General features: G+C 40.6%; 1 protein-coding gene across 3 annotated transcripts; it reads right to left on the bottom strand.

The window, feature by feature from the left end:
• Positions 1–19276: 19276 nt before the first annotated feature.
• Positions 19277–113625, bottom strand: LOC124122843 (girdin-like). Of its 3 annotated transcripts, XM_046486000.2 has the most exons (27): positions 112939–113625; positions 112557–112645; positions 95617–95725; positions 66444–66513; positions 64886–65028; positions 57419–57538; positions 53564–53718; positions 47435–47516; positions 46290–46361; positions 41763–41849; positions 40740–40886; positions 40222–40357; positions 38424–39811; positions 37798–37925; positions 37279–37368; positions 36529–36648; positions 36310–36406; positions 34095–34865; positions 33509–33654; positions 32193–32282; positions 31979–32033; positions 30752–30866; positions 28907–29044; positions 26632–26730; positions 25559–25710; positions 23453–25191; positions 19277–22683 (listed from the first exon to the last, which is right to left on the bottom strand). In XM_046486000.2, the coding sequence occupies exons 1-27, from the start codon at positions 112981–112983 to the stop codon at positions 22671–22673; spliced, it is 6396 nt and encodes a 2131-aa protein (XP_046341956.1). In that variant the 5' UTR covers positions 112984–113625; the 3' UTR covers positions 19277–22670. The 3 variants fall into 3 exon arrangements, with proteins under 3 accessions (XP_046341956.1, XP_046341946.1, XP_046341965.1); XM_046485990.2 differs by having other exon boundaries at positions 19277–25191; XM_046486009.2 differs by lacking the exon at positions 28907–29044 and having other exon boundaries at positions 19277–25191.
• Positions 113626–123665: the final 10040 nt, after the last annotated feature.

Here is a 123665-nt window from a genome sequence, read left to right as displayed (position 1 = left end):
TTCAATGTGTGAAGCCCATTTCTGGTGTCCCCCGCCGTGATATTGCTGGAATATTGCTAAAAGGGCACAAAACCTCACTCACTCACTACAAATAAAGATTGATCGCTCAAAGAGTGTTTGTTCTGGTATTCAACTTTATGATACATATCAGCCTAGCAGTTACAATAACTGCCATCAGTCTTCAAGATAACGTACGTCGTAGGCTGAATGTAGCCCCAGTGAAGATCCTGGTTAGATTTGGACGTCAGCAACCGTTGCATGCTTCTCGAAAAGTGTAACTGACGGAATCGGCTCGCTGACTTGGTTCATACACGTCACCGTATCCGTATTGCATAGATCTTTGCTCATGATGTCAATCACTGGATGGTCTTGCCCAGATTCGATTATTTACAGATCCCCGCCTCATGGCTGGGACATTGCTGAGTGCGGTGTTAAACAATAGACATGATCTAGATTGGAAATGCGCACTTGACTGTCGAGCAGAATCCACTAGCTTACCATGGAAAATGACCGCCTCCGTGGTCTTGTGGTAGAGCGTCCGCCCGGAGAGCGGAAGGTCCAGGGTTCGATCCCGGGCCGCGTCATACAAAAAGACGTTAAAAGATTGTACTTGTTGTTACCCTGTCTGGCGCTCGGCATTAAGGGGCTAAAACAAGGACTGGTCGGCTCGGAGTCAGTATACTGTGTCTGAGTGGGGTATTCATGTTAAACTGCGGCATGGTATCTCAGTGAGCTAGCACTATAAATCGGCATCAGTCCGGACTAGTACAAGCAGCCACACACACAAATACACGTGCACGCACGTCGCTATATAAGTGCAATAATCTTGGACGCGACGTTAAACCCAATTTCACCTCACCTCACCTTACCATGGAAAGAAATTCATTTTCTGGGGAGGGCGCGGGGATATGCTATTACGCCGTTGAAAAACATAATCTCATATCGCAAAAAAAGCTTGAAGTATTTTTTTGGCTCCATATTGCCTTATGCGACAGTAATGAAATGTGGAGGGTGACAGATCTAATATAAAGCCAGTCTGTCCGAATCACGCGATGACCGCCGTAATAATGTATCCTGTTGCTCATTGTATCGTTACACGACATTCACGTATTCCCGACCTTGGCATATCAATAACAAGACATATGTACTTTAATACTAACTATTGTTTCCAAATAGGAATAAGGAGAGTTTTTATGTTCGGCCCTAAACCCTGCATGTTTGCTGAAGTCAGTAGCTGAATATACCACAGCCACAGATTAAATCTTTATTCCAAAATTGACGATGTTATTCTAAATGAAAATATCAGTCTCTCGAAAAAAAATCTAATTTTTCTTGACAAATGTTCAGAATTGTTTGATAGGCATTACTTAGAAGTTGACAGATGACAAGGTAGACACAATTTTATGGAAAACAACTTCTTTAATAATGTAAAAAGCGACGTTTCGGTATAGATCCTTACACCGTTGTCAAGCAAGAATGTTCAGAACTTTCGGGTTTCAGAAAACAAATAATCAATTTATTGTGATCTATTTTTTAAAATCCTGGCCCTAATATATTTACATAAACCAAACAGGAATAACTTGCCTCCCCCAAAACAAAAATTGAGTGATGATGAGAGAGCTGGGCCCAATGATCACCTTGTCAATCATGGTGAAGAGTGATGACCTAAATAGGCGAGCCACTTGCTCTTGGCATAACCCATATCTGTGACTTTTATGTAGTAGACATTCGAGATGATGCAAGTTAGTTCTAAGGTGGTGATATTAAGGTTACAATACGATCTCTTATCAGAATAAACTAAATATGTTAACGTTGGCATAATCGAACTCCAGTCATATTCAAATTGAAACACTTCTTCTCAGTTGCGGACTTACCAATACAAACCTGACCCGAACGTCCATGAAAGCTCTTCAGTCAACTCCCACGTGCATCAATCACACAGAACAACGCGAGATCTACGTGACTAAAACTATTTCGTTCTATGTAGTCAACAATTATTATAACGGAATCGATATGGTACCTTTCTTGAGCATCCATTCAACTGTTACTGAAACGCTAGGTGGATCATGTTTTCAAAAGTATCTCAATTCATTTGATATTCTTATGTGAAATAAATAAATAAATGAATGAAAAAATAAATAAATAAATAAATAAATAAATAAATAAATTAATTAATTAAAAAATATATATAAAAAATATTTTAAAAAATAAATTAATAAATTTAAAAAAATAAAATAAAATAAAAATATAAAAAAATAATTTGATGATTCCACGTTGAAGTTTGCTCTTACCACAACAGCTATACATATCCCACCTGCGCATACACAACCGAGGTGTCTTTAATGTCACTGATAAAACAAATGGCAAGTTAATGCAATGGTAGACTACTGTCGGTTTTGGTAGTGTACATAACTAATCAATGCACCATATAATAGCGACCACGACAGGCATACACCTTCTGCTACTGCTACGCTCTAATATATGGTTAAGCAGGAAACAAGATTATCATTTATTAAATGTCATTTGAGGACACTTGGTACTCTTTCAACAGTTTAAATCACAAGCAGATAATATTGAGAGTGCCAACCCCCCACTACCGTAAACCATCTAATTTATCACTCTGAGTATCATTTGCTAGCCCTGATTCCCAAATACTATCAACACAAATCTCGAAAGCACTGTCAGAATTCACAGTAGAAAGGCCGAATGTTGATCACTGATGAAAACCTAGAAAACATGTTCATGGCTCATAAAAGAGTGCAATTTAAAGTTAAATTAATGAAAATATATGATATATAAAGAATATCCCCTGAATCCCGCGTTCCGAAAAAGGCAGCCTCGATGTTGGAATATTTGTACAACTATCGAATAAGTGATGAGAACCTAACATTCCCACAATGCAGTGGTAGGGTATGCAGTAAATAAATTGCAAATTGCGTCCATTGCATTTGATTGGCTAACGAAGCAATTATTTTCGTTTATTTTCCAACAAACCGAAAAAGAAATCAAACCACGCCCATTATCGGACTGTCTCCTGATTGAATGAGCTCCTAATCGGATGGGCGGGGCATGGGTTGCATTATTGCGCGGAACGATGTCACCGATTTCGTATTGATGTCTTCAGTCTTTTTGTTCTAATGATTTGACAAACAGTCTGTGAAATTATTATTGTTGATGTATTTTGAACAAGGTATAAGGCAGCACCTAATACGTCAGCGATGTTCATTGGTTCAGTTGGTTGCTAGGACAGTCGTTAGGGAGTTAAAGTTAGTCATCAAGCTCTCACCGCACGAACGGCTTGTGGTCCGGCTCTGTGTCACAAAACCTCTGGGCAGTTCGATGTTTACTTAAAAATGACTTCAATATCTTTCGCTTTCATGGTGGTATAAATGTTAACACCCGTGTGCATACATGTAAAATGCACGAAGCGGATTTACTCAAAGTGTGGACATCGGTTTTTACGTTTATACCTCTAAACGCATCTTCCCGAGGCAAGGGAGTTAACTGACTTTAAAAGTCCAGTTTCCAACCTTGCCGAACTAGGCTCGAATTTCTGGGCTCGATCGAAACTCAATTAGTGGCTGTTACGAGTAATGTCCCTCCTATGCCTCGCCTATGGACCAATCAGATTCCACCTCTCGTATTACTTGCATTTGCTTCAAACAAAATGGCGGAGTCCAGACAAGACGATCTGATCGATAATCAAGGTCTATATTGTGATAAAACAGGCCTTACATCGCGAAGTGCATCAAATCACGTGAGCATCTTGATTAAAAACATGACAAGATTAAAAAAATATGTGTTGACAACGAGATAGCGGTGCACATGCTTTGCAAATCCTGAAATCGACCAATATCTGCATCACAATTTACGAACAGGATTTCGATTTTGTTGCGCGATTTTGATTGGACTATGCACAGACTCGTTAGTCAAGCCAAAATGTAACTCCATGATACCAGCCAAGTTCGGCAAGGGTGGAAACTGGACTTTTATGGTCATTTAACTCTCTTGCCTCGGGAAGATGTCAAAACGCAAAACATATTGAAGTCAATTCTTATAAATCAACACGCCAACAATAATTACTTCATAGACTGCTTAATCACGAACACGCAAAAACTACAAAATTGGAGACAACACTACGAAATCAGTGACATCGTTCAGCGCAATAATGCAATTCTATTATCAGCCAATGAAGAAACGGCAGTCCGCAAGTGGGCCATCTTCCCGAGGCAAGAGAGTTAACTGACTTTAAAAGTCCAGTTTCCACCCTTACCGAACTAGGCTGGTATTATATGGAGTTACATTTTGGCTGGACTAACGATTGTATGCATAGTCCAATCAAAATCGCGCACCGAAATCGAAATCCGGTTCGTAAAGTGTCACGCAGATTTCGGTCGACTGCAGGATTTGCAAAGCATGTGCACCGCAAACTCGTTGTCAACAGATATTTTCGATATCTTTTCATGTTTTTAATCAAGGAGTTCACGTGATGATGCACTTCGCGATGTCAGGCTCGTTTAATCACAATATAGATCTTTATTATCGATCAGATCGTCTTGACTCGGCGCCACCGTTTTGTTTGAAGGAAATGCAGGTGATACGAGAGGTTGAATCTGATTGGTCAATAGGAGAGGCATAGAAAGGACATGACTCGTAATAGCCACTGGTGGCGCTACGATCGAGCCCAGGAATACCAGCCTAGTTAGGCAAGGGTGGAAACTGGACTTTTAAAGTCAGTTATCTCTCTTGCCTCGGGAAGATGCAAGTGGGCGTGGTCTATTGTTTTCGGTTAATGGAGACATAAACTCAAATGGCATTGCTTGATTAGCCAATGCTAGGGAATCACTAGCATTCTATTTACTGGAATATATTGTTTGTTTTGCGAAATATGTTCAATCAAGATGATGTACTGGTGATGAATGCAGAAAGAGAATTCAATTTGTCTTTCAGCCTTCTGGACTGACTCGATGACCGTCTTTAAGGTAGTTCCGATTAAAGTCCAATCTGAATTGATGCTAACTGTCGGTGTTTTAGAGTTGAGGTAAAATTGTAGGTCATGTCGGCTATATACATCACTAGGTACCATGGGGACTTACGGTGCCTGTTACAAGTGTTCGAAATACCTGCCTGCCCGACCGTCCGAGACGGGTTGATTTCAACTCGGGCTGCCAGATTTTCAAATCCCCCTGCCCGACGGTCGGGTCATATTTCATATGTGAAAATATTCAAAATATTTCCCGATGATAAGCATTAATTCACATGTAAAGATGAATGATAAAATGTAACCAAAAAGAAACCCCGTTAGAAACATATGATTATACTGGGCAGGCAGGTTTTGGTCAGGGCTGGCAAGTATTTCAGCTAGCCAGTCCTGTGGTCTGGCTGAAATTTATTGGAGTTTCATACCCTGCTGTTACCTGCATGGTGCCCCAGCAGGTTTGACACCATCCCTCAAGCTGCTGGCGATTGTTTTCGATCTAAGCCGAAAATTAAAATAAATATTCTACGAGTAGATCAAAATTCTTTAAATGACCTAGTCTTACGATAACCTCTCAGGGGGTGTTTTAATGAATGTGTTGGGTTCGCCATTATCAACAGTGTTTCACTGTTTACATTCCGGCGTATTAGTTTATTGTGGGAAAATCCCACTTTAGTGAAAACCACAGTCATGGACATATGGTCGTGTGAGACCAAGGATCGTAATCAGGACATGTCAAGGATTCGAACCCCGACAACAGAACCAGGCATGGCTAAACAGCATACCCAGTGACCTTCACCGTACACGACCATTCTCTTCCCTTCATATTTAAACCTTCATGTCGACGTATTGCCATCGGATCATTTGGTAACAGATATTATACAAAACTTTACACACACACACACACACACACACACACACACACACACACACACACACACACACACAAAACACAAAATCAGATCTAAGTTCTCGCAACAGCAACACAAGAGATATGAGGACATCCCGTCACAGGTCAGTCAGAACAACCTTTCGCGAACTTTGGCCTACCAATGAAATGACCAACAAGAAGTTTTCCATTTCCAATCAGGAAGCAGCTTTCTCGACCTTTACGGCATTTGTTTCAAGCTGGAAACTTCCATTCCAGAATGCGCTTTGAAATTGTTTTTAAAGTTCTCGATTCAAAATTTGAAAACTGAACAAAAGAACATTCTGGAATGTCTAATAGATGACCTTGATTGTATTGCAGTACTTCTCATAGACTATGGAAAGTCGTTGCAAATGATTATCCCATTGAAGCGAAAGATAGGGGATGATTTTAACGGAATCTGTCGTACAGCTGGTAGCTGTCTTTCGGAATACCCCGTGTTAACCTATTCGAGGTTGCATGATTAGAAAACACATTCCGACTGTCACTTTCCCGATCTAGTAAGCAACACTCTGATTGGTCGGATGAAAGGTCGTTCTAACGTTCTGTAATGGGATGTCCTCATATCTTTGTTTAGCGGGAGCAAGAACAAAGATCTGATTTTAATAATATTGGACTTCAGTTGGATTTCTTATAAACTATATTCTCTAGGGTCTGGGAGACTACACAGAGATGTCACCTTGGTATACAGAAATTATTTCTATGTTCTATTGCAAACAAGTCACCTGTAGACACGTGTCCAATATGAAGACATTGAACGGAAAATGACAGAGGTGAAGGTCATGAGAACTCAATATCTCGTGTGTCCACCACTAGCGTCAAGTACTGCTTGACACCCCCTGCCTACTAAGAGTATGGATCACATGTTGGGAAATGTTAGCTCCCTCGGTCTTCAGCGCGTGTGCAAGCTGTTGCAGTGTCTGTGGTTCACGGAGATTCTGTCGTACGGTGATCCAGCTCGTGCCGTTACTCTTCTGTCGGGTTCAAATCTGGCGATTAAGAGGGCCACGGGAGGCCCTGTACACTATGCCTCTCTGGGAATGCTGCTGTTCCACGTGATGTTGGGGGTCTAGCATTGTCGTGCTGGAAGATGACGACACCGTGGTCCAACGTGCACCTGTCTCCCTCATCAGCTGGATGCTGCATAAATCTTGACTCTTCGCTGAACCAGTTTTCCATCGCCATTGATTGACACCACTGACTTCGATGTTGACGATGTTGATCTGGGTAGGACACCTGACGGACCATGCCGTTGGCACCGATACCCAAGTCAAAAGATGATGCTCTGGCACATATTGATGACCATTATTATATACTGGCTTTTGCTAACTGCGATTACAGCCTTGTTTCGTTGTACTTCAGTGTCCTTGAAAGGACTGATACAGTATTTTGGAAGAGAAACCTATATCACCAAATGATGTCATTGTGTTGTTTTTATACGTTTAATAGTATATATACCGAGCACCCCACCCTCATGTGCATAAAATGGCCGAGGTCATAGCCGAGGTCAGATTCAGTAGAGGGAGCCCTCATTATTAAAATACGGGTAAATAAGTTTAAAGCTGGTACATTTCATCATCATTCTTATAGAGGCTGTACATAATACTCTGCAGGGAGAATAAACCACTCGGAGCTGCGCCCATCATGGTTTATTCTCCCTGCGGTGTTTTATTGTACGATAAACAACTCCCACTCGTTTATTTCTTAAATAAGCACTTGACATCTTATGAGAATGAGAATAAGTATATGTATCATGGAAAGATATAAATATCACTATCCACTAAGTGGAGCAATATATATATATCGGGCATGCCCAAAGATATGGCGATTCATGTTCTTCGGCTCAATCAGTGCGGGTATTCTCAAGCTAAACCACTTTAGCGATGATTGTCCATAAGTTGTATATAAATTTAAGCAGATGTACATATGTCATGTATAATCTGTGTTAAGTGGGCATATTTCCTTATACTTAATTTGTGACATCCGCCCCCCATGACCGCATCACAGCGTATGCCCCGCACAACAGACCTATTACAAAAACTATGTTTTTGAAGAAACTTACTGCATTATTTGCCATCAATAAGATCTGAACTATATGGGGACAAAACATGAAGGGTAGAGTCTAAGCAAAGCGTTTTTTATCGACACGTCCTTGGTGTCGTGTTCGACTCCTCTATTCCAGCCCACGTACTCTTGTCACATCTTGAGTGTTCCTACTCGTCAAGATAAACGATAAAAAAATCCTGTGTGGTACAAAAACCCAACTTTGTAATATTTGCAAGCAGTTCTGCTACTAATGATGCAACTGCTTCTACTATCGTTTCGGCTGCTGCTGCTGCTGCTACTACTACTACTACTACTACTACTACTACTACTACTACTACTATTACTGCTGTTGCCGCTACTAGTATTATGCCTACCACAGCACAGATGCAACAACTACTACCGTTACCGCTGCAGCTACTACTGCTGTTGCTGCTGCTACAACTACTACTACCACTATTACTGTTGCTGTCGCTACTATTACAACGACTACTATCAGAGATGCAACTGCTACAACTACTGTTAATACCACGGCGTCTACTAATGCCGTTACTGCGGCTGCTGCTCTTATTACAACGACTACTATCAGTGATGCAACTGCTACAGCTACCGTTAATACTACCGCGTCTACTAATGCCGTTACTGCGGATGCTGCTACTATTACTACGACTACTATAGCACAGATGCTGCAGCTACTACTGCTGTTGCTGCTGCTACTACTACTACCACTACTATTATTGCTGCTGTCGCCACAATTACAACGACTACTATCAGAGATGCAACTGCTACAACTACCGTTAATACTACGGCGTCTACAAATGCCGTTACTGCGGCTGCTGCTACTATTACTACGACTTCTATAGCACAGATGCTGTTGCTGCTACTTAGCAACAACCTCTAATACAACAAGCACTTTCACCAGTTTACATTTTCAGGGGCTGGGCAGATGCACGCCATGTTGATACCGGACTGTCTTAATTGGGCCAGGGTATAGAGGTCATAGGGTTACAGTCACACTCCACCCACCTTTAAGTCGGTGCCTGCATACGGAGCCAAAATAAGCATCTGGCGTTGTCACAGTGGAGTCGGCCTCCATGTCCCCTGGTCATAACTCCCCACTCCCCGATATTAATCCAGTGTGTATATGAAACTGGTAGAGAAGTGTCACCTCTACCTGTCTTACCGTGTTGTGTAGTAGCGTGAGGCTAGGATGCTCAGTGGGAGGCTGTCGTCTAAGGCTTCCCTCTCCACTACCGTAAATACAACAGCATACGGCCCAGATCAGAAATCGGAGATACAAACTGCTCTGAATTATTTGGTAGGCTTTACATAGAAGTTGACTGATGACAAAGTAGACACGATTTATGGATAACAGCTTCTTTATTTACCGTGAAGGCGAAATAAAGTATGGATAACAGCTTCTATATTTACTGTAAAGACGACGTTTCGGGATAGATCCTTATACTGATATCAAGCAACTACTCTGCTTTTACTATGCGACATCCAATGGTGGACCGACCAGTGGATGTCGGATATTTAAAGCGGAGTAGCTACGATTTCCCAACCGTACAGGACTGCATTTGCAGGTCCGTAGGAGCAGGGGTACCCCTTTTTCCATCGATTTTTTTATTAACAAATTTTGCTCAAACGTCTTCAAAAATTGGCTAACATCAACATATATACATGTTGTTGTTTTTCTGTGAATCCGAAGTTAGAATCAATATCATTTAATATGCATATGATTAGATTTAATTATATGCCTTTTAGTTTTGTTTTTTTATTTGTATCTCGTGAAGACTCTGAGTCGGGGCCATATTGATGACACGGGACCGCTCCTTCGGGCCTGGCCCGTCGAAAAAAAGGTCTGAAATAAAGCGACTTTAAATTTTCACTCACTCACTTCTAAGGGCTTGGGTTGTACGTGGGAAAACGTGTCTGACTTCTTGTATCGGTTTTACAGGGCGTACTGCCATGTGTCTACTAATTTATTTCATAGTCGGCCTGTGTGTTATCGTTATGTATCAAAAACATAGGTCACTGTACTGGAATAAATTGTCAGTGAATATTCCTTTATTAAAGATGTTGTACTGCTCACCTGTGTCAAAAGAAATTTCCACTGTGGCGTATTTTAGCACCGTGTCATCCAGTCTTTAAGTATGACTCGATGACTTCCCCGCGTTAATGGAATGGCGTGGTGGCCCACTCGTTAGCGCGTTCGCTACAAATGATAAAGACATGGGTTTCATTCCCTTTGTGGTCATATTGTTCGAAGTCCAACGTGATGTGACAAGTATATATTTTAGGAATTAACCATACCTAATTACAAGACAAAATAAGTATTAACAATATTCCTGTTTAATATTTATAAATGTAATTTTTTTAAAACGGTCCTAAATTTTAATCACTTTAAACATTATATTCACAACAGGTATATCATTGAAAGAAATATTTTTTAGAGCAAATGCTAACAAGCGAAATTATATATCAAATATAGGTTTAAACATGAACTAGCTAATGTAGATGTGTCTGCTCAGTGATCTTGATTCAAAATGTACAATATTTATTGCTTACTTAAGTTAGTGTTTTGATGTCGTTATATTCAACCTTTGGGTTAGTAAGAAAGTAAATGGATGTGAGTGTGAAGTAGTATCTATGTCAATGCCCAATTTAAAAAATATATATCTAAGTCCATTATATCCACACCTCTAATATTTTCCTACTAATAGTATCAACATGCACAACAATAGCTTCTGGCACTCATTTAATTACCTTGCCTGTATTTTCTGAAGTTGTCTGTATATCTTGTCTCACATGAGCCAGGCACTACCCTGGGTGTCAGGTCTTATCTGTAACAGGGATATCAATTACAAACATATATATGCCTGTTTAAGCATAACTATAAACTGCGTGGTTGAGGCTGGATCTCATTTTGACGTGATAGGTTTTCTGTTTGTGTCTATAACATTTATTTATCATTTTAATTAGAGTAAATACGGTAATAGCATTGTACCAACTTCAAACGTTTCACGGACCAAAGGAAATTCACAACAACCGTTCGCAGATGGTTTGTGTGCGTAAAACGTAGGTGACGTTGTCGGACTCTTCGCTGTACAAAGTCGGTGGCGGTGAGTCTGAATGTGTCGCAAAGTCATGCTTATTTGCAAAATTTATGACCACACAAAAGTTTGGCCTTTGAGTCAGAAATGACAATAGTTAACTGAAAAAGTTATAATAGCAATATAGATTAGTGTGTACGATCACTGATTTAAATTTACCACCCGTCCCCAATGTTCTCCGGTGAATGGTGACGGACACTCCCTTTTATTGTTTTCGTAATTGGTGTTGCGAAATTCACATGGCTTAAAATTACTCTGTTTGTAGCGTCTCCCATTCGACTTAGCATGTCGCCCTTCTGACATAGTTTCTCACTGGGAGATTTGGATAAAGACACACACATTAGCCTTGATAAGTATTACAACATTTCCGGGTCATGGCGTCCGCCCGAGAGAGGCATCTGTCTGTCCGCATGTTTCTCACCTGGTGACCCCACGTGCACCAGAGCACCGCCTTCTTTGATGTCGCCGCATACCTGCCTCGCCATCACACCTGTGGACAACTGTTCTGGTCCGATGACCGACGCGACGCTTACGTCATTTTGCCGTAGTCGTTTATGCCACGTGGAACGTGCGTCACGTTCTTGTATCGCAGGACCACAAAAGTAGTCTTTCATTTCGAACGGGAAGGTGGCTGAGTGATTAGTGTGTTCGCTTGATACGCGTATAGTTCGAGTTCGAATCCCGTCATGATTACACTAATCTGCGGTATACCCTATCCCATGATATGCCTAGATGATAAAAAACCCGGTTATACCAAGATGTTGGTGATAAGAACATGTTTTTGTCGGCATTGAAGACGTTAAATATATATTCATTTCCAAACATTGTACCAACGCTTAGAGTCTCCTACTTTTTAGTGCATTATGTTAATTTCAAATATTTTCTAAACCCGAATTATATATAACTGTACTCGGAGACAAACGATTTAATAATTAGAACAATTAGTATGTTTGGAATATCTCTTCACAACTGTCCAGTCAACATTTTTCGTAAAAATTAAGTCAATCTCATTAAAATCATATCTTCGTTCTCGCTATCGCTAAACAAAGATCTGAGGACATCCCATTCTACGGGTCACGCCAGAACGACTTTTCATCCGACCAATCAGAGCGTCGCTTACCAGATCAGGAGAGTGACAGTCGGAATGTGTTTTCTAATCATGCAATCTACAGTAAGCAGTTACGAGCTTTACGATTGAATCCGCCAAAAGCATCGTCTATCTCTCGCTGCAATGGGATAAGCATTGCCCAAGGGAAGTGCTGCCATACAATCTACGCCATCTATTATGTTCAGTTTATGTTCAGTTTTCAAATTTTGGAACGAGAACTTGACAAAATAGTTTTCAAAGCAATATCGCCAGTTTGAAACTTCTGCCGTATATCTGAAGAAAGCTGCTTTCTGATTGGCTAATGCCGACTTCTTGTTAGTTATTTCATTGGTCGGTCAAAGTTCGCTAAAGGTCGTTCTGACGTGACCCATAATGGCATGTTTACTTATCTTTGTTAGTGGTATCCAGAACTAGATGTGAAAAGTCAACGTGAAATATACCTATACCTCAGACCTCGTGTACGTAAAGCCTGTGACCTTCATTCATAGTATAGAGGATGAATACCATGAAACAAAACTGATTCGAGAAATAGTTTTCTTATCTCATTACTGAAATATAATAAAGGTAGAATTACGTTTGCATATTTATTTATCACATGTGACATTAATGTTCTACGTTTAATAGCTTCATATTTATGTAAACTATCTAAACTGAGATCGATAAAGTTGTAACACGCTGGACATGTGGCCTTAATAAACTTCCAACTGTACCATGGGCCATGTCGCCTGAATTGCGAAATAAACTTAACTGAATAAATTCGGTTACCTTTCAGTTAAAAGAAAATCATCTTGGATAAAAATTTGCTCATGTTCAAGGATTAGAAAACCCCTCCCTGAAAACCCCCAAATAAGCCCTTGCACATTGTAGCTACTGAGTGTAATTATAAGTCCCAAACATCAATTGTTTAAGAATTTTTTTCAAATGAACGAAGAATATTCTCATTTATTGACACGTCTAATAACTTTCATAATGATTTGCAAACACTTAACTCTTTTGTTAAATTACCCACAAATGGCTTCCGAACAAGTGTACCACGCTGCAAGAGTCACAAAACAGGATCGGGTGGTCCGTCTCGCATCTTCCCAAGGCAAGTGAGTTGACTGACTATAAAAGTGGAAACCGGACTTTTAAATCTCTCGCCTCGGGAAGATGTCCGTCTCATTGACTTGGCTGATGGTGTATCCTGCACCCATTGCGTGTCAGTTACTGGTTTACTTCATAAAAAAAAGGAAATGTAATAACTATTATAAAAAAAATAATATTCTGGAATAAAAAAAGCCCTAGGTGATGTATATCGCACAGGTCTGAGTTCAATACAGCAGTTTTTTTTAAAGCGAACATTGTTATGCACTGTTTATAATCACAATTGTTGAGGGCATAGTGGGGTATAGCCTCTACTGATTAGGATGTTCGGGTTCGAATCCTCACATGGGTACAAGGTGTGAAGCCCATTACTGGTATACCCCGCCGTGATATTGCCGAAATATTACAAAACGATGTGTTAAACCACATTTACTCAATAATGACTGCACTGTAAATCGTATACCGATTATATAAATAGAAATTACCGGTTGAAATATATGTGATCCATTTAGGATCACGACATTATATTATATATTATCCTTGTGGATTGAGCCGAGCGATTGTTCATTCAGACTCTTCATTTGGTGAGGTGAGGTGAATTGTGGTTTAACGTGTTCCGTTGATTTGTAATTGCAATGAAGTATAACATTACAGACTGAACTCTCTTTAAAAGCTTTGATATGGTGAATATTCTACTTACATATAACGTGAGTTTCATGCATGTTTAGAAACTTTGACTTTTTAGTATTTACTTTAAAACCCAGGTGAGAATCAAACTTCAGCTTCTCAAAGCAATGCTTTAACCACTAGGCCCTTTAGATATGCAGATGGCACTCTGGATCTCGTAATTAATTTAGTCGAGGCAAACATCATAATGCCACAAAAAGGATGATGTTTCTTATGGAATACTGTCATCAGAGGTCATCGGAGGTCATCAGAGGTCATATAATGGGTCAGGACATCTCTGCAGTAGCATGTGGTCTCCGTGGTTATACGTTGGTGTATTATCGTAAAGGATTTGTTGTGCATATTAAAATTATATGTCCGGATTTATGGTGTGGGAAGTGGACTTAAATAGGTGATTAAAACCCTTGAAGTGTCGCACCAATCATTTTACACACATACTAATATATTACTCAAAAGAAGTTAAAGAACACCCGATTGTGTATATAGACTATAGTAAATCTGGCATGGCTGTTGGGTAATTGCATTGTACATTATATTGGGGGCCGTTGGGTAGCCTAGTGGTTAAAGCGTTCGCCCGTCACGCCGATGACCTTGGTTCGATTCACCACATGAGTACAATGTGTAAAGCCCATTTCTGGTGCTCCCCGCCGAGATATTGCTGGAATATTGCTAAAAGCGGCATAAAGTAATAATACTCACATTGTGTTGTGCAATTGTTAGCGCGTCGGGATGCTTTTATACAACAGATACGACACTAGTGTCCTGCGCAGAAAAAGGAAATTTTATTGTGATAGGTCATGGGTCATGGTAATGTGTTAATTTAGGCTGTCAATGTGTTTTGGTGTTATTGCACTTTGTTTTGCGGAGTTAAGCAATACATATACGTTCCGATCCACAAAGCGATCTCAGCGTTAGGATTATCGTAACTACCATACTTAACATAGACATAGGTCAGTCGTAGCGATAAGATCCGTTTGACAGGGCCCAGTGTACAATTTCCACCTGCAAGCAGAGACCATATAATAGATTATATGGTCTCTGCTGCAAGCTGTACGCAGTGTAGTGTCTTCGTCTCCAATAATTAATCTTCGCTGACAATAGCAATGTTGTTGACATGGATTACTAATGTTTTAACACGGTATGTCACAAACAATAAATCAAACCCGGGGCTGGACAGAGAAATACACAGCAAGGAGAGGACACAGCTGGACATTACAGATTTCTTAGCTGTTGGTAGCAGCCTCCGTTGTAAAGTCGTACATGCGGCAGGTGGTGTGTCCCGTTGTCAGGTGGTCTCAAGATGGCAACCGTCCCAGCGTCCGGTCAGACACAGGTCACCCGTCCAGGTTTGCTGTGACCCCTGTGGTGCTGAGTCGCCATTCCGGGACAATCGTAGGCAATGGTCTTTGGCAGTTTGTAGTAACCCATTGCATTCTCGGTAGATGATGACGAGTTATGGGGACCACACACCGTATACTTATAACCATTTACTAAACAAATACCATGGATTCCTTTTTAGCTTTATGTAGTATTATATAGACTCCCTCGAAATATCTACTGAACCATTGCCGATAATACAGAGTATTTTGTCGACAGGTTTCTAGAATTACTAATACCCTGGTGGTTAATGTTCTAGAGACGTGGTCTGTGACGTAGTTAATGTTCTAGAGACGTGGTCTGTGCCGTAGTTAATGTTCTAGAGACATGGTCTGTGCCGTAGTTAATGTTCTAGAGACGTGGTCTGTGATGTAGTTAATGTTCTAGAGACGTGGTCTGTGATGTAGTTAATGTTCTAGAGACGTGGTCTGTGCCGTAGTTAATGTTCTAGAGACATGGTCTGTGCCGTAGTTAATGTTCTAGAGACATGGTCTGTGCCGTAGTTAATGTTCTAGAGACATGGTCTGTGCCGTAGTTAATGTTCTAGAGACATGGTCTGTGCCGTAGTTAATGTTCTAGAGACATGGTCTGTGATGTAGTTAATGTTCTAGAGACGTGGTCTGTGCCGTAGTTAATGTTCTAGAGACGTGGTCTGTGATGTAGTTAATGTTCTAGAGACATGGTCTGTGCCGTAGTTAATGTTCTAGAGACATGGTCTGTGCCGTAGTTAATGTTCTAGAGACATGGTCTGTGCCGTAGTTAATGTTCTAGAGACATGGTCTGTGCCGTAGTTAATGTTCTAGAGACGTGGTCTGTGCCGTAGTTAATGTTCTAGAGACGTGGTCTGTGATGTAGTGAATGTTCTAGAGACGTGGTCTGTGCCGTAGTTAATGTTCTAGACACGTGGTCTGTGATGTAGTTAATGTTCTAGAGACGTGGTCTGTGATGTAGTTAATGTTCTAGAGACGTGGTCTGTGCCGTAGTTAATGTTCTAGAGACATGGTCTGTGCCGTAGTTAATGTTCTAGAGACGTGGTCTGTGATGTAGTTAATGTTCTAGAGACGTGGTCTGTGCCGTAGTTAATGTTCTAGAGACATGGTCTGTGATGTAGTTACTGTTCTAGAGACGTGGTCTGTGATGTAGTTAATGTTCTAGAGACGTGGTCTGTGCCGTAGTTAATGTTCTAGAGACATGGTCTGTGCCGTAGTTAATGTTCTAGAGACATGGTCTGTGCCGTAGTTAATGTTCTAGAGACATGGTCTGTGCCGTAGTTAATGTTCTAGAGACATGGTCTGTGCCGTAGTTAATGTTCTAGAGACGTGGTCTGTGCCGTAGTTAATGTTCTAGAGACGTGGTCTGTGATGTAGTGAATGTTCTAGAGACGTGGTCTGTGCCGTAGTTAATGTTCTAGACACGTGGTCTGTGATGTAGTTAATGTTCTAGACACGTGGTCTGTGTTGTAGTTAATGTTCTAGACACGTGGTCTGTGTTGTAGTTAATGTTCTAGACGTGGTCTCTGAAGTGGTTAATGTTCTAGAGACGTGGTCTGTGACGTAGTTAATGTTCAAGAGACGTGGTCTGTGATGTAGTGAATGTTCTAGAGACATGGTCTGTGATGTAGTTAATGGCTCATGTTCTAGACACATGATGTGTGTGATGGTTCATGTTCTAGACACGTGATGTGTGTGATGGCTCATGTTCTAGACACATGATGTGTGTGATGGCTCATGTTCTAGACACATGATGTGTGTGATGGTTCATGTTCTAGACACGTGATGTGTGTGATGGCTCATGTTCTAGACACATGATGTGTGTGATGGCTCATGTTCTAGACACGTGATGTGTGTGATGGTTCATGTTCTAGACACATGATGTGTGTGATGGTTCATGTTCTAGACACATGATGTGTGTAATGGCTCATGTTCTATACACGTGATGTGTGTGATGGTTCATGTTCTAGACACGTGATGTGTGTGATGGTTCATGTTCTAATCACATGATGTGTGTGATGGCTCATGTTCTATACACGTGATGTGTTTGATGGTTCATGTTCTAGACACGTGATGTGTGTGATGGCTCATGTTCTAGACACATGATGTGTGTGATGGTTCATGTTCTAGACACATGATGTGTGTGATGGTTCATGTTCTATACACGCGATGTGTGTGATGGTTCATGTTCTATACACGTGATGTGTGTGATGGTTCATGTTCTAGACACATGATGTGTGTGATGGTTCATGTTCTAGACACATGATGTGTGTGATGGTTCATGTTCTATACACGCGATGTGTGTGATGGTTCATGTTCTAGACACGTGATGTGTGTGATGGTTCATGTTCTATACACGTGATGTGTGTGATGGTTCATGTTCTAGACACGTGATGTGTGTGCGGGTTCATGTTCTTACGTGACCCACTATGGGATGTCGTCATATCTCTGTTCAGCAGTAGCCAGAAATAAGATCTGATTGTGTTGTCTAGTGGTCACCCATACCTCTATGTCCTACTTTGATGACATATACTACTTTTAAAAAAATTAAAGGACCACTCAATTCTTTGATATTAGTGACCAGTCATATATAATAGGGTTGGGTGGGAGGGTCACCAAAAGAATGTGATTCTTTAGGGAAGGATCATAAAAAATAATACACATTTTTAGTTAAGGTGATGAAAAAATGGACATTTAAAGTGCTTTTGCATTTTATCTTTTCAGGGAGGGTATATGTACAAGGACATCAGGAGGGTCATCTAAACATATGACAAGCATTAGGGGAGGGTAATTGTTTTCAGTACATTAGTGCATCAAAAACTTCTCCCCACACAAACAAACGACCGGTCCCTGAGCGATACCTGAGAAATTCATTACAATGAGATGAATGTCATGTTTAGAGGCTTCCAAAAGATACATGGGACATAAAGAAGGGAAGATTCTTAACTTTTTTCCAGGTAAGAGGCAAGACCAGTAGTGTTCAGAGTAAAGTCAACTGTGGGTGGCCATACATTTAATTGTCAAGTCTGGAATGTAGTAATATAAATGTTATGCACTGGATATATATTGCATATTCTGATTTATATTGTCTTCCCCCAGTCTCATATTTTAACTACTGAAAATGATGTTAAAGAAAACAGGACAATGGGAAGAGTTCTGCACAGAATTCCCAAGGTGGTCAGTGATTTGCGACACCCATAGTTCATACATTACATTGAAGTACCTTTTCTCATATTTCATTATAGTGAATGAGAAAGTTTGATTCAATGCTCAGCAGAAACCCACTACCATGTGTATGAGGTTGACAAATCTCGGATCATGATCAGGCGAATCATGGATTCGAACCCATAACAAAAGGTTTCTGTTATGGCAACAAGTTGGCAAATCTATCTTGTGCCTTAGATGACTGGGCCACCCCTGCCCCTCATACATAATGAAAATATATACCACTCAAAAGGAGTTAAAGAACATCTGATGGCATGGCAGATTAACTATAGTAATATGAAAGAATCTAGGGTTCTTCACTTGTTATAGTAGTATATATTTTCATTCTGTATGAGAGACAGGGGAACTTTATCTTTTGAGTGCTTAGCACGTAAATACTTATTATGTTTGTTTGTTGTTTAACGCTGCCTTAAGCAATATTCAAGCTATATGACGGTGGTCTGTAAATAATCGAGTCTGGACCAGACAATACAGTGATTGACATCATGAACATCAATCCATGCAATTGGGATATCATGACACGCATCAACCAAGTCAGCGAGCGGGACCATCCTATCCTGTTAGTCGCCTCTTACGACAAGCACAGTCGCCTTTTCCGGCAAATGTGGGTTGCTGAAGACCTCTTCTCTACCCAGATCTTTACGGGTGTACTTATCCTGATTGATACTGGTAAATATCCCTTTTTAACAAAACATGATAAAATATAATGCATGAACATCAAGAAAAACAGAAAATATCAAGCTCTGTGGACTTCATTTAATTATACAAATCTTACACAACCTGGTCATAAATATTAACAAGTAGCTGGAACACAAACCTGCTTCAGTTCATTAGATCTACACAAATGGGTGAACATGTTCCATATGATCTTACAAAGAACATGAAAATATTTTTAGTATACAAGAATATTTACATGTTGGGACCTTAGAGTTCGTCGATGATATGTTTAAAAATTATATCACAAGATTTGAGGCACTTGATCCCAAAATAAATGCGTAATGGTTTAATTTCTACAACTCTATCTACATAATGACAAATCTACCTGGATGGTAGGTAAAAGTGATTTATCTCTAAAAGGAATGATATAATACAATGTAACCATGACAACCATTTCTTCTATGAAATTCCTGTTTGTTTTTGTCAAGATTCCCTTATTATGTGTACTGGAGTTTTGCATTACAAGTTGACATGGTCTGTATGTTTAGAAGCCATTAGGTCTATACGCTTTGTTGGTTTTCATGTCTGTAGGCCTAAATGATCAGTAGAATTAATATTCTACAAGATGTAAGTCTACATGGTCTGTATGTTTATAAGTCCCTACTAGGTCTATATGCTTGTAGGTTACATTGCTGTAGGCTTGTGGGTGTCCATGGTCTGTTAGTTTACAAGGTCTGTAGGTCAACACCACACAAGATCTACCAGATCTGTAGGCATCCTAAGAGTGTGTGTCCATATGGTCTTTAGGTTTGATGATCTACATATATTGATCTACGTTGGTACCCTATCACTGTCCTTGTCCTAAGTACTGACGTAACATATTGCTGTAGGTTTGGGCCAGTACCGGACTCCTGACACAGACCAGACACTACAGATAGGAACAGTCCTCAGGTACTCACCAATGTGGTTACTTCAGGATTACAAACCGAAAACCCCAGTACACATACACATTTTCACAACAGTTATTAAGGCACACACAAACCTGTTACCCCAACTCCCAAATTAGTAGAACCCTCATTTTCAGAGAACTAGTCCAAACATATTTCAAAACATGAGGTGTATTGCAGGGAACAATGGTTATTGCTGAAGGAAGAATTTGCAGTTAATTTATGAAAGCCATCCAGTTTCTACACACACGTTAGTTCTCTGTAAACTGTTTTGATACAATGGCCGCTTCTCCCCAAGGTGAACAGAGAATTGAATGGTTGCCAGGGGTGATGGAACAATAGATGATGATGGAGAATATACATGATGGTAACGAAGTTTGGACGGATACACAGAATTGCTAAAACCATGTCTTCCTTCAGTGAGGAACCGACAGCCGAGTAAGTATTTTACAGTCGGAATACACACGATCCATCACAAATGCTTGAACATAGAACTTTAAGTATTCATGCCATATTTTGAATAAAAATGTATATTGCTTTCAATAATATTCCTAAGTAGGGTTGTAACGATCCACTTTGTTGAGATACTATTGGTATCTTGCTGGTGAGGTCAGATACAATACATAATACCACACACGGAATCTTGACACTATATTCATCAATGACAATGAAAAGCCCTGACCAAAACATCCTTTTTTAATTTACATCAATAAAAATAGCAGTGGCTTGTGAATGCTTGTATATAAAAACAGAAAAAGGTTTTAAAATTTATTGCCATACCAGTTAACATGTCATCTAAATATATGTGTGTATCAATACATGATCTCTTAACTTGACATCTTTAGTGAATCGTTACACCCCAATCACATCTATCTAAACATTACTGATATAATGGGATACAGAGACCTAACAATTCATTCCTTCAAACAGGGTAGGATATGCAGTCATGCAGATAGACACTTCACAACCACGGAACTACAATAAATAAACCAGACTGACAACACAAAGCAACTGAGGAACGGGGACACAACCTGGCCAGTCTATTAATACATTGAGGATGACCTGACTCAAATATTGCACCAACAGATGTCCTTAGATCCGTTACATGCAGTTACGTTCCAGATCCATTACATGCAGCTCTTTCTTAGATCTATTACATGCAGCTGTGTTCTTAGATCTGTTTATGTACTTAGATCTGTTACATACAGATTACACTTAAATCAATTACATGCAGCTTTGTTCTTAGATCCGTAACATGCATATTACTTAGATCCATTAGTTATATTTCATGGATCCATTACATGCAGCTATGTTCTTAGATCTGTAACATGCATATTACTTAGATCCATTAGTTATGTTTCATGGATCCATTACATGCAGCTATGTTCTTAGATTCGTTACATACAATTTACTCTTAGATCCAGTACATGCAGCTATGTTTTTAGATCTGTTTATGTACTTATATCCGTTACATGCAGCTTTTTTCGTAGATCGGTTTAATACAGATTACTCTTCGATCTGTTACATGCAGCTATGTTTTCCGAACAGTTACATGCAGCTATGTTGTTAGATCCGTTACATGCAGCTATGTTTTTAGATCCGTTACATGTAGCTATGTTTTTAGATCCGTTACATGCAGCTGATGAACCACAAATATAAAGAATGAGAAGAAGCACTGTAAAACAAATCTTTCTCAAATTTGATTTTTCTGCATATTTGTATCTTTTCTGGGTTATGTGGATGACAAGAGGCCTAAAACCTCGTCTGACAGACTGCTGCTCCTGCTTGAGAATAGAGGTCAGTATCTTGTTAGAGTTACCAATTCCTAGAGTTCCTGAACAAAGCTGTCAATCCTTGTTACCCACTCCTTTACTATTGGCAAAAGAGGCTTGGATGAACCAGAATCAGGTTCGGTTTGTCGTCTAACAGCAATAATCAAGCTATATAATAAGTACATAATCAAGCCTGGACCAGACACTCAAATCAGGTTTGGGCTAAAATATTAGGTTGTTGGTTATGATATGAGGTTAAATGTTTGACAGTTCTTCTGGATCTGAAAGTTACTGTTAGGCAACAGGAGAGCAGCACAGCAAGAGTACCAGGATGTTACCAGGCAACAGGACAAAAATTCAGCTATCAGGAAACAAGATTACACAGTACCAAAGCATGCATGAGTCAACTACCATTCACTGCCACAACACTCGCCCAGGTTATCTGTAAAGCCACTGCAGCCTACCCGACACAGACATACTTCAAGATGGCTGTGCAGGATTGACATGAGTGTTGTGTGAGTCGCCACCAGTCACAACACCGACGTACAATGAAGGGTTATGGAGCACAACACAAACAATTCAACAGTGTAACAGGGAAATAAATCAACAAAAATACAACCAAAGTAAACAAAGCTTCGACTGTGGGAAAACAAGAACAGATACTCCAACATGCTGAACAACCCATTCCAAGGGAGACAACTGGTGACCACCCAGACGAGGCACCTGGGCAGAGACCCAGCATGCAGTCAGTAAATCAAGTCATCTGCGATGCCTGTTGGAGAGAGAAAAACACCAGCACCCATTAGTAAGCAGCAATGATGGACGCTGAGAATAGAAGGAGGCCAAACTAGCAAGATGCTAAGTGACTATAGGTATGACTGGACACATCATTGGGGGTAATTTGGAGAATTTATTGAATATCCTGTAAAATCATTGCTTCTTGTAAGGCGAAGCTGGACAATGGTCATGATTAGATTTACATAGCTTTCCATTGCATTGAGACATAACTTAGTAGATGCAAAGCATTAACATATAACAAAGCCAGGTGTGGGATTGAATCAAGCAAGATGACAACCAAGGTCATTATAGAAGCAATTGGGAAAATCCATCAATGCTTTAGGGTTAAAAATGCATCTTTTTCATGTAAAATGTTTTTCCATCTAATACGATCATGAAAAAATTGGATACTTGCATGGTACACATGTCAGGTCACGCTTAAATCTACAGAGCACTAAATGCTGGAATGTCCGAGTACTAAAATAATTAATATACATGTAGCATTTGGTATCTGGAGCCAAACATATCACAGCATTCTTATTACAACTCCCTGATATTGCATTGGTAACTAGAATAGTTCTTTCAGTACTGGTTTCAGTCTTATAGCATATGATTTATTTACAGACATTAACTGAGAAAGTCAAGTTATTAATTTACTGCAAGATCAACATAAACATATGTTCAAACATTTGCTTCATATAAACTGGAATGTATTCGATAAAACCTAAAGACACACACAAGGCTACACACAACCATATTCATACCACACAGAGCTCTTGTTCGGTCCCTGTCCTTGACCTTGAGCTTGTCCTTGACCTTGACCCTGACCCTGGTCTGGTCTCTGTTGTGGTTGGTCTTCGGGTTTGACTGGCCTGACAGACTGTGCAGCCTTATTGAATGAGGTTTTGGTCTGTGGCTGTATACGGGCAGTAGGAGTCTGATGCCGGGCAGTGTTCGGCAGGAGCCTTGCTGTGGCTGACAACCCCATCTGATTGCTGGACGGTTGTTGAGGACCAGGAACATTCGAGCCATCAGTTGAGGGCCGGGATCCCAGGCTGCCCGGTTCACGAAGTAAACTGACGGTGTTTCCTGGCTGGCTTAAAGGCCCTGGTTCTCTACTCCTCCTTGGAGGAGGCACAGGAGGAACATTACCTCGTCTCTGAGATGAGGACTGATAGTCATTGTTCAGGTTCTGATTGAACAGATGTGGTGGAACTGATTTTGGTCTCTCTACTGTTTGCGACCGTGAAGTGTAGCTATTCTGAGTGTAAGGGCCATTAGTCTGTGGTGCCGTTGAATGAGGCTTTGTGCCAGAACCACCTTCCAGAGTTGTTGGTCGGCTGGATCGGACTTTTTCTACTGTGGAATATATAGGGTCATTCCTGGAGGAACTCTGAGATGAAATCTGGAATGCTGGATGACCCATAACACTTGCAGGACGGCTTGTTGAAGGACGATTGTTGGGAACCATATGGTTGTGTGTTCTGTGTTGGAACTGTGCTGCCGCTCCTGTTGGCCTTCCATAAGGCGGCGGTCTGTCTCCCTGCCCTCTCTCCTGGGAGCTTGTAGAAGACGTGCTGGGCAAGGAAGGTCTGCTTGGTGTTGCATAGTGATTACTACTTGCTCCTGGAGAACGAGACCTGTAATTTCTAGGCGCAGCTGGTGATTGACCTCGAATACCTCCTTGAGGCTGTGGTCTGGGTTCCCGACTCAAATGTCCGGAGCTGCTCTCTCTATCGTACCCACGGCCGTCAGCCATGAGACTTTGTCTGTTGCTATAGTGACCAGGTAGAGAGGCTTGATCAGTGGATGAGCTGGCACTGCCCATCATGGTTAGACGGTCAAGTCGCTCAGCTGGAGCCAGATTGACTCTTTCTACTGGAGTCGGAGGCAGCTCTCTCTGGGATGGCCTGGCACCTGGAGGTGGAGGAGGAGAACGTACTGGCTCTGGACTAGACATTTGAGGTATGGGTTGACCGTACTGGTAAGACATGGTGGACGAGTTCAACAGACTTGTCTCAGCTCCCTGGGGAGCCCTATAATCGTCCAATCTCTGAGGAGTTGCATAAGTGTGAGGAGGTGAACGGACATCTTCAGGTGGGAGGCGTTGTGAAGAGTTTTGCATATTTTGCCATTTTGTACTCTCCAAAGATTTTGATCTTTCATATGAATAGGCTCGAGGACCATAAAGTTCAGTATTAGCTTTAGGAGTAGATGTTTTAAGGTCTGGCCGGTTGTTGGGAGGTGGAGAGGTTTCCGGAATGTTGGCACTTCCCCCCGATATCCTGGACAGTATAGACATGTTCAGATCTGTGTTTGGCTGGGCTGATGCAGCCACATCCGGTATGTGGCTGCTGTGGCTGCTGTAGCGATGACTCATGTCCTGCTGCTGGGACACAGACGAGGGTTTCCTCATGATAACTCGATTTGTGGGGTCGGAACTAGCACTTCCCGTACTGCGGGACTCGGCATCATCCTGACTCCTCCGGTCTGCTGGTTTCTTCTGGAACACAACATTCATACAACTTGAGAAGAGGATAATGCGAAAAAAAATGAAATACAAACTCCAGAATTACACTCAAGAGTAGGTCTGACTCGCAAAACTCATCCCTGGCTCTGGCATCATAGCTAAATACAATTAAAGATAAGATAAAGATAAACTTCATGTGGACTTAATATTGCACTATTTTAAAAACATTTTTTGCAGTTGCTATATTATGTCACGACAAGTACAGTGATTAAATATAAATTAAAATCTGGTTTTACACAAGCAATATTACAGTCATATGACTGCATGGCACCAATAATTTGCATGTAAATGTAAATCTATCAACCATACAATGTTAAGGCCTGATCAGGTTGTGACTTACTGGAGGACTCTGCTTGTTGGCCTCATTCAGGAACTGTTCCAGGGTGAGCATCTCGCTTCCAGGAGAGCCTGGTCGCCGGGCAACAGGAGACTTTGGGGACAGAGGCATGAAGCCGGCTTCCTCATCTGCAGCCTGGTATTGGCGTCCCAAACCTACACACAGCAGCTCTTGTTAACATAATGCAAACAGTGCTTCCTAACTGGACAATATGGGTTGTATACAAAAGCACATAATCCATGTTAGCAAGAACCGAGTATTGTTTGTTTGTTGTTTAACCGCACTCAGCAATATTCCAGCAACATGACAGAGGCCCATAAATAATCAAGGTTTGACCATACAATCCAGTTATTGATATTATGAGCAACCATTGATGCCATTTGGGTATGATGACATGCAATAAACCATGTCACTGAATCAGACCACCCAATCCATTAAGTTGCCTTTTATGACAAGCATTTGTTGCTAGGGACCGATTCTACCCTGGAATCACCACAGGGTTTCTGTGGTATCAACTACAGCTCATATGAAAAAGATTTCTGAGTTTGAAAAACAATTCTTTGCATGTAAAAGCCATCTACTGCCAAGTGGATTCCACACAATTTGCTGGATTTGTTTGTCTGTTGTTTAACTCTGCACTCAGCAATATTCCAGCTATATGACAGCAGCCTGTAAATGTCTGGGCCAGACAATCCAGTGATCAATATTGTGAGCAACGATCCACTGGGGTACTATGACATGCTGTTGACAAGTCACCGAACTGGACCATCCGATCCATTTGGTCACCTCTTATGACATAGGTTGCTGGGATCCCCAATTCTAACCCCGAATCCCAACACAGTATTTGCAAGGTAACATCAGCAAAATATATGAGAAATTAATGGTAATCCCTTGAGGATTTGGGCATAATTACTTCAATTTCAAAATCTTTACATAAGGCTTATGACCTGGGCACTTTGCCTTCCTTGCAATATTCTATTCTGTTATCCACTATGGCTGAATGAAGTCCCACAACCAGTACATGTTGACTAGCTAACACTGCTTTGCATCACAACTCTATACACTGCCGGCACTACCTGGTAGAAGCTGTGTGGAGTTGCCAGACGACATGGAGTCCTTCTCCCCGCTCCCATTGTGTGACAAGTCACCCACGATATCCTCACTGGATTTTGCACCTGCAGCGAACAACCAAGCTCCCATTATCCCAGCAAAAGTACACACATACAGCAACAACACAAAGGCAAACCTGCCTACCCCAGCAAGCACAGACTGGTCAGATATGTTTGACACTGCCCCTCAACCTGGGCTGACATGACTAGGTGAGTTGATTTTAACTTGAGGACAGTATTCCAGTTATATCATGGCATGGCAGGCCGAGTGGTTAAAGCTTTCGCTTGTCATACCGAAGGCCCGAGTTTGATTCCCATATGGGTACAATGTATGTACCAATTTCTGGTGCTCCCTGCCATGATATCTGCGTCGTCAAAGTATACTCCACTTAAGGCATGTCTGCTCAAAGTGGGTTGAAAGCTTCAAATGATGCTCTGAGTTCACCCCTTGTGACTCCATCATATCCTGATGCCAAACATTTAGCCAGGTGACTATCGTAACCAGTGTTGTCTACTGGCCACCTGTATCTATTCCACCCACTAGGATGACATAAAAGTTAAGGACCACCGATTCTTTCATATTAGGGACCGGTCATTTGTTATAGGGGGTGGGTGGGTCACCCAAAAATATGAGAGTCTCTAGGGGAGGGTCATAAAAAATGATACACGTATTTGCAGAGGGTCATGAAACAATGGACCTTATACAATAAAATAGTTCTAGTAGTGCTTTTGCATTGTCTTTAATGGGAAGGTCATGAAAAACATATACAAGGACATAGGGAGGGTCATCCAAAAATACGGCAAGCATTAGGGGAGGGCCATTATTGTCAGCTCCATAACCTGATTGCTCATCAATGTGAGATGTGTCACTAGTCTAATTATTGGCCGTAACTCATGAGGAGCTATTTAATGATGGACAGGTTTGCCAAGTACAACACATGCTCTAGTCAAGTACAACACATTCTAGCTAAGTACAACACATGTTCTAGCCAAGCACAACACGTTTCAGCCAAGTACAAAACCTGTTCTAGTTAAGTACAACACATTTTCTAGCCAAGTACAACACATGTTCTAGCCAAGTACAACACATGTTCTAGCCAAGTACAACACATGTTCTAGCCAAGTACAACACATGTTCTAGCCAAGTACAACAAATGCTCTACTCAAGTACAACATGTGTTCTAACCAAGTACAACACATGTTCTAGCCAAGTACAACACATGTTCTAGCCAAGTACATCACATGTTCTAGCCAAGTACAACACATGCTCTAGTCAAGTACAACACATTCTAGCTAAGTACAACATATGTTCTAACTAAGTACAACATGTTCTGGCTACACACAACAAGTACAACACATGTTCTAGCCAAGTACAACACATGTTCTAGCCAGGTACAACACATGTTCTAGCCAGGTACAACACATGTTCTACTAGGACCACAGCTGCAGAGGAACATGCTTATTTAAGACCTCCAGCAGGTGACAATTGAGGCTTGTAGTCACTACATGCTACAGCCATGGACAACATGCACAACACAGGATTCTAGACAGTTACACTGAAACATCTCTTTCTCACAGCAGGACATGCACATCTGATAGAACGGAATCAAAATCAGCAGACAAAAAACAAAGAAAATCTGCTCAAATACACTGATATCGAACTCAATGACAGCCATTACAGGCCTAAATCAAAGACAGGGGACACATATGATATGCTGTCAGTAACATTTCAAACTCATCCCTGCATTTAAAAGGAGGAGGGATCATAGCACTACAGAACTGAGCTTCTGGTGAGTCCTGGGCGCACCAACTAATATATACTTCACATAATCTTAATACTTTACAGACAAGTAATGTGTTACTACTAGAATTAGTACAATCAGAGAGAATCACAGCAACACATATCTATGGAGATTGTTAGAATTATGTCTGAACTGAATGTTGAAATGATGAAACATTTGAAGAAAGACACGAAAAATAGAAAATGATGATTAATTAGCCTTTTCCATATTGGAATAAACAATGACACCCGACTCGGGCAACTTCAGATCTGAACATCATCAAAATTGTGTAATGTCTACCATGTGAACTAATTCTCAACATGCATTTTCTGCATTGGTACAAAATAAATCAGAAATGATTCAATCCACAACCACAATAGATAAAAAATAAAAAAAGCACAACACCAAGACTTAAACATCCATGCAGGGACTGGAGAACTGCACAAGATGGAAATGTTTACCTCGGAGTTTCGGCCTATCCTTAGGAGATTGCGTGAAGTTGAGAGCAGTGGTGGATTTGGCTAGACTTTTATTTTGCTTTGCCAGTTTGGGCGTGGCCAGTAGCGCACTACCCTCGCTACACCGCCTCGTTCGCTTGTCTGAGTTAGTGGCAAACAAAACAAATGTGTCAAAAACAATGAACTTGTTAAATAATACTTGATTCTAAAACATGGTATAAAAGAGTTACAATTAACATGAAAAAAACTGAAACATTACTTTAGGAAAGGGAAAAGGAGAACTTGCTCATTACTGTGTTTGTCATATATAAATACTTTCAGATCATTCCAATAGTTAAAGAAGATGAAGAAAATCTTTTGATAACATTTTAGGTTTCTTAAACCAAAAAATAACAGTAACACTAAACCGATCATGCAAGAAAATCTTGGCAAAAATCATGCCGATGTTAATTATGTGTTAGAGTGCTTCCCTCCCCTCGGTCATTTCAACCTCATTCTTCAAATGACTGGCAGATAATTCTGACACTGGCTGACATAGCAATGCAGAGCCTATAACATGTACAATGTTGTACTGGCGTTAGGTGCAGTCTTGAGCTGTACAATATTGTACTGATATTTCAAGGAATAACAATGTGGAGTGGAGTGGAGTGGAGTGGAGTGGAGAGGAGTGAGTCATTGAGGAATAACAATGTGCAGTGTGCTGAGTGGAGTGGAGTGGAGTGGAGTGGAGTGGAGTGGAGTGGAGTGGAGTGGAGTGAGTCATTGAGGAATAACAATGTGCAGTGTGCTGAGTGGAGTGGAGTGGAGTGGAGTGGAGTGGAGTGGAGTGGAGTGGAGTGGAGTGGAGTGGAGAGGAGTGGAGTGAGTCACTGAGATGGGGTTCTACTATAACACTTTACAGTATTTCAGTTATGTCACCATAAAGGGGTATTAAGTACCAAGAAATGTCGGCTGCTTCTTCTGAAACACGTGGACATGGTGCGGACAAACCTAATAATCAAGGAATAAGTAAGATTTGGCCCTAACATCAACTTGTGAACAGAGCACAGGAACAGTGGAGTGTCCAGCTGACACGATGTTCGGCAGAACGTGCACATGATGTTAGAAGGGTGATGTTAAGTGCACAGGCAGTGGGAATTTATCATGCAACATGCAAGGTACACAAAAAAACAAGGTTAACAACATGCAGATATTAGAACAGGATTTCCTGTCTCAAGTTGGACAACACATTATTTCTGAATCTGAATGTGAGAACAATCGTGCAGATATACCAGCCCAATACTGCCCAAATGAACCAAATAGAGGAATTCACATCACTAACTAATCAGGAAGGATGTTAATCTTCTATCACTACAAGTATAACCACGTGAAATAGTTGCTGGAATCTCACTGCTACAACTTTCAACAGACCTATTGCTACACTGCATAATCCACAAAACAGATATTAGTGAGTTTCCATAAACATCTCACAATCTAAAATAACATACACTGTACAAAAAACTTAAGGATCATGAATATGTTTGGGGATATTTTTTAACAATAATAAAGCGACAAAACCCTTTCCATATCCAACAGAAATCCTGTTAGTATGATTCCTATATCAGGAACATGTGTTTAAGAAACTGTGTGCTAATCTTCACTACAAAAACAAATATACCCAAAAATATTCATGATCCCTAAACTCATCATCTTCAGTATATTTTAATACTAACTGGACAGACACCTTCACTACTTACACATATAACTATCACCATTACCAGGCCTGAGCCTTGTGCCACCCATCCACGTGAGGTGTATATACAGCTTATACCACATGCACCACCCTGTATCTGCCCACAACCAGCTTACCTGATTTCCGACTGTCGTTGATCTGGTCACCCGACTCCCCATGAGACACAGACCCAATGGTGGAGTTCTCTGGACTCTCCGATGCCAAATTTGGTCGACTTTTACTTCGTTGTCTCTGAAATACCAGACAGTGACACACTGTAGCCTCAAAGATGAATGTGTGCAATGTGTGGATTTCAAACTGAACTAAGCAAAAATAGGACAATATACCCTGTAACATGGCCAGGGTGTCACCCTATGTAGTAATTAAGAAATAAAAGATGAGTGGGAGTTGTTTATTGTACAATAAAACTCTGCAGGGAGAATAAACCATGAGGAAGCAATGGCCGAATGCACTTACTGCAGTGTTTTATTGTATGATAAACACCGACCAAGAGTCTTTTATTTCTGTTATGAGAAATCAATATTATGTACACCCTCTTAAAGGGTGTTGATAAAATGTACAAGCTTTAAAAATGTTTACCCATATTTAAATAATGATGACTCCCTGAATAGAATCCCATCTCGGCAATGTCAGACAAGTACATTTTATGAACAGGGGAGTTAAATTTAGTCTTTCCAGCATATTCTCACAATTCTCAGTCAATTATCTGTCCCTTTTCTCCCAATTCCGATTGACACATCTGTCCCACTTTTGGACGTGATCAATCAGCCATTGCATTTATCTATGTTGCCCAGCTACATCTATGGGGAATAACTCACAACCCTCTCAAAAGTATTGTCATCCAGTTTACAATGTCATAAAGTTGCGAGCACATATGCGAATTTCCAGAAATGATGTCATGATAGAACAATGTTTTATTGTCAATTAAACCACGCTTCGTTCTTCATTGTCCTTTGCGATTTATTGTGTAGCTATCTTATATTATCCTTTTAACTATTAACAGGGCCACCTCCATGGTCTAGTGGACAGAGCGTCTGCCTGAGAGCTGGTTCCATTCCCGGCAGCGTAATCCCGAGAGACGTTAAAAGATGGTACTTGTTGTTATGCTGAATGACAGGAGGCATTAAGGGGATAAAACAAAGAGGCTTTAGAGTCTGAGTGGGGTATCCATGTAAAACATTAGTCTAGATTCCTACATTCAGGTCGCTATACATGCTATAGTTTTGAATGCAACAGTAACCCCACTTCACCTTGCCTCATCTTCACAGCTTATAGACATTCCCAACAGCGACTGTCTAGAAGAAGGGATCCTGATTAAAAGGGTGTACAAAAAATATTCTTACCCGAGAAATAATTCCCTTGGCCTTCCTGGCTATCATAGCACCAAAACCCTTGTTCCTGGAACAGACAGACAGACAGACATACATTGTGATGAAGACACGCGCAAGAGAACACCCATCGACGAGGTCTGATCCTGGTCAGCAACCCAGCTGTCATAGCATCTTGTTATGGAAGCATCATGCAACCTGAAGGTGGTTAACACAGAGGACAACTTACTTTTTGGGAGAGTCCCATCTGTTCTTGTAGTGTTCCATGATCTTCTCCTCAAGACGTTCTTTCTGACGACGCAGATCAGCCAACTTCTCTCTGTAATCGTAATTAACATTATGAGCATTTTAACATTCTTTTCCACATCACCAATTTAACCAGAACTCTTCTGTTGAAACGCATACACTTTCTGGTAAGCAAGATGGCCCTGACACACCCCTGTGTCTGCCCCTGTGTACATGTAGTATTGCTGATCCCAGCTGTGACCCAAGATAGCCACATACAGCACACTCCTGTGTCTACCACTGTGCACATGTGGGACTGCTTGTGCCTGCCGTCCCACCATTACCAGGTACAGTCCACCCCTGTCTGCTATTATAGACATGGGACTTCCGATACCTGCCGTCCCAGCATAGCCAGGTACAGTCCACCCCTGTCTGCTATTATAGACATGGGACTTCTGATACCTGCCGTCCCACCATAGCCAGGTACAGTCCACCCCTGTCTGCTATTATAGACATGGGACTTCCGATACCTGCCGTCCCAGCATAGCCAGGTACAGTCCACCCCTGTCTGCTATTATAGACATGGGACTTCTGATACCTGCCGTCCCACCATAGCCAGGTACAGTCCACCCCTGTCTGCTATTATAGACATGGGACTTCCGATACCTGCCATCCCAGCATAGCCAGGTACAGTCCACCCCTGTCTGCTATTATAGACATGGGACTTCCGATACCTGCCGTCCAAGCATAGCCAGGTACAGTCCACCCCTGTCTGCTATTATAGACATGGGACTTCCGATACCTGCCGTCCCAGCATAGCCAGGTACAGTCCACCCTTCTGCTATTATAGACATGGGACTTCCGATACCTGCCGTCCAAGCATAGCCAGGTACAGTCCACCCGTCTGCTATTATAGACATGGGACTTCTGATACCTGCCGTCCCACCATTACCAGGTACAGTCCACCCGTCTGCTATTATAGACATGGGACTTCCGATACCTGCCGTCCCACCATTACCAGGTACAGTCCACCCGTCTGCTATTATAGACATGGGACTTCCGATACCTGCCGTCCCAGCATAGCCAGGTAGTCCACCCCTGTCTGCTATTATAGACATGGGACTTCCGATACCTGCCGTCCCAGCATAGCCAGGTACAGTCCACCCCTGTCTGCTATTATAGACATGGGACTTCCGATACCTGCCATCCCAGCATAGCCAGGTACAGTCCACCCCTGTCTGCTATTATAGACATGGGACTTCCGATACCTGCCGTCCCAGCATAGCCAGGTACAGTCCACCCGTGTCTGCCACTACTTACATGTAGGACTTCTGCTCTTCCTGCTGTTGGTCCTTGCTGTTGAGGGCCTGAGTGAGGAGGTCTTGGTTCTGATTGAGGAGCTGCTGCACCTGGTACAGCAATGCCCGGTTCTCCTCATCCAGCTTCTGGTTCACCTGGTACAAGGCCTGCCATGGAGAGCGATAACAATAGTCTTATTAGATTCACAGAAAATACAAGTTAACATTACACTAATAATACAATATGCATACCTGGCAACTAAAGGGCTGGTCGGGGTGTGCATGTGGTGCGTGCATTTGTAAGTGCAAGCGTGTGTGTTTGTCCTGTGGGTCCTTGAGATTTTGCTCCAATAGTATTTGAATCTAGGGATCTATTAATCTTTTAACATTAGGGCTGACACAAGACCCTTTGACATTCATGCTTAATTTTAGATTTTGGTATTGTCTAATAAAGATTTTGAAGTATTTTAGCAATATTACACCAGAGAAGAAGAAAGGCTTAACAGACTTTACCCATATGGGAATTGAACCAAGGGTCTTCCACTGGATGAGACTTCAACTATATCCACCAGGCTACCCACTGCCCCAATACAGAAAGTGAAACTCACATCAAACCTGTTCTCCAGTTTCTGCATTTCTATATCCATGTTGGTTATGGTGTCCTTATATTCCCTGACCTCGCCTGTCATCTCTGTGTTCTTCAGATTCAGTGTGTGGTTGTCTTTCTTCAGCTGCTTGTGATCAGTCAAAACCCCGCGATATTCCTGACTCAGCTTATCATACCCACTCCTTAATCGATCATGCTCGTCCCGTAGCTTATCATAGTCCATCTGAAGATTGCCCAGAGCCCGGAGTTCCGACTTGAGCTGCTCTCTCTCCCGCTCCAGAATGTCTCGCAGCTTGTTGACATCATCTTTCCCCTGCAGCAAGGAGTCCAGCTGCTCCTGAAGGTCCTTCAGCTCATTCTTCAGAGACTTGTGGATGGACTTCAGGGACCCATGCTCGGAGATGAGCGACTCGTAGTCCGTGGTCAGTTGTTCATGAAGCTGCTGCAGGGCCTCATGGTCCGAAACGAAGGACTCGTGTGATGTCTGGAGATCCTCGTGGTTTTGGATCAACAGTTCGTGTTCTGACTCCAGGGTGGACATTTGACTCTGGAGAGCGTTGTTGTGTGAGAAGAGAGAGGAACACTTGGACTGGAGGGTTGTGGTTTCAACCTGGAGCTTGGCATTTTGAGACTGCAAGGTGACGAACTGCTCCTGGAGTGAGGACGTCCTGGACTGTAGGTTGAGATTCTGATCATCCAGTTTATGAAGCTGGTCATTCAGGACGGTGTTCTGGCTTTTCAGGTTACTGTTCTCTGACATGAGTGTAGCATTCTGGAAATATAGGACAAACTTACTTAACAGTGTCTACTTGGTGCTACAATGTTGTTTGATGAAAATACTGTGAATGTAAATAAATCATGTCAAACAATAAACACACAAATATTTTAATATATACATTAGAGCTGAGCATGAACATAGACTTTGTATACAGCCCTACTGCATGGGTGCAAGCATACAGTTTTTCTAGAGTAAGGGAACATACCATTCCACAGAGTAAGGGAACAAACCATTCCATAGAGTGGGGGAACATACCATCCTCTAGAGTAAGGGAACAAACTATTCCATAGAGTGAGGGAACATACCATCCTCTAGAGTAAGGGAACAAACTATTCCATAGAGTGGGGGAACATACCATCCTCTAGAGTAAGGGAACAAACTATTCCATAGAGTGGGGGAACATACCATCCTCTAGAGTAAGGGAACAAACTATTCCGTAGAGTGGGGCAACATACCATCCTCTAGAGTAAGGGAACAAACTATTCCATAGAGTGGGGGAACATACCATCCTCTAGAGTAAGGGAACAAACTATTCCATAGATTGGGGGAACATACCATTCTACAGAATAAGGGGAACATACCATCCTCAAGAGCAAGGGGGACACACCATCCTCTAGAGTAAGGGAACAAACCATTCCATAGAATGGGGGAACATACCATCCTCTAGAGTAAGGGAACAAACTATTCCATAGAGTGGGGGAACATACCATCCTCTAGAGTAAGGGAACAAACCATTCCATAGAGTGGGGGAACATACCATCCTCTAGAGTAAGGGAACAAACTATTCCATAGAGTGGGGGAACATACCATCCTCTAGAGTAAGGGAACAAACCATTCCATAGAGTGGGGGAACATACCATCCTCTAGAGTAAGGGAACAAACCATTCCATAGAGTGGGGGGACATACCATCATCTAGAGTAAGGGAACAAACTATTCCATAGAGTGGGGGAACATACCATCCTCTAGAGTAAGGGAACAAACCATTCCATAAGTGGGGGAACATACCATTCTACAGAGTAAGGGGAACATACCATCCTCTAGAGCAAGGGGGACATACTATCCTCTAGAGTAAGGGAACAAACCATTCCATAAGTTGGGGAACATACCATCCTCTAGAGTAAGGGAACAAACCATTCCATAAGTGGGGGAACATACCATTCTACAGAGTAAGGGGAACATACCATCCTCTAGAGCAAGGGGGACATACTATCCTCTAGAGTAAGGGAACAAACCATTCCATAAGTAGGGGAACATACCATCCTCTAGAGTAAGGGAACAAACCATTCCATAAGTGGGGGAACATACCATTCTACAGAGTAAGGGGAACATACCATCCTCTAGAGCAAGGGGGACACACTATCCTCTAGAGTAAGGGAACATACTCTGAGTGTTAACCGCCCAATTGCACAAGTGTGAATGTGACTGACGAGTACCTACCGTCCTCTCCACCTGCACTAGATGGTCCTTGAGATCCAGGATGTCCTGTGTGGCATGATGATGATGGTGATGCTCCGACCGCACAGATTCGTTCTTCCTGTAACAACAGTAACAGAGTAAACTAGACAAAAGTCTTAAACCTATTCAATACTGAAACATAACAACATGATCAGGATGATGAACATCACAGGTGTGTTTTTACAGGTAGAAGATCCTGACCTGTCACTCTCCCGGAAGTTCTCCTCTTCCTCATATCTCTGTTTCAGCATCTCAGCCTCGCGCCGTGCCTCTCGCAGCTCCTCATTCAGCCTCTGGTTCCAGCTCTTTGACTCCTCCAACCTAACACACCAAACAAGTCAACTTCACTGCAAATACTAAGAACAAATTCTCAAAACATGATGTGACTATCATTGGTCTGTGTTCATGTGTGTGTAAGGGAGTGAGTGAGTGAGTTGTGTTTAATGCCCCTTTGAATAGTATTCCAGTTATATCACAGCTGTCAGCTAAATGTGGGAGGAAAGCCTGAAGTGATGCAGGTCTCAGATGTTTACCACTTTGGTAAAACCCACGAGCCAGGTAAGATGCTGACAAACCTAGCAACATAATCGGGGGAAACCACGTGAGTTAGGATAGTCATAACACCAATATCATCATCCTGGTCAATATGCTCAACAAAAATGGGACCCCTACCTATAATACATTGTTGCGACTTACATTTCCTAGAGTAAGCAAGTCATGGACAATGGACATCTATTGAAGGTAGATTATGTATATTTGAGTGAGTGAGTGAGTGAGTGTGTAAGTGTGTAAGTGTGGTTTAACGCCGCTTTTAACAACATTCCAGCAATATCCAGCATTGTACCCATGTGGGGAATCGAACCTGGATATTCGGAGTGACGATCAAACGCTTTAACCACTAGGCTACCCCACTGCCCCTTGGTAGATTTGAAGAAGGACACTTATTCTGACCTGCTCTCAAGGAGTTGAATTTTTTGCTCCTTCAAATCCAGACTCTTCTTGAAGGCGTCCTCCATCATTGACTCCAGCGCCTGGTAGCGGCTGTCAAGAATCACACATGTAGTGAAAGCTAGCTAAAATCTGGGTTACATAACCAACATACATCATGTGAAAAGAACCTGGTTGTTCTTAACTGAAAATACATAGCACTTTCAACAACTGTGGCTTAAAACAACAATCCCTTTGACTATCTAAGCTCTTATTTCTTTGTGAAAACGATCCCCATGCTTGAGGTCGACAGTGTCAGTAACATTGAAACAAGTACCTGGTTTAATCATTGAAACAAATACCGTGAAACCTAATCATGTTGAAGTCCTGGGGAAGCATCAAATTTGCATTAAGTTACAGTATTTGTTGACAATGGGAATGTCAATATTAACCCATTTTGCTGATAAGGATTCTGTTGGGACTACACGTATAATGATATTTGTTGATGGAATTTGGGTCCACAAAGTGGTGATAACTTCTCACCTATCATCCTGCATCTGTTCAGCCATGACCAGCTTCTCCCGGTTGATGCCAACCCGCTCCAACTCATGTTTCAAGGTCTCCAACTCATTGCACAGAGTGGTGGACTTAATCTTTTCATTCACCAGGTCCTGAAATACACAGAAGTACCATGCAGAAAACGAATCTTACAACTGTCACTTAAATTACCCTTACTCATTACAAGACTGAGGCTTTGAATTTGCCTTTAAAATATACTTATGTACAGAAACCAATGCTTAATATATATGCAATATTTCAGCCATGTCAGGGCAGGTGACACTTAGTTTGGGCTTCACGCATTGTACCCATGTTGGCAATATAAACATAATAAGCAAATGCTGTACTTTTTATTCATTTGTCGTTTTAACACTGCCCTCAGCAATATACCAGCTATAGGACGGTGGTGTGTAAATAATCGAGTCTAGACAATCCAGTCACTTACATGAGCATCAAAACATGAAATTAGGATATGACATGTATCAACCAAGTTAGCAAGCTTGGGGGGGGCCTATATTCTTACCCCGAATTCCCACAGGTTAGCAAATGCTCTTTGACCAGCATCTGTCCCACCACCACAGCAACCACAAGACAGACAGGGCATTACTTACCTCCCTGAGTGTGGGGATGGTCTTCTTGTCCAGGTGCACCTCCTGCATGAGTTCCTTGTTCTCCTTCTCGAGGTCCCGGACTCGGGCACAGGTCTCCTTCAGTTTCTCCACCGACTTCTTCAGAGACTTGTGTTGCTGCTCCATGGCTGTGTTCCGAGCTGTCAGCTCTTCATAGGACGAGTCACGTAACTCTAGCGACTGCCTTAATTTTTTGTTTTCCTTCTCCAGAGTTGCCCTCTCTTTTTGCAGTTCACTCAATTCTGTTTCGGTCTCCAAAGCTTCTTTCTCTTTCTCTTCTAACCTTTTGATTGACACTTTCATTGATTCTAATGTTTTAGCTAACTTTTCATTTTCATTTTCTAGATCGGAGTTATCATTTTCTAATTGTTCCATCCTCCTAGTTGTGATATCTAGAGACTTCTGAAGTCTTTGATTTTCGTTGTCTATGTCTAACAGTTCAAATTCCATCTGTTCTTGTTTCGCTTTATGTTGCTTCTGAGATTCCAGGGATTTCTTCAGCTGTTGTATTTCTCTATTTAACACATCCTTATCATTTTCTAACTGGAAATTTTTCTCTGAGGAATCACGTAAAGAGTCTAACATTCTCTGCAGTTTCTGATTTTCCACTGTCAAGTTGATATTCTGTTCCTCTAACTGTTCCTTCTTCCTGAGAGAATTCTGCAACGTGTCCACAGTTTTTGTCAACTTCCTGTTCTCCACATCTAAATCAGAAATCTCTTGTTCCACAGTACTAAGTTTATCACAGGTTAGCTCTAGTGTTGTAATCTGTTTATGCATTTCAGAATTTTCCTTTTCCAGTTTTGCATTTTCATTCTCCAGTTCTGGCACTGTGTCAACATTTTCCTTCAACTTTTGATAAGACCTGTGTAACTGTTTTGTTTCAAACTCAAGTTTTGAAAGCATAGCATTCTTAGTCGACACAGTTTCATGAAGTCTTCGATTCTCCCTTTCCAAATCTTTAATACGAGCATCATTCGACTTCTCATTGCGTTCCCGGAGAACATCAATGGTTTGTGTGAGATGCTCGTTCTCGGCCTCCAGTTCGCGCACTTGCCGATCACTGTTCTCCTTCACCATCTCCAGGGTGACGATCAACTTCTCCTTCTCCCGACTCAGCTCGTCCTTCTGCTCCTCCATGTCCAGACATTCCTGGGACGCCAGGGAGTTGCTTTCCTGGAGCTTCTCCAGCTTCTTCGAGAGTCTCTGGATCTCCTTCTCGTTCTCCAGGTTGATGGCTGTGTTCTGGATCAGCGCGTTCTCAGATGCCTCCTGAAGCTTCTCATGCAGCTGTTGGTTCTCCAGCTGCAGCCGTAGGATCCGAGCATTTGACGTCTCGCTCAGCTGGTCGGACAGGGAGCCACTTACAACTGAAACAGAACAACAGTGTTAGAAACTGACACAAGTCTTATAGTCCCAACTTAACTTCATAATAAACAAGATAATCATGAGATTGGATCAAATTACTTAAATTTAGATGTTTTCCTGCATCCTTCTTCATCATGTCTTGTGACAAAAATGAGCTAGTGCTGCTCCAATATGATTGGTGACAATATTACAATTACACACAAGCAAACATGTCCAAGAAAATTGGTGGCAATAACGGCTGTATATTTAATCTATTTGTGAGTAAAGCCTCACAGGGGATTGATGTACAATGGTTTGTCAGCATCAGGCCTGGGCTCTCACTATGATACCTGACATATGACTGCCCTTACAAACACTCCACCACACAGGTCTATACAGTCTACAGACCAGGCCATACTACAGCAGCCCTCACCTCCCGGCTTGTGTCTGGCATCCTGCAGCTCCTGTTCGAGGTTGGCGCTCTCATTCATCGAGTTCCTCTTGTCCATTTCCAGTCGTAAGATGTCTTCAGTCAATTGTTGGATCTTCTCCCGGTCACCATCTCTCTCCTACAGAAGCAATGTCTGTGCTTTAGTCTGTGGTACGTCTGACTCACTTTAGTTTGTGTTTAACTCAGCCCATACAATCCACATCACCTCTGTGTTACCTCCAACCCAAGAGAGTCTTAACATGAACCCCATACAGATGGGTTAATGCCAACCCTGTGTGTGATAACACCAAACCTTATCCCATCTGTCAGCCAAACATATAGTCTGTGATAACCACAGCCGAAACATCCGACATAATCTAAAAAACCCTTCACTGTCTAAGATATTCTAAGACTACCTAAACATCATAAATAAACATCACTAAACCCTTGTTATTGTCAAGTCATAATTTCCTGTTTTCAAAACAGATTCAGTTGTTCATCAGTAGGCAGCCGGTACTTACAGCAGTCATTTCCTGGGTGAGCTCGCGGAACTTAAGCAGCTCATTCTCGAGCTCGCGTACGGTCTCGACCCGCTTGTGGCTGCTGGCTAGCTGGTCCTCCAGTACTGTCTTCGTCTCCTCCAGGATGTTGTTCTCCTCCCTCAGCTCCTGCAGGGAGACACACACAGAGTGAGTGAGTGAGTGAGTGAGTGAGTGTGTGAGTGAGTGAGTGAGTGAGTGAGTGAGTGAGTGAGTGAGTGAGTGAGTGAGTGAGTTGGGTTTAATGCTGCTTTGAGCAGTATTCAGTATTTCTGCATGTCATCTTAATGTGGGAGGAAAGCCTTAAAGTAAAGCAGATCTTAGCCCTATACCACTTTATTGAACCTGATGAGCACAATCACAGCATCATGGCATGGCTAAGGGAAACTGTGCAAAACTTAGATGTCTGTATTAAGGAAACATCGAACAATATACTGCCACAATACGTTTTTCTGTATGTTGAAACATGAACTGAATAGGATAGGACTTAAATAGGATTTAAAATATGCATTCTGACATTCAAGCAAATGCTGTTGTAAAGATTTATTTTTGTGTGGAAATTGTCAGATTCAATGTTTAAAAAAAGGGTAAAAGCAATCAGAGATAACATTATGCTCATTTTACCAGCATGCTAGCCGCACATGCAAAATCCTAAGGGCTAGTAGAATTTCAGGCTTTTAAGGGGTGTCCCTACATATTCATCAAGTACATGAACATACTGCTGTATGTGTTTCATACACAGATTGGAGTGTACAAGTGTAGTTGTAATACATCCTGAAATACACAGTTAACTACACAAAATAATAAATATTGCAATAAACTATTTTTCCACTGTGGATCGAAATAAGGAGATATGCATGTAGATAGGATAAGTCTAAGAATTTGTTATTATTCAAATTTCAATACAGTTCTTAATATTAAAAGTGTGTTTTTGAATGACTGGGACAATGTTGTGCTCTGCTGCTGCGGCAGTATGTACATGCGGCCTGAGGGCCTGTAGCTCACCTCCATGCGAGCCCTGTAGAACTCCAGCTCATTCAGCCGCTCCTTGTACTTGCTGATCTCCTTCTCGTATGTGTCCACCTTGCTCGCCTGTGGAGGGGAACAACACACATCAGAACCAAAACACAATATCAGTGAGTGAGTTAATATTTAATGTCTCATTGGCAATATTTCAGCCATATCGTGACGAGAAGTTATACATTAAGAATACATGTATTTAGATTAAAACGCAGTATCAAAGCATATTGCTGGCTTGTAATGCTTTGAAGTGAGTGAGTATCGTTATACGCTGCTTTAAGCAGTATCCTCGCAATATCACAGCGGGGGACAAAAGAAACGGGCTTCACACATTGTACCCATGTTAGGGAATCGAGTCTTCAATGTGATGAGCGAACGCTTTAACCACTAGGCTACCCCACTGCCCCTGTAATGTCTTTGAGCAGGCTAGTGAATTGATGGAAGTTGTTTAGCACCGTAGTCGGCATTATTTCAGCAATATCACGTCAACCTGTAAATAATCCAGTCTTAACCAGAAAAACCAATGGCTGATATTATGAACAACGTCCTCTGCTGGTTATGATGACACACAATCAACCACGTCACTTGAGCCTGACCACCCGGTACACTTATGTTAGCTCTTACGACAAACAGTTTCATTGGCATGAAGTCCACCCTGGAATCTCAACAGACTCACAGGGATCTGGTGCAGGTAACAAGCATCTACTAACTCGTCGATTACCAACATCAGTGTGACTGTACAACACAACAGCCAATCAACGGTTGAGCGAGTCTGTTGGCATTCGTATTACTCCACTACTATTTCATGCTTGGATAACTGGGTGAATCGCTGAGGTCAAACTGGGACGATGTTCAAGCTGGCACTGGCACTACTGCTATCACAGTGTTAAAAAATAATGGGACACCTAGTGTCCTGGGGGTTTGCTGCTACAGCATTTGAATCTAAGGACTCATTAAATCTTTATGTCCTAACAATGAAAAGGGACCTGTCATTTATTACAAGGGTGGGTGGGTCAGAGGTTTTTGATGCACCACATACTGAAAATATTGACCCTCCCCTAATACTTGTCATATTTTTGGATGACCCTCGCCATGTCCTTGTACATTTCAATCATGACTTCCCTGAATGACAAAATGCAAAAGCACTTCATATTTTATTACAAAATGGCCTTTTTTTCACCCTGCACAAGAGAGCCCCTCTAAATATCTTACAATAGATTACGGTCACCAAGGGACCATTGACCCAATGCCTAATGTTGACCAGTGTAGAGCCAGCCCATGCAAACTAACATTACAAGTTTAAGAAGTTCAAGAAGTTGACTTCAGTAAGTTTCCACTGTTCAAATCATGGAACCATGGTGTTACAAATCACTACCACTGATAGTGATACAGAGCATGAGTTGATCATGCAACAACACATTACAGCAGGCCAGAGAAACAGTATGTATCTTTCCATGACTAATGCCTCACTACATACTAGCAAAGCCCTGCTCTGTTTCACATCTTAATGTTAGCTTGTCTCCATTACAGCCAATGTGGTGTCTTGACAATCTCCACTTACCCCAGCTTGTAATCAGAGACATGCTACCCACAACCCCAACCTTGGTCACTGAGACATGCTACCCACAACCCCAGCTTGTAATCACTGAGACATGCTACCCACAACCCCAGCCTGTAATCACTGAGACATGCTACCCACAACCCCAGCTTGTAATCACTGAGACATGCTACCCACAACCCCAGCTTGTAATCACTGAGACATGCTACCCACAACCCCAGCCTGTAACCACTGAGACATGCTACCCACAACCCCAGCCTGTAATCACTGAGACATGCTACCCACAACCCCAGCCTGTAATCACAGAGACATGCTACCCACAACCCCAGCCTGTAATCACTGAGACATGCTACCCACAACCCCGGCCTGTAATCACTGAGACATGCTACCCACAACCCCAGCTTGTAATCACTGAGACATGCTACCCACAACCCCAGCCTGTAATCACTGAGACATGCTACCCACAACCCCGGCCTGTAATCACTGAGACATGCTACCCACAACCCCGGCCTGTAATCACTGAGACATGCTACCCACAACCCAAGCCTGTAATCACTGAGACATGCTACCCACAACCCCAGCTTGTAATCACTGAGACATGCTACCCACAACCCCAGCCTGTAATTACTGAGACATGCTACCCACAACCCCAGCTTGTAATCACTGAGACATGCTACCCACAACCCCAGCCTGTAATCATGCTGCACAGCCTTACCCTACTCACAACTCCAATGCAGTGAACTATACTATTGATTAGATGATATATCAAGGTGGATACAAGGAAATAAATCTTTATCATCTCAATATTATCTGAAATAATCAGCCAAGACTGTATGATATCAGTTCAGTGATCAAACTATGATTGATTTGAAGAAGGATATAGAAACAGTTGTCATGATTCTCAAAACCTTTTCCTTCTTCCTTGCTGACAGATCAGGCCAAATGTTAACTATTAATTCCTGTCTCACCTAAGACTCTATACTCGTCACCTGCTGTTGTTAATTGGAGTTCAATAGTAACTACCTCCAAGTGACATATTTTAAGTCAATTTTGAGAAATTTAAACTTGAAAAGTAAATTCCTCCTCAAATTTGATGAATAACTGATAATAATCTAATCAGTCAATATTGCTTGCCACCTCAGTATGTGCAGCTAACCAGCGACTCGACAGTGACATGAACATGTTTTCTTTGTTTGTTTGTTTGTTGATAAACGCCGCACTCAGCACTATTCTAGCTAGATGACGGCAATCTGTAAATATTCAGGTCTGGACCAGACAATCCAATGATTGATATTATGAACCTCGATCCACGCAAATGGGATATGATGACATGCATCAACCAAGTCAGTGAGCCTGACAACCCGATCCTGATTGTCACCTGGATCAGACAAACCAGAGGCTGATTGCATGAACAATGATCAAAGTCACACATTGTAGTCAAAGTCACACATTGTAGTCAAAGTCACACATTGTAGCCAAACGGGAATAATAACATTATATTTTTTCATTTATAAAAGTAGGTTGTATTTTAAGGCTGCACTTCACAATATGGTCTGCAAACAACAGCCTCCTGACCAGACAATCCAGTGATTGACATCATGAGCATCGTTCTACGCAACTGGGATACGATGACATACATCAACCAAGTCAGCGAGTCTGACCAACCGATCTTGTTAATTGCCTCTTACGACAAGCACGCAGATGTTGCTAAGGACCAATTCTTTATGGGGAATTTATATCAGTAATATTGTATCACAGTAAAAAACAGGCGAGCAATCTACTGTATGGACAAACAAGGCGTGGGCGGCAGCTTATATTCAGCAACGTCCTTGCCATTCTAACTCTGCATTCATGTGGTGGGATGGGTTTGTTCATGGCAACAAAACGTCTTCCTACTCATATATTCAGAAGCAATATCATAACGGATTATCATAGTACTAACCCCTTCTTAAAAGACAGAATAAAAGGAACCTTTTTTTTAAATCAGCCTTTGGAATACGCCATCCTGACAAGACTCCTGAAGTGAGGTGGTGTTTTTAAAATGAAATCTCAATATTAATCACCTATCAACACTATCAGTCCATACAGCATGTCATGGCTGAGAACATATTCACTCCAGTTGTCAACAAGCAATCTCTAAACTGTATATGATAACTTATGGCCATGTTGCAGAACAGTGAGTGATGATACTCAGTGCTGTCCTAATAAACGTGAACACAATTACACCTTGTTGCTGACAGACACAAGATGTCTCTTTTCAAGCTTGATACCCCCCTTACAGATACAGCCCTACCTGCTGGAAAGTAGGGCAGTCATTATCACCCTGATGTACAACTGCTGTAACAGTAAACTGATAACCCTATCCATAACACCCTGACGTCAGGGATAACTGATAAAGTTATGACAATTTCCAAAATCTCCAAATTACGACTGCTGTGTATTTGATTTGATGGGACTGACATAGTGAATACATAGTGAATAAAATTATAAATAAAGTTAATATCAAAACATATTACAACTATTAATTTATACAAACTAACAATTTGATTTTTTCAAAACTTTTCATGAAACGTGTGAAATCAGGACTACCAATAAAAAACAATAATCTGAACACACCTGTACACACCTGCATTTTGATGTAAACTATTTTAAACAGGAAACTATACTATGACATTCCTTACCGAAGCCATGTGTCCACTTATCAACCTGTGTTCAGGTGTATGGGTCAGATTGCAGCAGCCTCGTCCTCTGCCAACACTGTATAACTCTGACCGTGTTTACAAGTCACCCTACAGTAACCCGCCACCAAGTGGACACCTGCTTATGGTCAAGACATCATACATATTATTTCTGATAATGACAGTCCATCATTAGCTGTCAGTCATCAGTCAGCTGATTGACACGTGTGACAATACGATCTGAAACTTGAACATGTCCATTGACTTCACACTGACCTTCTCCTTGATGATATCCAGCTCGTCTCTCAGAGCCCGAGTTGCCCGCGCGTCTTGGGTCAGATCAAGGTTCTGAAATAACCATAACAAAATAACACTTTCACACAAAACACATCCTGTCACGCTGAAATCATCGTCAATAGACTTCCCACCCTAAATCTCCACAAACCACTCCGCTATTATCCATCAGGAAAACAAACTTACGGTTCTCCTTAACCAGCTTAAAGTCGACACGCTTGCAGTCCGTGCATGGACATACTACGATGAGGTCACTCGGGCGGAACACAGCCTCACTCAAAACACACTTATTTGTCAGAGATGAGGCGGATCCTATCATCGCACAATGTACACACCACAGGCCGGCTTAAGGAATCTCAAAAAGTGGGTTTTACTTGTAACACTAGCAGTCAGTCAAGTAAGACCAAAATAGCCACGGAAAGGAATGCTACCCATCCTGGAGTTTTGTCAGTGTTGTATGACATGTATGTATAAGTTCATCACATCGTCCATATGAAGCCCAGATAATGATCTGGGATCAAAGCACATCAGCCCTATATTTATCCTAAGGCTTGTTTGAATCTCATCACCTTCAATATAGTTTTTAACCTGTTGGATCTGTAAACTCAAATCTGATTATCTCGTTTAATAGGAACACACGTAATCCCAAATATCAGGTGACTGTCTCTACAAACCTGCCAGGATGTAATCCAATGCCGAGGAGTAATTCTATAGTGTATGTAACTAGATGAGAGTGGCCGACATTTTTTAAAGGTTTGTCAATGATTCACTTTTTTGTTGTGAAAGTAAAGTCTGAACAATCTTGGTTCATCAGATCAAGTTCGGCCACAATTTTCCTCGTCTCAATTTCATTAGTTTCATGACAACTACTTGTATGCTATCAGCGATAAGAAATGGCATTATTCCTAGAATCCTTGTCAAACTGCCCAATAGTTAAAGTATCATAAAGATTATTAGAAATTTGCTATTTTCAAGGATTTTGCTTTTTGTTATCATTATAAGGACAAGTGGACTGAAAATGTTAATTTCTATCGCTGTTCGCTCAGTTTAGTATTTTCAGGTTTCATCAGGTCAAGTCAAGCTGTTTTCTGCTGATAGCCAGCTAACATGCTAAAACAGTATCTCACCTCGTTCCTGAGTTTGGCCATTGATGCCTTTGTGTCCTCCAGCTCATCCTTGATGTCAGACAACTGTTCCTGTTTCTCTTCCCTGGAACAGAGACAGACAGTCAGACAAACCAAGTTCAGGTTTTATTTATTTGTTTGTTGTTTAAAGCCACACTCAACAATATTCCAGCTATATGAGGGCAGTCTGTAAATAATCGAGTCTGGACCAGACAATCCAGTGATCAATGTTGTGAGCAACAATCCATGCTGTCTGGGAACAATGACACAATCAAACAAGTCACCGAGTGACCGCCTGATCTACTTGGTCATCTCTTACGACCAGCATAAGTTGCTGGGAACCCATTCTAACCCAGCATCCCCATGGGGGAATACATAATCAGCCAGTCAGGGACACAGATAGTGGGGACCCATGGACAGACATTGTGGGACAATTAGACAGTGTGAGAGTAGGTTGAACTCTGCTTTGAACAGTTCTATCAAACTGTTTCAGGTCATTATGGGGATAAGCCCCAAGTGATGAAGATCATAGATGCTTCCCACACTGGTGCAACGCACGAACAAAACAAGGATCAGTGGATCCTGGCCCTGGTCCTAAGGGACACAACTCTGCACAGTGAATTATTGTATCTCAGACAACCAGACCACTCTCCCCTTATGGTTTCTAACCACTATTTTGGCAGTCATGAATCACTGACATTAATAACTGAGAAACACCATCACATCAACACTCCGAGAATCTCCTTCTCTTCCCAACCCATATTTCAACTTTGAAAAAACCCACATGTTCCATGTGTTCAGCACCAGCAACAATATCACTGCTTAATAGTGTTTCTTTATGGGAATCATATTTTTTATGCAGCAGAGAATTTAATGATGAACATATTTCCTAGGGATAACGAAGTACTATATCTATAATATCAATACTTACAGACTGCAGCTTCATATATCAACAAGCAAGGTGATAGCTACTGATATCTACAGATCAGAGATACTAGCAACAGCAGTAATGAAACAAAGGTCATTTACCTGAGAAACACTCTCAGCATCCAGTGAGCTACATCATACAGCTGCATCAGACCAACATACACAGCACCTAACCATGAATGTGCCTTCATCCTATCACATATCTATCCACAGTGACAACTTGATTAGTGACAACTTGATTCCTTTCCTGGTTGAAAGTTACTGTGTTCAAATCAATTATTCACAGGAGCAACTCAGTATTCCTGCCCCTAACGTTGCTGCCATAACTACAGACTGTGTTTGAATCTGCCTCGTCAGTTAGAGCACAGATGTCCAACTTAACCCTATCCCTGCTGCAGTCTGATCTAGCAGCCCAGTTTGAATCAACCAGCTCACCACATGGACAAAGCACAGGACCAGTGCTACTTGACCACCTGGTAGGCAGCTAATTGAGGCTATTCAGGGTGGTCAGCAGAGAGGTGTGTCGCCTCCCCTGAAACAAAGATCCTGCAGAGTCCAGAGTCTCACTCCAGACTGTCATTTGTTTGTGCCCATAACAAGAGCATCAACATAACTCCGATACAGGTGCTCAGGGCCCCACTTAACGATGCAGAATTATACTTTTCAATAGCTGTAGAAACATTCATACACAACAGTTCAAGAAATCAAGATGAATCTGAGGAGCTTGAGCTTTTCTTTTTGTCATCTTGGGCACTGAAGTCATATTTATAAATTTCAACATTTATTCTTAACTTCAAACAACACATCACAACTATTAAACACTAACGCAATGTCTGCATCTGTAATTTCCTAAACCGTGTCTCAGATGTTTCTTGGAAGACAGGCCTCTCCTCTCTGTTGAATTCATAAAAATATTTAGCTTACTACATATGCTGTTTGCTTATCTCTGGTCTAATCAAGAGTCATATATTATTGCTTGTGTTTGTACAATAAAAAAATACAAATTATACATGAAAACAAACTGATTATGAAATGTCTCTTCCCTCTTGCATTCGTAATCCCACAGTCCTACCTTCCCATCATGAACTCATGTAACACATTGTTTTTATTACACAAGGAAATGCTCTGCATGTTTCTTATACATCCACTCAGTGTTCTCAATGCATCCTGATACAGTCTGTGACAAAAACATTTGAGTCTACTGACCTGAAGACTCATTTTTAGTTGATTTTGGTGTTATTATGTGGACAAGTATTAGCTGAGCTTACTAGAATTAAAAATATTTTATTAGACATTCAGGCTTTGGAGTAGTGGCTAACATCACAGACAGCCGATTAGAAATAATTTGTTCAATTAAAAAAAGACTTTAACTGAAGGCATGTTGCCAGCGATGTCTGAAGGTCAGGACTGCAGCCCGTCGCCACCTGATAACTCTTGGCCCCTGGTCAGGGATGTGGAATCAATTATAGGGGCTCATGCCTGTGTTTGCTCTGTATAAGGGGCTTCAGGCAGTGGATCCCTTGCATGTGAGCTGTGTTAGTATGTCAGAAGAGGGGCTTGTGCCTATGTTTGTCCTGGCTGAAGAGGAGAATGTCCTGGCTCCTGACTGGACACATGGTCAAGCATTCCTTTTGGATGCCAAGCATACTTCCCCTATCTCAGCTATAAACTCCTCCAGTCTGGGCCTGATACAGCCATGACATGGTCAACTGGTTTTATTTCATCTTTGCTCATCACTAACAACAGTGTGTCGCTGACATGCTGGGGTTAGCAGAGCAATAATAATTGACCAGAATGCTATTACACAAAGGGATGTGGTGCTAAGACAATCGTAACTGCCTACTTTAACAATGACTTACAACAATCGTAGCATTAAGATGTATAAAATGGTTGCTCCCTTTTTCCATTACATAGCAGAGGCAGGATAGTAGACATACACACAATCTGTTTACATAAACATACATGTAACAACACTTGCAGCATATTTACAAAAGAAGATTAAGTGAGTGAGTGAGTGAGTATGATTTTACGCAGCTTTTATCAATATTCCAGCAATATCACAGCTGGGGACACCAGAAATGGGCTTCACACATTATACCCATGTGGAAAATGGAACCCAGGTCTTCTGTGTGATGAGCAAATGCTTTAACCACTCTGCTACCCCACCGCCAAGAAGCAAAAGAAACATAGACCCCTATTCAATGCACAGTAAACATCATAGCACTAGTATTGCGCATCATTGTGTAGCTATAGTTTATGTCAGACATGCTGGGATATTTCAGTACAGGTCACGTCTCTTGGAAGGGACCCGGGAACAGCAGTTCCTGATCCCTGCATTCCTGTCATTCTTAATGTGACTTTATAACTGTAATCAAGTGTATGGTAAGCTTTCATTTTGGGCCACGCTTTGTGATTTTATAGGCGTTGTTACTGCTATGCTTCAGTTGTGATGAATGATGACACTCACAGCAGGGCAATGCATGAGCAAGTGAGCCTGACAGGTGAGACACCAAAAATAGTAAAAGTATGATATTTAACACTAATATCTAATATAATTATTAATATTATTTTTTCATTTATTATTATTTTTATTTTTATTATTATTACAATCTTATGAATCCAATCATCAACTCAAGATTCTGTTTTCAACTATAAATCATCCATGCTTGCAACGCGCCCGGACAGAAAACATCATTTGTCACTGTGCCAAATACACATTTGAGGATGGAAAATGAATAGGGAAGCCACAGCCTTTGTGGACATGTGCCACATTCCCTTCATCAGTGTGCAGTAATTTTGACTTGGTTAAATCATTCAAGCATGCTCTACATCGCTGTCGGCAGTACTGCAGCAATAACATGACCTGGTCTAAGGAACAAGGGCATGATTACCCTGCAACCACACATTAGAACTAGGCCACTGCATGATCTTGTTGGGATTCTGGGTTAGAATTGGTCCCCAGCAACCTATGCTGGTTGTAAGGGATGACCAAGTGGATCGCATGTTGAAACTCAGTGACTTGGATGATAGCATGTCATCACGCCAAGCTGGTGTAGATCTTTGCTCACAATATCAATCACTGGATTCTCTGTCTCTGACTTGATTATCTGCAAGCTGCCGACAAATAGCTGGAACATTGCCAAGTGCATTATCTCAGTGACTGAAATCCATTCTACTATTGAGCAGCCTTATAAACCACAATACCATCTCCTATCAGCCACCACAACAAGCATGTATTCATGGCACCTAGCTGCTACGAGGTATCAACACTCAGGGTGGACGATTATGCAGTGTTTCACAACAGTCCATCTTCCAAGACATTGACTAAGTCCAAAGCATCCAGCAGACATTTTTCAAATTTACAAATAATTAGAAGAATGTCCAATCAGTAGTTGATGCTTAGGAAAATGCCCTAATTTCATTTGTCTCAAGCTAAATCACTGACACAGTTAATTCTAAACCAATCAGTAGACCCCCTAAGCCTTGACTTCAAACAATGACAACTGGAAATGTGAGCCAAAATAGGACTAGCATAACACTACTTCCCTCAAGGTTAAGTACAAAGACCTAGTCACTAGACTGTCATCCCAGACAAATGGGATAAACATGACAGGTAATCATAGCAAGGTGACGTCTGACAGGGGGGAACATCCGTGGTCATTTGAGCAGAGGACAGTTGATGGACACAGTAACAACAGCCCACAGACAAGCAGCTGGTAAAGTCAGTTAACATGACAAGTTCAACAGCTCAACTCAGTCGGTACATGGGCATACTGTTTGTTGTTTAACGCCACTCTCCACAATATTCCAGCTTTATGACGTGGTTTGTAAATAATAGAGTCTGGACAGACAATCCAGTGGTTGATGAGTATTGATCCATGCAATTGGGATAAGATGACAAAGAATCACCCAAGTCAACTGACCACCCAATCCATTTAGTTGCCTCTTCCAACACTCCGGGCGTGTGATGACCTTGTATTACACTACTGCCACAAATTTGCATATCATGCAGGGATGGAAATTAGCATCAGCCTGCTAGCCCAAGCCATTTTCACTGATGTAAAAGGTATCCTAAGGCTGATGGAATTTCAAACATTTTGGGGATGTTTGTGTATGTTATCACTATTTGGGGTCGTGGACTATCTAGGTTAATTCTCTCCCTGTCAAATGACTGGACTGGACTGGTCTTATAAACAAACACGCTTATTCCGAAATCAGGGAGGTCAGGGCTAATAAAAGACGTCCAGTGTGATTTACACATTTGCATAATGATAAAGATGTGCTTCTACAACTGTGACGCCGAGAAGTATTACAATATGTCTTCACACATCAAGGTGACTGTACCAAGATCTCAGTTGACTGGACTGTATAATGTGTGACAAAATGTCACATCTCGCTCCACTGTGGCAGAGGTACGAGGCTAACACCAAGGAACTCTGGGTAGCTGAGAGGGGCCTCTTACAACAAGCATAGGTTGCTGGGGACCTACATTTTTACCCAGGATCTCCACGTGTCATGGGTATACTGAGATCTTTCTCTTTTTAGTGTGTTTGTTTGTTGTTTAATGCCTCAGCAATATTCCAGCTATATGACTGCGGTCTGTAAATAATCAAGTCTGGACCAGACAATCCAGTGACTGAGCATCGATCCTCACAATTGGGATACGATTACAAGCATCAACCAAGTCAGCGAGTCTGACCACCTGATCCTGTTAGTTGCCTCTTAAGACAAACATAGTCTCCTTTTATGACAAGCATGGGTTGCTGAAGGCCAATAATCTAACTGGGATCTTCACGGATATTCCTCTATTTAAAGAACTAAGCTCCACGGTCTGGTGACCAGTCTTTTTCTATGTTGCATCGTCTGTACAACTGGAGCATTGTGTTTGTGTGATTAGGGAAATCATGAACTAACAGATAAACACCACACAAATCTTAGTTAGCCAACTGTTGATTTGTAATGACTGGAATCAAATTTGCATTATCTAGGGTAAGTTTATAAGCTGTATTTGAACTATGTATCTCTTTCATCTTGTATGGGCATGTCTCGACTTTCTACCAAGTAAATGAAATGCTACCAGGCATTATTTGCAGCAAAAATTTTAAAATAGCATTTTTGAGAAAAGGTTAATTTCTATCTCGGACAGATGAAACTCCATCCCTAGAATCCCCATTTGTAGCAAACAAAAAAGATAAAAAGACTCACAGTTCCTGTCTGGTGCGACGTAGTTTGGCTTTGCTCTCTGCGAGTTCCACTGCTAGATGGTGTTTCTCTGGGGTGACAGTTGGAATGATGGGAGCCGCGGCACCCTCAGCCTGGGACTGGTAGAAGTCTCGCTCCTGGGACAGGTCTGTCATCAGCTGCAATACATGGAGTACTTGAAGACAGGGAGTACTTGGAGACAGGGAGTACTTGGAGACAGGGAGTACTTGGAGACAGGGAGTACTTGGAGACAGGGAGTACTTGGAGACATGGAGTACTTGGAGACATGGAGTACTTGGAGACAGGGAGTACTTGGAGACAGGGAGTACTTGGAGACATGGAGTACTTGGAGACAGGGAGTACTTGGAGACAGGGAGTACTTGGAGACAGGGAGTACTTGGAGACAGGGAGTACTTGAAGACAGGGAGTACTTGGAGACAGGGAGTACTTGGAGACAGGGAGTACTTGGAGACATGGAGTACTTGGAGACAGGGAGTACTTGGAGACAGGGAGTACTTGAAGACAGGGAGTACTTGGAGACAGGGAGTACTTGGAGACAGGGAGTACTTAGAGACATGGAGTACTTGGAGACAGGGAGTACTTGGAGACATGGAGTACTTGGAGACAGGGAGTACTTGGAGACAGGGAGTACTTGGAGACATGGAGTACTTGGAGACAGGGAGTACTTGGAGACAGGGAGTACTTGGAGACAGGTACTTATGGTGAGGTGAAGTACCAGATTCACCTTCAGATTACCAGTACTATATTAAACATTTGTAAAAACTGTTGAAATGTTTTTCTCATGACTTGGTTCAATAATTTAGAATAAACTCAAAATGTATTTCCTCTCATTGAGTACATTACCTACTCTCAGTAATGAACAGAAACCAGTGTCAACGCCACCTCACTCACTCAAACTAGGACAACAGACTTTGACTTTTTCTTTGACTCATAAGCAATCACATTTAAAAAGCCATGATAAAAAAATGCTTGTAGATATAAACTGATCATTCAGTTTGAAAATATACATTCATAAACTAACTGAAACAAGACAAAAAGTGAGGAGGGTTCACTAATACCCCGACATCAACTCCAACATATTTTTAAGTTTAGAACAATAAAAAAGCAATATTTCTCAGAAAATCCGCTTATTGAAATCATATTTTCCACTGCACCTCTCCTATTGGTATAGAAACTGTACCGCCATTTGGAAAATGATCCATCAAGTAGTTTTTAAGTAATAGGTTGCACAAATGTTTTAAGTTCAAAACATTACAAAAATCATATATTTTTTAGAAAATACACATAACAAAATTGAACTTAGCAGTGCACCTCTTCTATTAGAATGGAAACTATTCCCTAAATTTGAACAGAATCCATGTAGCAGTTTTCTCGTTAAAGGTCGCACAAATGTTTCAGTTAAAATATATAAAAAAAGCTGTATTTTTTAAGAAAATCCAAATATTGAAACCAAACTTTGCACTGCACCTCTCCTATAGGTATAAAAAAATTCACAAAGTTTGAAAAGAATCTATGCAGTTGTTTTCAAGTTATAGATAAAAAAGAAAAATGTCCTCTGAACGACGGAATTCCTTGGCCTAACTATATACCCCGCCCTTTGAGGACAGGGGTATAACAAATACAAAGCCTACCAGAAACAAAGTTATTTTCATAATTTAATGCTAGCCACATCACTTAAGTCTCAATCCTATACATAAATGTATGACCAACGCAAGTTCTGACGTACTGACTGACTCAATCCTGAGTGCTGAAAGTGGACTGTCCATCAAGAGTGATGGCAACACTAGACAGCAGTTGACAAGTGTGCAGTTGCAGACATTACGTCGCACTGAATCACCCACTGCCATTAAACAGTGCTTCCTTCTTCATATGTCATGCAAGTCGAACCTCGTGTCTGCACGGTCCTGAACCGGCCTAACAACCAGTCACTAACCCCCAATAGTGAACGAGTGAGTCAATGCTGTTTTATGTCACAGTATTCCAGCTATAACACAACCACCTGTAACTAATTGAGTCTCGGCCAGGAGGCCAATGGAAAATAGCATGACCAATAATGATAATTTGAAAATTGGAGGAAAAATATTCAAATTACACCTTTCATGAATTATATTTTTATTAAGATAACTGAGTAACTGTTTTTTCTGTACGATATGTTCATTTCAGAGACTAGATGTTAGTCTAACAGACAGACACAACTGATGATATTTTACAACTGCTTCACCTTATAACAAAGTACCTGGCAGACTGACAACGGTTACTGATGGCGTGTAAGACAGAGATTTTACAGCACCATCACTGACTGCATCCAATAGCATATGTGATTCGAACAGGAAAATTTCAATTATTAAATTATCTTTCCTTAATCTGTTTTTGTCAAAATTCATATTGCTGCATACTATTCAGAATCAGAAGTGAAATTGATATAGTCACATAAATTGTCACCAGACTGAGTTGTTTATTTAATTTGCAATTTGATTAAAAATACTTGATAAATTACATTTTCATTTAGTAAGAGCACAACAGATAAGCTGAACCATCGATCTACACCAACAAAGTCCTTGTATGAGGGTGTGGCTGTGGCTGTGGGTCACCACACTCCGGACACAAATATTGATTGTTTAATGTCAGCGTTCTGCTTCAATCTTGCTTTGTTTGCATATCATTTTCCGAGCTTCATCAACAAAGATGCACCATTGATTATCTTCAGATCTTTTGTGGAAGATTATGGAGACATTCGGATCAATACCAATTAGTTCTGATGGCTTCATATTGAATTTCTTGCACATAATTATTTGGTTGGCCTCTTCTTGACAGCACCAGAAACAAACAGGCTTCTCAAACTGATTGCAGTAATTGGACAAAAACAAGGCGACAGAAATTAGACCTACTATAATCAAGTCACCAAACCTGAAAACCCATTCAACGCAACAATTGTCTTTTTGTCATGAGGAGGACACACCTAAATTGCTCCCCCAACATTTGATAATACACGTGAGTTTAACTAAAGTACTCATGGAAATGATAAAAAACTGTTTTTTCGATCTCAGAATTTTAAATAAATGCAGTTAATATACAAAATATATAAATATTAAAACAACTCAATTAGTACTACTTGGGCCTTGGCACAAATACAGCGTATCAAAGGTTTTTATGTCTTTTTACACGTAAAAGTGTGTAAAAATATGAACAAAACAGACTATTGTTAAACTGAGCATAACCAGGTGTGAGATGATCAAGGTGAATGTCCATGACCTATGATACCTTGACGACAGGTGAAAACAGGTGCTTGAAACCCACGTGCATGTGATTTGTCAGTGGTTAGTGATTTGTGAGTGGCATTGTGGGATAGTGAATCATCGTCAAAATATCAGAACGTAAAAGTAACATATTCCCTTCTCAAACAACAACTTACATGTCATTATTATTATGTACATAAACATAGCTGTTATTTTTATTGTTGTTTTGATAACTTTTTTCCAGGATAATTTGCATAATGCCTATAGCCTGTTTCTGCCATGTCAATTTGGACTTAGTTTTATTTTTGAATGTTGAAAGTGCCTACAAATTACCTCCTGTAAAGTACATTTTGTATTGAACACTGAGATAAAACTAGCAAATCCAGACTAGTACTATTCCAGTTGTTTTGTTATTTCGTATTTACATCTACATAATGCTTTGTGTCGATTATTAAATCCAGCAAAACAGGTTTTTTTCATTTCCATGAGTACTTTAACACCAATCATACACTAGAGGGAGACAACTCTTGCATGCCTCGATCATGTTCACCTTATGCTCAAACATTTTGAATTGTTCCACAGCAAAAGGCAACAGACCCACCTCTGAAACATCATCTCTCTCCTTGATCAGCCTGGTGAGGTGTGCGAACATCTTCTCCGTGTACGCTTCCAGCTCTGCTGGTGGCTCGATGGGGAGGACAGCCTCGCTGTCATCTGTGATCTGGACAAAATAACACAAAAAATGAATGTTATGTCAAATTACAATAATGTACATACTTTTGTTATATCTCCTGGTAACTCAACCTCAGCCTATCACAAGATTTATGATCAAGTGTGACAAGACAAAATGGATAAATCATCAGTCTTTACATGTCAGTAAAAAACTGAAACATCAGGGTAGGCCAATTATTTCATCTCACATTCATCTGTGAGTGAGTGAGTTGGGTTTAACGCCGCTGTTAACAGTATTCCAGTTATATCGCGGCGTGTCAGCTTGATGAGGGAGGAAAGCCGGAAGTGATGCATGTCTCAGACGTTTACCACTTCGGTGAAACCCACAAGCACGGGTATGTTGCTCACAAACCTAAAAACATAATCGGGGTGAACCGGGATTCGAACCCACAATCATAGGTTTCTGGGGTACCCAAGGGACGCAACTCTGCACAGCGAATCGTGGCGCCTTAGGCAACTATGCCACCCGTGCCCCCCATTCATCTGTGAAATTAAACATACCACGAGGTCACTAATTTTCAATTAGGTGAAAAACAGTGCAAGACACTGACACTGAAGGTCATAGAACACACAAGTGACACTGAGAATATGACTTTACAAAAAGTCTTGGAAAAATAATATGTCAGGTCCCACCTAAGTAGGAACTGATGGAAGTCTTCAAGATGTCATGTAACAAACCATGAGAGGGTAGTGACCTCAACCAACTGGCTCAACCCAAAACTAAATGATCCATGATTTATTGTGATTGTCAAAACTCCATGCATCATCAGGAAAAACAGCAATTCCCAATATTGTTCATGCTTTAGGTTACGAAGTTGAAAAACAAATGACCATCCATTTCTGAGGAAGGTCCCTTAGCCCCATATATATAACACATGTGACCACATGTTCGATTTACAAATATCCAATCTATCTGTTGTTCAGAACAGCTACCTTGATTGTCACCCGTACAAAGATGAAAATGTTATATCGACATACGCAAATTAATTGAGTGAGTGAATTTATTCTTGCCAGGATATCACTAAGGGGAATGAATTCTGGTTGAGTTTGTTTGGACAGAAAGAGACACTGTAACCACCACAGTCTCTGTTTGTTGTCCATCTGTCTCAAAGCAAACATCCGTGGCGGCCATGCCTCCACCACTGACCAGATACACCTCACAACAAACACCTCAAGGGCTTGTGTATCAAACACAACTTTCTGACTTAGTTACCAAATCTGTGAAGGAAAATACCTTTCTGCAATGTTAACATCAAATCTTGTAACCAATGCAATTTTCAAAGTTGTGTTACTAAATCAGGGATTTTGCCCAAAATGAAATAAACCGCCTCGCACATAATTTTCATGTATAAAAATCAATTTTTTTTTTTTAATCAGTGTTAACATAATTAAACTCAGGCTGTCACTGGCATATGGACAAATCTGATTATCATCATTTTCAGATACCATATCCACAATCATGTTTACAAATTGTGATTTCGGAAGGTCTTGGACAGTAGACTATAACATGTATTTTTTGCCAGTTGGAGATATATAATCTATTTCATGTAAATACAATGCATATATCATCTCGTCAAGTATGTCATATTTTAACAGGATACAAATACCCAGATTCCTGGCACTGATGTGATAGAGGTGAGGTATTCACAAGAATTACCCAGATTTCCAAACATTGATGTCCAAAGTCATACAGATTTATGTGTCCTTGAATATTTCCAAGATTTACTGAGCATGTTGAACCAAGTTTACAGATACAGTCTGGCAAATACCTGATTATCTGTCAGTGATACAGTGCACATACAACACCAGGGCCAGTTCAACAGGGCAATCGTAGTGCAACGCAAGCGCAAGTCTGGGAGTTACGATAACCATAGCACAACGATAGCTTTGTGGAAGGGATCCCAGGTCTGTTAGTTGTACATTGGCAGGAAGGGAGTAGGAGGACGATTTAGCTGGTCCAACAGCAGCAGTTTCCACATGTCAGGGATACACAGTGAGTGAGTGAGTATGGTTTTACGCCGCTTTTAGCAATATTCCAGCAATATCACGGCGGGGGACACCAGAAATGGGCTTCACACATTGTACCCATGTCGGTAATCGAACCCGGGCCTTCGGCATGACGAGCGAACGCTTTAACCACAAGGCTACCCGACCGCCCCCAGGGATACACAAGACACTCAGTGTATATGTATATAATATATATATATGACAGATGGTTTTGTCTTACCCCCTGTGCTACCAGACCCATAGTACAATGTAATATATACTGAACAAAAAAAGTTAAGGATGATGAATATATTTGGGGATTTTAATGTGGTAGCGAAGGCTGAGCACACAATTTCACACAAACAATCCCCAAAACTTCATTACCCCTAACTTTTTTATTCATTGTACGCACGCACGCAAATAAAAAATGTCCAACATCAATGAATTTTGAATAAATTCTACATTACAGCTTCTTTGGAATTGTGCAGAGGCAAATTCCATGCACGCAGGCACACACAGACCACTATGCTTCTTCATACTGCCCTAACCACTGGTATATTAATTCATGGACTGATCATTGGATGAATGGGGACAAAAATGAAAAAAAATACAATTTTATTGTACTTCCAAGCAAAAAATAACATATCAAAAGATTTTTGTTGTACAACAAAAACATTTGGTCTGAAACTGTCATCACACTAACCTGATCGACAATCAGTTTGTCAAATAAGAATGGTGGGTGTGAATAAACCCTTTTCTGTGAAAAACAAATCTTTCAGGAGCACAAATAGAAGATCAGAATGACTTTTCAATTGAAACGACACCCACAATCTACCAGGGACCCGTTCCACAAAGCTATTGTAGAGCTACGATAGTCGTAAGTCTATGTCAAAGTATGAGACTTACAATCACCTCAAAGCTACAATTGCTTTGTGGAACGGACCCCAGTAGTACCTGTGTTATAATTGAGAGGCAGCACATGCTCCTTCAACATGAGGGTCCTTAATGATAGCTGTATCTGCCAGACAGTATCGCAGCCTCAAGGAAGGCGTGATGAGGCCTTCAGACCTCCTAAATGAAGACATACCGTATTCGACATAATAAGCGCCCTGCACTAATAAGCACCCATGGCGATATTTGCTAATATATTGGCAAGTGAACAATTCCGATTGATCAATGCACACAAGACGTATCTATTTGTGTATAATACTCACTAGTGTGTTGTATGCCCCCTTAATTATGGGCAATTAAATTCGGGCAAAAATATCTCTCGTACATAAACATTTCAGGCTGTCAGCATAAACCACAAAATTTATCTTTCAACTCTGTTTTTTTTCCACCAAAATAAGAGCCCCCTATTTCTAATTTTGAGAGCACACTGGGCGCTTATTATGTCGAATGAGGTATTGATAATCTGGGAAGCCAAATCAACCTTCAGTTTATGATAAAGAGAACGCTTCATTACCCAGGCATGGTAAGGGGGCTGAAGGTGGACACACGTGTGACTGAGGTGCTCACACATGTGTGACCTAGGCGGGAAACTGATGGAGAATCAACCGTCTGACATGCTGCCGTTGTATTTACAAGTCACTTTACCCTTGCTGCTTCCCTCTGAAGCCTTTGCATGAAGAATCAATTATATTGTTTCTGTTAAATGTATCACTCCCGGTATTTACAACATCCCCAGAGTATGTTTTTCATGTAAACATAACAAGAGACTTGTTGAGGAAGTGTTATTTCCCCCTTGTTCAGTACACGATAGACATGCGATGGGTGACAATGCAGGTATTCTACTTCGAGAAGAACATGCAGAGCAGTATGTTGAGAATGTATTAACTGAAGCTGTTTGAGTCTGTCTTGCGGTTTCAGGAATCTGATAAATTGTTTAGTTGGAGGTTCCAACAAGCTGATGATCTGAGACAAATAGAGTGAGTGAGTGAGTGAGTGAGTGAGTGAGTGAGAAAGTGAGAGAGTGAGTGAGAGTGAGTGAGAGAGTGAGTGAGAGAGAGAGAGAGAGTGAGTGAGAGGGAGTGAGTGAGAGAGTGAGTGAGAGAGTGAGTGAGAGAGAGTGAGTGAGTGAGTGAGTGAGCGAGAAAAAGTGAGAGAGTGAGTGAGAGTGAGTGTGAGAGAGTGAGTGAGAGAGTGAGTGAGAGTGAGTGTGAGAGAGTGAGTGAGAGAGAGAGAGTGAGTGAGTGAGCGAGAAAAAGAGAGAGAGTGAGTGAGAGTGAGTGAGTGAGAGAGAGTGAGTGAGAAAGTGAGTGAGAGAGTGAGTGAGAGAGTGAGTGAGAGAGTGAGAGAGTAAGCGAGATTGAACGCCACTTTGAACAAAATACCAGATTTCTAACACGCTTCGCTAAAAGATCAAAGGTGCCACCTGTACTATATCTTGCGATAAAACATTTAGTATTGGGGACCTATTCAACAGCAAAATAACAATGTAAACAACTGTACAAAACAGTGGATCATGTAAAGGAACTTTGTTAAAATGTTTTGAGGCTCACAGCCTTCACTCATTAGTCCTGAGTAACTTAAAATACTTTGAGTGACTGAGTGAACAGTATTCAAATCATAACATGACATGTCAGCTTACCGCGGGAGGAAAACCCAAAGTGATGCATGTCTCATATGTGTACAACTTTCGTGAAACTCACAAGCACAGGTATGGTGCTGATAAGCCTAGAAACATAATCTGGGCGAAACAGGATTTGAAACCATGCTCTGGCGTGCCCAAAGGACGTAGCAAATTGTAATGACTCAGACGACTGGGCCACCCGTGTCCCCCAAAATACTCATGAGGAGAGGCATAATTGAGTGATCACTAAGACGCCAACTCTACGCTTCTATTCCAATCCCATGGTGCTGCCAATAAGTCAGCATCCCGTTTTATGAAAAGAAGGAAATGTGTTTTCAGCACAGGCTCAACATAAAAGAATCAGCAACGTGTTACCCTACAGCAGACTCACAATCCAGCAGAGTATACAAAGATGTGTTCAGTGCTGCTAATGTGCCTCTGTAATGAGACTATTCCGGACATCAAAGTACACTCCATAGATCTGTCTATATACAAACCTAGCAATTGTCTTTGATAGGTATTTAGCACACACACAGCCCAGCTGGACACATGATCACACATCCCCTGCATTCAGGGGGTTAATGCTATTCTGATTACTTCCCTGCGCTGAACACCAGGGTCTGACCACTTCATCACCAACCAGCCTCAGTGATGTGAATGTATTTAACTCTTGGGCTTTAAAACAGGGCGAAAACTGTAGTTCTATGTATACTTCACACTAGATTGCTTGTGTATTACATTATATTCATAACTCGTATTATGTTCTGGATATACATGAGTGGTAGATATAGTACATGATAGTCAGGAGACGTCCTAGCTGAGTGGTAGATGTAGCACATGACAGTCAGGAGACGTCCTAGCTGAGTGGTAGATATAGCACATGATAGTCAGGAGACGTCCTAGCTGAGTGGTAGATATAGTACATGATAGTCAGGAGACGTCCTAGCTGAGTGGTAGATGTAGCACATGACAGTCAGGAGACGTCCTAGCTGAGTGGTAGATATAGCACATGATAGTCAGGAGACGTCCTAGCTGAGTGGTAGATATAGTACATGATAGTCAGGAGACGTCCTAGCTGAGTGGTAGATATAGTACATGATAGTCAGGAGACGTCCTAGCTGAGTGGTAGATGTAGCACATGATAGTCAGGAGACGTTCTAGCTGAGTGGTAGATGTAGCACATGACAGTCAGAAGACGTCCTAGCTGAGTGGTGGATGTAGCACATGATAGTCAGGAGACGTCCTGGCTGAGTAGTAGATATAGCACATGACAGTCAGGAGATGTCCCAGCTGAGTAGTAGATATAGCACATGACAGTCAGGAGACATCCTGGCTGAGTAGTAGATATAGCACATGATATTCAGGAGATGTCCCAGCTGAGTAGTAGATATAGTCCTAGCTGAGTAGTAGATATAGCACATGATATTCAGGAGATGTCCCGGCTAAGTAGTAGATATAGTCCTAGCTGAGTAGTAGATATAGCACATGATATTCAGGAGATGTCCCAGCTGAGTAGTAGATATAACACATGATAGTCAGGAGACATCCTGGTTAAGTGGTAGCCATAGGGTATGTTCAGGATATGTCCTAGTTAAGTGGAAGCCATAGGTATTATTCAGATGTCCTAGCTGAGTGGTAGATATAGGGTATATCCCGATGTCCTAGTTAAGTGATAGCCATAGGGTATATTTAGGATATGTCCTAGTTAAGTTGTAGCCATAGGCATTATTCAGATGTCCTAGCTGAGGGGTTGACATAGGACTATATATTCCTGTGGTGTCTTGTAGGAAGGTGAGAAGCCAGCAGGTGGCTCTGCTAGAGTTAAAGATCATGCCAGATCTGTGTTGTGTTTTGTCATGTAGTGTTTGTTTCCTATAATTGAGCAATCACCATGTTTCAATATGCCAGTTCAAGTATCAAGTGACTGCCTGGCCTTACTAAACTTCTTCTGCCGAGACATGTATGTGTTATCATGACCCACTGTCAGACAAGGTCGCACCAGGTCAAACAATTATGCCGCACACCTGTATTATCTAACACGAACATAATCAAACATTCCTCATTATTCTGGGGGACCTGATCACAGGTTGCTGACAATGGACACACATCACCGAACACCTGGATTGCAGAGGGACCATTACATGATCTCATATCCCATTATGTCTGGACAAGGGAACTATAAACTAGCTATAACTAACACTGCCCGCTGTACCGCTATGAGCCCCCTACCACCTGTTGGTGTGGTACTACACAGATAGTTTCTTTTTTGCTTTGTTGTTTAATGCCGCACTCAAGGTCTGAACATAATAGAGTCTGGATCAGACAATCCAGTGACTGACATCATGAGCATTGATCTATGCAATACCTTTTGCATAATGAGCGAACACTGACCATTTAAGTTACTCCTATGCCGACACAATGGAAAAGTCAACTAATAAACTGACAAGCCGTAAATGACTGTCAGGACAAAACCAAAGCCAGAGATTTGCCTTATGCCTTGAAACCTTCATAGAAACCAAATAGAGTAAACTACATTTATATTGAACACGCATATTACGAACAGACGACATAACATACTGCCTTTTTGGTCCCAGCCATTGCTGTAAATACTTATGGTGTATATATGCTTATAACGACCCATGGTTATAATGAACTAAAATGAGTGGTCCCTCTTAGTTCGTTGCAACTGTAGTTTACTTTAGCTCCTGATCTGCTCAAAAAGCTAAACTTTGGATAACAACTACCCTTATATGCCGGCCTCCCATGAATAAGACCTACCTCCTTGATGTGTTCGACGATGGCATGCTGTACCTCTATCTCGAGCTGCTTGATGTTCTCGATGAAGCTCTGCTTGTGTTCACATTGGACAGCACAGCCCAGCACCAGCAGCAGCACCTTGCGGATCTCCTCGAAGCTAGAGTCTGCAACACAATTAGTGGAAAAGGTAATTTATCATCTAAAACTGGCTCACACAGGAGATATCCTTGGGTGAGATCAAGCGATATCTACACTGTAGATATCGCTGCAATGAAATTGCATCACAATGCTTTGCAGACCATTGTTACGTCATTGGTTACCACAAATGGTTCTGCTACTGAAGCTGTAAGCAGTACTTTTTACACTTAAGACACTGCTTATTACTGTCTACAAACTGAAAAAGTTGGAAGAATGATGTTGGATGATAAATAAAATCTCACCCTCGTGTAATCAATAGGGCACCCATAGTACAGAGACTTTGGAAGGGCGAAACCCCATGCAAACACATGAGCAAATGACAGTGTGAGCACTGATCCAGATGACCATGACACAATAACCTGGTGATCAGACAGGGCATTGAGCTGCATGTCCCACATGGGTATATTACCCACACACATCAGCCAATGACATTAACATTTCTCCAGTTCAACCAGCATAAGGTAAATGGAGAACTATTCTTCCTTGGAATCCTCACAACAGAGGTTGGACAAAGGAAGGAGACTTTCTGTATAAACATGATAAATGATCTGGAGTGGGTCCTTCAAGATTTCATCAAACCTGGTATGTTTCACTGCCAGACAAACAGAAGTTCACATTTTATTAGTCTGAGAAATAATACAGTTCAAACAGTGGTGGAATACATAGAAATTCACTAGTCCTCTCTGTGTTCATGGTATGATCAGGTTGGTCAATGACTGGATATCAAGTCTTTCATTAACATGATAAATATTCAAGGCAGCAAATTCTTCCAATCTGAAGTATTTGGAGGGCAACTTGGAACTACAGATTTAACAATTAACTTTTAACATGTAGATTTACACTGTTAACTAATCCAAAACAAGTGAATATATCCTTCTACCTTTTAACCTCTTCCCCAATTATCCTCCTCAAAAAAGTTCCCCCTAGGGCCAAGAACTTGGCTGTTCAATGCATGTCACTTACAGCACATCCACAAATGGAAAAATATTAAACTGCACTTTATTGAAACTATAACACATTCTAGAGAATATCAGGGCTTCAAATCCCATTAATAATGCTTATCAACCAATCAGATTTCAGCACACATTCCAATTCATTTTACAATGATTTAATACAGCAGCAAATAACTGACAAAGAGAATACAGATGTCTTGCTCAGACAAGGACAGTGACAGTTTGATCGGTGGAGCAGTTTCCCTCTTCCACACAGTCAAGTCCTGACTGGCCCACAGTGTACGGTGTGCACCCACACAGTACTGATAGCATCTATATCTACACTCAGCCTAGGATCAATACAGATGACATGGTTCAATGGTGGCACAACTGGCCTTATAAAGGGGGAATTGCTGTACAGTTTTATGTCTACAAAATGACCATGTTACCTTTATGTGGATCACGGCAGATGGCGTGGATGTTGGGAAGTTTGAGAATAAGCAGTTGTTGCAGTACCTCCTGGAAGAAAGAAAGCCAAAATCAGTCAATGTTTATCATGAAATATTGTGACATAAATGTTGCCAGTATAGGCAGTGTTCAATCCCAGACATACAGCACACGTCACCTCTGTCTACTGAAAATAACAACTACTTCTTGGGACCAGATGCACCTTCTGAGATTTCAGTTTGGAGAGTTCAACCACATTTCAGTCTATATCTAGTTAGCTTATCAAAAATGTTTAGATTAAAATCTACTGAAGAATATAATGAGTGAGTATGGTTTTATGCCAATTTTAGCAATATTCCCGCAATATAAAATCAGGGAACACAAGAAATGGGCTTTGCACATTTCACCCATATGGGGAATTGAACCCGGGTCTATGGTGTGACAAGCTTATGCTTTATCCACAAGGCTACTCCACTGCCCCAGAAAATATTGAAAACTCATTTAGACTAGTAGACAGAAAAGCTTTTGGCACATACTGTGAAACTATCACTTTTATAGGCACATGCATGGGCCTAGGTATTACACAGCCACCAGCCCAAGACAAAGGGTTGCAAGTAGTTTACCTTTAAAATATAGCAAGGTTACATCAGCTAGTAGTTCAAAATGAAAATTACATATCTTACTCATGGTGTCTACCCTGAAGTTCTAGAAAAGAAGATCCGCTCCAATACTCTATAGGATTAAACAATGACAACTCTCACAAGCTCTCTCAGAGTCATAAGAAACATGAACACATTCTAACATTAATTTACATTTTTTTTGCAATCAAACTGTCTGTCACATAAGTTATCAGGCAGCCAACTGTAGTTTGCTCTAATCGACAACTGCTTATGTCTACACAGATTCATCCATGTACATGACAGGTATTGACTATACACTCATTACCTTAAGCATAAATGAGTGCTAGTGTACACATCGATTCAAAGTATTTACTTGCAATATTCTGCAACGGACCATATAACCTGACACATGGAAGTATGTTGTCTGTCACACATGCCTGGCTCAGTGCCAGTGGCACTGCTCGAATTCCTCAATATGTTCTGGATGGTTACACATGTAGTCAATAAATGTCGGCCACCCTGCAAACGGTTTTCACAAACAGAACATACGTGAGTGAGCAAGCCATATTCCAGCAACATGATGTCAGGGGACAGACCAATGGGCTTCATATACATAAACCCATGGGGGATTGAACCCAGACCTCAGTCTGTCAAGCGAACGCTTTAATCACTAGGCTATACCCTCAAGGAATGGATGGCTGGTTCATAATCACAATTACAGACCGGGAGGGTGGGCATCAAATGATGGGCTTGGAAGGTGGGGCGTGGGGTATCAAAAAGTACCAAAAGGTCTGTACCAACATCACAAACTTGATTGGATGGCATCAAAATCAAGCAGTGGAAGGGTTGGTATCAAAATTATGGAGTGGGAGGATGGACTTCAAAATAAGCAGTAAGACAGATGCTATCTGATTCTCAATATGTGGGGGAGTGGGCATCAAAACAGACTGGGTAGGTGGATCACAATCATATAGTGGGAAGGTGTTCTTTGATATGGACTGGGAGAAAGGTATCAATGGTTAGGAGGCGTATATGGAATGACAGTCAAGACCTCTGGGCTGGGGTGGTAGGCAATCACAATCAATGGCTGAGAGTGCTGACATCAAGGTCTTGGGACAATGGAAAAACACACAGACTAAAACCTGGCCTTGGAAATATCAGGATACAAATGAAGATTGCCAGTTCCTCAAGTGAAATGTGGACCACATGGTTAAAACTTCCAAACTGAAAGGTCATCTATCAAATTAATCTTACATACTGACATGACTAAATAATAGACAGATATTTAATATAATGAGAACACTGATTACCAACACCTATCAGTCAGATTCTTGTAGGATCTTTTAGGTAACCAGGCATGTCCAAATGTAGTCATAATTGATTGGTATTGAGTGTACATGAATGAAGGGCCACTAAACCTGTCCCTGTGTCTGAATACCACTGTTCCCAGGATCATGGCAGGGGGCAGGGGATCTGTCTACCTACTGTTGTAGGGTATCTGTAAGAGACAGAGATGTGTGGAGGTTCTATCACATTACCAGAAGTAAAGCGTGTATTGCGGTCAAGTCGGGCGGGACACAGCTCATCTTCAAGAAGGTCCTGAATGGAAGGACAAGCCGGTTGTATACTGGCTATGTCTTTCTAAGCTTACCCTTTTGTGACAGTGTATTGGCCATGTCTTTCCAATAAACCCACCCTGTCATGACAGTGTAATGGTCTTTGTAGTGGGACCCACCCATTCTGATAGCCTGAATGTACCTGTCATTGCTGAATCAAAAGGATGGAGCAGAATGAGGATCCAAGTCCTATAACACTTCCACAGACACAGACATGTTTCCTTGACCAACTCTATTATCCCCCAGGGGGGACCTGGGCTACAATAGGCCCCAGCATCTATTCCATGTGATAAGAGGCAACTCACTTGGATCTCAGTCAGGACAAGTTATTTGGTTGATCATAAGCTTGTCATCACACCCCGTGGGATGTTGCTCAGACTATCAACCCCTGGCTTGAATGATCCAGCCTTGATTATGACAGGCCACTGTGATACATTATTTGTAATATATTTTCACCACCGTGATACATTATTTGTAATATTTATTAGCCACCGTGATTTATCATTTGAAATATATTTTTAGCCACTGTAATATATTATTTGTAATATTTCTTAACCACCTTGATGTATAACTTCAAACAGTGTGAGTTCCTGATATCTGAGATTAAGCTAGATCTCAAGTGTAGGTGTCTTTCAGAGGTGATTAACATGAAGATGTCGGAGGAATGACCTTCAAGGCAATCAACAGGAAATAAGACACCTGGGAGCTGCCATGTTTGCATGTGACTGATGTAGGTTGGTTTGGGGTGACAACGGTCACCAGATAGCAGTAGGCCTATTGGAAGTCAATCTCCAGTCATAAACATTCAGTGGCCATCAATTACAGTTTCAGAGCTCACTATTAGGACAGTACTGCATAAGGTCAGAACTAGACCTTTGGCCCCTAACATTTTAAAGCACAAGTCTTTTCATGAAAAAAGGCGCCCTCTACAAATATAGCAAAGTTTACTAGATTGATGATTAACTAAGTCTACCTAAACGGCAAATGTTCAACAAATCTAATAACAGATATTGATTCTGTTATATTTATATATAAACCAAATCAAAACAAACAGGTCATATTCATTTCATTCAGTTTAACTTTAATAAAATAACCTAACACAACCATCTTTTTCAATTACATTATAAAAAAAAAAGTGTGCTCAAAGAACCCAAAGAGTTTGAAAACATGCATCTTTTATTGAATATTGTAGATGAATGACGCGAAAGGACTGTCCGGAATGAACACTGCACAAGAACGCTTAAGGACATTTTCTTGCTTGCTTGCTTGGCAACTGCTTAAGGAGATATCTGTAATTTATCAACATAATCCAAGTGTACACAAACCTGTGGCTTCAAAGAAAGCTCACTTTCCCTATGTTAACCAATGAAGCTATATTGTTACAGTTCTTATCAGTACTCATGAGACTTGTATTGCTTCATTGTTTCAGCACAGCAATTACTCCAGCTGTTGATCGAGTGTGTCATCAGTGCTGTCTATCAGGACACTGACAACTACAATTTATGGATAGTTCGGTCCATCGTTACACTCCTAGCGACTATCACCAAACACTACAACTGTCAATCCTCATAAATAATGATTCTTATGACTTCACACTTTCAGTGGTGTTCAAATAACCAAATTTCCTACTTGCCCAAGGGCAAGTAAACATAAATATTCTCATTGCCAGTCTGATTTTCAACTTGTCCTGCTAAATCAGAGAAAAGGAGAAAACTTTACTTTTCACAACAAAATTTCATTAACTGAAGCAACAGCTAATGGGAGATGTGCAGAATAGAAAAATGACTAGTCAGATACTTCATCTGCAGTTGACAAACACACTATACATCTTCTAGTTACAAAGTTAATACTGCCAATTTTTATGCTTGCCGAAGGGCAACTCAATTATATTTTCCCACTTGCCTGACACTATTTCCATGGGGTTGGGCAAGTCAGGTATACTAACTGGACACCCCTGTGTTTGTTGGATGAAATACCAGAAAGGTTACATCAGTCCCTCAAGAACTGTACAATGAGATTATCAGAATGATTGAGTGCATGTTGTTTAACGCTTAGTCAGCAATAATCCAGCATCCTATGTACAATATTGGCGAAGCATCTTGCACAGTGTACTATCACTTCAGTGTGAAGTTTAAAGCCACGGTCTAGTGTTCACAACATTGTGCATATGTGACTGTCTAGGTATATGCTATATCTCATATTCCATAGCGAGTATCCTGTTCATATCAGTCAAGGTAGCTTTGCTCCAAGGCTGTACTGCATGGTAACTCCATGGGTGTATAGTCTGTCCTTATAATAGGCAAGTCTTGCTAAATGGAAAGTACACTCTGTTTTATAGGGACAACTTGTTCTTATTAGTCATATAATATATCAGGCAATACACGAGTACGTGACTATGAGAAAACAGAAGTGTTTCTGGCTGCCTTGACACTGTTGGAAACACTGAAAAAACTATGAGACATGTTAACAGATGGCTGGATCAGGTCAGGAGAAGCTGATAGTCTCCACTCACAGAAACTGTCGTAAAACCACGCGCGTTGAAACATGACAACAATGTCAGGTCTTTCAAATGACTCATTTTATGCCAAAGCCCAAAATACCTGAGCAGTAACTTTTGGAGACATCGGTTCTCATGTCTATTGACAGAGAGATCTGGGAACTAACTTCAACGTTGGCACAAGGCCGTCAGTGGCAGAATCAGAGTACCAAGCCTCATTCTAGCATCTCATGCCTTTGGATGTAATTGCCTTAAATCCAGGATCAGAACGGTAAGCTGCACATTGGTCAGGATTATCCAGTCTCTGGAGCAGGGAGCTGCCAGCCTGGGATCACAGCTCCCATCATCCAGAGACATCACAGGGGAGCATGTGGAGAGAGAGGGGTGGAAAAAAGACAGGATGGGACAAGGTGGGGTTGGGGCCATGCCGGACATGGGGTGGGCACAAGGTGGGGTGTGGAGGGCTAGCCATGTCCAACACAGGCTTGATGGTGGAGGTAAGTTATGCCATTTTAAACACAGGGTGGGGTGGGGTAGGTAGGGGTGGGGTCCATGTCGGACACAGGATGGACTGAGGAGAGCTACTCCATTTCAGATACAGGGTGGCGTGGGAAGAGCTATGCAATGTCAGACACAGGGGGGGGGGGGGGGGTGGGAAGAGCTACTCCATGTCAGATACAGGGTGACGTGGGAAGAGCTACTCCATGTCAGATACAGGGTGGCGTGGGAAGAGCTACTCCATGTCAAACACACAGGGAGGGATGGGATGGGATGGAAAGGTTCCAGAAGTATAGGGTTAGTAAAGGGTGTAGTCAGCAGTGAAGAGAAGAGAGCCACTTGATAAAGTTAATCCAGTTTACACATCAACCACAACAAAAGACGAGGCAACTCAAACTGCTGTTAGCTCTAGACATTTAAAATCAATAAAGACTTTTCCATTCTCAAAGATTACACTAAAATTATTGAAGTAAACTCCTTCTTCTAAAAGAAGAAACAGAAATGGGACGAGAGCCAATTGTCTGTAAAACAGTTTGAAATCTGAATATTTTCTTTACAGCTATCAATGAACGAAAAGAGCTCCACTAGAAAATGAACATTTCACACTGTTATCTCTACGGACTTCAGTCAACGACCTTTCAGGCAATGAAAAATTCCACAAAGAGAACATTAAAGTGATTAAATCAGAGCCTTCCCTGACAAAAACATATCCACACATTCAGCCTGTGCGGACTAAAAACTCCATGCAATCACACTGCATGATCTTTCATTTTCTCCACCATGCAATGTGCACTCACACCAAACTTGCTGTAAATAGTTGGTCAATATTGACAAGGATCTCCCCCAGCACTGTGTTTACTATGGGGTCAATGTGTCTAAATAACTCTCTCTCCTCGTAACCCAGCTGCTTGACATGCTCCAATACATAACTCAACAAACATTCACAATTGACACCGGAGACAGATAAAAATTTTGAACTCTTCTTTCCGATCTGATCTTTATTGTTTACCGAGCCATGTTTCAACATGCTCCTGCAGCATGAGTACCTCAAAGAAGGAATTTTCCAAAACTTGAATGTAATTACCTCAGTGGCTCAAGTGAGTGGGCTTTGTGCCATTAAAAGCAGTACTTTTTATACAGCAATAGTTCTCCTTTTAACCCAAGTATGGGCTTCGCTTATTCTACCCATGCGACAAATCAACCAGGGTTTTCAAAGTGATGATTAAATTAATTTCTTTTACTATGCTACTACTGGATGACCTCCTATGCTTCAAGACAGAGTGAATGAATGAGTGAGTGAGTGAGTGAGTGAGTGAGTGAGTGAGTGAGTGAGTGAGTGAGTGAGAAATTTATTTTTCAAAGACTATTGGAAACCTCAGGGTTTGTAGCTAGTTAAGAATATAGCCTGCAAATGCTACTAGCCAATGAGATCTGGGGCTACAGGACTAGAAAGAATGACGTGAGTGAGTGAGTAAGTGAGTGAGTGGATGGGAGGCTCCACATGCACATGTAGAGAATCAAGTCCAAGTTGAGTGACAGTAACCACTAGCCTGTCCCATGTCTCTGGCACATCCACACTGGGCTATTGTCACAATTGTGAGTGTCAAAAACTCATAGAATTGTTTAGTGGGCTATGCCTGTGCTGCTTTGTACTCGGGAATCCGGTCCATTTTCTACAGATATATGTCAGCTAATATCCTTTGACAGGCAAAATGTTAATACCACAATATGCTCATAAATCTGCACAGAATTATTTTCCATATTTTACCCGCCATTATTTACACATTAAGTCAAGTATGTTCAGCCCTACTCATGAAGCCTGTTAACAAAGACGTCTATTTGATTATGAAGTGAAAATTCAAATGAAAAAGTTCCCTTATTCAGTGAGTCAGTACAGCTATTCAGACACATCAGTGAAGCCGAACCTCGCCTCCCTCAACACCCCACTGCTCCACTGAGGAACACCCAGACCACATCCCCTACACCTATGTCACAGGCTGATGTGGAAATGTCACCAGACAGCCCAGCATTCAGTCTTTACTTTCCGTCTTGGTTCACCCTATCATATATTCAGTGACATTACGGCTGACCTGTCATGGGTAGACCCAGTTTTACAAAGCAGTCATGAATAATATACCATACTTTTCATAATTAATTTAATAAATTTGACTATTTTGTTTGTATCAGTTACCTTATTTTGTGGATCGTTAAAGAATTGACACAAACTGTATCAATGAGGGATTGAAAGTACCCAAACCTATCAACTTTGCCTAATGTTGAACATACAGGGTGTTGAACAGTTTGATTGGCCTTCTTTTAGAAGTTGATGGATGACAAAGTGGACAGAATTTATGAATAACAACTTTTTTATTTTTTATTTTACTGTAATAGCAATGTGTCGGTATAGATCCTTATACCATTGTCAGGAGCGGATATAGTTGACTTACAGGTTAATTGGTATCCCTGTCAATAGATAGCCACATTGATTTACAATGACAGTCAATCATAGATCAATGATGGAGGTCACTAAGGCATTCTCCCGAATGAAGGATATGAATTAAAGGGGAAGTGTACACGCAAAAATCACTTTCTTTCTTTTTCTAAACAAAACGCAATTTTAGAATTAGTTAGTATCTGTGTTTGAAAATATACACTCATTTTTTTCACAGTGAAAGTAGGAAGCTCACAATAGTGTTAAAATGATATGCCGTTATGAGGCCTTCGTTTTACGAGCGAAATAGGCCTGAGTTATCCCCCTTAGATTATGACGTAATTGGTGCCAATTCAACTGGGTCCCTGTCTATTCTCAACGCAAAAGATATCAAGGACCAGTTTGCGGTAAAACAACATGGTCTACGACACACTCCGGCGCAGTGGTGACTCAGCATAACACAATTCTGGCTGGCATCGGAGACGCTAGAATCACAAAACTGTACCTACAACACGTGAAGCGGCTCTAACAAAGCATGATGACGTCATAATGTTTATCAATTGGCACCAATGACGTCATATTGCAAGGGGCATAAGCCATGGTGTTTTTGTTATGGAAATAGAACACTTGGTAAATGTGAAAAATATAAATCGTTTTAATGCAAAAAATATGTTAATTAAATATGATGTTTTTATATTTTTGTCTATGACACTTCTTTGTTAACACTTTTAATGTGGAAAAAGTACAAGAAAAATTGGTTCATTTCCGTGTGAACTTGCCCTTTAAGTTAAGTAGACATGAATTCATGTGAGTGGAATAACCACTGCATCAGGGCAGTGATAATCTGCAGGGACAGCTGTATGTGAGACCTCCTCTGTCTGTCACCGAACAGGTGTGTTGCGCAGGTGTGTTTCAGCAGGCAGCAGGTGTCTCCAGGTGAGCAGCTCCCATTGTTTAAACACTCATCACAAATAAAAAATAATAATATTTCCTGAAAAACGTTAAATCTTTGCTAGGGGCATGTAGTGATGGGAGGTGAATGAGTACAGTTTAAGGTTCCTTGGACCAGCAACATCACAGATGAGAACACCGGTGACGGACTTCACACACAGTACCCATGGACAAGTCAAACCCAGGTCCTGAGTTTGACGATTGACTCTGTATCAATAAGCAATACCAAAATATATCATCACCATTATGCTGCTGGTACAATATCATCTAGACACATCTGGATGGATAGTATGCTTCACATGTACACTAGAGGTTTAACGATACAGTGGGGGCATGATACGATACTTATCCCAATACTATGCGTGTGATGTAACGATTTGTATTATGATATAGTCCTTATTGCATAAGTTGAATCACAACCCTGAATAATTTTCTTTTAAATTTCAGAGATATGACATTAAAAGGACAGAAGTACATAGCCTAGAGGGCTCTGTGAATGTTATGCTATTTATACCAACCAGGAAATACCAGAGAATCTGCTTAAGCTGGTGGTTGACAGTTTCTGTCACAATCCTGTGTTCTTACACCAATACATTTCTGGGTCCCGTTCCTCAAGGCGATCTTAGCGCTACGACTGCCGTACGTCTATGTTAAAGTATGGGAGTTACGATCGACTTAGCACTATGATCGCTTTGTGGAACGGAGCCCAGGTGTTGCCGGCCGTGGTATAACTGGAATATTGCGAAAAGCGGCGTAAAACCATACTCATTCACTCACTCTCCCACCAATTTAACTTGAAATGTAATGTATCATATGTATTGTGATACTGCAGTTGTAAATGATGTATTGTTTCGTGGGCCTTGTACTCGGGCTGGGACAATCCAAATTTACTACGCCTACCCCCACCCCCCATTACCCGACCCTACACGGGAGCTCTCGGTAGGTCTCAAGAAAGATGTACAAATGTCCGACTGGCAATTGTTTGACCGTGGCCCTGGAAAAATGTATTTAGATACTTGTATAAATGGATCTGGTCATGCATACACTGAAGTTGACTAAAGTTTTATCTCCATTCAGACATATAATGTCAGAAGGAATGTGTGCATAGTAAGAACGAAATGCGAACATTAGTAACTTATAGTGTAACTGTGGAAGTTCTAGATAACATTTGCCACTAAAAGATATAATCATGTGACTAACCACAGGTCTGGGTTGTCCTGTGGGTACCCGGGTCCTACTCAGGAACCACCCGACCCGAGTACCCGAGTTACCCGTCCCAGCCCAACCTTGTACATCGTGTACAGTACAGAGTCACCGTATTGCTACACCACTAATGTACAATGGAGAATCAAATGGAACCTTCTGATACAATGACAGTGGTTCTGGTAACAAAACACTCAAGTGTGCGATTCAAACTAATGCGTAAGCCCTGTAAATCCAATCATTAACACACACACGTTCCCATAATCATCTACTGAAGGACTTTTCCATGTTTAATGGGGCTTTCACTTTCCATGCACCAGGTGAATACTCGTGTGGCATAATGGGATTACCTGACAATTTGCTGAGTTTACCTACTGGCTATACCATCAAAGCCTATGTAAGAGGCTTGACCACATTGCCATGCTGGAAGTGTGTGGCTATCAGCTTAGAAATAGTTTCGATCTGATAACTTAAACCAATTCTGTCTTAAACACTGACCAGGCCAAAGGTCAGTAACACAGTCAGGACAAGCATGCAAGTTTACTCTTTACAGTCAGTCCCTAAGTTCAGTAAACCCAAAGATCCCAACTACAAAATGAGGCTCTCGGGAATATCTGGCATAATTCGAGAGTAAAATCAGTCATTTTTTTCCAAAAATGATTTGTAACCAAATCACCTCACCCTCATTGCATTGATTGGAAATGTTAGAAGACCTGAACACTTAGAAATATTTTGACAGAAATTAATTTCCCCCCAAATTTCCCACCATGAGTACTTTAGGTAAAACCTTGATACATCTGTGCCACTGTAATGTGTTATATCCTGATGGGTAATCTGTCCATGTGCTATTTATACAGAGCAGCCATTGTGTTCATCTGATCCACATTTTACCTCTTATTATAAAGTTAATAGCAGCTATGATCAGGTCAGTGTCGCTGTACACAGCAACTCAATAACCAATAATACCATAACAGCTATACCATTAGACTAACACTTAGTCAATGAAAACATGTCTTTAAAATAATTATAAAAAAAAACGTTACGAAAAACAACTTTCCACTTCTGCTGTTGTCATAAGCAAACTAGACTTGGTTAGTTTGATCTAGACTTTAGCAGGCTTTTATAAAAAAAATATCTAAAAAATATAAATTCCACAGTCATGGTGCAGGACTACTATGCCATGAAAACCAGGAAATGACTGAATCTGGATCAGAAAACCAGTGACTTATAGCCTGAGCAATAACTTCATGCCACTTGGATACAACACAGAACGTCATCATGACAAACCTTTCAGGCAGGTTTGAACATACTGATTAACTTATCTTCATTGTGTTAACTAACACCAAGCTAATGAGAGTATTTGCCATCACATGGCATTTTAACTTGAAGATTAAAAGCTAAAACTTGAATTTGGCTGATGTCCTTGGGTACAATCGAGAGACAGAAGCAAACTTTCATGTCAACAAGAAAACAGCCGAGTGTCTCCATCCTTCAGAACTCATGAGACAGTTTTGTAGCTTCTGATTGATTTAGACAACTTGATCAACGCTTGCGGAGTGTCTGGGATATCAGCAAACGTGAGAAGCTCCGTGACGAGGTGAGGCCATGTTTGCAGGACTATTAGCTGTGACACAGGCACATTATGTCATGCTATGTGTGCCTGCATCTAAGGTAGATCTCTGGCGACAACATTCAAACTGTACCTGTCTCACCCAGGCAGGAAGCAGTGCCTTCAACAGTTACACGTTAGTGAGTGATACACAGACCCTCATCTACCTTGTTTCGTCAAGATGTTCAATACTTACATTGTTAGTGATTTTTAAAAAACTCATCAACCTTTTTTCATCAAGACGTTCAATACTTACATTGTTAGAGATTTTCAGAAACTCATCAACCTTGTTTCGTCAAGACGTTCAACAGTTACACTGTAAGAGATGTATAGAAACACATCTACCATGTTTCCTGAAGGTGTTCAATACTTACACTATCAACTAAGTTAGCAAGCATTTTATTATCTAGAGGGGTAGGGGATAACTTGTTCTGCTGGACATGGACGTCCTCAATAATCATAGTGAGTTGAAGAAGTGACTGAATAAACACCCTGTCTCTCCCCACCACCAATATTCAATGGTGATTTCCTAATCTACCTGTTTCCCCTTGGAAATCAGTAAGACACTCTAATCAACGAGCAAGATTTTTTTTTATGGCTCCCATGACCAGCCGATACCTTCATTATACCCTGAGGACATCAAATAACAGACACCCATTGATGAAACACACCTTCACTGACAATTGCTTGAAGTTAACCACCCCAGTATGACATGTCCTCCCAGAGATAGCCTCAATGACAGTCATGCTTACACTGACTGTAAGTCATAACCTCCTACATAACCACTGCCTTTTGTAACCCTGGCCCCTATCCACAAAACGATCTCACACTACAATTGTCTATGTTAAAGTATGGAGTTACAACTGTCTTAGCACTGACATCGCTTTGAGCAACGGGGCTCTGGTCCCTGCTGCCTGGCTGACCTCTTGCACCATCATCCAGATTGCTAGGTTTTGATGTTCTGTTCATACCAATTAGATGTTATAAATTAGCATCAGTTGAATGGTTCTTGAGTGCAGCCTTGAGCCACAGTGATTCCTGAATCACTGAGGCAGGTAGAGCAAAGATAAACACTGCTTCTGTGGCCCTCTGAAGGAATGTAGACTATGTCTTCTGGGTTGCTGCTGGTAGATAAGTGTCTCCAGGAGTAGCAGCAGTGTTTGTCATGTCTTCCACAGTGTCTGTGTTTCTGCCTTTAGACTCACATAACGTTTTGGGCATCTGTCATGCAGTTTCAGATCTTTGTGTGGATGTTTTGGGTAAATCAAATCATTTTTTTTTTAAAGTCCTTAATTTTGGACTCCTTTGTATTTATTACAAATAATTTACATATATATTTTTAAAATTTGATTCAGAAATATGACTACATGTGTCATCTATAATTCGAAGGTTGTAGGAAATTACATCATTTGTTCATCAGTCTAGATAGAGCCACACTACAATCACCTGCGCTCAAACCTTGGGCATACTGAGCATGACCCTGAAAACCTTTCACAGCTTTGTGGGTGACAAGTCCCTACTAAATGCCCCGGCACAGCTCTAATGCAGGAACCAATGACTGATGTGGCCCCTCCAACACAAGATGCTGTGTTGACAGCAGACAGCAAGGACAATGATGGACCGCGGCTTGTCCAGGACCAACGAATGAAACATTCAGTGTCGCTAAGTGACAGGACGTGCGAATTGTGAGAAGTAACTGCATGTCATAATCACAGGCGTTTGTCAGGGTCGTGACCTGCAGATTTCACTCAGGAGAGGTTGGTGTGATATGAGGGAGACTAAGGGGGACATTGTAGAGTGTGATGCTACAACCTGAATGTCAAATAGAAGACTTGTTAGGACATGGGCAAATGATGGGCTAGCTACAAATTTAGTGGATTATAAATATAAAACAGAGTTTCCTATTGGAAAAAGTATGGGCAAAGGCACCTATTATCTGCGAAACTGATGGCCAGATTCAGGATCAGAGCCCTCATATTACTCACAAATGGACTGTATTGTTTTCAGGGTCAATTCGCAAGTCACCCTTCAAATACGTATCACTGATTAAACATGAAAAATATTCAGTGTGATGTGTACCAAACACTATCAGCCAAAAAACAAAGAATAACCCTTAAGAGTATTAACCATACAAACTGAACTACTCCGTGATAATTATTGATCAATGACCATTTGTTTGAACAATATCAAACAGCACTTGACCCTGTTCCCAAATATTTATTCATTAGCAATTTACGCTTCATTAAAAGACGTCAACACCCTTAACCATCTTCACAACGCAGAGTGCCTGTGTTGAGGCAGGTGTGCCTGTGAGAAGACATGTTTGGACTGTCCAGGTGGGGTCCCTCCCACACCAGTGTATTGGGTCAACCTCCATACTCTGTGGTCAGCCTCTGTTTGCTGACCTGGAGGGTAGGTGTGTCCAAACATCACCCTCACGCCGCAGATAACTCATCACATGTTTCATATTCTGTTGTTTTTTTGTTCCATGTACAAAACATCCGTGATTCCACTATTCATTATCCCTTCTCCTGGGAGGAAGTAGTATTTGATGACATTTTGAACACTTACTCAGTAGTAGAAACTAACAGTTTTAGTCCGCTGGTCCTTATAATGATAACGTATAGGAAAACCATCAAAAATGGCAAATTTCTACTAGTACTTATGATATCTTAACTACATGTATTGAGCAGTTTGGCAAGGACTATAGGAATAATGCCAATTTCTATCGCTGCTAACTGCAACCGTATCCTAACCAGCCCATTACAAAGATGAAATAGAAAAACACAACAAATAGATACTTGGAGACATATCGATTTTTCAAACACTGAAAATACATTCACAGACATGTGCACTGACAGAAGGGTTTGTCAAGATGAAAAATTTCAATATTTCTACTGCATCAAATATGAGAAATATCTCCAGCCTTGTCCAACTTAACCTATATTAAAAGCCTGAAACTCAAATCTGCATTGATTCAGTAATGTACGCTGTATGTCGTCACGCTCATTAAGTCTCAACAGTCATAACCCCTATTACAATGCTTCATAATGTATGTACATCTAATGATCATCCTGTACCACGGAAACCCAAAATGTCTCCAGCCTTGTTTATTGCCATGACGAAAATGTCCCAGTAGATAAAACCTCCTGGCATTGATCCAGTGTGTATTCTGAGATACTTATTTCAGCTACACTGAAGAGTTGATGTGCATGCTTTGTGTGGAAGTTAATTTCTAATGTCAGGTTGGTTGGATTCAATGCAACAACAAAGGAAGCTGCAAGAAGTATGACTCTATGAAGTTGATTGAAATCTGGTTACTTTTCCTTATACATCTAAAACATGATAGAACCTGTTTCCCTGAAACTGTTTGTGGTGTGTTCATTATGCTAGTTTCCTGCAACATTGGACATGTTGTTGAATTACCCACGTAATGAAGTGTACATTATCCCCTATCAATACCGACAGTCATAAAACATGCACTCAGGGTTAACCTATGGAGCAATCAATAACAATGACTTAAAGAGTTCCTGCATGGTTCTTCACAACGGAATGTCAGGAAATCATTACTACCACACTTACAAGTTCCAAGAGACTTTACACATTCTTCTGAATCATAAAAAAATAACTTTAATCATAACTTTCAACGCCGACTCATCATAATAACAATAAATCTCATACTGCATTATTGCAGATTGTGACGTCCCAGTATGTATTCCTGACGTTTTATGTGCCAAACCCTCCTCACTCTCTCCACTTCTAATCATCTACTCATTGAGTATCAAAGCCATTGATCAAGTGATCTCTCAATGCTACCTTGACCTACTATACACTCACCTTGGTATGCAGTGTTCTTAATAAAGCATGAAAGAAAAGCAGTTATTGTCAAAAACCTGATCTTAAAAATTGAAGACAAGGGGTCCCTAGATGTAAATCCAGCAAACCTCAGGGTCCCTTTAATTATGAACACTGATGCAAATGCAAATGCAAATCTTTATTGGGAAAACACTGAAATGATCCCATCAAATTGTTGCAACGGCAACTTTGCTTCAGTACAAGGTCAATGGAGGGTGAATTTCTTTTCTATAAAATGTCATCTCAGAAATATCAAAGGCTACATTTGAGTTAACTGGGTTGCTTCAGCTGATCAAACCAGAAGCCTCAGTGTTTGAAGTAATTGTTCAAATGTCCATGGTCAACACATGGGTATGGGATCATCAAATCTTTGAATATCTCATTTTTTTTATCACAATATTTGGGGTCAGTTTGGTTAACTCCACAAGACAGACTCTTCGCAAAACTCAACCATGCAAAAAATTAAAGGAAATATGTTCATTCCTTATGTCAGCATCACATACACAAAGATGAAATGAAATTTGGTCATGGTCAAAGTTTGCAGGAGCCTGATGTCAATGTTTGGCATGCTGGCACCAAGGCAGAAGTGTTTGTGCTGTTGTGAGGTGACCTGTCCTCAGGGACTGGCAGACACAGGCCATGAGATGCTGCCATCCTGTAACTCATCTACAAGTGGAGGAGTGTGTGAGTAGGGTTTTACACCACTTTTAGCAATATTCCAGCAATATCATGGCGGGGGACACCAGAAATGGGCTTCACACATTGTACCCATGTCTTGAATCGAACCTAGGTCTTCGGCGTGACGAGCGAACACGTTAACCACTAAGCTACCCGACTGCCCCTACATGTGGAAGAAAGTTGTATTCAACATGTAAAGACATCTGCGGGATTTGACAGAAAACAATGGTACTGACCGTGTATCACAGATTTCAGAGAGACATAAATCAACAACAATATTCTAGCTACATGACGGAAGTCTGTAAAGAAGGGCCTGCACCAGACAATCCAGTGATTGACATCATGAGCATCGATCCATGCAACTGGGATACAGTGACATGAATCAATGTTTCCAGAAGCTGCTGAGTTAGAAATATATATGAAGTCTCTACTTTGTTTTATTTGTTTGTTGTTTATCACCACACTCAGCAATATTCCCATATGACAGTGGTCAGTAAATAATCTGAGTCTGGACCAGGCATTGATCCGTGATGCAACTGGGATATGATGACATGCATCAAACCAAGTCAGCGAGTCTGACCACTCGATCCTTTTAGTTGCCTCTTACGAGAATCATAGTTGCCTTTTATGGCAAGCGTGGGTTGCTGAAGACCAATTCTGCCCATGAAGTCTCTACTAGTCATTTTTGATGGCAGTCAGAAACTTTCTTCCCTCACGTTTTCTTTTTCGAAGTGGGACTTGACCAAGACAGTTCTTATTTTCATCACAATTGTAACAATTATTCACTTGGTACTGTGTGTGGTGAAACTTAAATAAAATATTTGATAACTGAAGAAATTTCAGCCTAGATATTCATCCGTTTCAAAAGGCAAATCTAATGTTTGTGTTCATTGAAATACTACGATTCTACTGATAAAGTTAGATAATATATAATAATTAATTGACTATTTCACCTGTAGTCACTTTGTTTTCACAACATATCTGACAATTGTTCAAACCCATCATGTACATGTCAGATGTATACATAGACATATATGAGCCATCACTTTACCCCTGATCACAAACATCCTTGTGGACATGTAGGTGTGAAATCTGTCAGGTCAGCGCCATGTTAAAACAATCCTCCCCTGATCTCTGCCTGTTTGAGTAGGCGAGAGTGGACAGCCATAACATGACTTTACACATCCTGACGGTCATTGACAGTGCAGACATTCCCCCATCACAAGAAATTAGGCCATTGAGGGACAATTCAGAAGACATCAGTCTTTGCTCAAACAGTCCATTTAATGTTCCTCAATAGTACAGGGATGATGGCCTTAATGTCCATGCCACTGAAATTCTCTGTCCTCAGCCCTCCCAGGATCCGCTTATCTTGGGTTTGAATCCTGGTTATGATCAATGGTATATCTGCACCACCCTTGGCACATGGTTTTTCACCAAACGATATACATCCTTAACCACTAGTTCAAAGCCTGAGACTAGTTAAATTCTGTTTTGACCAGTAAGCTTAGATAGCAATTCTTTAAATAACATTATAATCTTTAGAAATTTACACTTTTAGCCATGTTTGGGCAAAATGACTCAAACATTTTGAGCAGAGACTGCACATGCACGACCTGTCTCACTCTTAGCTTTCCTCCCAGAGGTTGTGATACGCCTGTGGCAATATATCAACACACTCACTCACTCACTCTGAAATGTGAACAAGGTGGAAACATCTAACTATAGACACTGGACACTCTCAGGCTATGTTCATTGTGGCCAGTTTACACACTATCAGTGGCTGGTTCAGTGGGCAAGGCAGAAGAGAAACCAAGGTTGACACAGGAGTTTGTCATGGTTTGGTACACAGAGGCGAAACACTGGTTCAACATGGAGCTCAAACATCACACCACAGTACCATCATTACTGCAGGCTTTCCATCTGCGCTCACAATGGCCGATCACACTTGACAAGGATTTAGTGTGAAACAATCTAATGTAAATCCTCTTGTGTTAGGTATTCAAGTTGTGACGAGAAACCTTAGTGGAAACAACTACCATTCTAACAGTGTAGAAGGAACTGAGTCATGTTTTACATGTCTTGAGCAATATTCCAGGCACATATTGGTGGGGGATATTAGAATGAACCCAACACACTGGGGATTAAACTTGGATCTTTGTCATGTCTTTTATCACAAGGCCCCACTGCCTTAACATTTTAGCAATCCAGCCTATACGACTACAAATAATTGTGTATCTGCCATTAACATCTGTGAGTGAGTGAGTGAGTGTGTTGGGTTTAACGCCGCTTTTAACATTATTCCAGTTATATCGCTGCGTGTCAGCTTAATGTGGGAGGAAAGCCCGAAGGGATGCAGGTCTCAGACGTTTACCACTTCGGTGAAACCCACGAGCACGGGTATGGTGCTGACAAACCTAGAAACATTTCGGGGTGAACTGGGATTCGAACCCACAATCATAGGTTTCTGGCGTGTCCAAGGGATGCAACTCTGCACAGTGAATCGCGGCGCCTTAGATGACTGGGCCAACCGTGCCCCCTATATATACACCTGACCCCAAAATAATGAAAGGAGCATGATGTTACAAAGCAGTAAATTATACTCAAGTGGTATCATGATAGCCTGCAGTTAATCAAGTCTTTGACAAGGAAACCAGTGGCTTACAAAACGAGCCACACTTTCCATGTCCAAAACAATTTTTCCAATTGATGAAGTTCAAGTTAAAAAAAACCCACTTAATTATTTTAGATGAAAACCACTAAACATTTGTCCAGCCAAAGCCTTACAGCAGCTTAAATAAATTAGGATTTGTGCTCAGACGTCTCAAGACAAACAATGTCCTCTATCCAGAAACAATCAGATCAATAATTGATGTAAGTTTCAGAAGGGTGATGAACTTGGATGCTGGTCTCCTCACACCCGCACCAGAGCCGCACCATCACTTCCTGCAAGACCTCAGTGAAGGTGTTCCACTAATGGCCTGCACATGGTCTGGATCAGGTCAGATGAGGTCAGGCTAAGTGTGACCATCATGTAAGCCGATACAACACCAATACAACATGTTGTCAACAGCTGTCAACGGTTAACAATCCACGCCTTGCACAGATACAAGACTAATAGCAATACAACAGTGTTGAACCCAGCTGACAACTGTAAATACATGCATGGGAAATGTCTACCAGATGATCAGATTAGCTTCAGATTTACTTGAACATCATAAACAGTCTTAGAAATAAAGGGACATCTGTGTTACTTGAGACATTTAACTATGTTTGTTTCAGGATCCATTTAATCTCTTATTTACAACCTCTAATGTTTACATTATGACTATGAAAAGAACATCTTTCATCTGTAATGATAAACATTGTAAGTGTTTTTTTGTTTTGTTTTTTGTTTAACGCCGCACTCAGCAATATTCCAGCTATATGACGGCGGTCTGTAAATAATCGAGTCTGGATCAGACAATCCAGTGATTGACATCATGAGCATCAATCCACGCAGTTGGGATATGATGACATGCATCAACCAAGTCAGCGAGCCTAACCACTCGATCCCGTTAGTCGCCTTTTACGATAATTTATGGCAAGCATGGGTTGCTGAAGACCTATTCTACCCTGGATCTTCACGGGTCGACATTGTAAGTGAGTGAATGATGAATAATGAAGTAAACATTTCAAACAATCACAGTCTGCATTTTAACTACTTGTCCAAAGCCTAGTCTAGTCCAGAGTCTATCAAAATTAAATTTTCTTCTGGTCTGGTAAGATCAGTTTACTCTAGTCCATTTGGTAAGACAAAAGTCCACTGAAAATAATGCCAAAATACATGATCCGGCTAGAGACACATATGTATTTGTCTGATATCATGTTGGCTAGCAAATAATCAAGTCTTGGCCAGACAAACCAGTGACTGATAACATGAGCAACAATCAATGCCATTGTCAGTCAGAGGAAGAAATTAACTTAAAACATATCAACTGCCTATCAAAGAAAACATTCAACCGATTAGTGACGACATGACACCTAAAACCCCTGAAATTATACTAGGGCTGGGGATATATTTTCACATTAGACGAACTGAGTCAGGCAAGCGGGCTAGTGCCTATTTCTACCCGAGTTCTGTGCCACACAGTCAACAAGGTCACACAGTGCAACCATCTATTCCTCATCCTTCTCAAAAACAAGTATGGTGAATACTTTGTCCTGAAATACCCCTGGGGACTCTATGCATGCACATGTTACAGTGTTTGAAATAACTTTAAAACCCAACAAGACAGTCAGGCAGGTGACCCATAAATGATGCCTGCCGATCTTCAAAGTTACCTGCCAGCATTCAGCCATAATAAATATTGAAAAATTGCGAAAAAATAAGAGACAAATTGCGCCTTGATTCTGCTGAAATAATGCAAACAATTACTTGAAAATCTACGAGTAGTTATAATAAAACTGAAAACATAAGTAGTCTTAAAACTATCTGCCAGACAGTGGGCAGGTGGAGAAAAAAACCAGACTGTCTGACAGAAAATTACCAGCTGGAAGTTTTTTCAGGACACTGACATAGTGCATAAGGATGCATTCATAATATGTTTGTTAACAACATCAAGGATAATCAAATAATCAGAATAACAAACTAATTTTGGTACCATTAAACATGCAGTTAAGTAAGAACATGTGCCTTCATAAAAAGTGTTTTTTTTTATCTCAACAAAAGGCTGCTCTAAAATTTACTCTACCATTACAATAATAATGTGTTTTCATTGTAAATATTGGATAATGGAGATTGATTTGCTCAGTGCCTTTTTCTTCACATGCCATTTAAGATTTCAGAAGACCAACAATGGAGCACGGCACTGTGTCAACAGTGAATTTCAACAGGTGATTGACACACTGACACGAACCAAACTTGCTCTTAACATAATAGCATGATACTGTATTAAACATTACAAGGCTAAGCACTTTCCAGAGGTAACATGTGTGGAGCGGAACAGTTGATGTATCAATGATTAACATATTGAACCTCTCCTACAACAAAGGCCTTCCATGCTGTAAAATGTGACCTGTGCAGTAGTGCTGCAACCTGAGTGCTGGAATGCAAACCATATCAATTGTGGACACATCGATCTTTCAGAACTCAATAAAGATATTCATCAGCCTCAAATGTAATTAATCTAAGCATTTTCGCCACTATCACCTATACATATATACTTCTGTCTGCTTCAGGTTCTGTTTCGATTCCTCAAGTGAGTGGGGGGCACGGGTGGCCCAGTCGTCTAAGGCGCCGCGATTCGCTGTGCAGAATGGCGTCCCTTGGGCACGCCAGAAACCTATGATTGTGGGTTCGAATCCCGGTTCGCCCCGATTATGTTTCTAGGTTTGTCAGCACCATACCCGTGCTTGTGGGTTTCACCGAAGTGGTAAACGTCTGAGACCTGCATCACTTCGGGCTTTCCTCCCACATTAAGCTGACACGCCGCGATATAACTGGAATAATGTTAAAAGCGGCGTTAAACCTAACTCACACACTCAAGTGAGTGAGTGAGTGAGTAGGGTTAACACTGCTTTAAACAGTATTCCAGTTATATTACAAGTGTCAGCCTAATGTGAAAGGAAAGCCGAAAGTGACACAGATCTTAAGATGTTCACCCATGTGAATGTAGGATAAGGTCCTTTTTGGTCCACAGGATCTGCTTAATTGAAGAATTGAGCAAGACCTTTAAAAATTGTTAAGACTGGTATCAGATGTGTTCATATGAATACTAATAACTGCATGTTTGCTTAACGACAATAGTATTACAAAATGCCGAGGTAAGGAATATTTTTGGTCCAAACGGTCGTTTTTCTAAGTTTGACCCAAACTAATTATCATCGGAGCCATACATGAAAACATAGCAAGCATATTATGTTAAATCATATGTCTTCAGTCACACCTTGCTTATACTTGAATTTTCATTTGAAGTTCAAGAAACTTACCATTTTTACTCATTTCAGTCATATTTGTGTGCTTGCCCATGTCAGAAGTCTGAACACTTGCTAGTGCATGAAAGAAAAAAGGGTCAGTTACCAATTTTTTTAAGCCAATTCGGCAATATGTCAAAGTTTTCTGCTTCTTTGAAATTTGACATTTCCAGTGGTCCAAAAAGGGCCCTTATCCTATCTCCTCCTTTGGAGAAAGTTTTTGTGTATCACTTAAATTCTCCATAGCCTTTCTATAATGAAGACAACTTGCCCAAATGATATCATATTGACAAGCAATAAATTAAAAACATCTATCCATAGAAAACCTTTGCCACGGGCACTTAGATTCATCATGTTCATAATCCCTGGACAACAGGAAACAAGTCTTGTGTTACATGCAGTGTATTGAGATGATCGCCCCTAACCTTGATTAATGAGGGAAATGTTTTCATGAGCGGCTCTCGTGTCACATCTAAGACTGTTTAAGAGTGACAGCATGCGACTGACTGACAGGCCATAGTCATCTCCACACAACAGTGTCAGACAAAATATTTATACACCAGGCAGAGTCTGAGCGCTGCATGAGCGCATGTTATGGAAATCTTCAGCAGTATCTGCATTCATCCTCCAATATCATCTGATGAAGGTAATCACATAACATACCTCTCAAAACAAACAGATGACTATCTGGGCTATCTGTGAACTATCTGATCACAACAAAGGCCTGGAGATACACAGTATCTCGCCATATCTACCACCAGCAGGTCATAAAGAGGCCATGTTGTTATCAATAATGGTCCCTTCACATAACATTGGGAAAACTGACATTTGACAACTGATAAAGTCATTCATAAAGAAGGAATCAAGGCCTAAAATATATTGCCCTTTCTTGTATTCACTGGGAGGCCATTGTGACAAATGACCCTGACAAGTCAGTCACAACAGGGGAAGTCCCATGGTTGCAGATTTAAGCTGAGATAATCTTATAATCCTGAACACAACAACGGGCCAAATGAAGATCTCTGGACAAGTCCTGAACCACGGTACTTCAGTTTACCCTGGATATGCTGAGAATGGAAGCCGATCCTCACCATAGCCCTACATTCCGGCAGTATACCTACCTGTAATCTAACAACAATAACAGGGTATATTTAGCTGGTCAATAAATCCCCAAACTTAACAGTTTCCCGACAGGGGTTGTGGGGCACCCGGACTACCTGTGGGAACGCCTATTCGAGACAAAGCCTTGGTCATTTGTATGTAGATTGTCTTTGAAAGCTGCAAGATCACAGAAAAGCTGAACCAAAGGTAGACGGTAATGTGACGTGCATCAACAATCTGGACTACTACATCCTGGGGCTCTCACAATTTGCTGTCTTTGCCGGTGGGAGTTTTCTAGAGAACCTGTAGATTATCACTATAGCAAGAAGATTCTGTGTACATACTGTCCAAAGCGATACTACTCTCCTAAAGAGCTGCTTTGGGTATCTGTAGCAATGAATAGGCCACAAGTGATAAACTATCAGGCTGGTTTACTGTTGTGGACAGGATACAAAATAGACACCTCAGTCCACACTGTCTGGCTGATTCCAGCAGATTACACGAATATATCAATCGACTTCTCCTTTATGATTATTATTTTGGGAAGGTGCTTCCTGTCTTGCCTCCTGCTGATTAAACCTGCCTGTTTAGAGAACATGCCAATAAGGTTCCCACATCCCAAACAGCGGACCTAGCTCAGGGAGCCTGTCCGATGTATGGAGTTGGGGTATTTGCCACGAATAAATTTGCCAGTCAAATAAAGGTATTTCAAACAGTTCCCAGGAATGCAATCAATCACAGATACAACATGACATAAATGTTTAAAGGCAGTGTGTATATTGACCACCATTAGAGAGGGTTGACACTGACAACCCGGAACCCACATGTTGTTCTGTTGTTGTTGGTGGTTTTAGGCCACACTCAGCAATATTCCAGCTATATGACAGCGGTCAGTAAATAATTGAGTCTGGACCAAACAATCCAGTGATATTCCAGTTACAGTGTGGACCATAGCTGGAGATAATTGCGATGCTGACTATGGGTATTTTTCAGGAGCAACTTGAGGAAGAAAGCTGGTTGAGGTGGAACTAACTTCAACACAAGGGTACATCCAAAACCAAATATAATTCTGTTGATTGACATAATCAAACACTTCAATAACTATTCCAGCACTGTTTACACAGTAGCATATCCTTCAAGGGACAAACTTCATAGGTCATACGCTGTGTTTATTTGTTGTTTAACATCACAAATAATTTGTGAATTGTGAATTGACATGACATGTCTTCATAATTCTTTATCTCTTGAATCACTTATATAGGCTAGGTGTGGTACTACTACAAGACTAGATGGTATTTGTTTGTTGTTCAATGCCGCACTCTGCTATATGAGGCAGTCTGCAAATAATCAAGTCTGGACCAGTTAATCCAGTGGATGGCAACATGAGCACGGATCCACCCAATCTGGATATGATGCCATGCATCAACAAACTCACTGAGCCTGACAATTTATTCAACTCTTACGAAAGCTTGATGACATGCATAAACCGACTCACTGAGCCTGACAATTTACTCAACTCTTACGAAAGCTTGATGACATGCATAAACCGACTCACTGAGCCTGACAATTTACTCAACTCTTACGAAAGCTTGATGACATGCATAAACCGTCTCACTGAGCCTGACAATTTACTCAACTCTTATGAAAGCTTGATGACATGCATAAACCGACTCACTGAGCCTGACAATTTACTCAACTCTTACGAAAACTTAGGTTGCTGGGCACCTATATTCTTACCCAGAATTCCCATGGGTCAATGCAATTGATAACATAAACACTGAGCAGTAAATCTCACTGCAATCTGTAGATGATATGACGTCGCCCACACCCAGTCACCTGCCTGCACACGTTGTGACAGTGTACCTAGGACACATAATATTCCTCTTACAGATGGGCCGGACCCAATCTAATTGGACTAGACAGATTATCTGTCACTCCACAGGATAAGCACTCACTACCTAACGGAAAGCTAGCTTATGTCTCTGACAAGATACACACCACAGACTACTGAATAATACATTGGGATAACAGATGCTCCATTCTGCATGTTCTGTATCATGTAATTGATTAGAAATTATAAATGACAAGATTTGTCAAGTCTATCAGGCCTAGACCCACCCGTGTATCTAATTGTTTGATCCCCGGCCGTGTCATACCAAAAGACATTAAAAGATGGTGCTTCTTATCCTGTCTGGGGCTCGGCATTAAGGGGCTAAAACAAGGACTGGTCAGCTCGAAGTCAGTATACTGTGTCTGAATGGGGTATTCATGTTCAACTGCGGCATGGTATCTCAGTGAGCTAGCACTATAAATCGGCATCAGTCCGGACTAGTACAAGCAGCCACACAAACACACACACGTACATGCATGTCGCTATGTAAGTGCAATAATCTTGGACCCGATGTTAAACCCAATTTCACCTCACCTCATAGATATTAATTCAAAATATATTTTGGGCACAGACTGAGATTTTTTTATTCAGAGCTAGACAAAAGCTACAAACTTCATTAAAATATGAAAATTAAATCACCATAAAGTAATTACCCTACAACCCAAAAACATTTTAAAACCCAATAGTAAAACACAGAGTAAGTTACCCAATGTAACTTGTCCAGCTTGCCACCTGGGTATTTTATTACAGTGTTTTGTTTACTGATCAAATGCATGAACTCACTACATGAACTCACCAGTGAATAATGCACAAAAGTGCTTTGTCCCACTTGTTGTAACTGAACTTTTGAACTAAGGGACATGTGACACACTTTAGCCCGGTAAGCACACCAACAAGTGCATATTAGAAATCACTCGAACCCGAAGAAAATTTATTGTAACGTACAAGCATTACGATAATAATTTGCACATATATAATGATTGGTCTAAGTTGGTCAAAATGAGTCTGCTAGTCACGGACTATAATGTATGCTTGAGACAGCAGACGTTTATGCCCATGTTTAAATGCTTTATTTCAACCCTGACCAGCTCCCATTGCTATACGACTCCCAGCCCAACAGTCCCATAACACAATCAATAACAGGATTAAAGCCCTGCACTGGTTCACCATTCATACAGGGCATTCAATATCCCCCTTATTACTTGCCTGTCAAAGCTGACCCTCCATACAGGCCTCCATTCTTAGTGGATCAGAGTTCAGGCAAGATGCAAAACAGGCCATTACATTTGGTAGGATGTTTACACCTAGCCTGAACAGGTTGTAGTGACACCCGGTCTTGAAGCGATTGTTGTGCTAGATTTGACACCTGGTAGCATGCATATACTACATCATAGCATATTGTTGTCAGCTTTGAAGGATGATAACAACAGAGACATTGAGCCTACACAGAAGGGAATACATTGACATCTAGCCTGAATAGAGTGTAATACGTTTACATCTAGCCTGTACAGATTGTAATACATTGACATCTAGCCTGTACAGATTGTAACACATTGACATCTAGCCTGTACAGATTGTAATACATTGACATCTAGCCTGTACAGATTGTAATACATTGACATCTAGCCTGTACAGATTGTAACACATTTACACCTAGCCTGTACAGATTGTAATACATTCACATCTAGCCTGTACAGATTGTAATACATTGACATCTAGCCTGAACAGAGTGTAATACATTGACATCTAGCCTGAACAGAGTGTAATACGTTTACATCTAGCCTGTACAGATTGTAATACATTCACATCTAGCCTGTACAGATTGTAATACATTCACATCTAGCCTGTACAGATTGTAATACATTCACATCTAGCCTGTACAGATTGTAATACATTCACATCTAGCCTGTACAGATTGTAATACATTGACATCTAGCCTGAACAGAGTGTAATACGTTTACATCTAGCCTGTACAGATTGTAATACATTGACATCTAGCCTGTACAGATTGTAATACATTGACATCTAGCCTGTACAGATTGTAATACATTCACATCTAGCCTGTACCGATTGTAACACATTAACATCTAGCCTGAATAGTGTAATACGTTTACATCTAGCCTATACAGATTATAATACATTCACATCTAGCCTGTACAGATTATAATACATTCACATCTAGCCTGTACAGATTGTAATACAATGTTCACATCTAGCCTGTACAGATTATAATACATTCACATCTAGCCTGTACAGATTGTAATACAATGTCGACATCTGGCCTGTACAGATTGTATTACAACACAGACACTGAGCCTGCATTTATTGCCTACTGAAAACATGTTCTGTAAATAACCTGTCACAATAATCTCTTATTGGGCGTGGGTCACCCAATATGAAGTTACCCACACTTGAATTACAGCATCATCAATATGAGCCAGGGTCTGCAAGGCAGCCATGTTTGTCCCTCGAGACAACATGGGTGGACGAGTGAAATGCCACCACTATTGGGCTTCAGATATCACACTTTTATGACACAAGATCGTCAACAGGGACATATTGATACAAAGTGTCGTGGACAGAAATTTTGGCATATTATGACCCCATAAAATGATAACCCTGGACAAGTGTTCCCTGTATGATTGCAGCACCTATCTGGGCTATCTGCACCACTGACTGACTGACATTCCCGTCATCACTATCTGGTGGGAAAGGAAAACAGTGACTGCCCTGACAACACCATACTATGACAAAACTACATCCTTCAGATCATGCTGCCAAACGGCTGAATGTCCTGTCAAAAACTACCATTATTCAAGTCAACAGAAACCCATGCTATTACCACCATGACACATTCTACTTATTGTCAAACTAATAGCTCATACAGACCCTGTATAAAAAAACCACCTAAAAACCTAAACAAGTCTATTATAATTTATCAGGTTTATATTTTATCAATATCTGAAAAAGAGTTTCTGATGGTTTCTTTCTATTATAAGACAATTTGACAAAAGACAAAATTGAAAATATTTTCATAAACTGTCAGTCTATTCTCCCATCGCTTTCCTTTCATCATGAATATCTCACAAAAACAAAAAAATGACAGAAAACATTTATCACATATAAAATGACACTTAAAACATCCCATCAAGTGTCTTCCATTTGTATTTCTTCAAGAATGTGTAAACATCATGTTCCTACATAATTAATTCATGATATTGTCACAAGAAACAGGTATATTATTGATCCCCATCAATTATAATTATAAGATACCATGGCAGCCATTCTGCCTTGACTGGATCCATCAGGTAGATAATGCCTCTCCAGGCATCACCGCTTTATCTACAACTCCCATGGTAACCCACTGGAACATCTTCGGTTTCAATATCAACATCCCCAACATCAGGTCGATGTCTCAGACAACGTTCAGGACAGAGCAGGGGAAATATCATTGCCGTGACAGTTGACACAACTTAGGATGTGGGATGACGGGAGGGAGGACACCAATACAGTTGGGATGCTACACTTGCACTGTCAGACATTTTCAAAAAGTGCTGAGTTGGCAAATATTTCTTGACTTCTCATGATTGCTGTTATTTCTTATTCACCATGCCATCCAAAGAAATATGTTGGCTGCCTAAGTTGGACATGGCAATCTGTGCCAAAGTCTTTTGAGTCGACTTATAAGCCTGAACATGGCTCTCAACATTATTTTCAGTAGATTTTAGTCTGGACTATTATTGGGGAGGTTATGAGACCAAACAGAATTTTACGAGACTTGGGCTTCGGAAAAGTGGCTAAAGTCACAAACTGACATGGTTACATGTAGTCCAAGATATGTGAAACGTTTAAGGACTAGTATCTTTCTTCCAAAATGTAGTAGTTCATTGAAATGGCATCAAGGAACCATTGATGAATCCCTCATCCCATGTCTCATGAAAATGTGTCTGCTACATGGAGGAGACATAACTGGTATAACACAAAGCTTTAACTCCCACACAACACTGACTGGCTTTGTATGTGAATTTCAGCAAGAATAATCCAATTGAAATTCTAATTAAAACCAATCAGTCTTTGAATCATATGATACACTTTTACATGCTAACAATGATAGGAAGCAGTTTTCTTGACATAACCACTTACAATGTATAGAGCATTGACATCTCTTTGGAAGCAATGTCCAGTTGTTTCTAACCTGACCTCTTCTGTGTCTGTCCATTTTGGGACATTACTAAGTCTGTGTGACACAAACCCAACAAGAAAGACTCACCAGATAGTAAGCGCGGATGTTCTTGATGAGCAGATCCCAGTTGAGTTGTCGAATAGAGGCGTCGTCATCCACTACCCTATGTAAATTCTGGTACGCAGGTCGAGGGTCACTGAAACACAAAACCATATCTCAAAATCATATTAAAAAAGTCTCCATTATTATGCAGCAATATTTAGCCTATCACCACAGTGGCCTGTAAATAATAAAGTCTGGGTCAGACAAATCAGTGGTTGATATCATTAGAAACGTCCTCATCAATCAGGGAACCGACAAGGTCATCTATCCACTTGGTCCGCTTTATAACCAGCATGGGTTACTGGGGACCTGTCTAATCCAGAATTCCCACGGGGATAAGCTGAGACTATCTGAATATTTAATTATTCCATTACGGTCATGGATGTTGGAGTATCATAATGATCGCAATATCATGATTGTGATGTGATGGTTCAATAACAGCCATATTGCAATATCCTACCGGGTACTCAACATTTACTAAGGACCACACCTCGAAGATGATTTTGGTCCTTAGTAAATGTTGAGTAGCATACGAATGATATTATCACCACTATTGTGGAACATTCAAACTTTAAACTTCTGATTAAGTGCAAAGGTCCCACAGTGTACAAAAAACTCTTCAATGGAATGAATGAGCTGAACAAAAGTTGAAGTTAATTAAAGTTTATACAATTACAAAGTCTGAAGCAGAAACCACTGACTTACATCTGGCATTTTGGAAGTGTCTCCTGATGTCCGACTATCAGTGTGATCAGTCAGTTATCTGCATTTTGGTTTTTGTAGTTTGTTTAAACATTATATTCAACAGCTATGTATCTTGATGTGTTGTGCAGTTTGTAGCAAACGTTGTATATGCTGTCAAGAATAACGAGAACTTGCAACATGTCCACAAAATGCCCTGATCAGTTGTCAACGTAAGCCAGGCACTCCTACCTACTTGAGACCTGTCAGTTAAGTTGTCATACATCAAATAGTGGATTCACACGACATGTCTTCATAAAACATTATTTCTTGAACCATTTCTATAGGTGAGGTACTAGCCTGGATGTGGAACTATGCTAGACGGTGATAAGTGTCTAGAGGTGGTCTGATAACTCATTCTAAACGTGAACAAAAAGCATGAACTACTTCATTGGTAATTTTCTCGAAGAAGTCAAGTGTATGAAACATCTTATCTTTTTGAGTGGTTTTATCATGTGTGTGATTACACATATACCCTGGCAAGCGTCACGTATGTCTGAATCAGAGAAAAAAACTAACAGCCAGGGAACATTCCTTGTGACATCATGGGAATATGATGAGTCAGCCATTTTAACCACCCCTCATCTACATCCTAAAAAACATGAGTTACTGGTGACCTGCTCCAGAATCCATACAGTCACAGGGCTTTTGTGAAGGAATGCTGATGTTTTAACTTAAAAACAGCTTAATGTATACAGCAGCTCTTGACTCATCAACTTAAGGGCATTAACATTTTTACTGTCAAAACTTCACAATTTTGTGAGACACAATATACATAAATATTCCGACTTCATTGCATCATGTCAAGTGAAACATAATTGGGATATATACTATTCAAAGGAAGCTTAAGAACACCCGTTTTTACCCTTACGACCCTAGTTAATCATGGTTGGTGGTTATTGCAACACAAAACCTTCCAATTGTGAACGATCTTTAACTTCTGAGCAGTACATCTGTGTGTTGAATTCATCAACAATCTCGCGTGTGGTATTATACTGTTATCATATAATGATAAGTGTTGCTCGTTCACAACTCTGTGACACCACACTTGACTGAACCCATGGATGTTTTCTGTGGTGAATGTCATCAACAAGCCTTGAATCAGGTCTTCATCTCCCGTTCTGCTCCACGTCATACAACAGCATCGTGACACACGCCCAAGTACTTACAACACGATTACTCACTCCCAAAGATACAGAACTATAATTTACCCCTGGTTATCTGTACCGATAGGCGGCACTCCTATCAAGGCGGACTATGTAACCATGTTTCTGCCCGTTACGTGTAACGGAACCTCACAGCCGGAACAAATCGCCATTTACCTGAAACCCAATACCTACGTCAGAGTTGCTTTATCAATGTCCATTTTGTTTTCAAACTAAGTGGGCACTACACATGTAAATAAAGAATTTCAAAGACTATTGTGTTTACACGATGTTTCCATGGTTACATCACACATATACACATTCGAAGGTGAGTAACTGACCAAATTTTGTACAGTATTGTGTAAACAAGAGGGTTGTACATCGTGTGTATTTCAGTGACACATCAGGGCTTGAGAGTGCTTGTACTTTGGTCCATTGTGTGTAGTGCCTTCATATCTTCATTCACAGCTCCTTGATAGGATCTTCACACAACACAATGGTAAATCAATTACATACACTTCGGGCTGGATTGTTTTACTGCTGCTTGATAAACACTATCATAAATCTACACTTGGGAAACGTTATGCAGGGAATAACTCCATATTATAGGCAGTATTTATCTGAGTGAGTGAGTGAGTTAATATTTAAAGTCACATCGGCAATATTTTAGCCATAACATGACCATCTGAGGGAGTGAGTGAGTTCGGTTAATGCCACAGTAACAGTATTGCCGTGATATTCTTTTCAAGAATAGATGGTGATTTTACCTGGCATAACTTCTGTTGTTGGCGAAACATACTTTTTCCAGTAAACAAAATGTCAACAAGGTTCATAGCATATCAACATATTTGGTAAAATGGCCTGATTGTCTGGAGGAAAAATGACAGGGGCTCATTCTTATATGTAATCACACAGTCCTCCATCTCTAAATGATAAAATTTAGGTTAATCTACATCTCAGAACTTTCTCAAATACATAATGTTAACATATATACAAAACCCATAATGTACAGTTTGCACAATGGCCTGTTATAGCACTGTGCCATGGGTGTAGCAAGGTTACTGTACTAGAATAATGTCATGTCTGTCAAACAGCGCTCTGCCGGCAGTCTAGGACAAATTCCATACAATGCAAGGTCAGAACTTTCACACTTGATGGCCATAATGTCAACACTTGAATCCTGGGTTAAAAACACACAACCTGCTAAACATGCCGAGTGCTCACAATGATTCAATGAAACTCAAATATATTTCAGGTTGGATACATCAGTATCAAATCACACAACATGCATTTCAGTTTGTTGTTTAACACCACAGTCAGCAATATTCCAGCTATATCACAGTGGTCTGTAAATAATCGAGTCTGGACCAGACAATCCAGTGATTGACATCACGAGCATCAATCCACGCAATTGTCATGCATCAACCAAGTCAGCAAGAGTGACTACCAGATCCCGTTAGTCGCCTCTTCCTACAAGCATAGTCACCTTTTATGGCAAGCATGGGTTGCTGAAGGCCCATTCTACCCCGGATCTTCACAGGTCAAAACATGCAGAGTGATCGAAATGTTTCAAAGAAACTCAAATATATTTCAGATCTGATACATCCATATGCATATGTCATAGCCCTTGATTATTGTCCTGCCCAGTCAACATGAAAAGTCTGTCATATGACAAAGAGGATTAAGACAGCCTAGGCCCTATTTAATAATACTTTCTCAGCACTAAGCGTTATCATGCTCATAAATCTATCTTAAAGTACATGAGTTATGACAGTGGTACTGATTACACTGTAATGTCTACAGTGAACAGGGCCTGCTTAGTTTAGGTAAGTAAAGCCAGTACTCTGAAAATCAATCTCAATCTTCCAGAAATTTGAGCCTGTGAAATACATGTATACTTCTTACATATCAGGAGTGAAAACAGGACTGGTTCCGCTAGCTATAACCATCCAATGACATATTTGAAAATATAAAAAGCAAAACAGTAAGGATTCATTACAATTCAGACTGAAATTTAATCAATTATTAATCCCAATGCTTTCAATCTGAACTATAGATTCTACTACTTCTGGCTCTACATACTAATTGCAGTGCAAAGATATCCTGAAACAGTTTCATAGAGACAAGGAACTCAAAGAGAAATTAAAAGTTTTGAACATGTTTTATTGAATAAAGCTGGGTCAAGGGGACCCTCAATAACTAGTTTCACAGGTCCTTACAGGAAATATGAGTGAGTGAGTGAGTGAGTTGGGTTTAACGCCGCTTTTAACACTATTCCAGTTATATCACGGCATGTCAGCTTAATGTGGGAGGAAAGCCCGAAGTGATGCAGGTCTGGGACGTTTACCACTTGGGTGAAAACCACGAGCACAGGTATGGTGCTGACAAACCTAGAAACATAATCGGGGCGAACCGGGATTCGAAGCCAGGATCATAGGCTTCTGGCGTGCCCAAGGGACGCAACTCTGCGCAGCGAATTGTGGTGCCTTAGACCACTGGGCCACCTGTGCCCCCTACAGGAAATATGAAGGTCCTGTAAAGAAATGAAATGGTTCAGTGTACTTTACTGTAAGATTTGGTACGTACTTTAAAGGACCTTTGCATTTCTTGTCAAGAATTTGGTTCAATGAATATTATTGTGTCCCTTGGGACGTAACATTTTCTTTCGGTGTCTATTCTATAAATCTGTGTATACTGGACGCACATTTCTGAGTTGTGTAAAACCCTGACAAAGACAGATGTATGCATTGCTTTTTACTGCATGGTCAGTCTCAAGGATAAACTGTCTTCAAAAGCAATACCAGTATTTACCAGAATGAATCTGACAGTCCATCTGTATTGGTCACCTGAGACTCTAATCAAAGCTCAAAGCTCCCATTAATCCCAAGAAGACCTAATCCCAACAGTCACCATCAGGGTTAAACCCATTAAAGCCTCAAGGAGCATTAGCAGACATCACAGCAATGGTCAGATCCATGGTAATGGGCCTCGATTCCTCTTGAAGCCAACTGATAGGCCGACATGTAAGTAATGTTTGCAAGTATGTAAACGTCCATTATCATCTCTTGAAGGGAACTGACCAGTAGCCCCTTCAGTTCTGTTTAGTCTTCTTCCAAACCTAATTGATGCCATCTGTACACGGCTCTTCCTACAGTTTGATCTGGAGACTTCATGGCTGAAATATCTCCCTAAATACCTGGAGGAGACATTACTTTGTTTTGTTTGTAAAACAGGCATAAACTATCAAAACTAGAACCAGATGGCGGGAGTCAAAGTTGCTGCTTCAGCAGACACAGGGAGCACGAGGAGGTGATGTGTATGGGAAATGTGTCTGTGCAGGTGTGTGTATGAATGAAAGTGATGGGTATTGGCCCGACTTTAGTACTGCAATATAAGGATTCATGTATTGTGATATTTATCAAATATTACATGCTTTCTTATATCTGTAATTAGCTATGAATCTAAACATGCTAAATAAAACAGCCCACATTTTTTAAAACTTCGTTGTTCCTGTGGTCACAATGCATGTGTATTAGACATATTATACGCAGGAAGGTGGTTGAAAATAGTTTCGCTTTTTCGATAACAGCAATCGCTTTCTAATTTCTGAATTTGAAAATTTCAATTCGACTTGTCACTAAATATGTAAACATTTCCAACAAGAAAAAATATATCTGGCTTTGAAAAACGCAATTTGCCATTATTTCACAAATGTATTGTGATAAGTATTCATTAGCATTTCAAATCGTGGTATACTGGTGATACTGTGCACCTCTAATGGATGTGTGTGCTTGTGTGCCCTGAGGAACAGGTGGATATGCAGCCAGATAAGCAGGCGCTACACTGAGGCATCAAAAGATCCAACAATGGCCAAGACCAGGTTGTAGACGCCAACAAAACCTCTGAACTGGAATTCCTAGGACTGTCTAAAGCAGGAAGGCTCCAAATCAAACTATTTACTTAACATATGTTCTTGCAGCTGGTCTTAATCTCAAGGACCACTTGAATTTGGAAACTTCAAAAGTCCAAATTCAGTACAAAGCGGGGTCACTACACCCCAGGGGTCAAGTGAGGTGACCAGTCCTCCACAAACCAACTGGTGACCTGGCTTTGTTGAGCAGAGGAACAGCTAGACTAACATGTAGTTTACAGAAAAAACCCAGTTAACTTATAGTTATAAAATATAATAAAAAGGAGCCCAGAGACTTTCATTTTCAGATACTGATACTGCAGTACTTATAATCTCATTACTCTGTCCCTGAAACAAATATATCCAACACAACCAATGCAAGTCTATAATATTTGGCAAGTCTAGATTACTGCAGTTTCAGGAGTTGAAAATGAAGAGATTCTCTGGGGTCCTTTCATCATATTTTATTAAGTTTTAACAACATTTGTTTCTGTAATATATTTTCATTTTAGAGACTAGATGTTAGTCTAGTAATGGGGGATAATTTGTAGGTCCCTCTTTCAACATAGGACATATTTTTATTCAACTCCTTAAACAGCAGTAATCTAGACTTGCCAAACATTATAGACTTGCATGGGCTGTATTGGATATATATGTTTCAGGGTCTGTATGACAGATTAAGGAACACCCTGATTAGGCACACCATGTCCTTATAGTATATACCCAATGTTCGTACAAGTGCTTGTCCTACAGGAAAACTGTATGACATCCTCAAATCCAGGACCCTATCCCACAAAGCAATCTGAGCACTATGAGAATCATATTCCTATGTTAAAGTATGGAAGTTTAAAAGGATCATCTTTGCACAAAGACCGCTTTGTGGAACGAGGCCTATTTCTGGTCTGTTTCACAAAGACATCTTAGTGACATAACTCTCATACATAGTCACACTAACAATCAATTTGTGTATCGGCCCTGTAAAACATTGTTTGCTTCAAAATGTTCCTGTAACCCAATAAAGAACTCCCAAACATTTAATATACCTCTTGGGTATATCCTCTCTTATGGGACCAAACAGTGACATACAAACATTTGGTGTTTATATGTAATTTATTTTACATGCATCAATGACAATCCTACAAAAGAACAACTATGACGATGTGAGCTGCAGTCTAAAAAGTGTTCATAATCTCATGCCATTATTCTTAGTGAATCTGTTCAAGTGAAGTCAATTAATATTCCAATAGGGTCTTATTGCCTTTCTGTCATTCAAACTTAATTTCACAGTGTGTATTTTGGGTATGATTTATGACAGTGCTCAACAAAGAACCCCCTATGGCAAACTGCCAACACCAGACTGTTTCCATTCCACTGGTCAGGGACCTAACACTGACAGCAATCTGGTGAGCCTTGTGTTCACAGACCCTGAATTCTTCAGAACGCATGTTCATGTAGTCTGAAGCAATAACTCTAATGAAAAGGTGGCTTGTGAACCAAGAAGAGCTATATTTAACATAGAGAAGCTATCTGTGGAGACGCAGAGGATAGGTGTGGCTGTGTTGTATGATGTGTTAGGAATAAGATGAAAGGTACCCTGTTGAATATCTAGTTACCACCTGAGTGAGTGTGTGTGTGTATGGTTTTATGCTGCTTTTAGCAATATTCCTGCAATATCATGACGGGGGACATCAGAAATGGGCTTCACACATTGTACCCATGTCGGGAATCAAACCCTGGTCATTGTACCCATGTCGGGAATCAAACCCGGGTCTTCGGCATGACGAGCGAACGCTTTAACCACTAGGCTACCCGACCTCCCTACCACCTGAGTGAGTGTGTATGGCAATTCATTCCTTTCACATATGTGACAACATCAAGATGATCATGGGAGGGGATACCATCATGTTTGTTTGTTTGTTGTTTAACGCCTCTCTCAGCAATATTCCAGCTATATGACGGCAGCCTCTAAATATTCGAGTCTGGACCAGACAATCCAGTGATTGACATCATGAGCAGCGATCCATGCAATTGGGGTAAGATGACATGCATCAAACAAGTCAGTGAGGCTGACAACCCGATACAGTTAGTTGTCGTTTACAACAAGAATGGGTCTTCATAAAGGTCATACGTAGCAAATAGAGAAAGGCTCTACAATAATATAATGAGATTCGGTAAAATAACCAAACCACTGAATGAACCCAATACAGAAAATGCCTTGTATAGTTATAAGTTAATGAATCAGTATCCTGAGCTGTCAGAGAAAAACTACTTTATTTGCTTTCCCACATCGACATGACCAAGGACTTGAAAGAAATGATAAAACATTTAAGTTATGATCTTTCACCCACAAATCCTTCTTAGTGGCTTTCAACTTATTTTCAGATCGTATCCTTAGTGTTCAAACCATTGATATGAATGCATGTTTTGCATGTGAAGGGTTAAGTGTCCGGTCTGTCACGTCATCAAATTGCATCAAATTATGTCAATACTATGATCAATATGTGTCAATATGTAACATCGTACCTTGTGGACCATTTATAGCTTGTGACATCATAGATAGCATAATACACATCTTAACATGCTTTAGGTAAAAATACTGAAATCTGAGATCCTGTCATGCCCATGCATAAATCAATCGTGTCACATCCCAAATCTATTAATCATGGTAAGGACTGCAAACAAATCAGAAAATCTACAAATTGCAGTCTCAAGACTACCAGCCAGGTCATGGAGTCATATTGGAAACAGCCTGTTTCATATCTCCACCTTAACAACTGACATTTAATCAAGCAGTCTGTCAACCACAGGAATCCATCTACAGAATACTATTAATACATGGTACAACTACAGGGAAATGACACAATTTGCACTGATTTGCCTTGATGAGATCTTTGACTGGGAGGAGATTCCAGCCAGTCTGGTCACGTTCCAGACATCCACCTCTAGACACATGTAGGATTGTAATCAGGACCAAGCTGTCCCACACAGGACATGGCAGGGGGTAAAGGATTCAGCCAGGTGTAATTAGGAATCAGCTTCAGGAAGATGAAAGAATTTAAGTGATCCTAATTAGGAAGGGGCTGAAGGTGTTGATTGGATTCATGAGATTAATGGAAAGGTATTGAATGACCCAGCTGGACAAGCTGATGGCTGAAGCACTTCATGTAGACTTGCACAAGTCCCTAAGGCAATCATTATTAGTTTAAATCATAAGTTCCAGATTATGTGAATAAAAAGAACAAGTTTTCACTATAAGAGACTGGAGTACTGTCCACATATCTAGACTTGCCTATTAGGAGGATAGAATCACTACATATCCATGGACTTTTCTTTCAGTACAGCCTTGGAGCAAGGCTTAGACACTTCAAGCTGTGAGGCTAAGTAGGTTTACATGTCACACCATTAAATACCAGGTAATGCTACACACTAACTTTCGAGCAGGACCATGAATAATAAAAGGGGTGCCCCAATTCTTTGTAGTACTGATACTTGCGACCACAATATTACAAACATGTAACATTGAATTGTCAACAAAAAACAAAAATCAGTCTTGATTCTGACACATTTCTATCGAGGTGAAGGCCTGGCTGATCCAGACCGATGGTGCATGGATCATGCACCATCCCTTCTTCCCGTAATGCTAAGCTTTAAATGAAGTAAGTCTAGATTTTCCATAGACTTAGTACTGAATCTCCCATCTCACTAGAGGCCCCTTTTTTATTTAAATGTAGTTGCTAGGTTTCTAAGAAAATTATATGTTTCAGAGACTAAGCCTTAGTCTTGTGTCAACATATGTAATGTATTTTTGTACACTTGTGTCACTTGGGTAACTGAACACGCCAGGTCTTTCAACAAAATTTAAGATCTGCATCTTGGCATTTATATTACCCTAGTTTCAGTGTTCGTACCTGTTATCAGCCAAGATGGAGCAATAAAATCAAATCCTTACTAAAAAACTCTTTGTAAGTCTAACTGATCTCCATGTTACAGTAAATGGCTTTTCTCCTGCCGGTGAATGACCTCCGAAATAAAAGGGGTTCTTGTCCTGGACAAGAATTATTTTACCAGAGCACATTATAATACTCAGGCATTTATATTCCAAGGGGCAATAAAATCAATACAAAGCAGGTGAGAGGTATAAACTGCCCCAAACAGACTGCAATTGTGTGGAAGCAAGCTGGTGCATTGTGGGTAGTGATTGCGGCAGCCAAAAAGATTAGGTATCGTGTGCTGCACACTCGCCATCATACGCACATGGATGACTGGAGGAATTCTACATCACATTGTCAGAGTCTCACAGCAGTGGATGGGAATATTTCATTGATTGGTAACAATTTGGAAATCAATCTGACTTTCATCCTTGAATAAACTTTCAGGCTAAAATTAACTGAATCCGCACACGTAATGCATGGTATGGTATTGGACTGCCATGTCGATGCATCACATGCAGAGAGCATGTGGCCAAAAGAGGCATAGTTGATTTGTTTGTCTAAACTTCCATTGAACATGTTGAAAAAAGAAAAACTGTCTGGAGCATTTGGAGGGGATGATATCAGTGCAACACACTGTACCATCAGTTTGCATTGACACTGAAGTTGTCCTCACCATGTATCAGACCTCCCAGATAAAATAAATCATTCATCATGATGATGATAATGAAAGCTGTACTCCAACCAAAAGACAATCGCCCCAAATCTGCACCTTTTCTTTTGGCATGGCTTACATAACGTTAATGCTTCAACAGGCTTTATATACTATTTAAAAGAAGTTACAGAAAGCCTGATTTTTTCATGTTAATTAAGTGTTTTTTAACGTTTTTTGAGTAGTATATACTCAAAAGGAAGGTTAGGCCACAATGACCATGATCACAAAAGTCTGGATAAGTTTCAGAAAAATATATATTTTCTTGTTTCAATCCTTTATTTATGAATTTACACTCAAATATGTGTCTATTCTATTGAAAGAAACAAGGCTTGTAGCATCTCTGCTACAACATTCTCAACAAGTTATTAGGGGGGCTTGTGGATTATGTCTATTTCGGTGAGCAATGTTTTTGACCCTGTGGGCTTTGAGGCCCCTGTCACTAGACATATTGTGTTGCAAGCTTCTTGTCAATGTAAAATAACACACAACATGTCTGACAACACTTTCGCCTGAAGCTGTGACATGTAACACCTAGGCTGCAAGTTGCAACAATCAAGTTACTGTATTGATGCAGTTGTTGGCGCTGATGTCAGTGCTGTAGTTGTCGATGTCCACATCCTGATGGGGATCAATGACTCATGTAACGACCACTTGCCCCTCTAGACTCCTACATGCATCTTCCCGAGGCAAGAGAGTTAACTGACTATAAAAGTCAAGTTTGCCGAACTAGGCTGGTATTATGGAGTTACATTTTGGCTGGACTAACGAGTCTGTGCATAGTTTAATCAAAGTCGCGCACCGAAATCGACATCCGGTTCGTAAACTGTTGTGCAGATTTCGATCGATTGCAGAATTTGCAAAACATGTGCACCGTGAACTCGTTGTCAGCAGACATTTTCCAAATCTGTTCATGTTTTTAATCAAGGTGCTCACTTGATTTGATGCATTTCGCAATGTAAGACCCGTGTTATCACAATATAGATCCTGATTATCGATCAGATCATCCTGACTGGGCGCCACCATTTTGTGTGAAGCAAACGCAAGTGATACGAGAGGTGGAACCTGATTGGTAGGCTTAGAAGGGGCATAACTGGTAATAGCCACTGGTGGCGCCATGATCTAGCCTAGTAATTCCAGCTTAGTTCGGCAAGGGTGGAAACTGGACTTTTAAAGTCAGTTAACTCTCTTGCCCCTCCAGACTCCTGCATGGCTTCTTGTGGATGTTGGTGCATGATTCTGTTGCTGACGGCTCAGGGCTGAGCACACATTCACACATGACCTTGGAAGATCATGTCTGGTGAGACAATCAGTGGTATAAACTAACAGGTTTGATCCACTAGTCCTTATAATGATAACATATAGCAAAACCCTTAAAAAGGGCAAATTCCTACTAGTCCCTATGATACCTTAATTATTGGGCAGTTTGGCAAGGACTACAGGACTAGTGCCAATTTCTAACGCTGCCACTGCTATTGACCCCAGAGTTGTTTTAAAACAAACTGTATTGCGCTATGATCATTGTAGGCGTGCTTACAGTTGTAGATCACCTTGTGGAACAAGTGTACAAGGACACTTTTGTTTGTTGTTTAACACTGCACTATCAATATACCAAAATGATGATGCTAGCCTGCAAATATTTGAGTGTGGACAGGACAATTCAGTGACCGATAGTGTGGACAATGATCCATGCCAATGGGGTACGATGACAAGCTAGTATCAACCAAGTCACCAAATCTGCATGGTTGCCTCTTATGCCTAGCACAGGTTAATGGGGGCCTAAGATATATATTACCAGGAATCCTGCCAGTAAGGAAACTCAAATCTATCATGTATTCAGTTGATGAAGTTATTTCACCATGCTATATAATATTAAAAGATAACAAAAAATATTTCTGTACAATGAGAACTTTCTTGTACCACGTGTACAGAGACAACTACAGATAGGTATTTACATAGAGCTGCTCAGAGGATGATAATCGGCCCCAAGACTGCGGCAAATGACAGTAAATATTCCTAAATTGTATTGCCATATTCCCAATTCCTCACATTTCATGAAAATAAGAATGTTATTATTCCAACTTTGAAAATATCACAATATTTTCCCAATTTGCCTGCCAGTTTTGGAATTCTAGATAAATCCCTGACAGAACTAGTCAACTATGCTACAAAACTAGATCTGGAGAGAAACCATCTAGCCTAGTATCATCTAGCCATCTAGCGTTAGTATAGTAAGGATTTATTTCTCCAAAGCTGACTACAGTTCCTTAGGAACCATTACACACTTTACAAAGTTGTACCAGGTACTGGAGCACTTTGAATAATATCAATCAGTTATGTAGGATCCTCTGATACCATGCAGAGAGACAGACTGTTTGTTTGTTTGTTGTTTAACGCCACACTCAGCAAATGTTCCAGATATATGACGACTGTCTGTAAATAATGGAGTCTGAACCAGACAATCCAGTAATTGATATCATTAGCATTGATCCACGCAATTGGGATACGATGACATGCATCAACCAAGTCTGTGAGCCTGAAAACCTGATCCTTCTAGTCGTCTCTTACGACAAGCATAGTCGCCACTTACGACGAGCATGGGTTGCTGAAGACGTATTCCGGACTTCATGAGAGAGAGTCCGTGAGTGTCAATCAACACCAACATTATTTCAGCCTTACACAGGAGCCTTTAAATAACCCAGTCCAATCCAGACAAACCAGTGACTGAAAGCATGAGCAACGATCCAAGTCATCAGACATGATGCCATGCACAGTCTGTGCCAAAACATACGAGTCTACCAACCCTAACCTGACCCGATCTCTTGACATTATTGTCAGCAGATCTCAGTGCAAATGTAATCCCCAGTCAGTGAATGACAACTGGATTTTCATCACACCACATTCATTTTCACCACATTCTTTATAACAAGCATGGAACACTGGGGATGTATTCTTCCCTGGAATCCCTCAAGGGTTAATGTGGCCATACTGATGAGGAGCCGGCGTCACTTACATCACCACTGACCAGTACATCAATGTCACAGACACCTCCCAACTCATTAATTCACCAACACAACCATGATTATCTTCCATCTCACCTTGGAGTCAAACAAAGACCTTATCCCTCAGTAATAATAATTCACTTGCAATACTGCACTGACAAAGATTATAATTACACAGACCTGATAATTGGACGGGAAAATAAAGGACTGTTTGTCACGCCCACTACTGACTAAACATTGAACCATTCTTCCAGGTGTTCTGTACAACACACACTGCAGGACTCAGGTTATATCACAGGTGGCAGTATTTGAGAATGCAGGGATTTGTCTAGGTCTCTAAACTAAATGCACTTGGCAGCTATCTTCATTATTTAATAATTGATATCGTGATTTTAATTCAAGTGACAAGAACTATAGTTGTAGATATAGTTCCATTTAATACCTTGCCTGCACGTAAGTGTAAGAACCTTCCTGAAGACAAACATTGAAAAAATAAAATAAAAACTGGTTCAGCAAGATTGTATTGATGTGTATCACATTTTACAAAACCTTTGCAATTAATCGGTGCATCAATGTATCATTCATCCTAGTTTCAAACAAACAAATATTAATTGTTCAAAACTTCAATTCAACGTGAACTGATGACACCAACTGTCAGTTTTCTTAGTCTACACTTCTGGTTATAGAGTAAATACTGAACAAACAAATCCTGCTGATGTTCTACTTGACAGTTTTCTAAATGTATTCTAAAGAAACAAGGAAATAATACTGCAATGAAATATCTTATCAGCTGACAGTTGTCGGTGATTGTTTCAGAGATTATAATAACAATGAAAGTCGTAAACACAACACATTTTGTGTAAACAGTCGCTACTGTACACACAACAAACTTCCATAACGAAACCATCCAGCAGCCAATACTGTTTGTCGGACATGCAATGAGGCATGCCTCAAACTGGAAGTTGGAACAAGATGAATCAACTGTCTGATTACTTGGTGTGTTTTCTTAAACATGTTAAAGTAAATGTTCACAAATGAAATATATTCTGAACGATCTCTACAAACACTTCAAGTTTAGCCAACTGGGACACACCCTTTTAAAATTATATTCCCGCATAGAAGGGATATTAGTCCAGACAGATTCAACTCTTTTTGAACACTCTTTCTGTATTTAAACAGAACCGCCGAGGTCTTACATTTATTTTTTCTTGGTTTACACATCAGACAACCTCAAAAATAAGAAATCGAAAATTCAGAAGAAAAAAAACATCCGAACGACAAGGGTTTATAATATACCGCCAATGGCAAAGAATGGTCTGACAATAAAAATGACAATGAAATGCTGCTGTCAGATTTTAGTTTTATGAGGACCCACACCAGGTTAAGATTTTTAACATTCTTTTATCACCTACCAATTCAAATCAAATCAAAATTTAAGATGATTAAACAAATCCTGAAAGACTTATGATAGTATTGATGCAAGGCTATCCAAATTCCACTGATTGACAGAATGGAACATGATGTACTGAGTGTCGTCAGTGGAAACATTACACAAAGCATTTAAAATAAATTCAACCTACAGACCAAATATTTCCCTGTCAAAATCTGTAAACCAAACAATACAAGCCTGGCCTTAGAAGTACACCATAAATTGTCCATCTTGGGGCCCATTCTTGCTCAATCAGTCACCAGATGCAGCATGAGAGCACCAGCAAACACCCAACACTGCTGACATGATAACAAGCAGTCCGATATGTCAGATCTTTCTTTATTATGAAGAAATTCCAATGTCCTCTCATTTGTGCAAATAAACCCACTGATCCCCCATATCTCGAGTATTCCCCTCCTGAGTTTCTTCCCCTCACGCTCTACCTGTCCACATAAGCCTTTGATGTTCTTACCTGTAATCAAGTAATTACCTAACCACAGGTGCAACTAAAGGTACGCTGACACGTACCATGGGTGACATTGACCTTTGTGAAGTGCGAACATGCTGACTGCAGTTTACCCCGTTGGAGATAACAATACCCCTGGGAACAAACACCCCCTTCCCTACCTTCCCCCACCCTCACACTTCCTCACCATTGTGTGTGTTCAGTGAAGTGTGACCAATATGCAGACACAGATGATGGTTAATGATGCAAGGCTAGCTAAATCCAACTTATTGAGGTGCCTGTGGCTAAATACATGGACACAGAATGACCAGAATATCGAATTAAAATAATAGTTCCACTTAACCGGTTTGACAACTAAATTGCTTCAATTTAACTTCCGAATCAATTGATAATAAGCCATGTGAGAAAAGGTTCTTGTTTTTCATGAGCAATGGCAGGTAGGTCAGGGGGACTTCTTTTCTTATTTAGAGGCATCAGAAGCTGTACTAAATAATAATATCTGTAATTTGATAAGCAACTGATGCAGTCTGTGCCCCAAATACTTAGGTTTATTAGCCGCAAAATGGCTCTTCACATCATTTTCTTGTTTGATTGTTATTTAACGCTGCACTCAGCAATATTCCAGCTATATGACAGCGGTCTGTAAATAATCGAGTCTGGGCCAGACAATCTAGTGATTGATATCCTGAGCATCGATCCATGCAATTGGGATTGATGACATGCATCAACCAGTTCAGTGCGCCTGACCACTCGATCCTGTTAGTCGCCTCTTACGACAAGCAAAGTCACCTTTTACGGCAAGCATGGGTTGCTGAAGACCTATTCTTTCCCCGGATCTTTACAGGTCTCACATCACTTTCTATTGATTTTAGTGTTATAATAATTATATGTACTAATTTTTGGTGAGCTTATGAGACCAAACAGAATTTTACTAGACGTGGGCTCTGGACTAATGGCAAAATCTCAGACTGCTGATGATGGAACCAATTGTAACAAGTCAAATAAATCTTTAAACATTGCAGGACTTCAAAAAAAAAAAGAATCGATTAATTTTTTCCATTATTTCATTGCATAACCACTAACATCAAAACAATTATTAAAAAATGTAATTACTCTGCGTATGCTCTGTATCCAGTAGTGACACAAAATGTTATCAAACAATATATGGTTGCTATTCCTTTATCTATTTACCACAGAGAGTATAACTATTGTTCACATAGTGCTATTGTGTGATGTTTCAGCATGAGTTAATAGAACTTAATACAGGTCAATAATATACCAGACAAGAAATAAAAGGCCACATCAGGTATGAAGCTCAGTTGAGAAATATTCAGTCACATAGCACCTGCTAGCACCATTCTTTTCACCTTACAATCAATTATTTATCCTATCTGAGGAATAGCTGATGTGATCAACTCAATAATCCACAGAAACTTGACCAAGGACAAATAATGTTGCATTTTTTTCAGGAGTGCTTTTCTACTCACAGAAGGGCATATGAAAGAATGGTCTGCAAACAAAAAACGACACAATTTTAAGTGAAGTTGACATTGCTACTAATGGACATTTTGTAGGCTTTGTTTCTACTCACATCCGTTGCATGACATCACACAGGAAAACTCCATCGTATAAATCCTTGTACTTGAGAGGAGGGCTGTCATTGTCTCGAAAAGTTTCCACCTGAATTCAAATGCAAACAATTAATCTTAATTCAGTGGAAAGCCAAATAGGGCCTAGATCTATATAATAAACATCACCATCATATACTTTATAGGTCTCTGTTAGTAAAGTAGAGTCTAGATGTTAAAATTGTTCCAACAGATTTGTCGTATTAGGTCTACTTTATTCAGTAGAAGTTAAATAGACTCATATGAGTCGTGCATCGGCGTGCTTTATAAAGTTAATAAGAACAAAATGAATATATGTCATTTCAAATGTGATACGAGTAAAGAGACTCAACATTAAGCACTCACCCATACTACAAGAGGGTTCGCCATGTAGGCCCTGTCCTCTGCCATTTTCAAAATTTTCAAGCTTGGGTTTTCTCACAGGTAAATCCTCGTGGGTCGCTCTATCAGCCTCATACTCACGCCGATACTGGCTTTGTAAACACTGGACTAGATATAGAACTAAACATTAGATCAAGAACAGATAGATAAAGAAATTCCTCCACTGAAACACACACAATCCACACGTGGGGATCCTACTCCTAGATGTCATTCATCTGTTGTTGACAACTCTTGCAATTTCTTCTGAGAAAAGGCGAGAGTAAGTAAGATCCGAATGTCCAAACAGCACTGAAAGCACACACTCCTTCTGGCCTCATGAATAACATTCCATTTGAATCAATGTTTACAATGGCTCAGAATCTCAGACAGGTAGAAGCATGCACGAGCCTTGAAATTCACAACACTGCGACGGCAATAAGCTTGCTGATTACGTCTCGGGATCATTTAGCTTAATGCGTGCCGGTTCACTTCGCTTCAGTCAATGGGAAGGACAACTTTCTTCTATATTGTCAAGTCCTGTGTACGTGTGGTCTGGGATAGATAGTGGACAGGAAATGACACATATATGCTACTTGCATACATTCGAGTCTCCGCGGTTTCTTCCTCACATTTTTACTAAACTGTGTCACGCCATTACATTTAGTTACAGCCAATCACGTTAGTGCTATATGACCTTTGACATGACAATGTATCGCTCCGCGGTGAATATTTACCAGTTACTATGGTATTCTGTTAGTGGCGCGTAAACCGAGTGTTATGAATGTCCTCCCAGCTCGCCAAAGCCGGCTTATTGCTCCTTTGGAGTTCACTCAAGAGTGAAAATTCTCGTTTATAAAATATTTTAGAACTACATCTTGGTAATCGCGTTGAAGCTACCATGTCAACGAAACGGACACCTGTCGAAAAAGGCTGTCTTATCTAAGGGAGACAACTCATCTGTGTATCTGCAGATATTTATATATTATCAAGTTAGAGAAAAAACACACCATCAAATGGAGCATTTTGCATATATCTGCCATCTTGATATAAATTTGGTATAAAAATTATATTGTGCATATTCATGTACCAATGAATATTGGTTTTCAGAATAAACTTGATTGATCGAATATGATAAGATACATCAGGCATTGAAATATTAACTTATACTTCCAAACTCGACATAAACAGAAAGTACATATTGAAATATTCTAATATATTTTAATTTGGCATTAAATTATATTTTGTTGTTTAAGTCATTAATTTTAATTTGCAGGATTATTTCTCACACCTACTTTACTCATCTTTTATTTAAAAAAAATAAAATAACATGCACATTCACAATTCTTATTGATAAACAAGATGTTTACGGAGGCCCCTAGTTCGGAAGCTAATTGTAAGTGTAACCCGGGGGCCCAAACAATGTCTTAACACGTGCGTCATGCATGGTATAGGTTTTGGTTTGTAGGCATACGAAATTGAAGGATGTGTAATACACCCAAGTCTCGACAGTTGCGTCATCTTGAAAAGTTGTTCGTTTAAATACGGAAAAAAACCAAAATCAGACGAATCAACGTTTCTTAGAGAGAACTGTTTCCATTCCGACGTGGACACGCAGTTGATGCATGCATGTAGGCCTCCTTGTATCCCTTACTGAACCTATTTTTAAAATAAATAAATATATTGGTGAGCTGCGGATCCCGACACTGTTAAGAGACAGTATGTCCCCATCCCCATTTGGGGGTGTTGATTGAGTTATGAGAGCTGCAAGTTAATTTTGATTTCCCACAGGTCGATTGTCAAGTTCGTATGAGGAGCGAAATGCTACTGACTAATCTCTGATGTATATTAGGATCTCGTCAACACGAAATCATTTAGATTTCAGAAGCATCTATTTCTTACTGACATTAATCTCGTGTGAATACAGTAAACTACAGTAAACGTAGTTTATCCTATGAACATTAGACTTGCACAAGTCTCTAAGGCAATAGTTATTCGTTTAAATCATAATTTCTAGATTATGTAAATAATAAGAACAAGTTGTCCTTATGAGAGACTGGAGTACTGTCTAGACTTGTCTATTAGGAGGGTAGAATTACTACACATCCATGGACTTTTCTTTCAGTACAGCCTTGGGGCTAGGCTATATCTACTTGTATAAGAAGAGTGTCAATGGATTGTCTGGTCCCAAGCACATTCAGTTCGCTTGCCCGATGGTCAGTCAGTATTCACGGCTGAATTGGAGGCAATTCATCATGCACTCAAACTCATACCGGAACTCCCGGAAGCAAAGGCAGTCGTCCTATCAGACTCGCTAAGTGCACTTCAGGCCATCAGTGGAAGAAACTCAAACTCCAGGCCAAACACAGTCAACAATATTCTATACGAATATACAAAACTATCGGACCAAGGGCAACAGGTGGAGCTGTGTTGGATCCCCTCTCACATAGATATTCATGGAAATGAAAAAGCAGACTCACTGGCGAAGCTAGCTCTAGACAAAGCGGATATACAGCCTATTCCCTTTAGTAAACTAGAGATAAAAAGCAAAATCAAAGCCTCCATAGCAAAAAGATGGCAAACCCAATGGGACGCAAGTAAGATCGGCAGATGGCTATACAAAATTCAACCCAAGGTCCAACAAAAGCCAAACTCATACTCAAATGAAAGGAAAATTGAAACTGCTATCTCACGCCTCAGACTTGGTCACAAAAAGCACTATGACAAGGTTTGTTCATCTTGCAATCAGGCTGAAACCATTGACCACCTGTTACTAGAATGTCAAGACCATGCCCCAGCCCGGGCTAGGTTAAAACAAGAATTGCAGTTAGATCCGCTATCTGTCATAGATCTCCTAAAGCCAAGAGATGCAATAGCGAAGGCCAAACTAACTCTATTTCTGAGAGATGGACAGCTGCTCGAACGTATATAAACAGAGCAGCCAAGGATAAAAATGAAATCATATCAATATAAGAAAATAGAAATCATATCAATGCAAAAACAGAAATTATGTGAACACCGAACTCACAATAGATATGTGAACCCTTCTCACACACAGGAGTCCCAAAGAGGGACAGGTCAGCCGAAATTGCCTAGGCAGAAGGCGACCTCTTAAACACCTAATGAAACAACAAACAACAACAACATTGTCTGGTCCACTATCACTTGAGTGTCTGGCCAGGACCCGATTCTTTACAAGGCGCCGTCTAGACTAAATTTTAGTCTCTGAAAATATGTAATTATAATAGAAACAAATAACTCCATTTAAATTGAAAAGGACTCTCAGTGACATGGGAGATTCTGAGGAAAATCTAGACTTGCTTCACTTAGGGCTTTTGCATTACAGAAAGGGCTGGACAGAAGGGAAAATAATATGGTTCAAGGACTTTGAGACATACAAAGCGCCGTCGTAGGAGTGCTGTAGTTTGGCATTAGCCTACAAACAAACAACAAATGCGTGCGGCGGTGGCTACTGGAAAAGTAGGACATGCTTACCATTTCGCGAACACCCGGTGTCTTAACTGATTTTCAGTGATCTATTCGTATAATTTGGAATGGAACCTGTTTCGGCAGGTAATTGAGACTTGTTATTCTCTTGTGTTGACGTTATATACTTATCTATAATAGATGACATGACACTGACGACCGCATCACCATACAACGTCACGACCAATCTCCTTTGTAACAACAGGCCGAGTGACATCAATCAAGAGCTCCCATGGAGGTGTCGCTATGTTTATACAGTTAAACAAACAAAACTTGAAGCTCAGTTGACGCCAATCAATATCTAACACTTAACAATAAACAATGCGGGTTTTTTTTTATTGCACATGACGATATTCCCCGGAACATGGTGGCAGTAATTGCAGTAATTAAGCGCAACGGCGGAGGAAGTTAGCCTCTGACAAATATGAGCGCATGTCAAGAAAACACACCAATTCAGGCTATCAATGATTTAGATTGGTTAGGGCAAGCATGAATTTAAACTTGTGCGTGTCGAATAATGTCTTTATTTTTTCTTCATTCGTATTAATAATATATTTTATAGCTTGTATCGTTCATGCTGAATGTTTTTTTGTTTTATTTTTTATCATGAATAAAAAATGAAATAATTATTATATTTGGTATTATTAACGTTGTATAATGTGTTTTGATATATTTTGAAATGTGTTTTTATTTTATAATATTATCTGAAAAAATGAATAATTATTATAATTTGTATTATCATTGTTGAATAATGTTTGGACAAGCAGTTGCTTCAGTTAAAGCAAGTGGACCAACCGTATCTTACATCTAAATGTTTCTTCTCCTTGTATTACTCTGAACTGTGGAACCAACGCTTTCAAGTCATATTTATATCAAACCACGAACATTTTCTAATGTTTACAGAGAAACTATCCACGGAGATTCCTGGTAAAAATATGTCCCCAGCGACTAAATGAATGGTTTGAGTGGTCAGACTCGGTGACTTGGTTGATCATCGTATCCCAAATGCGTGGATTGATGCTCATTATGTTAAACACTGGATTGTCTGGTCCAGATTATTAACAGATCGACGTCATATAGCTGGAATATCGTCGAGTGCGGTGTGAAACATCAAACAGACCGTGAAGAATACTTCCAAATAGAGAAACTGTATACCTGGAAGTTTGTGTAGGAATCCTAAACATGGAAACAGGGAACGGTGTTGCCTTTGATACCGACACTAATCCTGTCTAGAAACTGCATTGCTTAACTCAAGCATCTCGAAACCGTTCATCTGCAAACAAAGCATCCATTGATTCCAGTCTGTATGGCACGGGCGGACATATCATCTTTATTGAACACAATTTTGACCTCAGTTGATCTACATGAAGCACTTTCCAATAACAAGACCTCTATTTTATGGCGCCATGACACTCTTCTGGATGCTGACGTGTATCCTTGCGTCTTCTGTCTTGATTCTCATTGCTTCAAGCGGCCTGGTCGAGCAGAGGACATTTTACTGGCGCTTCTTGCATTATAGCTATCGGAGATTCTGGGACAGAACAGATTTTCCTATCTCTGCAGACTTGTTGAATGGGCCTGCTGTATTTTAAGTCTTTTCTACACAAAAATCGTTCTTTGAAAAGTGACCAACCGGAAATATACTCGGCGTCATGAACATGTGCCAATAAGCCTCAACAGGTTGACAATGTACCTAACAGTTGTAGTAAATGTTGTTTATGCTTAGGTCACACTGATTGGATGTCTTTTTTATGGAACTGAAAAAACATGGACTATTAAAAACAATTTAAGGAAAAAGCTACCCAAAAACACGCCTGAAAAGCAACCAGTATTTTGTAGCCTATGCACCAGATTGACTGACGCTTTGTCTCTGAAAATATATAATTTTGTTAGTAGCAAACATCTCTATTTAAAATTTTAAAATGAGCCCTAGTGAGATGGGGGATTTCTGAATCCGTGAAAAGCTAGACTTGCTTTACTTGGATCTATAGCATTGCAATGTTAGGGATGGGGAAGGGAGATAATATGGTTCAGGACTGACTACCCATGCACGTGCAATACATGACAAGTATCAGACAGTGTGGGTATAGAATTATTCATTCCAGATGCAACTGTACTCCGCTCTTGGAAGTTGAAAATGCGACGTTTCATCTCATATTATCTGCGTGACCCTCACAGATGTATAACATAAACCATCTCTCACCTAGCTGGTTGTGAGTGGGTATAATTTGGATCACTGCCAACAATTTAAACAAAACTCAAAAGAAGTTGAAGAACCCTCTATTTGTCCATATGACAATAGTTAATCTATCATGACTGTTGATATTGTATCACGCAGCCTTCCAATTGTGTGTGTTCTTTAACTTGTTTTGAGAAGTATATTATAGCTGCTATTAAAACAGCTACAAAAATACAATCCTTAGATTATAAAATTTGATTACACGATAAATTTCTCATTTCAGCTGTTGATTTCATATCACTATTTGTAGTTAAATTATATGCAGATACTCTGAAGTCACGATGCAGGACAATACAATACTGAACCTGCAATCGGAAACACAACTGACTGATTGACTGAGTATGGTTTTACGCCGCTTTTAGCAATATTCCAGCAATATCACGGCGGGGGGCACCAGAAATGGGCTCCACACATTGTACCCACGGAAACACAAACTGATCGCTATTAACTAGCATAATGTTAAGCCACCTTTGACAACATTCAAGTAATATTATGTCTGGGGGCACCAGAAATTGGCGCCATACTTTGCACCCCATATTAGGAATCGAACCCGGACCTTCGGAGTGATGAACGAAAACCTTAACCACTGGACTGCCCTAGTGGTTGCCGCTGGTACTGTTCAAGTAAACATCGAGGGAAAACAGAAACATTCATAGCAACAGTGGAATATTTATTATAATACATATGTACACTGTTTTTGCATCTCATTATCAAGTTTCCTCCAGATGTTTCATTCGATTTCTTCCTCATCTTCCTCCCAGATGATGTCTAGCCCCCAGACTGTTGTCCTCCTCGTGTCTAGACAATACACGGGTTCGTGTAATGCACGTTCCTGTTTAACGTGATCATCAGTCACACTGACAAATGTGTCCACCTCTCCATACAGAGTGGCGTTCTTCACATGGTCCACACAGTCCACCACATGGAATTCGCCAGGCAGGTCCCCCACCTGCTGCCACCACTGACAGTTGTCGGGAAGCACGTACTCGGAGTCAAACAGGTCGTCTGCTTCTACCCCTTCTCGACTGTCGTCTGCTGTGCCTTCGGTGTGAAACAAATACTCGATTAACGAATGATCTTCTTTCAGTAAAGCCGACGCGCAGTTGCTATCTTGTACTAATGTTAAGATGTCTTTGTCGTACTCTGACATGTCCTCAGCCAAGAGACCTTCATCTTGAAACACATCTTCGACCAACAAGCAAGTTTCCGTGTGGAACGTAGCAGGCGGGATGAAGTCTTGTCCCAAGATCCCAAAATTATGTCTTTCAAAAGAATTGCTGCATGACGCTACTGTGGAGATCGGCAGACATCTTGGTTTGGACAGCTCTGGAAAGATGTCAAAGATGGCGTGGTCTGTGATAAACGTCGGCGGTACCCGGATGTCGGGTGTGGGCATTGCACTGACAGAAGTGATATCGGGTGCCATTCTCAGCGAGGTGGCTCAAACTGGAAAGCGAAACGTTATACTATGTGATAGAAAACACCAAAAAATATAAACAAAACAAAAACCAAGTCCACCTGAAAATATATGTCTGATCAGTTGATTTGAGCTCCAAAGATTCTCGCATGTGAACATATATTTAAGAGGGTTGGCTTGCAACAACTGACAAGCTTAACAAGTTTGTTGAAATTCATTCAATCAACTTTGTTAGTCTGTTGACGTAGCTCAATCTAAGTTCAATTAGTTAATGATAATTCGGATCACACGGACTCTAATTAGACTAACACATAGTCTATGAACACATTTTATAAAATTTTTTTGTCCCCCCCCCCCCCCCCCCCCACAAGAACTTTTCTTCTTCTGCTGTTTTCATATGAGGAATCAAGGAAACTAAACATGGTTTAGTTTGATCTAGGCTTGCCTAGGCTTTTAGTATATATATGATACGAGTACAATATACAAGATATTGTGCAAAACGTTCCACGTAGAAACAAAGACAATATTCTATAAACCATATAAACAGATATATAATAACTCAGGGTAGCAATACAACGTGCCAAAACAAAATATTGTGTTATGACCTATAATTATCTATAAGTATTTCAGTTTGTTTGGAGCTGCATATGGACAACTCGCCTTCGAGCATAGTCCTCCACTAAGGATAACACGTACCTTCAATCTGCAGGCGTGACTTGATGTTTGTCGGTGTATGAGGCTGGTGAGGTCGGATAACTTTTAAGGTGGTGAATTGAAGGTGATAAGTCTCCCTAGAACTAATTAACGCGGAATTAGTTGTGTTTAGGACACTTGTTAACGACGTTAATCTGTTTATCTTCATCATAGTGATATGTTTATCTAACAGACGAGCCAATGTGCTGTCTGGCACTGACGACCGTGCACCGTCAGAGCGTCACAGCCAATCTCTTTGTATGAACGCGCTGGAGAGCGTTAATTAAGTCGCCATTCTCATTAAGTGTAGCTGACAGTAATCATCTGACAAGATTATGAACTTGTTGCACGATAATGTTGATGGAGATAGATAGATAGATAGATAGATAGATAGATAGATAGATAGATAGATAGATAGATAGATAGATAGATAGATAGATAGATAGATAGATTCTTCGTATGCACTGCCAGCAATGAGTTGTATTTCATACTTTTCACACAGTAATAATTTAAAAAATACATCAAGGCCCTCCCCGATCAAAACAGTATCGTCAGTATTGAGCAGAACCAGGAACTGCCCACAAAAGTACCAGTTATTATCGTCAGTGGACTGAATTTTGACCCCGTTTCAAATATCTTCAAGGAGAAAGATGCCACAATATTATCATTATGGAAATTATTACATACATCTGCTTTCATACATGGCACGTTGGCTTCTTCTTTACTCAGCTTCCGCAGTCAAGTTGATAGAGCATCTTGATAGTGTTCGAATATTGCTAAAATGGCGTAAAACCACTTACTCATTGGTCAGCTCGGGGTCGTATATTGTGCTTAATTGGGATATCCATGTTAAACTGCGGCAGGAAAAGGTTAATTTAAGTTTAGAACTTGTAACCATAATCTACCAATTGAAACTGGGAGAAAAATAGCTTTAACCGAAAGAAATTGTCCACTTTGTAAACTATCTGACATTGGTGATGATTTCCATTATTTGTCCGTCTTTAGAAAACATTTTTACACAGATTTTACTACATTGAACCCATATATTTATGAATGAATTTACTTTTCAATAATCCACGATTAGGAACATTGAGAAAATTGTCCAAATTTTGTAAAATCATCATGGCATTGCTTAAACCATTTCTCCTCTTATTAAATTGCACATACATGCTACCCAAGTGAATCTGTATAACTTTGGATGCATGTTCGGTAAAGATGTTTTGTATTTATTCTATTTATATATGTGTATGTCTTATGTTGTTGAAATAATTTTGTACCTGGTGCTGATACAAACCTACACAATTTTAAAGCAAAAAGAGGGAGGAGTTCCATACAAGCACGTCGGCGACCTTTGGCCATCATCACCATCATTTAACGACCCGCAATCTGTGTACCGCCATACCCGGTTGCGCGTACTTACCCATAATTACCGATTATGAAACAGCCTATTGTTATATTTGGGATCACTCTTTCAAATTCTAGTACTTTGGGGGGTTGTGTCCAATCCGGGATTCGAACCCACACTCTCAGAGTGAGGCACCTAATCGCCAGCATACAAAGCCAGCGATCTAATCCAATCACCCACCGATGTTTCTAAAATTTGATTTCAAGTAAGAAGAACATGTTCCCTCTTAACCTTGTATCACATGTGCCGTCTTGAGGTGTTGTGTCATGTAGCAGTCACGTGTACAAAACTAAAACCAATGAAGGGGCGACGCTCGTCTCATTGTCAGATGTATTCTTTGTGGCAATTAATAACACTCAAAGTAGAGGACGCTCCCCTGAAGTATCCTTGTGAAATAACGTATGTGGCTACACACGTAATAAAGACTGTTTCACACTCATGAATATTTATTGCAGGAAAGTATGAATATGTACAAACATTTTCTCATTCCAGTGTTATATATCACAGTTATGTTCTTCGTCCTCCCAGATGATGTCCAGGCCCCACACTGTTGTTTTCCTCGTGTCCAGACAATACACGGGCTCGTGAACTGCACGTTCCTCTGTTACGTCGTCATTTGTGACGTCAACTACACTGACAAAAGTGTCCACATCTTCCCAAAGACTCGAATAATTCAGATCGTCACCAAAGTGAGGCAGATCCACAACATCAAAATCACCAGGTGACGCCTCAAAAGAGAGATCCTCCACCTGCTGCCACCACTGACAGTTGTCGGGAAGCACGTACTCGGAGTCGAACAGATCTCCGTCGTCTTCTGGGTAGGTTTCGTCTAGTAACAAACGTGTATCTGTGTTTAACGTGGTGATGCTTTCCTGCCCCGGGATCGTAGTCCACTTTTCACCTCCATTATCGGAACTATCACGTGAAATGCGACTGTACGTTGCCAGTCTCCCTGGCTTGGAATAAAACAGTTCTGGGAAGTTGTCCAAGATGGCCGGATCTGTGAGAGAGATCGGAGGTACGCGGATGTCCATAGTGAGAGTGGTAGTGATGTCGGGTGCCATGATGAACAAGTATGACGGTTCAACACACTGAAAAGAAGCAAACCACAGTTTAACAATAGTAAACAGAGTGAAATTTTAAAACTACATTATCAATGAAGACACAGTTGGCTTCAACGTCTTTCCCATTTGAGAAAGTCTGTGTAGTTATATATACCCCGTTCTATCGTCACGCCGAAGACCCGCGTTCGATTCCCGACATGGGTACAATGTGTGAAGACCATTTCTGGTGTCCCCTGTCGTGATGTAGCTGGAATATTGCTACAAGCGGCGCAAAACCATATTCACTCACTTTTAAAAGAGACATTAGGGTAGGAATAAAAATGTGCAATGTATGATAAGGTACCGTTTTATTGGGACGATAACTTCAGATTCAGAATTCAACATTCAACGTGAACGGGTAAATTTAGAATA

This window comes from Haliotis rufescens, unplaced genomic scaffold (genome assembly GCF_023055435.1).
Source record: "Haliotis rufescens isolate VD_foot unplaced genomic scaffold, xgHalRufe1.0.p SCAF_3, whole genome shotgun sequence".
NCBI lineage: Eukaryota > Metazoa > Mollusca > Gastropoda > Lepetellida > Haliotidae > Haliotis > Haliotis rufescens.
This window is presented reverse-complemented; position numbering and strand designations above follow the sequence as displayed.

Excerpts from the sequence above, each read along its gene's own strand:
- LOC124122843 (XM_046485990.2), bottom strand. The coding sequence starts at position 112,983 with ATGGCAGAGGACAGGGCCTACATGGCGAACCCTCTTGTAGTATGG. Across the intron at positions 65,029-66,443 it reads CTGCCGTGATCCACATAAAG|ACTCTAGCTTCGAGGAGATC; the intron begins GTAACATGGTCA and ends ATTGTGTTGCAG. Across the intron at positions 40,358-40,739 it reads TCACCCAGGAAATGACTGCT|GAGAGAGATGGTGACCGGGA; the intron begins GTAAGTACCGGC and ends TTGCTTCTGTAG.